At 43.9% G+C, this 144,179-nt stretch overlaps 1 protein-coding gene and 1 long non-coding RNA gene across 3 annotated transcripts; both read right to left on the bottom strand.

Annotated features, from left to right (window-relative positions):
• Positions 1-43,038: 43,038 nt before the first annotated feature.
• LOC137371770 (uncharacterized) lies at positions 43,039-58,146 on the bottom strand. The gene is made up of 3 exons (XR_010975284.1): positions 57,974-58,146; positions 44,498-44,590; positions 43,039-43,360 (listed from the first exon to the last, which is right to left on the bottom strand). It is a non-coding gene; the product is annotated as an uncharacterized lncRNA (long non-coding RNA).
• A 10,881-nt stretch (positions 58,147-69,027) lies between these two features.
• On the bottom strand, positions 69,028-132,508 carry ndufa10 (NADH:ubiquinone oxidoreductase subunit A10). 2 transcript variants are annotated; one of them, XM_068035887.1, is made up of 10 exons: positions 132,392-132,508; positions 127,019-127,187; positions 118,120-118,335; positions 113,991-114,077; positions 111,637-111,758; positions 99,631-99,710; positions 93,206-93,260; positions 86,640-86,725; positions 75,238-75,346; positions 69,028-69,302 (listed from the first exon to the last, which is right to left on the bottom strand). In XM_068035887.1, exons 1-10 carry the CDS (start codon positions 132,479-132,481, stop codon positions 69,234-69,236), a joined length of 1,083 nt encoding a protein of 360 aa, XP_067891988.1. In that variant the 5' UTR covers positions 132,482-132,508; the 3' UTR covers positions 69,028-69,233. The 2 variants fall into 2 exon arrangements, with proteins under 2 accessions (XP_067891988.1, XP_067891989.1); XM_068035888.1 differs by having other exon boundaries at positions 132,410-132,508.
• Between the last annotated feature and the right edge of the window lie 11,671 nt (positions 132,509-144,179).

Raw genomic sequence — 144,179 nt, 5'->3', positions numbered from 1 at the left:
TAAATTTTTCTCAGTTACTGATACGGTTAATCATAGACTCTATTTTTACCAGAATAAAACACACCAACCAGTTTTCTTTAATATACAACAAAATCATCAGTTTATTATAAAACAAGTCTTAACAGTAATGACATAAAGCATAAACACACAGATTGAAATATTAACGTCCCTTATTTTACACACACACAACCACACACACAACCACACACACAACCACACCAATTAACCGGGAAAAAAAGGGATTTTTTTTTTTTTTAAGAGCTCTGTTACCAAAAGAAAAAAAGACAAAAAAACACTTAGGCTGAATACTTGCTCATTCTTGAAGAAAAAAGAGAAGACATGGAAAGGTGTCCTTTGTTTTGGCTTGGCGTCCCAAATGTGCATAGGTGGCTGTCACTGGGATCTTCCTATAACAGTTCTTTCCAGGCGCTGTTGAAGATCAGTTTTGGCAGGTTTTCCAAGAAATGCAGCTACAGAGTTTCAGACAAGCCCTTACAACAGAAATGCAGCAACAGGGGTTTCAGTTCCCACTCATTCGATACGCAGGGTTTCTTCAAATACAGGAGGAAAGAGGAGACTGACACGCTGGACACACAGGGTTCTTTTCATAAGGAGAGAGAGATGAGCTGGGTTTTCTTGGCACGCTAAAAACCAACTGTAACAATTCAAAGTGAAACCAAAAGCATTCCAGAAGTCAAGCTTCCTGACCTCGATAAATCTTGACCTGTCACTTCTTGGTAAACATCTCAAGTCAAAACAACAATCCCCCTGCTGGTATTTTATCTGAAAACAGGTGCCTTCCAGTAAGGGCTTGTTTACAAGCCAAGTCCGGGAATCCTCGTGGTGACCTCTTTTGAAAAAAAAAACACAAAGTTCAGCATCTCTTCAAGCTTCCAGATGGATCAATGGCAATAATTCAACCATATATCCTTAAAAACATATTTTACGAAATTTGAAGCATTCTTGTAACAATGCATCAATTTTTTTTGTAAAATCATATACTGACAGGCTGCCCAATATGAGGTACTTTTAACCTTTATTTGTGTCCAATTAGAACATTAGTTTAACATTGTTCACTTGGACATAACTCGATTCAGCACTACGAGATAAACAACAATGAAGTTAGTGCTGAAATATTGACAATTAAATGATTATTTACACAGCTATGGAATAAAATCTAGGATTCAGACTGGCTGCTTGGAAATGTTAAGGATCCCAGATAGGGTTGCCAACTCTGGTTGGGCGTACCTCTGGCGGTTTCATCACATAACCTCCCATCCTGCCTGGTCTTATTTCCTGTTTAGGACATTTATATAACTAATAATTGAAAGTGGTAAAAGAAAATGAAATAAACAGGCAATTTTTTTAATGCCCCTGTCTGCTGGCAGCAGTGTCCGGGAGATTAATGTTCAAGTCCTGGAGACTCCAGGACAATCCTGGAGGGTTGGCAAGCCAACTTCCCCATCATAGGCTACATAAAAAAATGGAGAGATTTCCTCTCCCACCACCAGCAATCCAATTGCTTGCTCGTACTGTGAGAACAATTATTTCTTGTACAATATGAAGCATTTGTCAATAGAAAAATGGCTGTCTCAGGTCCTGTGGTCCACTGGTGCGCTAATATGATGTGACACAGGTTGGGAGACATGAGCTGACACCACCTTGTTTCCTCAGTTTGGCCACGACGCTGAGTGAAGCCATCATATTTCTCCACAGGAGGGAGGGAGGGGAAGAAAGCAGCTGATATATCACTCCAGTGTTTCCAGCATTGCTGCGGAAACCCAGAAGGCCCCAGAGAAAACATTCACAAACTCTGCAGCCAGGAAGGCTGCGAGGAAAGAGAGGAGGGAAGAAGAAATAAGAAAGTAGACATACAGAAATGAAAAAGAGGAGGAGAAAAGGAGACAATATAAATGTTATGCTTGGCCCACTCGGCAGGTCCTGAGATAGGTGAAGCTTGACGTTTTTAACTCTGTTTTTGATGTGACTCGGTGCCTGAAATGCAATATTTGCAAGCAAAAATCTCACACTGGGGTCTAACCTGTGTTGCGAACTCTGGTAACCAATATATTAGCACATTGCACTGATAGGTTGCATTAGTTCAAAACTGTTCCATCACATGGGGAGCATAACATGATCCAAGCGATTAACAGGAAAACAAACACACCAGAAGAGATGGTAAAATAATTCTCCCCCCATTGGGACTGCCACACACCATCTCACTCCTACTCACTAGCGTGCCGTGTTACATTTCAGTGGCTGCTGGTTCCGATCCCAATATCTTTGAGGAAGGTTTGTGAAAATATTGAGATATGCCTTCATCACAAAGGTATATTCCATAGGCCACTTCTCTGTTAAAAAAAGAGTGTAATTCCCATCATTCACAAAGGCATCTTTTAAAGACTGGATAAATGGTATACTTCACTCTTCTGTGTAGCAGCAGATTATATCACAAAATCGTGCAAACTCCTCCCCCCACCCCCAGCCTGTGATTCCCCTACCATTAAAATGAATGGTGGTAAAAGTATGGACATAGGGCATGATGTACATCTTGCCACATGTTCTGACCATCAGGCAATTTTCACCCTCCGCAGTATTGTTATTTCTCCCCCCTTGTCGGAAAGACTGATTCGTGGTGGAAGCACGGTTTCCATGTACCCTCCAGCAGCTCACCCAAATGGCCATTCTAGGTGTGTGAGCCCAACCAGAGAGTGGTGACAGGCACCATCAGAGGCAGGCATGCTCCAAGCACATGCACTTTCCATCAGGAGCCACTGGGACTTCCTAACCTGAATGTGTTTGTTCCAAACTGGGCCGCGCACCTACCAACTGATCCATCAGAGCCAGTATCCATTCATTTTTTCCACTTACCTTTTTGGGCAAAGGAACAAAGGCATCAACATTTGCAATCAATACTACAAGTTTGCAGAAGAATGGTGGAACGTTTAAGAACATAAGAAATAGAATCTGGAGTCGGCCATAGGACCTCTCGAGCCTGCTCCACCATTCAATAAGATCATGGCTGATCTTCCAATTCAACTCCACTTTCCTGCCCTCTCCCCATATCCCTTAATTCCCTTAGTGCCCCAAAATCTTATCAGCCTCTGACTTGAATATACTCAACGACTGAACATCTACAGCTCACTGAGGCAGAGAATTCCAAAGATTCACAACGCTGAGTGAATAAATTTCGCATTTCAGTCCTAAATGGCCAACCCTTTATCCTGAGACTGTGACCCCTAGTTCTGGACTCTTCAGCCAGGGGAATCAGCATGTATCCTGTCAAGCCCTCTATAAATGTTATATGTTTCAATGAGATCACCTCTCATTCTTCTAAACTCCAGAGAATATCAGCCCATTCTGCTCAATGGGGCCTAACCGTTTGTGAATGGTTTTAGCATACATTAGAGTACAATCCCTTGTTACATTACCTCAACTAATTTTGTCGGGTTAAATTACGATTACATTGCTGCTCCTCAGGTTTCAAAGCATTAAGCTTTCATAAGGATACAATTATACGAACCATCTTCATCAAACAGTTCTCTGACACTTTTATAAAAAGCAAAATACTGCGGATGCTGGAAATCTGAAATAAAAACAAGAAATGCTGGAACCACTCAGCAGGTCTGGCAGCATCTGTGGAAAGAGAAGCAGAGTTAACGTTTCGAGTTCAGGTTAGGAAGTCCCAATGGCTCCTGCTGGAAAGTGCATGTACTTGGAACATGCCTGCCTCTGACGGTGCCTGTCACCACTCTCTGGTTGGGCTCACAGTTCCCAAGAAGGGTCACTGACCCGAAACGTTAACTCTGCTCCTCTTTCCACAGATGCTGCCAGACCTGCCGAGTGGTTCCAGCATTTCTTGTTTTTATCTCTGACACTTTTGTTCTTTTGTCATTACGGGGGTAACTTTAATCTAGCCCTCCTGGAAACAGGGCAGGTCTGGGTCAGACCCCTGTTTCACCTCTCATGATGGGTTATATAATGGGCATCTACATTGTGCTCACAGGGCAAGTTAGTTTAAAATTACTCCCTTAATGAAGACAGAGTGAAAGGGAAGGCAGAAAATGAGAGAGTGAGAGAACAGTTTAATGAAGATGGTTCTTTAAAATGAACCTCAATCTTTATCCGGTTCAACAGTCTCATTCCCTGACTGATGAGAACCCTCTGTACTAATCATCCACTCTCTCTGGCTCTCCAACAATTAAAAAGATCCAAAATCCTGCTTCATGCACACAATAAATCTTACATGGAAACCAGTATCAGCCATCAGTATTGCAAATTTTATTAAAGAAAATCAGTTTTCTTATAACATTTAATGTACAATTTTTTTTATTCTTTCAGGGGATTTGGGAATTGCTGGCTAGGCCAGCATTCATTGCCCATCCCTAACTGCCCTAAAGGAAGTGGTGGTGAGCTGCCTTCTTGAATCACAGCAGTCCATGTGGTGTATCCACAGTTCTGTTAGGAAGGGAGTTCCAGGATCTTGACCCAGCGACAGTAAAGGAACTGCAATATAGTTCCAAGTCAGGATGGTGTGTGGCCTGGAGCAGAACTTGCATGTGGTGGTGTTCCCATACATCTGTTACCCTTGCCCTTCTTGGTGGTAGAGGTTATGGGTTTGGAAGGTGCTGTTGAAGGAGCCTTGGTGTGTTGCTGCAGTGCATCTTGTAGATGGTATACACTGCTGCCACTGTGCACCTGTGGTGGAGGCAGTGAATGTTTAAGGTGGTGGATGGGGTGCCAAACAGGCGGCTTTGTCCTGGATGGTGTCGAGCTTCCCGAGGGTTGTTGGAGCTGCACCCATCCAGGCAAGTGGAGAATATTCCATCATACTCCTGATTTGTGCCTTCTAGATGGTGGACAAGCTCTGGGGGGAGTCAGAAGGTGAGTTACCCATTGCAGAATTCCCAGCCTCTGACCTGCCCTTGTAGCAACAGTATTTTATATGACTGTTCCAGTTCAGTTTCCTGTCAGTGGTGACCTCCAGGCTGTGGTTAGTGGGGGATTTAGCAATAGGAATGCCTTTGAATGCCAAGGGAAGATTGTTGGATTATCTCTTGTTGGAGATGGTCATTGCCTGGTACTTGTGTGGCATGAAATTAAACTTGCCACTTATCAGCCCTAGTCTGAATGTTGTCCAGGTCTTCTGCATCTGGATACAGACTGCTTCAGTATCTCAGGAGCCGAGAATGGTGAACATTTTGCAATCATCAGTGAACATCCCCACTTCTGACCTTATGATGGAAGGAAGGTCATGGATGAAGCAGCTGAAGATGGTTGGGCCTAGGACACTGCCCTGAGGAATTCCTGCAGTGATGCTCTGGGACTGAGACGATTGACCTCCAACAACCACAACCATCTTTCTTTGCACTAGGTATGACTCCAACCAGCGGAAAGTTTTCCCCGATTCCCATTGACTCCAGTTTTGCTCGGGCTCCTTGATGCCACAATCAGTCAAATGCTGCCTTGATGTCAAGGGCCGTCACTCTCGCCTCACCTCTTGAGTTCAGCTCTTTTGTCCATGTTTGGACCAAGACTGTATTGAGGTCAGGAGCTGAGTGGCCCTGACGGAACCCAAACTGAGCAGATTATTGCTAAGCAAGTGCTGCTTGATCGCAGTGTCGATGACACCTTCCATCACTTTGCTAATTAGCCAGATTGAATTTATCTTGCTTTTTGTGGTCAGGACATACCTGGGCAATTTTCCACATTGTCAGGTAGATGCCAGTGTTGTAGTTGTACTAGAACAGCTTGGCTAGGGGCGCAGCAAGTTCTGCAGCACAAGTTTTCAGTACTACAGCCAGTATGTAGCCTTTGCAGTATTCACGTGGAGTGAATCGAATTGGTTGAAGACTGGCATCTGTGATGCTGGGTAGCTCAGGAGGAGGCCATAATGGATCATCCACTTGACACTTCTGGCTGAAGATTGCTGCAAATGCTTCAGCCTTGTCTTTTGCAGTGATGTGCTATGCTCCCCCATGATTGAAGATGGGGATATTTGTGGAGCCACCTCCTCCTGTTAGTTGTTTAATTGTCCACCACCATTCACAATTGGATGTGGCAGGACTGCAGAGCTTTGATCTGAACTGTTCTTTGTGGGATTGCTTAGCTCTGTCTATCGCATGCTGCTTCCACCTTTTGGCAGGCTTCCCAGTGCACCAAACATTTGGTTAAGTGCACCCATCAGCCTTCTTCTATAGCCTGGCCCATCCAAGTTCTCATGAGTCCTCTGTAGTAGAATTAGTGCGTGATCTTGCCCTCTGGCTAGCTGGCACCTGCACTATCCTTCTGCCTGGCCTGGTTCCTTCACATTTGTGCTCAGTGTCTCACCACATGCAGATCCCTCCTCTATCCTATCCTCTAAAATATGTGCACTGTCAGTGTGTGAGCTGGTCGTTGTGAGTGTGAGATCGAGTGATGGTGTCTGTTTTTCTTCTTCCTCCACTGACAGGGAAGGTTCCAGTCCTTGTGTATATGAAATGAAAAAGGAACAAATTTTGGATTGCATTGGGAGGAGAGGAGAAAGTAAGAGGTGTGAGCTTACACCATCTGCAGCTTCTCAGTTCAAAGGGATAGAGGGATGAGGGAGAAAGAGGGATGAGAGAAGGAGGATTACATGTGCAGATCCCCTCAGCATGATCCTTTGTTGTGCACAGCCTGTTTGTTGCACTGCGAGGTGCATTTCACATTGCTGCCCAGCTGGGCACTCGTGCAGCTTAGCAGAAACATTGGTCAAGGGTAGGCTTTTGAGGGACTAGAATGATGAGGGCTGTTTGAAAGTGAGGGAAGCAATGCCTGAGGAGAGGGGGCAGTTTATGCTGTTGTCAAGTACTGGACCAAGTAAGGACAGTTAAATCATGAGGATCTGAGTCAGGAGGCAGTCAAGAGAGCAGCTGATGTGTTGCATGAAGAGATGAGTCTGGTGAAGTCTCAGTAAGATGAGAGGTGAGGCATATGGGCCTAGTTGGAAATGGCTTCACCAGTGACGGAGACCTCAGAGATGGCAAGGGCACATGCAATAGCAAAGCGGAGGGCACAACCATGTGTATGGGTGGAAGAGTTGATGTGCAGGGTGAGAACGGATGAGCAAAGGAATTGGAGGAGAACTACGTCTGTTATTGCATCACAGATTATAACATGTCAGGAAAACAAGAACTACTGCAGCAACACCTTAACACTGTATAACAATTCAAAAGGTCAGTATGGAGTTCTCTCCTCAACAACGTCATTACCTGGAGCTCTACTCCTTGTTTAAACATCTGTTACTCATTAAAAACTATGGGAGGATGTGGGAAATTTTCCAATTAATATCCAGTGCAACTTTTTCAAGTCTTTGTAAAGTTCAAGCATCAAATTTATGACATTGTTCACTGCAACAACATATTGGAACCTTAAGAGGTTGGCATGCGTTTCTAGTATATTATCTCACAAGTCATTTTATTTCTCTTGAGCATAACACCAAATCCATTTTGAATTTTACAGCCAATATATGATGGTTCCAGGGCTTAGGGCTATTTTGTTCTTCAATACCCGAAATCATAATCAACCAAACAGCTCTGTAGGAAAGCGAAATCTCCAGTGTTTACATTTGGCTCTGTCATTAACAAACATGTATTCCAAGATAGTTAAGACATAACAGCTTTGAAATGGGATCACGTCCCTTGATATTGAATTGAAGTGGTAGCCCAGATTATGTGCTCAAGTCCTGGAATGGTTCTTGAACATTGCCAAGGTACTGGGAAGAGGAAAAATGGGTGGAGTTCCATTACAGCAGGTCTCCGTGCCCAGTCTACTCACCTGGATTCTCTGTAGTGCCTGTGAATTGCTGTGAGGTTAGTGGCAAAGGGGTTGAAAGAACTAGGCACGTTTTACCAGGATAGTGCTGAGCAAATGGTGGAAATCAAGGTGGAAGGGGCATCAGCCTCAAGGCAGATCCAGGGGCACCAGATATTAGAAGATGCACTAGAGTGAAGTTGTATAAGACCAACTCATGTTGTGAGCAAAGGGAGCCACATTAAATAGCAAGCAAAGTGGAAAATGCACTATAATTAGACAAATGCAAACACTAAACTAAGTAGTGGTGACAGAGGAGGGGAAGAGCTTGTTTCAGGGTTAAGATTGCTACAGATTGCATTCGATATGAGAGCTACTTCAGAAGCTTTGTGGTCAGTGTCCTAAGTCAATGCCATCCTGAAGATGTCCTGAACTAACTACATAAAACTTCCACTCAGGACGGCGAACTATAAGATGCATATTAGGATGGTAAATCACCAAGTGCAGCTTGTTCATGTTATGCACTGAGTTAACTGCTGAGTTTAGGGAGTCATCCCCATCTCCTGATCCATCATATCAATTGGGTTCCATTGGACAAAGGGACCAGGAACAAACCCCCTTCTATTTGCTGTTGTTACACCTCCATTATGTTATCCGTCCACATGCATACTGCCATCTGAAAGTAACCTTTACTGCCCTCAGCTCCAACCGATGCCAATGCTCCCTCCACTTGCCCTGGGCACACCTATCATTTTCTCTGCACTTTCACAGTGAATGCAGACGGGGAGATGACGTAGGATGGGAGGAGCTGCATGTGGAGCAAAAATACTGGAATGGACCAGTTGGACCACATGGTCTGTTTCTGTGCTGTAAATTCTATGTAATTCTTTGTAATGAAGCAGTTCTCGATTCTAATCAATTACTGTGTATATACCAGATCTGGATTTACCGCTATTTTAAACATCTAAATATATCAGGAATTTTAGTTGTTGCTGAAAAGCCAATTTAAGCTCAACACAGCTTTATTTTCTTCAAGGTTTGATAGCAGCCAGTTGCTTCTCAGAAGATTGAGTTGAGTGGGATGAATACATTGTCAAATGACTAGACTGCAGAATTCTGTGAATGGTTTGGGCTTATTTTCTTATGTTATTTTGCCTTTAAGGGAATTTCACTTAGGGCTGAAGAAAGATTTTAGTGCAGTGGGAGAGCTTTTTTGAAAAAAAGTAATTATTTTCATGATTTTCTACTGTATCCAGTTAATTTCTCAAAGGTCAAATCCCCATGTTTTGTTTTGCTCATGTATCCTGCCAAAATCTATTATAAAAACAGATTAGTTCTGTAAGAACTTATGAGCTGTTTGCTGAGGGGCTATTAAAACGTCACTAAGAATCAGAAAGGCCCAGTTAATCAACGGATTTGGAGGCACTCATGTGTAAGAACACAATAGCGGTTTCAAAGTATTGCTAGGATTCTCAAAGGTTCGATGATATTATTTTTTAGTTTTAGTTTTTTTTTTAGTTTTTAGAGATACAGCACTGAAACAGGCCCTTCGGCCCACCGAGTCTGTGCCGACCATCAACCACCCATTTATACTAATCCTACACTAATCCCATATTCCTACCACATCCCCACCTGTCCCTATGTATTTCCCTACCACCTACCTGTACTAGGGGCAATTTATAATGGCCAATGAGCCTATCAACCTGCAAGTCTTTGGCATGTGGGAGGAAACCAGAGCACCCGGAGGAAACCCACGCAGACACAGGGAGAACTTGCAAACTCCACACAGGCAGTACCCAGAATTGAACCCGGCTATCTGGAGCTGAGGGGCTTCGGTGCTAACCACTGCGCCACTGTGCCGCCCTGTGTTAGACATTAACCAAGAAAGGAAGAACAATTCCTTAAGATCAGGGAAACATCAGCAACATTTCTTCCTGCGTAGGGTTTCACACTTTTAGGGCTGGATTTTAAGGAGCCCTCGACATCAGGATCCATGACGGAGGGCTGAAGATGGCTCCGGATGAGGCCCACCATGGACCTTGACGCCAGCAGGGCCAGGCCCAATCCTTCTGGCAGTGGTGGGGCACCGTGGCAGCCCCGCGCCGCTGGACAATGGAAGCACAATCACCATATGAAAATAAAGTAAATTAATAGATTTGCTTGTACTTACCATTAATCTCGATATCCCGCTGCGATCTTCGGCCCAGTGGTCAGCACTCCCGCGCCTTCAGATTCCCATCCGGGGAAACAAGACAACACTGGTGGGGAGGTAAATTTATCAGTGCGGCGGGTGGGGGGCGTCAAATTAACGTCATGGGTGTAGGGGACGGTGGGAAGGGTTGTAGTTTATAGTTTGTGCAGTTTGCAGGGGGGTGGGTGGGTGAAGGTCAGATGGTAAAGGTAAGTGTTTTGGGGGGCGCAGGGCCAAATAATTAATTTAATTGTTATGGAGGGGTGGGAGAGGGACAAAAGAGATGTATTTATTTTATTTCATTAAACCTTTCTTTAAATATCAAATATACTGGTGAGCTAACAGCCCTTTAAAAATGGCGTCAGCGCCTGCACACAGGCATCTGGCGCGTTGTTGGGGACAGACAGTCTGTCCCCTCTACATGATCGGCAGTGGGGGGGAGGGGGGGGGGTGGGGGAGGGGCCGGCCCGCCCTGTCTATTTAAATGAGCCGCCTTGCTTGGAACCGTGGTAGCTCTTTGGCGTGTGGCCCGCCTGGGTGGGTTGCCATTTTTTTTTCCACCTGCCGCCAATTTTGGCACCGGGCTTATAAAATTCAGCCCTTAACGTGGAAATGCAAGTCCACATTTACCAAAAATAAAAACAGAAAATGCTGGAAATACTCAGCAAGTCTGGCAGCATCCATGGAGAGAGAGTTAACGTTTCAGGTTGATGACTCATCAGACTGAGAAAAGTTAGAAATGGAATAGGTTTTTAAGTAGCTCAAATGGGAGAGGGTGGAAAAGGAACAAAAGGGAAAGTCTGTGATAGGGAGGAAAACAGGAGACATCAAATGATAAGAGTTAGTGGGGCAGAGCCAAAGGGAGTGGTAATGGGTCAAGTAAAGAAACAAGTGTTGTGTCCAAAGGAGGTGTGAATGGCAGAATAATGAACACCAGTTGCCTGAAAGCAAAAACAAAAGAAAAAAGGGAAAAACAAGATTAAGACCAAAACCTGCAAAGAAAAGGAATCAAAATGGAGGTAGAGATAATGGTCTGAAATTGTGAAACTTAACATTGAGTCCAGAAGGCTGGAAAGTGCCCATTTGAAAGATGAGGTGCTGTACCTTGAGTTTACATTGAGCTTCATTGGGACACTGCAATAGGCCAAGGACAGATATATCAGCATGAGAGCAAGGTGGAGAATGAAAATGGCAGGCCATTGCAAGCTCAGGGTTATGCTTGTGGACTGAATGGAGGTGTTCTGCAAAGCAATCACCCAATCTGCATTTGGTGTCCCCAATGTCTCTCACTGTGATGCCAATGGTGATGAATCCACCAGCTCGCCAGTAAAGGGACCAGAGGAGCACATGCCTTGTACCTCAGCCTAACTGATGTTGCAGAGATCACCTGTGGCTGCCTGAAATGAGCCAGTTCCATAAAAAGTGAAGGTGATGGTCATAAACAGAGCAGAGCAGGCAGACATGCATGAATGTAGGTGTTCATAAAGAAAGTCAGAGATGGCTTGCTGCCTCTTCAACAAAGCACACTCTTCTTCTGCAGAGCTTCTCCAATAGGTCCTGTTATTGTTAGAAAAGAACAAAGAACAAAGAACAGTACAGCACAGGAACAGGCCATTCAGCCCTCCAAGCCTGCACCGATCTTGATGCCTGCCAAAACTAATACCTTCTGCACTTCCAGGGCCCATATCCCTCTATTCCCTTCCTATTCATATATTTGTCAAGATGTCTCAAACATCACTATCGTATCTGATTCCACCACCTCCCCTGGCAGCAGGTTCCAGGCACTCACCACCCTCTGTGTAAAAAGCTTGCCTCACACATCCCCTCTAAACTTTGCCCCTCACACCTTAAACCTATGTCCCTAGTAACTGACTCTTCCACCCTGGGAAAAAGCTTCTGACTATCCACTCTGTCCATGCTGCTCATAACTTTGTAAACCTCTATCATGTCGCCCCTCCACCTCCATCATTCCAGTGAAAACAATTAGTGTTTTTCCAACCTCTCCTCATAGTTAATGCCCTCCAGACCAGGCAACATCCTGGTAAACCTCCTCTGTACCCTCTCCAAAGCCTCCACATCCTTCTGGTAGTGTGGCAACCAAAATTGCACACAATATTCTAAGTGTGGCCTAACTAAGGTTCTGTACAGCTGCAACATGACTTGCCAATTTTTATACTCTATGCCCCAACCAATGAAGGCAAGCATGCCATATGCTTTCTTGACTACCTTATCCACCTGCATTGCCACTTTCAATGACCTGTGGACCTGTACACCCAGATCTCTCTGCCCATCAATACTCCAAAAGGGTCCTGCCATTTACTGTATACCTCCCACCTGCATTAGACCTTCCAAAATGCATTACCTCACATTTGTCCAGATTAAACTCCATCTGCCATTTCTCCACCCATGTCTCCAACCAATCTATATCCTGCTGTATCCTCATCATTATCCACAACTCCACCAACCTTTGTGTCATCCACAAACTTACTAATCAGACCAGCTACATTTTCCTCCAAATCATTTATATATACTACAAACAGCAAAGGTCCCAGCACTGATCCCTGCAGAACACCACTAGTCACATCCCTCCATTCAGAAAAACACCCATCCACTGTTACCCTGTCTTCTGTGACCAAGCCAGTTCTATATCCATCTTGCCAGCTCACCTGATACCATGTGACTTCATCATTTGCACCAGTCTGCCATGCAGAACCTTGTCAAAGGGTTTACTGAAGTCCATATAGACAACATCCACTGCCACTTACAAACCTGTTTGTGAACAAGACCAGGAAGCTTAGGTAGAGACTGTTTCTTGCTTATTTCTCCACTCCTAACAACCCCCAGCCAATGCTGGCCTGGCTGGCTCTTTATATGTACATGTTTGAATACAATTCACTAATTAACACCCAACACCTGTTCACCCTATTACCTCAAACTACCAGGTATTTATCATCCATTAACAGAACTTCAGACTCGAACATTTATCACCTGTGCTACCTGCAGCACAGTGGGTAATACCTCACCAGCTCCAACCTCAGTGGATGGTGCCCAACCTGATTCTCTTTAGCTCCATACTGTGTGGTCCCTCCTCCTCCTAGATAATAGCATAGAGTGGGATGACCATAGGAAAAGACATGCCTAATCCTGAGGTCCCCTTACTGTGAGTTGGGGTGGGAGGGGGCCTGACCCTGTTTATACCAGGTCCTTATAGAGAACAATGCCCCAAAAAGGTCATCTGAAAGGGTTTTGAAGTTCCAGCAAGCACTGTATAAAGTTTCCAGACTCTTCAAGTTCACAATCTCCTCACCTGTACAGTCATCAGGTGATGCACACAACTGATGGACCTCAGACTGACTCACCCATAGTATGTTAGCAGGGTTAAACCAAGAAACTCTCAGGTGCTACCGAACTGACTTTCACCCTGTCACCTGCAATTGAGGTTAGAGGGAGCATGGCAGAAAGATTGCGGGAAGGTTTAAAAAGTGCGAGGAACCTCAGGAGAGGTATGTTAAAGGTGAAGAAGTGGTGAAACAGACTTCCGTCCAGATTTCCTTGCTTAAAAAAAGGAGCTGCACTGTTTACACATCACTGGGGCACCTTAAACTGCAAGAAAATTCTCCCCTTTTGTATCGCTGCTGACTTAAATCTCAAACAGCCTGCCTGTACATAGATAGCTTGTGTTTCAGAACAAGTATGGATGTTCTGTGAAGTCATTTCAAAATGAATCAGAAATTTTCCACAGTTGAAGCATGATATCGCAGCTGCCATTGCAGATGGATGCAGCCTCATGGTGTTGACATATCTGTCCAATGCCTGTTAATCCAGTAGCGTTCACAGAGCACAGTTTCAGTGCCACCAAATCCCATTATAATTAACAAACCACTGCAGCAGACCAACAGGGGCAATGGCAATTCTCTCCACCCTGCAAAACTATAACTGGAGCAAATTCACCAATGGTGAGAGTATAAGAACTACCACTATTTTGACCAGCAATCACTGACCTTAGATTATTTACAGAAATCCTTACTAATCAAAGATTCCAGGTTTCTCGGTAGATTTTTTAAAAAATGTGTCACTGTGTTAAATTCACTTATCAAGGTGCTGGTGGCAGTCATGCAATGACACGTTGATAGATACTGTGAGGATAGATTTATTTTTAAACTAGTGTGCTGTAAATTTGAGATTACAATGGAAGAAGCTGAAGGTACATAACGGACCCCTCAGTGTCTGAAACAGAAATGCTATGCTTCCTACACACACCTTACAAATACAGTTTGACAGGCTCTGAGAAAACCATGTGCTTAATATGCATTTGAAAACTACATAGTAATTTACAGCAAAGAAACAGGCCATTCAGCCCAACAGGTAATACCGGCGTTTATGCTCCATATAAGCCTCCTCCACCTTACTTCATCTCAGCCAATCAGCATATGCTTCTACTCCTATCTCCCTCATGTATTTATCCAGCTTCCACTTAAATGCATCTATGTTATTCACCTTAACTACTCCTTGAGGTAGCGAGTTCCACATTCTAACCTTTCTGAGTAAAGATATTTCTCCTTAATTCCCTAATGGACTTAATAGTGATCAACTTATATTGATCGCCTCTAGTTTTGGACACCCCCACAAGTGAAAACATTTTCTCTACTTAAATGTATCATAACTTAAGAGATCAGCTGCACATGTTTACCATACTATAAAACACCAGGACCTGTACCACAACATGCATTGGATCTGGTCTGAAGCTAACTAAACAATCAATATTAACTCCACCACAAGACTATAATCCTTCAGGACTGCAGAAGCAGATGGGTGGGATTGTTGTGTGTGGCAAACCAGATCTTTTGAAAAATGAGAAGGGATTTGCCAGGAAGATCTTTTATCTTATTCCTTCGTTATGCATCCTGCATGAACCATAATTATATCTCTCGCACTAAAACAGCCAAAGGATATTGTTAAATGTTCTAGTTAAATCTGGACTGTAATATGTAGTGAGTGAATCAACATTGCATATCTTATTAATTAAAACCTGACTGGGAGGTGCCAAGGAATCACTGGGGATAAAGAAACCATGCAATGGTCCGGATCCTTCAGCTTCATCCAACACAGCAGAGAAAGGCCAAGCAAAACACCCAGCCATCTCCAACACAGCAGAGAAAGGCCATGCAAAACACCCACCCATTTCCAACACAGCAGAGAAAGGCCATGCAAAACACCCATCCATCTCCAACACAGCAGAGAAAGGCCAGGCAAAACACCCACCCATCTCCAACACAGCTGAGAAAGGCCATGCAAAACACCCATCCATCTCCAACACAGCAGAGAAAGGCCAGGCAAAACACCCACCCATCTCCAACAAATGCAGGACATCTCAGAGGACATTTTCCAACTTTGCCGTTTGTGGCCAGTAGCCCGACAGGGGTGCGTAACAGAAATTAAGACACTTGCTGCTTACAGTTATCTGATCTCTTGACATTAATGGTTAAAATGCATGCACACCATGCATCTGAATTTCTGCTACATGCTACTGGTGAAGGGAAGACTCCCGGTTAACAATTCAAAGTCAGAGAATTAGTCTTTCCATATGCAGAGTCAGTGCATGGTTTCCCCAGAACCTGTTAACCTAGGCTACAGTATGTAGAATGGAAGGGAAAACTGATTAATGTTGAGAATAAAGAGCCTTTATTAGTGATAACCAATCAATATACTCTAGCCATAGTCCCAAAGGACCATCAGCATCTCTCCCCATTAGAGTGAGAGAGACATTTGGTGATGTATAGCTTGAGAGTCACCACTGCAAAGAGGCAGGTCTCCACGAACTACCAAAGCCAGCATGGGGATTGAACCCATGCTGTTGGTGTTTTGCTGCATTATGCTTTAGCTGTCTAGCCAACTGAGCTAACTGACAACCCCCACCCCACCCCACCCAACCAATCAATACTGTCTGACAAATTGACCGAGACTCAAAGAGATAGTTAGTTACACTTAGAAGGAAGTGTTCACTTCAATCATCTCCAACGGCAATGCCATCTGTTCACCAGTTTAAATACTAGCACAGCAAAACAATACTTCCCATAGCCCATCAACACTAGATGTCAGTTCATTTGGAACTGACCCCACTCCCCCTCCCCCCAAGAACATCAGGATTCATGGACAACCTGTCCCGAGTCTATTCAAGAGCCCTTGCATCCACCTCTGGAGGATTTGTAATGCACCTTCCCTCCTGGGAGGCACATTAACATAGCACTCCAGCTCTGAAACAGCCGCCCTTTCAAAATGTTAGCAGGTTGTGTCAGCTTCCCTCACTGAGAAAGAACCAGACAGAGCAGTTGAAACAATGCATGTTGTGAGAGGCTCCATGATATTGGTTAAATGGCAAATTCAGTTAGTCACAATGGTTTTTAATCTGTTTAACTTGCTCTCATCTACTGTTATCTATGTTGCATGGAGCATTATACAATATATATGAGATCCCATGGTGTTATTCAAAGAGGAGCAGGGAATTCCCCTGGAGTCCTGAACAACATTCCTCTTTCAAGCTCTACCACCACCAAAACAGGTCAACATCCTCAGTCATGTGTCAGGATCGTCCACAGTCACTACATTTAAAAGATTGTATATGAAGCACTTAGCATTTTGTTTTCTTCTGGGAGAACTGATGAGACAATGTATAAATGCAAGTTTTTTTCTTAGATGTTACTGCTGAACTTTGGTGATATATTTGGAATGTGTATTTACTTTTTAAATAAAAAAAACAACATAATTACATATTCAAAACAACAAGTAATTAAAGAAATAAAAACAAGAAATGTTGCAACCACTCAGCAGGCCTGGCAGCATCTGTGAAAAGAGAAGCAGGGTCACTGACCCGAAATGTTAACTCTGCTTCTCTTTTCACAGATGCTGCCAGACCTGCTGAGTGGTTCCAGCATTTCTTGTTTTTATTTCAGATTTCCAGCATCCGCAGTATTTTGCTTTTATTTTAGTAATTAAAGAAAATTGTGCTCTCTGAGCGCTCATAATTAGAAGCACGGAAATCCTCATATTTTTCAGCAAACTATTTTAAAGGGGTCTGAAAGCGCTACCTCCCTCCTTACCCGCGCCCCCCCCCCCCCCCCCCCCCATCCCCCACTCCAGGCTCTTGTTAATTTCTCCTCTCTCTTTGATGTACTGAGTGCAATGTGGGGAAAGGTTTGCCAAGAGAGGCTCTCCAGGATAAATAACGCACACAGCAATTCTTTTTTGGCCAAACAAGGCTTGTGGAATTTACATTATTGATGTTGTGTACAGGCTTCCCCTGCCCTTAATCACCAGATGCACAATTATATGAATCCCTGCCAAAGCCTATAATACTATATTATCCCCTCCATCCGCCACCCCCCAAGAGTCAATGAAGGAGTATTTCTCCATTCACCCATTTAACCTAGCTCCCGTAGGCTTTTAACAACACTGCCATAGTTTTCATTATTCCATTTAAATCAAAGGTAAATAGAAATGATTTTCAAAAATAATACAGGAATGTGCTTGATAATTCAATTTTAGGTGTTTACTTAATTTGATCTGTTTCAGTCCAGATGTTGAGCAGTGAGAGTACTGAGTAGGTTTGGCAGTTTGTATTACAGGTGCTGCAACTACAAAGAATCTGAAGCTGTACTAGGACAAGAAACAAAACTGATCCCAGCATGAAGGAGTCCCAACTCAGAGTGGCAACCCATATATCTGGAGATGGAGGACCAACTCAGAATGTGGAGTCACAATATGGATGTCCAGATCGACACACAAAGATCAAAATGAGGGATGTCTGTACTGGGGAACGTTGGACTCTTAAACACTAAACAGCTAGAAATAGCTGCATGGAAAGGTAATTGAAAGCAGCATGCAGCTGGATGCTGTGATGGGTGGATGGTCGTAGAAAAAGAGACTTGCATTTACATAGCACCTTTCAAAAACATCAGGCATCTCAAAATGCTTTACAGCCAATGAAATACTTTCTGAAGTGTAGTCACTGTTGTTATGTAGGAAATGCAGCAACCAATTTGTACACAGCAAGCTCCCACAAACAGCAATGTGATAATGGCCAGATCCTCTTTTTTTGCGATGTTGATTGTGGGATAAATATTGGCCGAGGCCACCTCCCCTGCTCTTCATTGAAATAATGCCATCGGATCTTTTTCATCCACCTGACTGGGCAGATGGGGCCTTGATTTAATATCTCGGGCTGGTGGCGGGGGTTGGAGGGGGGTCATAAAATTGAGTGGGAGGTGGGTGGGGGGCCATTCCCAATGTGTTCCCATCCCTGCTGCAATTTTACGTAGGGCAGCGGCGATGAGAAACGGCCCGCCCACCCCAGGCCAATCAATGCCCTTAAGTGGCCAATTAACTGCCACTTAAAGGCCTTCCCTGCCACCATTGGTATTTTACCAGAGGCCGGCGGGTGCCTTAGGCCCAACAGAAAATAAAATCTGGCCACCTCCTTGTGGGCTGGGGGCGGGGTGGGGGGGGTCACTCCTGGTAGGGCACCCTGTGCCCCACGGAGGGCTCCCCCCGAAGTCCCAATTTTCCCACTGAAATAAAGTCTGCCCCCCCTCTCAACTGACGCCCCCCTTGTCTCACTGGCGCCCGGCCAATTGTCCCCAGCAAAGCCCCAAAACGCACCTCTCTTCCGGGGCCAACGTCCTCGGTCCTGCTGTTGGCTGGGTGCAGTCCCAGCAGTGGCCACCACTCCTGCTGGAGCTGCTGGGACTGAGAGTTGCCAGCTCTTGGAGGTGGGACTTCCTGCCTCAGGGAGGTGGAAGTCCTGCCCAAGTCCAATTAAGGGCCTGGGGAGCATAAGATGCTGGCGTGGCTCCCCAGGCCCAGTGGAGGCGGGCTCGCCCCCAACATAAAATTCTGGCCCTCATCCAAAAGACAGCACCTCCGACAGTGCAGCACTGGAGTGTCAGCGTTGATTTTTGTGTTCAAGTCCTGCAGTGGGACTTGTACCCACAATCTTCAGACTCAGAAGTGAGAGCGCCACCAACTGAGCCACAGCTGACACCTCAGTAGGTTGGTATTCTGGATAAGTTATCAATGGGTCCGTGTCTCCTTCAGCTGAACCCACTGAGATCATGTGACTCTCAGATCAACTATGCAGGGGTCAGATGCAGGGTGGAGCTCTGTTGACACTACATTATCCCCATCAAGCACAACCGTGTCTGTTTTCTTACAGGTTAGATGTAGAGAAAAGCTCTTCCATGTTGCCTCATCAAGTGCTGCCAGTGAGGTGGGGGGGGGGGGGGGGGTGGGGGGCGGGGTGTCATGCTAGGCCTCCATCTGTCAAGAATGAGGCACATCAATTTTGTCATGAACATTGATTTTTAACTGCTGTTGGAGGGAGGAAATGACTTGTTAAACAGATCAGCTGTGGCTGGAAAATAATATTTACATATTAACAGACATCGATGGTGAGGAAGCGCACTCCAGGGCCTGCTAAGGAGGATACAATCCACAAGGGCCAGGACTGGTTAGACCAGCTGGTCACATGACTATCTGGCTGTTCCAGGGTTTTCTTTTGAACTTGCCACAAAGAGTTTGAACTCTGAGTGTCTGTTTGCTCCTAGACTGAGAAAATCTCTCTCCTGTCTGCTCCCAACTCTTTCTCACAAGCTTCTAAATCCACATGAACCCCAAGAGAGAAAAGTCTCCTTTCGTGAACAACGTTTAAGAAGAATACTGGGCCCCAACAAAAAGTCAGATCTATCCACAATCAAGGACTCTACAGTGAGCTCAAAGAACCATAACAACAATTCTGCAAATATTGCCTCAAACTTTTCCACTTTATTTTTCTTCTGCTCTTTTCTGTCCCTATTTGCATGTGTGTATCATATATGCATGCTAGCGTGGGCGTGTTGTGTATCCATAAGCGTCAACAGAATTAGAGTTTAAATTTAAGTTTAATAAATTTCAACTTTCCTTCTTTAAACCTAAGAAAGCCTGTTTGTGCTGGTTTCTTTGCCTTATAATTGGAAAGCGGTGAACAAGGATTCACCAAGGGGGAGCTAAAAACATGGTGTGTTTAAAATTAAACCCTGTTACAGTAAGACCAGTTGACAGCTAAGAGAGATCCCTAGACACCTTTCTCACCTGGTCGTAACAGTTAGATACAGGATAAAATTCCTTATGCGTTGTGCCAATAATACACCTTAACCCAACCCCAGAGGAACACTCATCACTACCTGCAATGTTGACATGGATATTAAGCTGAAAGACATGGAAAGTGTGAGGAAATATACAAACTAATGTAATAACTCACTGCCAGTTAAAAACAGTGGGGTTAAAAATGTTTATTGTTTTGCCTTTTGAAAGTTCAACCTTGTTACAGTGATTTGAAGCCTTGAAAATAAATAGTCTAAGCCTTGTTCTTATATATATTTAATGAATATGCAGCACTGGGACATGGCATATCAAACATTCCTTCGTGTTACAAAGATGTGCATTTATATAGTCCCTTTTGCATCCTCAGAATGTTCCAAAGTGATTTAGTCAATGAATTACTTTTGAAGTATAGTGGGATGGCATGCACACAAGGTATCACAAACTGCAAATGACATTAATGATCAGTTAATTTGCTTTTGCAGATGTTGATTGAGGTTGGAATGTTTGCCAGGACACTTTTTTCTCTTCATCGAATAGTAATCTTTGATGTCCGCCTTGAACTGGCAGACTAGACCTTAGTTTACGTCCTATCTGAATGGTGGCACCTCCAGCAATGCAGCATTCCTTCAGTACAGCAATGAACTATCATCTTGAATAATGTGATTATTGGATTGTTTGCAAGGGCTGTTAACATGGCTCATGGAACATGTACTATTTGTTCTGTTTCCTTATTTTCCATCCAATTGCATTCTCCCATTCAGTTGAAACACAACATATCCCAGAAAGCAAACTCTTTCAAATCAGAAATGAACATGCACACAATTTGTTCTCCCTCTCTGATGGATTATTTGCTGCTTGCATGGATACTGGAATTTGTTCTACATGTAAGGAAAGATATTTAAGAGTTCACAATATGACACAGATGGCACAAAGAAATAGTTAAAGAAATAGTTAACTTTTTACCAACACTTGCCATTGATTCAAGTTTGATTCGCTGTTAGTCACTATGCAATTTCCCATAATGCTCCACTTTATATAAAAATGGCCCACTGGTTAGATTTACAGCTTCCCTTTGTTCTTTACTTTCTACTTTTAAAGGTTCAAAGTCCAGCTGAGGCCACTTGCTGGGAAAGCAATAATGATTAAGGGGACTTCCTGCCATATAAGGGAACTAGCAATGCCAAAACAGCCATCTGCAGGTACATCATTATTTCCCCAAATGATGCCAGATAAGAAACAAATAAAGCTTGTAAAATTGCACAATACAAGCCAGCAACCTGCTCAAAGGAATAACACAACAGACTCACTTATTGTGTTCGTCTGGGTGGAATCTGAGAGATTTATTTACCCTTTCGCCCGTGCAAACTTCAATGGAAGTTTCCCTCTCCCCCACCCTGTTTACCCCTCTATGCCTGCCTCAAAATGCTGATATAGTTCCAGAAGTGTCAGCAACCTTCTGCTGCCTTGCCCAATCACCTCTTCTCCTTGTGTGATTGCAGATAGCGAGTGTTCCTACAGCATCACCAGTCAGGCTTTCCTGTTCATTGCAGACTAGTTAAGAGCAGTAACTTGGCTAATGTTTCTTGTCCTTCCTGGGTCCTCGGGCAATTGTACTAGCCCCCCTGGCCATCCTGCCAGAAATTAGCAACTTTCAGTTGGGAAAAACACAAGCCAATCATTTCTATTTGCTGAGCAGATTTATTTCCAGTTCTTTCTAATTGCTTGAGGTGTTAATTAGAATTTGAGGACCTCTACCACGGAAATGACCAGGAATAATGTGTTGCTGCAGAACACTGGGGCAGAGAGTGTTGAATATGTAGCTTGATGCTGCCCAGTCCTCACCTGGTGCCTTCCAAATCTCAGCTATGCTCCTCTGGAGAGCAGCAAGCAAGAGCAAGGACACCTTCACAGGGAGCAGGAGAAGACAAGATGGAACTCAAGGATGCGAAATGGCCATTATGCCTATCAAAGCTCATTCCCTCTTCCAAGCACATAATAGTTTGAGTAAAGAAATTCTTCCTAATATTGGTTTTAAGTGTACTTTTCACTAATTTAATGTCCTGTAGGCCCAGTTCAGCTTAGCTGGCCAATTGACTCATTGCTATTTGTGGGATTTTGTTGCCGTGGAATGGGTGTTATATTTACTTGCATAATAACAGTCTCTGCATTCTAAATGTTCCTTCAAATGTTTCAACAATGAGATGGGATGTTTCACACATGTAGCTATTTTTATTATTTCCCTGGCTTAATTAAAGTGTGAAAGTTGCCAGCTCTGGTTGGTTGGGCTCCTGGAGATTTCATCACATGACCTCCCACCTCCAATGGCCTCGCTCCCCTCCACCCCACCGCCAGTACCCACTCCCATCATTGGTCACTAGATACTTCCATCCATGCATTGCCCCACTTCCCCATGCTAATTGGATAGCGAATGGATTCTTCATCACCTGATTGACTGACAGTCAAGGATCATCCAAACAGCCTTTTCTCTCATCTCCCAATATTTTTAAAACAAGCAAACAAAAGAAAATGAAAAAAAAAACAATTTTTTAAAAATTCTGTTATGAATTTGCTCCTGGGTTTCACACAGCAGTATCCTGGAGATCAATCATTAATTCTTGGAGACTCCAGGATAATCCTGGAGGGTTGGCAACCAAAGATGGATGGCTGTCTGAACCCCAGTGTATTTATTATTTCTTTATTTTGAGATACAGCACTGAAACAGGCCCTTCGGCCCACCGAGTCTGTGCTGACCATCAACCACCCATTTATACCAATCCTACACTAATTCCATATTCCTACCACATCCCCTATATTCCCCTACCACCTACCTATACTAGGGGCAATTTATAATGGCCAATTTACCTATCCACCTGCAAGTCTTTGGCTGTGGGAGGAAACCGGAGTACATGGCGAAAACCCATGCGGTCACAGGGGGAACTTGCAAACTCCGCACAGGCAGTACCCAGAATTGAACCCGGGTCGCTGGAGCTGCAAGGTTGCAGTGCTAACCACTGCGCCACTGTATGTGGAGAATCCCATAATCAATTTCCTAGGGTTATGTCTATAGATACAGCAATTCTTGGGTGACATTCCCAACACAGATATTCTCGTCCTCCCTGAAGACATTGGCTATCTAAATGTCACCCCCTTCCCACCCTCCCAGGAAACACTCTTTGATCACAACTCCCTCTTTACAGGACAAAGCCTGTAAAGCTTTTTCTTGTGTGAAATATGCAAGTACAAGTACAGCCCCTGCCGATAGGACAACACTCACTCTCTGATGGTGGGCGGAGCCTATTTGAAATGAGTTTGGCTCAACTGTCAACTTAGTTCCTGGCAGACACAGGCCAAGACCATAAGAACATTCATAACCTGGAGCCAATTGGCAGTCTGACACCTAAAGTTGGTAAGGATGGCTGGTGAATGATAAAATTCCAAGCGGTGCCATCGATGGTGCTCTTTAGAGATTAATGCTGAAATAGAGTAACAGCTGCTTTACTCTGAGTATGTTAGTATATTGGTTATGTTACTGGACTAGTAACCCAGGGAGCTGGATTAATAATTAGGAGATATGAGTTTGAATCCCACTGCGGCAGCTAGGGAATTGAAATTCAGTTAATTAAATAAAGTCTAAATGAAAGCTCGTCTCTGTAATTGTGACCATGAAACTACTGCGTTGTTGTAAAAACCCATTGGCTCACTCAAGTTCTTTAGGGAAGGAAATCTGCTGTCTTTACCTGATCTGGCCTGCATGTGACTCCAGACTCACACCAATGTGGTTGACTTTGAAATGACTGAGCAAGCCACCCAATTGTATTAAAGGGCAGCTCCTCACCACCTTCTCAAAGGCAATTAGGGATGGGCAATAAATGCTGCCCTGGCCAATGACACCCACATCCCATGAATGAATTAAGAAACTCTATCTTGTACTGTACCTCTTCTGTGCGTATTTAATAGAGACATTGGTTGGCCTATGTAGAAGAAAGTAAGATTCCTTGCTTTGAAAAGGATAAATAATAAATTTTAGAGGAGCGTTAGCAGTATGGTTGGCAATAAGCACTTGGAAATGCTTGTCCTTATAAGGGGACACTTTTCTCATTCAAAAAAAAAATTGCCAAGTCTTTTATGTGGAGGGGAGGGGAAAGACTCAGAGGAGCCTTGTGTCACTTTGGAGTAATGTGCAAGAGATGCACATTTCAACAGAGTATAGTCTCTGTATTGGGTATCAGTTTGGGTGTCAAAAAGGCTGCTTGTAAGTACCTTCTCATGAAAGCAATGTACCTTTAAGTCAGCTGCCTACCGGGGACTGCAAGTTTCAGCAGTTGCACAATCACACACATTCTTCCTTACTCAGTACCAGTTTATATCGGGTTTTAATGATCACAAGAGACAGATTGCCTGGACATATTTCCTCTGCACATTAAGCACTATTAAATCATTACTTTTCCACCACACAAAACTTTTGCTTGTCCCACAGTGCATACTGTGTTTCTACAGCACCACCTGCTGCCACTTTGTCAACACCACTTCAATAATAACTCGAGTCAAAAGTAACGGGGCGTTGCCTTGCACACTGTACGGAAATCTACCTAACTCATTCCTTTGCACAGATCACGTGTGAGCCTCCCTGCCCAAAACAGTTGTGACAGAAATCACACATGCCAAATGGAAAAATATTAATTTCATCGTATGAAACTTTGCTTGAGAATCTTTTACTGGACATTAAAGATAACTTTTAGAAAACAGAGCTGAACAGCTAAAGATGGCCACAAATATTTGCATATGAGAAGACAAAGGCTGGCTGGGAGACAGGTAATTACCTAGTCTAGCAAGGATAATAGGGGTGTGCTCTGGTTCAGCTGCCTCGGATGGTTTATCAATAGTGGTGATCAAAAGCCATCGATACCCTTTGACTTTGAAAGAGCCAACCCTCCCCCCTACCAAGTATGTCTGAAGAACTTTGAATTTCAAAAAAACCTTCCAGAAAATTCTGCTTTCAAACATAGGGAGGGTCACATGACATATCTGCCTGTGTAACACTGGATTTGTGAATTGTGCCTCAGATGGGAAAGAGACTGTAACTGGACTCCAAGAAGAAATCATCCCTCTCTCTGTCTTTCTCTCCAGCAAAGTCTCAGGGAAGCCATGGTGGCACCTAATAAGCCCCAAGTCTACAGAACCTTACAGGCAACTACCCAGAAGACAGATAAAACCTCTCTTCAACCTTCTGGAAGCAGAGAAGCAAGCCTGAATTGTGCACGTGTCCCCAGCGAGGACTTCAATTAAGGACATTGAACTCAGTATTTGAATTTCATTTATTACAGACTTTACTTCAACCTCCCAATTCTTTCTTCCCCTCTGTATCTATTTGTGCATGTGTGTGCCTCTTGTATGCATGTGAGCATGGATGCATCGCATATTTTGGTAATTGTAACCGGTTTAGAGTGATAAGGTTAATAAACTTACATCTTTCTTGTTTAAACTCAAGAAAACCTGTCTGATTAATTACAATTGCAAATGAACCAGAGTAACAAAAGCAGGTGCTCACTGAGTTGCTAAGTTAAACCACTGTGTTTAAAAAATAAACTCTGTTATGGCCAGAGAAGGGCGAAAGGGGAGCCTGAGACCGCTTCCTCACCTGATCGTAACACAGTCTATTGGTTGACGGAATCAACCAATCATTGGTAAGAACAGAAAACGCCTTTAAAGGTCTCCTTAACCAAACAGAACAAACGCTGGGCTTTTGTAACATAGTAACTTTAGGAACGGGAGTAGGTCATTCAGCCCCTTGGGCCTGCTTCGCCATTCAATTAGATCATGGCTTAGGTGTACCATAGCCCCATAGTCCCGATAGCCTTGCCTAACAAAAATCTATCTCAATCTTGAAAGCTTCAATTGACCCAGCATCCATAAACTTTTGGGGGAGAAAGTTCCTTTGTGTGACGAAGTGCTTCCTGATTTCGCTCCTAAATGGCCTGGCTCTAATTTTAAGATTGAGTCCCTTTGTTCTGGATTGCCGCACCAGAGGAAATAGTTTCTCTCTATTTACACGATCAAATCCTTTTAATCAGCTAAAACATCTCAATTAGATCACCCCTCAATTTTCTATACTCCATGGAATACAAGCCAAGTTTATGCAACATGTCGAGATAATTAAATCCTCTTGGCCCAGGTACCATACTGATGAATCTGTGCTGAGCCCTCTCCAAGGCCAATATATTCTTCCTGAGTTGCACTGCCCAGAATTGAATGCAGTTACTTCAGATGGAGTTTGATGGCTCTATATAGCCGAAGTACAACTTCTTCCAATAGCCTCCATTAGCTTCTTTGACTGCTTTTTATACCTGTCTACTAGCAGTTAATGAACTCACAAATCTTCCTGCTCCTCTACCGTCCCTAGTTTCTGATCATTTAGAAATTATGTTGGTTTATCTTCTTTGGGTGCAAAGTGGATGACTTCACAATGTCCCCACATTAAATCCCATTTAACATCAAGGAGAGAATCTTATGCTCTCTCCTGCAGCGACTTTGGAGGTGGGGAGAGCCTATAATCAGGCGGTTGGTGGACAAATTAAGTCTGGGGCAGGAAAGCTCAGAAAGAAGGACGGCCTTCCCACCCTGCCATCGATTGAGGCCTTTAGGTAGGCAATTAATGCCTAATTAAGGGCCTCATCCCGCCTCCGTGGGTATTAGCCCAGTGGCGGGCAGGCCTGTCGCCACACAGGGAGCATGACAAGCAAATGCATGAGGGCTGTTTGCCGGCTCCAGGGGGTGGGGGGATGGGGTATCTCTCGTTTAAAGGCACTTAGTGCCTGATCAGGGGACCTATCATTGGGAAGGGGAGCGGCCCGCTGAGAGCCAAACCCCTGCCCTTGCTTCCGACTCCCCCTCGACACACACCCCATGAAACCCCGGTCCTGACTCACCTGTGGCCTGGGTCCAGCACCTCCGGTGAGTCCTGTCCCAGCAGCAGCCACCGCATCTGCAGTGGCGTTGCTCAGTTAAAGAGTTGCCAGCTTCTGATTGACCGGCAGCTCCCAGCAGACGGGACTTCCATCGCTGGGGTCCTTAATCCTGGGGAAGGCCCGCCACTGTCCATTTAAGGGCCTAATTGGCACATAATGCAGCAGGCCTTCCACAGAGGAGGCACTGCGGGGCTCTCATCAGCACTTTTGCTGGTGGCTGAGACCCCTGTCACCCAGATAAAATCCCGGCCCATCTGCCGTGTCCTTTTGCAACTTCTTGTGCCTTTCTGCACTACTTACTGTCCCTCCTAACTTAGTGCCTATTTATTCATCCAAGCTATAAAAAAAATGTGGTGAAAAGTTGAACTCAAAAAATTCAACCATTTAGTTAGACATGACTTACCCTTAACAAAGTCACATTAGGTCTCCCTGATCAGCTCATATTAATTCAAGTGCTCAGAACCTAACCTTATGAGTCAACGCTGACACTCCAGTGCAGTACTGAGGGAGTGCTGCACTGCCGGATGTGCCGTCTTTCTGATGAAATGTTAAACTGAGGCCCTGCCTGCCTGCTCAAGTGGACATAAAAAAACCCATGGCAGTATTTCGAAGAAGAGCAGTGGAGTTCTCCCTGGTGTCCTGGAAAATGTTTACCCCTAAACCAAGATCACAAAAACAGATTATCTGGTCATTATCACATTGCTGTTTGTGGGAGTTTGCTGTGAGCAAATTGGCTGCTGCATTTCCTACATTACAACAGTGACTACATTTCAGAAGTACTTCACTGGCTATAAAGCGCTTTGGGATGTCCAGTGGTTGTGAAAGGCGCTATATAAATGTGAGTCTATTTTCTTATAACTTAACTATCCAACTTAAACCAATCATATTCCACAGATGACAATGATGCTCTCAGCAGTTGAGGAACAAGTGTGTTCTTTAGTAAATGTGCACATCTATATGTATCATTACCTTTTATTGTTGTTCTTAATTAGGTTTATCCAGTCCTTTTGCTTTCAAAGAAAAAGAAGGAGTTTATTGGCACAACATTAATGTGAGAGCTCCCAAACAATATGTTCAATATGGAGCCTCGACATTCAGTGTGCATGGCCTTATATTTAGCTACGTGGTAAAGATGAGAAGAAATATATAAATGCCAGAAATCTCAAATAAAAACAGAAAAGTTCAGCAGGTACTTTCAGCATCTGAAGGAGAAAGAACATCAAAAACATAAGAATAAGAGCTGGAGTAGGCCAGTCGGCTCCTCGAGCCTGGTCCACCATTCAAAAAGATCATGGCTGATCTTCTACCTCAACTCCACCTTCCCACATTATCCCCATATCCATGATTCCCTTAGCACCCAAAAATGTATCCAACTCTGTCTTGAATATACTCAAACAACAAATGGGGGCCAATTTCAAGGCAGCATTGATAGTCACTTTATAGTAGGCTGCAATCTCTCTCTGCTGAAGGCATGGTACAGAGAAACCGAGGGAAGTGTATGAGATGAAACTAGTCAAAGTGACAGAGATAAAAAAAAGGGGGAAAAGAAAGGGGGAATGCGATAAAAGAACGAAATTATTCCAAATTTAAAAAATACATTACTTTCACTTCATTAAAATTCATTGGAAAGACGAGTTACCATATATAGATTTATTTTCAGTATTATCAAAGACAAATTGTTTAATACTTCATGTCAACAACCTGCAAAACGTCCTGTGTTGGAAAATTTATCTGACCATAAGATATTGTCAACATATTGCCAGTATGTGACTGAGTTATTGAATGCAGTCAAATGCAAAAGACGGTGATCAAATCACTGTAAGCGGGCACAAAATTGGCAAGTGCCATCAATACTATAAGGCATTATCTTCAGTGCTAGCCTTGTGAGCACAATCAACAATGGCAGACTGGACCAGGGCCAAGCAATGCTATCTTAAAATCTAAGCAGTAACGATACTGCCAACTCAAAGGTCCTTAATGTCTGTCTATGTACTGGGTGTATTTCACTAGCTCATTCCTTTTTATTTGAGCTGTTTCCCTTTTTCACAGACTCGATTATTCCCACTGAGCTGTTTGGGCACAGGTTTGAAACCAACTTTACCAACAGGCCATGTCACCCCCCCCCCCCCCCACCCCCTGCCATAAACATGAACTCATCCAAAACTCTGCTGCCTGTATCCTAACTCACACCAAGTCCTGTTCACCTATCATCCCTGTACTCGTTGACCTACATTAGCTCTTGGTTAAGCAACATCAAGATTTTTAAAATGCTCAACGTAGTTTTCAAATCCCTCCATGGCCTCTTGCCTCCCGATCTCTGTAATCTCCTCCAGCCCCTCAACCCTCCAAGATATCTGCACTCCTCCAATTCTGGTCTCTTAAGCATCCCCTATTTTAATTGCTCCACCTACCGTGTCTTCAGCTGCCTGGGCCCCAAACTCTGGAATTGCTCGCTAAACCTCTCTGCCTCTCCAGCTCACTTTTCTCCTTAAGATGCTCCTTAAAACCTATACCTCTTTAACCAAGCGTTTGGCCATAATTGCCTCACACTATTTTAAATGCTGCCTTCTCCTACTCTCCAGGTTTAATTTGAGATAATATTCTGGATTTGCCTTTTCTGTACTGTCTACTTTATCTCTATGAGGTCTCCATTCAGTTGCCTCCTCTCAGGGTTGATGTCCCCAAGTTTCTCCAGTCTTTCCTCATCACTAGTTTTAGGAATGGTTCCTCTTCCCAGACCTATTCTGCTGTGGTGACATGGGGCTCAGTGGGCTTTTGCCACTGCATCTCCTGTGTGTAAACACCATTCTTTTAAAATAAAAGATTAAAAATGGAGAGAATCAGCCATGTTTCCTGCTTGTGATTGCTACCATGCAACTGGAGCTGAATAGATGATAGCATCTTCAACAGAGAAAGGGTAAGAAGAAAACCGGAGCAAATGAAAACTGTCCACAGCAGAACATCCCACTTTAAGGAGAGAAAGCAAAGCTGGACGTGACGAGTAAGGAAATTTGTGTCTATTTCATACAGCTTTTCGAAGTAACTCGAGTTAAAATGGAAGCTGTTCTCCCGCACTATGGTTCCAATTGCAGGAGTGGAAGATGGCCAAATGGAAAGTTGCAAATGTTTTGTGGTTAAAACAGTTTATTTTACTGTATGAGAATGGATGGAGAGAAATATTGATAATGCATATCCCCTGTAGACTGTAAGTACCATGAATCTGATCTTTAAGAGGGATCTCATTTTCAGAAGGATTTCGTAGAGTCAAAGTTTGTGACCTGTTCTTAAGATGATCAGTCTGCCTAGCGAGATGTTCTTGTTTGTTCTTTCAATTACTATAGCTGAACCTCAATTAACGACCATAAGATGTTTCCATTTGCTGACAAGTTATAACATGGAAAGTATAGGGAAAAATATATTGTGATGCCCACTATAAGGAAAAGCGTATGGAACAGCTTTTATTATGTCCAATTATTAAGATGTCAGCTTCCAGCTGTAAAGACAGTCAACACTGTCACTGTGTCAGTTTAGTTGAGGCTGCAAATAGGAAAGATGTCCCATTTAGTTTGCCAACTCTGGTTGGATGGACTCCTAGAGGTTTCAACATATGACCTCTCACCTCCAACCACCCAACCCCCGATACTCCCACCATTGGTCACTGACCCGTCCATCCTCACACTGCGTAGTCTTCCCACACCAATTGGATGAAGCTTGACTGTTGGTCAAACAGTCTTTATTCCCATCCCCAATTTCATAATTAATTAACAAAAGAAAGTTTTTTTAAAATGCCATTTATTTTAATGTTTCTGTAAATTTTCTCCTGGGTTTGCTCACAGCAGTGGCACTCTTTTGAAGAAGAGTAGGGGAGTTCTGCCCAGTGTCCTGGCCAATATTTATCCTTCAATCAACATCACAAAAACAGATTATCTGGTCATTATCTCACTGCTGTTTGTGGGAGCTTGCTGTGCACAAATTTCCTGCCACATTTCCTACATTACAACAGTGACTACACTTCAAAAGGACTTCATTGGCTGTAAAGTGTTTTGGAATATCCTGGGGTCATGATAGGTGCTATATAAATGCAAATCTTTTCTTTTGGAGATTGATCTTTCATTTCTGGAGACACCAGGACAATCCTGGATATTAGCAACCCTAGTTAAGATGAAAAAGGCATTAAAACCTGGCACTGTGTTCCTTTCTGGCCTTTGAAGATAAATGACACGTTCCACATATTCTCCCATAAGTGATTTACTGCAATAAGGGATTAATTGTTAAACCTGGACGTGGTGAGGAAAGATGCAGATTTCAGTTCTGAAGTTCGGCTTTTCTGAGATTGCTGCCTGAGCATGCGGAACAGCCCAAATTGTAACCCTCGTCTCTACAGATTTAAAAAAGGTCAGTGTCTGTTTAAATATTTCTTGAATGACTTATCCTAAGTCATCAAACCGCAGGGATCTATATTTATTAGCAGCTGCGTGAGCCACGTTTAACATTGATAAATAACCTCTATATATCACAAAACATTTACAGCATAAATAGCAACTGTTACTAAGGGAGAAACCAATAAAGCTCAGCAGAACGTTGGGATGGTAACATAATGCGTAATGTTCCACAATAGATAATATCAGTGACCCCCAGGATAATATTACTTTTCTTCACATACTTGGCAAAGTACAGTAGCACTGTGTTAAACCCATCACATTGTGCAACACAATCTGCCTAACACAAATAAAGATAAACTGGAATACTTATAAGGGCTTTTTTGCCCCATATTTTCTATTTATCGAGCTGATGATGTTGGAACTTGGGGGAAAGGGGCACTTTTCATGCTCAGCATGAGCAGCAAGCATGGGTTAGAGGCAAAATCTAGGCCCTTTGACATTATCACAACAATATGGTTTAATGCCCAACCTTAAATGAGCATTCCTTACTGCATCAATTTGACATTTCCATTTTCCAAACCAACAATCCTTGAGCCAGAGTGAGCCAACTAATGAAATGCAGTCTATGCCAAACTGTGTGGAGTTTTGTGCTGTTGGCCTCCACCCACTGCACCACTGAGTCCCCCTTATGCTTGTGGATTCCAAAGAAAAAGTTCTGTTTACATTCTCAGAGGATGATTCTCTGATTCACATTGCATTGCATAAAAAAGAATATCCAACAGAATAGGTGCAAAAGGGTAAGGATATCTGCTGAGGGGTAAATACTGTAAGCAATAGGACCTTGACATGTTCTATATTTGTACCAAGGTTTACTGGGGCTATAATTACGTGCAGTAAATGTAGGAACAGAAAGAACTTTTGAAATGTCCCATTGATGTGATCACCTCTGCGCCTAGTGTTATGAACCTTGGCCATTGACAACTTGGTTTCTTCCATCCTGTGCAATGCATTTTAACAAATAATTTTTTTTATTCGTTCTTGGAATGTGGGCGTCACCGGCTAGGCCAGCATTTGTTGCCCATCCCTAACTGCCTTTGAACTGAGTGGCTTGCTGGACCATTTCAGAGGGCATTTAAGAGTCAACCACATTGCTGTGGTCTGGAGTCACATGTAGGCCAGACCAGGTAAGGAAGGCAGATTTCCTTCCCTAAAGGACATTAGTGAACCAACAAGCAACAATGGTTTCATGGTCAGCATTAGACCGACTTTTAATTCCAGATTTTTATTAACTGAATTCAAATTTCACCATCTGCCGTGGTGGGATTTGAACTCATGTCCCCAGAGCATTGGCCTGGGCCTCTGGATTACTTGTCCAATGACATTACCACTACGCCACCACCTCTCCTGGAAGATAATCATTCAATGGGATGGTAACATAATGCGTAATGTTCCACAAATTATGAGGGGCATAGATAGGGTAGATAGGAAGAAACTTTTTCCCTTAGCAGAGGTGTCAATAACCAGGGGGCATAGATTTAAGGTAAGGGGCAGGAGGTTTAGAGGGGATTTGTGGAAAAAAAATTTCACCCAGAGGGTGGTTGGAATCTGGAACACACTACCTGAAGGGATGGTAGAGGCAGGAACCCTCACAACATTTAAGAAGTATTTAGATGAGCACTTGAAATGCAATAGCATACATGGCTATGGGCCAAGTGCTGGAAAATGGGATTAGAATAGATAGGTGCTTGATGGCTGGTGTGGACACGGTGGGCCGAAGGGCCTGTTTCTGTACTATATAACTCGATGACTCTATTCTTCACCATGGTGAGCATTGTTAGGGCAAATGATCTGACATGGTATAAGACCTGATAACCTCTACACTCACACAGAGATTATTAGCAAAACAGGGCATAGTGAATTGGAGGTAACCTTGTGACATGGGTTGGTGATTGGTTGAGAGGTAGGAGACAGGGAATAGGGATAAAGGGAATGTTCTCTGGATGGTGGGATGTGACAAGTGGCGTTTCCCAGGGATCTGTACTGGGGCCTCAGCTTTTCATCAAATTTATCAATGGCTTGGATGAAGGAATTGAGGGTTGGATATTCAAGTTTGCAGATGCCACTAAGTTAGGAGGCACAGTATCACAGAATACTCTCTACACTATCCTCCTCACAGTATCACAGCCCACCATGTATGCACTGGGTCTCCAAAGGAACAACTTACCTAGTGCCACTCCTTCACCTTCTCCCCATAGCCTTGCACATTCATCCTTTTCAGATAATAATCCAATTCCCTCTTTAATGCCTCGATTGAACCTACCTCCACCACACTCTCAGACAGTGCATTCCAGATCCAAACCACTCGCTGCATAAAAAACTTTTCCTCATGTCGCCATTGCTTCTTTTGCCAATTACCTTAAATCTGTGCCCTCTCATTCTTGATGCTTCCACCAATGGGAACAGTTTTTCCCTATCTACTCTGTCCAGACCCCTCATGATTTTGAACATTGCTAGCAAATCTCCTCTCAACCTTTTATTCTCCAAGGAAAACAGTCCCAACTTCTCCAATCTATCCACGTAACTGAAGTTCATTGTTCCTGGAACCATTGCCGTGAATCTTTTCTGCACTCTCTCCAATGCCTTTACACCTTTCCTAAAGTGTGGTGCCCAGAACTGGACGCAATACTCCAATTGAGGCCAAACTAATGTTCGATACAAATTTAACATAACTTCCTTGTTTTTGTACTCTGATGCCCCTATTAATGAAGCCTGGTATGCTGTATGCTCTATTAACCGCTCTCGCAACCTGTCCTGCCTTCCTCAATGATTTATGCACATATACACCCAGGTCCCTCTACTCCTGCACCCACTGTAGAATTTCACCCTTTATTTTATATTGTTTCTCCACATTCTTCCTACTAAAATGAATCACTTCACACTTCTCTGCATTAAATTTCATCTGCCACTTGTCTGCCCATCCACCAATCTGCCTGTGTCCTTTTGAAGTTCTACACTATCATTTTCACAGTTTACAATGTTTCCAAATTTTGTATCATCCGCAAATTTTGAAATTGTGCACTCTACACCAAGGTCTAGGCCATTAATATATATCAGGAACAGCAAGGGTCCTAACACTGACCCCTGAGGAACTCCACCACAAACCTTCATCCAGTCCAAAAAACAACCATTGTTTCCTGTCACTCAGCCAATTACATATCCATGTTACTACTGTCCCTTTTATTTCACTCGAGTCGCTTTAAACAGGCTCCAGAAGCTGGCTGAGCGTGTCTACCCTGAGGCACAGTGTGGCTTTCGAGCAGAGAGATCCATCATTGACATGCTTCGCCAGCTACAGGAGAAATGCTGAGAACAACAGATGCCCCTCTACGTTGCTTTCATTGATCTCACCAAAGCCTTTGACCTAGTTAACAGACGTGGTCTCTTCAGACTACTAGCAAAGATCGGATGTCCACCAAAGCTGCTAAGTATCATCATTTCATTCCATGACAATATGAAAGGCACAATTCAACATAGCAGCACCTCATCAGACCCCTTTTCTATCCTGAGTGGCGTGAAACAGGGCTGTGTTCTCGCACCTACACTGTTTGGGATCTTCTTCTCCTTGCTGCTCTCACATGCGTTCATGTCTTCAGAAGAAGGAATTTTCCTCCACAGAAGATCAGGCAGCAGGTTATTTAACCTTGCCCGTCTAAGAACGAAGACCAAAGTACGGAAAGTCCTCACCAGGGAACTCCTCTTTGCTGACGATGCTGCATTAACATCTCACACTGAAGAGTGCCTGCAGAGACTCATCGACAGGATTGCGGCTGCCTGCAATGAATTTGGCCTAACCATCAGCCTCAAGAAAACGAACATCATGGGACAGGACATCAGAAATGCTCCATCCATCAATATTGGCGACCACGCTCTGGAAGTGGTTCAAGAGTTCACCTACCTAGGCTCAACTATCACCAGTAACCTGTCTCTCAATGCAGAAATCAACAAGCGCATGGGAAAAGCATCCACTGCTATGTCCAGACTGGCTAAAAGGGTGTGGAAAAATGGTGCACTGACATGGAACACAAAAGTCCGAGTGTACCAAGCCTGTGTCCTCAGTACTTTGCTCTACGGCAGCGAGGCCTGGACAACGTATGTCAGCCAAGAGCGGCGTCTCAATTCATTCCATCTTTGCCGCCTCCGGAGAATCCTTGGCATCAGATGGCAGGACGAAATCTCCAACACAGAAGTCCTCGAGGCGGCCAACATCCCCAGCATAGACACCTTACTGAGCCAGTGGCGCTTGAGATGGCTTGACCATGTGAGCCGCATGGAAGATGGCAGGATCCCCAGAGACACATTGTACATCGAGCTCGTCACTGGTATCAGACCCACCATCCATCCGTGTCTCCACTTTAAAGAGGTCTGCAAACGTGACATGAAGTCCTGTGACATTGATCACCAGTCGTGGGAGTCAGTTGCCCGTGATCGCCAGAGCTGGCGGACAGCCATAAAAGCGGGGCTTAAGTGTGGCGAGTCGAAGAGACTTAGCAGTTGGCAGGAAAAAAGACAGAAGCGCAAGGGGAGAGCCAACTGTGTAACAGCCCCGCCAACCAATTTTATCTGCAGCACCTGTGGAAGACTCTGTCACTCTAGAATTGGCCTTTATAGCCACTCCAGGCGCTGCTTCACAAACCACTGACCACCTCCAGGCGCTTACCCATTGTCTCTTGAGACAAGGAGGCCAAAGAAGAAGAAGACTGTTCCTTTTATTCCATGAGCTGTAACTTTGCTGACAAGTCTGTTGTGCAGTAAGTTGTGTAGAAGGGAGCAGCAAGTTACATAGCCAGACTAAGTGATTGCGAAAAACTGTGGCCAATGGAATTCATTGTGAGGTAAGTGTGAGGTTATCCACTTTGGATCTGAGACAGACAAATCAGAATATTTTCCATGTGTTCATGGAACTAGTGAACAGCAACAAATGGTAACCAAAAAGGTTAAAGGAATGTTGGCCTTTATCTCAAGTGGGTTGGAATTCATACATGAGAAAAGGATGCTTCAGTTGCGCAAAGACTTGGTCAGACTCCATCTGGAGTTTTAGACACCAAACCTCAGGAAGGATATATTGGCCTTGGAGGTGGGAGGAGGGGGGGGGGGCGCGATGCAGATTCACCAAAATTATACCAGGGCTTAATGGATTAAATAATGAGGCCAAGTTATATAAACCGCTGCTCTCATTTGCCAAAACTGCTCCATACTCTAGGATTAGAGATAACCCCCAGATTCTCTTCTCCACGATGACCCATCTTCTTAAACCACTCTCTCCTGACTGCTCCACCCTCATTTCCAACAATAAGTGCGAGGAGCTCATGGACTTCTTTGTCACTAAGATTGAGACCATCCAATCAGTTGCCTCTGCTAACCCTTTCCCTAACCCAGCGGGTTAAACTTCCCCTAAGTCTCCCCCCTGCCTTAGCCTTGAACTCACATCTTTCTCTAATTCCTCTCCTGCTTCCACTCATGCTCTCTCCAAGCTCAACTTGTCCATGAGACCCACCTCTTGCTTCCTCGACCCTATTTCCACAAAACTGCTGAGCCCACCCAACTTCCCCTCCTGGTCCCCATGTTAGCTGATAATGTTAACAGTTCTCTCTCTCTCCAGGTACTGTCCCTCTCTCCTTCAAATCTGACGTCATCAGCACTCTCTTCAAAAACCAACACTTGATCCTTGTGTCCTTGTAACCACCCCCCATCTCCAATCTCCCTTTCCTCTCCAAGGTCCTTGAACATGTGGTCACCTCCCAAATCCGTGCCCATCTTTCCTGGGTGTTTGAATCCCTCCAATCAGGTTTCTACCCCTGCCAGAGTACCGAAACAGCTCTTATTGATGTCATAAATGACATCCTATGTGACTGTGACAAAGGTAAGCTTTCTCTCCTCGTCCTTCTCAACTTGTCTGCAGCCTTTGACATGGTTAACTACACCATCCTCCTCCAACATCTCTCCACCATCCTCTAGCTGGGTGGGACTACTCTCACCTGGTTCCACTCTTATGTATCCAGTCATAGCCAGACAATCTACATCTACAATAATATAAAAACAAAATACTGTGGATGTTGGAAATCTGAAATAAAAACAAGAAATGCTGGAAATACTCAGCAGGTCTGGCAGCATCTGTGGAGAAAGAAGCAGAGTTAACGTTTCAGGTAAGTGACCCATCTTCAGAACTTCAGAACTCTACTTCGCTCTCCACAGATGCTGCCAGACCTGCTGAGTATTTCCAGCATTTCTTGTATCTACATCTACAAGATGCACTGCAGCAACGCACCAAGGCTACTCAGGCAGCACCTTCCAAACTGACGACCTCTACTACCTAGAAGGACAAGGGCAGCAGATGCATGGGAACACCACCACCTGCAAGTTCCCCTCCAAGCCACACACCATCCTGACTTGGAACGATATCGCCGTTCCTTCACTGTCGCTGGCTCAAAATCCTGGAACTCCCTTCCCAATGGCACTGTGGGTGTACCTACCCCACATGGATTGCAGCAGTTCAAGAAGGCAGCTCACCACTACCTTCTCATGGGCAATTAGGGATGGGCAATAAATGCTGGCCTGGCCACTGACGCCCACATCTCCATAAACGAATACAAAAGAAAAATCACCTGCAATGACCTCTCTTCCTGCTCCTGAACTGTTGCCTCTGGAGTTCCCAGAAAGGATCTATCCTCCGTCCACTCCTAGTTCTCATCTGCACCATGTGAAAACATAGCGTCAGTTTCCACATGTACGCTGATGACATCCAGCTCTACCTCACCATCACCTCTCTCGACCCCTCCGCTGCCTCTGATTTGACATGCTGCTTGTCCAACATCCAGAACAGAAATTTCCTCCAACTAAACATTGGGAAGACCAAAGCCATTGTCTTAGTTCCCCACCATCAACTCCATTCCCTTACACTGACTCCATCCCGCTCCCTGGTAACTCTGAGGCTGAACATTGAAACTTACAAGATTCTGAATAGGCTTGACAGGGTAGACACTGAGAGTTGCTTCCGCTGGCTGGGGAATCTAAAAGCTGGGGGCACAATCTCAGGATAAGGGGACAATCAAATAGGACTGAGATGAGCAGAAATTTCTTCACTCAGAGGGTTGTGGATGCTCCATCGTTGAATATATTTCAGGCTGAGAGAGACAGATTTTTGGTTTCACAGCAATCAAGGGATATGGGGAGCAGGTGGGAAAGTGGAATTGAAGCCCAAGATCAGCCATGGTTGCATTGAATGGCAGAGCAAGCTCGATGGGCCATATAGTCTACTCCTACTCCTATTTTTTAGCCTCTTATGAACCAGACTGTTTGCATCCTTGGTGTCCTATTATCCATGCCATCACCTGAGCCTGGCTCTGTCTCAGCTCATCTGCTGCTGAAACACTCATTTCTGTTTTCATTACCTCAAGATATGACTATTTCACTGCACTCCCATCTTCCACCATCCATAAACTTGAAATCAATCAAAACTCTGCTGCCTGTATCCTAACTTGCACTAAGTCCAATTGGCCGCCGATCATCCCTGTGCTCACTGGCCTACGTTGATTCCGGACCAACAACTCCTCGATTTTAAAATTCTCATCCTTGTTTTCAAATCCCTCTCCCCACCCTTTCTCTACAATCTCCTCCAGACCTCTGAGATATCAGGACTCCGACAATTCTGACCTCTTGCGTATCCCTGATTTTTTAATTCATTCTTGGGATGTGGGCATTGCAAACAAGGCCAGCATTTATTGCACTTTAGAAGGATTTTAATCGTTCCATAATTGGTGGCCGTGCCTTCAGCTGCCTAGGTCCTAAGCTCTGGAATTCTCCCCCCCAAAACCTCTCTGACTCTCCACCTCTCTTCCATCCTTTAAGTTGCTCGATAAAACCTATCTCTTTGACCAAGCTTTTGGTCATCTGACCTAATATCTCCTTATGTGGCTCGGTGTCAGATTTTGTTTTATAATGCTCCTGTAAAGTTGTAGAGAGATACAGGCCCTTTGGCCCACCGAGTCCGCACCGACCATCAACCACCCATTTATACCAATCCTACATTAATCCCATTTTCCCTCTCACATCCCCACCTTCCCTCAATTCTCCTACCACCTACCTACACTAGGGGCAATTTTTTTTTTTACAATGGCCAATTTACCTATTAACTGCAAGTCTTTGGCATGTGAGAGGAAACCAGAGCACCCGGAGGAAACCCACGCGGTCACAGAGAGAACTTGCAAACTCCGCACAGGCAGTACCCAGAACCAAACCCGGGTCGCTGGAGCTGTGAGGCTGCGGTGCTCGCCACTGTGCCACCCCTGAGTAGTGCCCTGGAATATTTTATTACATTAAAAGCACTAAAGAAATATGAGTTGTTGTTATTCCATTGTGAATATGGATACAGTGCAAATAGGATGAATGAGGAGCAGTAATATCAACTAAATGGTACAATTTTAAAGGCACCGCAGGAACAGAAAGCCCTTGGGGGTGTATATACACAAGCTTCGAAGGTTGCAGGATAAGTTGAGAAAGCTGTTTTAAAAGCATACGGGATCATCGGCTTTATAAATAGAGGCATAGAGTGCAAAAGCAAGGACGTTATGCTAAACCTTTATAAAACACTGCATAAGCCCCAGTTCGATTATTGTGTCCAGTTCTGGACACCACATTTTGAGAAGGTGTCAAGGCCTCAGAGCAAGTGAAGAGATTGACTAGGTAAGAGGAACTTCAGTTACATGGAGACACTGGAAAAGCTGGTGCTGTTCTCCTTAGAGCTGAGGTTTTATGACGAGATTTGATAGAGGTGTTCAAAATCTTGAAGGATTTTGTTAAAGTAAGGAGAAATACTTGCCACTGGCAGAAGGTTTGATAACCAGAGGTCACAGATTTAAGGTAATTGGGAAAAGAACCAGAGGCAACATGAGGAGAGCTTTTTTTACACAGCGAGTTGTGATCTGGAATGCACTGCCTGAAAGGGCAGTGGAAGCAGCTTCAATAGTAACTTTCAAAAGGGAATTGGATAAATACTTGGAGAGGAGAAAATTGCAAAACTTTAGGGAAAGAGCAGGGGCGTGAGACTAACTGGATTGATCTTCCAAGGAACAGCACAGGCTCGATGGGCCGAATGGCTTACTTCTGTGTTTTATCATTCTATGATTCTGTTGTGTGAATATGTATTTTGCTGTTACCTTTGATATCCTTTACAAGTTTGTTTCAATATTCCCTTTTTGCACCTTTACTTTCTTTGTATCCCTCTGTTGCTTTTTGTACCTTTTATAGTCGCTGGATTTCCTCTTTTCCTTGCATTTGTGACAACTTGACACAATCTCTTGCCTCATTCGTTGACCATGGTTGCCTAACAACCCAAATTCCATCTTTGCCTTTTACGGTGCATGTACTGGTTTTATATTGTAGCAAATATTTCTTTGAGCATATCCTATTATTTGCCTGCATTGAAACATTTGAGTAAGGCTCCCTGTTTTGAGCAGGAGCACTGTCCGCCCTTTTCAGGATCCATTTGAAAATTGCATTCGGGAGTATTTTTCTTAAACTTTTCTACCAATCATCCCCCTTTCCTGCAGGAGTGGCATTAGATTAGATTAGATTAGAGATACAGCACTGAAACAGGCCCTTCGGCCCACCGAGTCTGTGCCGACCATCAACCACCCATTTATACTAATCCTACACTAATCCCATATTCCTACCAAACATCCCCACCTGTCCCTATATTTCCCTACCACCTACCTATACTAGTGACAATTTATAATGGCCAATTTACCTACCAACCTGCAAGTCTTTTGGCTTGTGGGAGGAAACCGGAGCACCCGGAGAAAACCCACGCAGACACAGGGAGAACTTGCAAACTCCACACAGGCAGTACCCAGAATCGAACCCGGGTCCCTGGAGCTGTGAGGCTGCGGTGCTAACCACTGCGCCACTGTGCCGCCCTGTAACGAAATAAAGAATGCCTCCCTAAAATACAGAAGCTGAAGGTGCCATCTGCTGGGAGCATCATAATATTATGCATATGGAACAAAATACTTAAACACGCATCAACACTGCAGAACAAAGACCCACCCTATTAAACAAATGCGTCCTGTTTTTTTAAATGTCGCTTTCTTGGCTTGATTTTTTTTTGTTCAGTAGTATACGCCTCAGAGAGGGTGCAGAGGGGTCTTACCACAATGGCACCAGGAGAGAGAGACATCAGTTAGAGCCTAGAGAAACTGGAGTTGTTCTCCTTAGAGCAGAGAAGGTTAAGGGGTGATTTAATAGAAATGTTCAAATTTATAAAGGGTTTTGATAGACTAAATAGGGAGAAAGTGATTACAGTGGCAATTAGGTTCAGTAACCAGAGGACACAGATTTAAGATCATTGGCCAAAGAATCAGAGGGGAGATGAGAATTTTTTTTAATGCAGCGAGTTGTTGTGATCTAGACCGTGTTGCCTGAAAGAGCGATGGAAGCAGATTCAATAGAAACTTTCAAAAGAGAATTGGATAAATACTTGAAAAGGAAAATTTGCAGAGCTATGGGGAAAGAGCAGGAGCAGTGGGACTAATTGGATAGCTCTTTCAAAGAGCCAGCACAGGCACAATGGGTCGAATGGCCTCCTTGTGTGCAGTAAAAGTCTATGAAGGTTTCTCTGTGCATGTGTGTACGTGAATATGTTTGTGCATCTGTGTACATGCATGTTCACCTGCACCAATGTACCATTTTGCTTTTAGTGCCCTTTGAGCTTTTAAATATAAGATTCAAAACTTTTAAAGGGGTACTGCTCTCCTGATAAAATTGCAACAGCATGTATTTATATTTATACACAGCCTTAAAAGCAGAAAAATGCCCCGAGTCACTTCTTCGGGCAAAGGATTATAGAGGCACCGGAGAAGGTGCAAAAAGATTTACAACGGTGATGCCAGAACTGAGAGGTTATAGCCATCAGGAAAGACTGAACAGTCTGGAGTTCTTTTTTCTAGAAGAGGTCTTCCAGAATAAGAAAGGGTTTCAGAGGGTAGATGTAGAAAAGATGCTTTCACTTGTGGGAACGTCCAAAGCTAGGAAGCATAAATATAGGCCAGTCATTAATAAATCCAAATAAGAATTTGGGAGGAAGCTCTTTACGCAGAGAGTGGTGAGAATGTGGAACTCACTACCACAGGGAATGGTCGAAGTGAATGGCATAGATACATTTAAAGGAAAACTAGACAAACGTATGAGGGAGAAAGGAATAAAAAGGATGTGCTGATTGGATTAGATGACAAGGGGTGGGAGGAGGTTTATGTTGAGCCAAATGGCCTGTTTCTGTTCTGTACATTCAATATAGCTCCATCAACTAGATATTTCCAGTGCTATGGCCAGGTGAGGAGGTGGTCTCAGGCTCCCCTTTCGCCCCTTCTTTTGTTTGACCGCAACAGGGTTTATCCTTTTCCAACACAGTGGTTGAGCTCACCACCTCAGTGAGCCTTTGCATCTGTTCCTCTGACGTGATTGCAAAAGAACCAATCAGACAGGCTTCTTGAATGTAAACAAGAAAGAGGTAAGTTTATTATACTTAACACTCTAACCCAATTTAAAATACTAAAAACACTTCATGCACACATTCGCATGAGAGTCATACACACACAAATAGATCACAGAGGGAAACAGATTTGGTGGCTGGATTAAGGTCTGGATTAAATGGAACTTAAATACAGTATGTGACTCCAATAGTCCTCAACTGAAATTGTAGTCTTGAAGTCCTCACTGCGCCACGTGCATGGTGGTTGGTTTTGCCCCTGGGGGTCCTGAAGGCAGAAGGTTGGTGGTTGATTCTCATCCCCTGGTTGCTGGCTGTAGCGGTCTGTAGGCTTGAGGGGGTTCCCAGTCACAGCCGGATCTTCTCTTGATATTTTCTGGGGAGAGAGAGAGAGAGAGCGAGAGCCTGCTTCATTGCTGGCTTTTCAGTTACTGCCTGTCTGCTGTTTTGCAAGCAGTCACATGGTTCTATCAAACCCCTTTGTTTTTGATGAGGTTTTTTCTGTAATCTTCTCTGAAATTCAAGGGGCTACATGCCTCAGGATGTGCAGTCACCTTGGAGGGGTTTGGCTCTTTCAAAGTCAATGGGTGGGAATGGCCTTGATGGCCGGGTTGATAAAGCCATTCTAGATAATTCAATCACTTAGAGCAAGCCATTGTTCTGGCTGGCCTTTGTTAGACTTCTCGTCTCCAGTTAAATCTCCTGGTGTTTCAAATGTAAATTGCAGTGGCCATCTTGGCTGCCAGTTTTTTAAGGTAACTTGTAGGATTTTTCCATTAAAAGTCTAATGTGAGTTTCCAACCGATAAAATTAATATTTCCCATTTGGCATATTGGGTTTTCCTGACACCAGACATTTGTTCAAATGCCACTTGTCCCAAATTCCCCCAGAAGTGAACATTGTTTCTCTGGATCTACTCTATGTGGAGTTGCCAACTCTGGTTGGAATATATTCCTGAAGGTTTGATTGTGTGAAATTTAATCACATGACATTCAATAACATGACATTTGGCCTCATGATATTGTAAGTACTTCATGCACATATTCATTGACAGGTATTAAATATTTTCTCCTCATCCTCCAATTCATCTCATCAGCATAGTCTTCCAGACTCTCACTTCTTCCCTGACTTCTCTTGATTAATGGAACTGGAAAAGTTCTTACTGTTGTGTGAACATTTACCCATCTCCATTTTCCTGCTACATTAATCTGATTGCCCAGGTGACATGCTGCTGAAATTCCCCTGCTCCACCCAAACAACCTTTTCTTTCTTATTTAAAGCACCTCGATAAGATCACCTCTCAACTATCTAAATTCGAGGGAATACAAACCAACTTTATGCAGCCTGATGCTGTATTTAAGCCCTTTAAGCTGTCTGCTAGGTCAGCTGCGGCAGAACTTCCATGAAATAAGATTTAAACTAAAAATTAAAGCTTTAAACAATTTACATTTTTAATTTCTCATTTATGTTATCTCTTCTGAAAAATTTTTTAGTGTCTGCAGTCACCACTTACTCCTTTTCATTCAAAACAGTGCAGTTTCCTCAGCTTGCTGCCTGTCCTCTTTCACCTCTCCCTGGTCTCCGCAGCCTTCATCTGTTCCTCAACCTAGACAGACAGAGGCACACAGGCACACACATAAACAGATAGATAGACAGAGACACATCTTTGGCCTCCTTATCTCTAGAGACAATGGGTAAGCGCCTGGAGGTGGTCAGTGGTATGTGGAGCAGCGCCTGGAGTGGCTATAAAAGCCAATTCTAGAGCGACAGGCTCTTCCACAGGTGCTGCAGAAAAATTTGTTTGTCGGGACTGTTACACAGTTGGCTCTCCCCTTGCGCTTTTGTCTTTTTTCCTGCCATCTGGAAGATGCATGTGAAGATGAATTTCCTGATATCAGTTATAAAATTGCCTTTTGCTGGTTTGAACCTGTGTCCCCCATTCTCTATCTGCAGTTTAATTTAATGTAATATTCTAGGTTTACTTTTCCCAGTCCCTGAACAATCTTCCATACCTCGATTAGGTCACCTCTCAAAGTCTTCTTTCCAGGCTGAAAAGACCAAGTTTCTTCAGTCTTATCCCTGGTGTCCTAGCCAATAATTGTCCCTCAATCAACAGCACAAAAACAGGCTCTCCAGTCATTATCACAGTGTTGCATCTGGAAGATGCAGCTGCGTAGGTAAAAGCCCAAGAATTACAATGAGAGGAGGGGGGAATTGGGATCTGTCCGGATGAATGATTGGTAATGAGCCAAATGGTCTCCCTCATCCTTAGTTACTTTGTGATCAGAAAATACTAACATGTGTTAAGTGCACTCCAAAATGGGGGAAAGCGCACTAATCAAAGTGTTAAAAACACAAGCAGAACTTCCTGAGGGCCCATCCTTAAAAAATAAACCCTGTACATGATGCCCCAGTTCTAGAATTAACACTACACCACTGATACGACTGTTGTCTACCCCTGCGACTCCCCACAATTGCGTGTTGCAGTTGGATGTGAAAATACAATCAATATGGACTGATTCTGAATTCAGTTCATGTCCCAGAAGCATTGCCACCTGCTGTTACAATAATAGCTTTCAGGTTAAGCAGTAGCTTTGGTATTTTTCTCTCCCTATTCCTGCAGTACTGTAAACCCCTCCCATCCATTAGGCAATTATTTTAACTGCTATTAACTGCAGTCACTCATATCCTCAACAGTACAACCAAACTGGGACAAAATGAAAATCAGGAGTGCATTTTACTACATACTAGAGTCTTGGACAGGAAGCTTGAACATTTTTGGTTTTATGGACAGAATTCTATTTTGGGTGGATAAAATCACTTGTCTCCTGTTTTGCTGATTTTGCAATTGAGTGGTTGCAGTTCCCTAGCAGTATTGTAACGTCTTATACAAGAGGTAGTGGGAAATTCTACTGGAATGATGCATCAGCCATGGATCTGCCTGCTAGCCATTCAGTCGAAGGCTGCAGTCATCATCCTAAATGCTCTAATGTAGACTGGGAAAACAACAGTGTAAAGGTCAAAAAAGGGGAGGAATTCTGGAAATGGGTACAGGAGAACTTTCTTGATTAGTGTGTTTCAAACCCAACGTGGAAGGCAGCAGTGCTAATCTGATTCTAAAGAATGAAGTGGGGCAAGTGCAGCATGTTTCAATGGGGGAAACATTAATCACAAGTTAAGTTTAGAGCATTATGGAACAGGACAAGGAGCAATCAAACGTGAAAATATTTAACTGGAGTAGGGCTAATTTCACTGAGTTCAAAAAGGATCAGGCCCAGGTGGATTGGAATCCAGGTAAAACAGTAAATGAGCAATGGGAAGTGTTCAAGAGGAGATAGTTAGGGTATAGAGTAAACATAGTCCCACAAGGGTCAATGGAAGGATATCTGAAGCTAGAGCCCCCTGGATGACTAAAGATATAGAGATTAATATGAAACAGAGAAAAGAGGCTTATGACAAATGTCAGGCTCATATTACAATAGAGAACCAAGTTAAATAAAGAAAGAACACAGAAGAACTGAATAAGTATAAAAGGGCAGTCAAAGGAAAGATGAGGCTGATTAGGGACAAAGAGATCTTCTTATAGAGGCAAAGGTACTAAATGCATACTTTGCATCTGTCTTCACTACAGAAGTGGATGCTGCCAATCTCACAGTAAAAGAGGAAGCAGTAAAGGACAAAAATAGATAAAGAGAAGGTCCTTAAAAAGTTGACAGCGCTCAAAGTACAAAAGTCACCCGGACCGACGGGATGCATCCTTGCTGAGAGACGTAAAGGTGGAAATTACAGAGGCTCTGGCCACAATTTTCCAATCCACCTTAGGAGGTGCAATGGACTGGAGGGCTCCAAATGTTACAGCCATGTTTAAAAAAGGGGACAGAGATAAACCCATTAACTACAGGCCAATCAACCTAATGTCCATGATTGGGAAATTTTTAGAGACAATAATACAGGACAAAATTAATTGTCATTTGGAAAAATATGTGTTCATAAATTAAAACCAGCATGGATTTGATAAAAGCAAATTGTGTTGAGTAACTTGATCGAGTTCTTTGGTGAAGTAACGGAGAGGGTTGATGAAAGTAATGCGGCTGATGCTGTGTATCGTATTTTCAAGAGGTGTTTGATAAAATACCACATAATAGACTTGTTAATAAAATTAAATCCCATGGGATTAAAGAGACAGTGGCAGTATGGATACAAAATTGGCTAAGAAATGGAAAGCACAACGTAGGAGTTGATGGTTGTGCTTCTGACTGGAGGGAAGTATACAGCAGTGTTCCCCAGGGACGGTATTAGGACTGCCGCTGTTTTTGATACATATTAATCACCCGGACTTTGGGATATAGGGTATAATGACTAGGTCACAAGGAACCTTTTCAATTGTATGTTTTCTCTTTGCACTCGCTTCCTGGGAACCTGGTTTTCAGTTTGCTGGTTTAGGGCCACTCAACTCATGACATCATTACAGCCTTGGTCCAAACATGGACAAAAGAGCTTAACTCAAGAGGTGAGGTGAGAGTGACTTCCCTTGACAGCAAAGCAGTATTTGACCGAGTCTGGCATCAAGGAGCCCCAGCAAAACTGGAGTCAGTGGGAATTAGGGGAAAACGCTTCACTGGTTGGAGTCATACCTAGCACAAAGGAAGATGGTTGTGGTTGTTGGAGGCCAATTATCTCAGTTCCAGGACATCACTGCAGGAGTTCCTCAGGATAGTGTCCTAGCCCGAACCATCTTCAGCTGCTTCATCAATAACCTTTCTTCCATCATAAGGTCAGAAGTGGGGATGTTTGCTGATGATTGCACATGTTCAGCACCATTTGCAACTCCTCAGATACTGAGACAGCCCGTGTCCATATGCAGCAAGACCTGGATAACATTCAGGCTTGTGCTGATAAGTGGCAAGTTACATTCGTGCCACACAAGTGCCAGGCAATGATCATCTCCAACAAGACAGAATCCAACCATCTCCCCTTGACATTCAACGGCATTACCATCGCTGAATGCCCCACTATCATCATTCTGGGGATTACCATTGACCAGAAACTGAACTGGACCAGCCATATAAGTACTGTGGCTACTGTGGTTAACAAAGCATACAGAATGCTGGGCTTTATTAAGAGGGGTATAGAGTACACGAGCAAGGAAGTTATGTTGAACTTATATAAGACACTAGTTCGGCCTCAGCTGGAGGACTGCATCCAGCTCTGGGCACCGCACCTGGGCACCGCACTTTAGGAAAGATGTGAGGCCAGTGGAGAAAGTACAGAAAAGATTCACGAGAATGGTTCCAGGGATGGGGAACTTCAGTTATGAAGATAGATTGGAGAAGTTAAGATCGTTTTCCTTGGAGAAGAGAAGGCTGAGAAGGTGATTTAGTAGAGGTATTCAAAATCATGAGGGGTCTGGACAGAGTAGATAGAGAGAAACTGTTCCCACTTGTGAAAGGATGGAGAACGAGAGGACACAGATTTAAAGTAATTGGTAAGAGAAGCAAAAATGACATGAGGAAAACATTTTCACGCAGTAAGTGGTTAAGGTCTGGAATACACTGCCTGAGAGTATGGTGGAGGCAGGTTCAATTAAAGAATTCAAATAGGAATTAGACTGTTATATGAGAAGGAAGAATATGCAGGGTTATGGGGAGAAGGCAGGTGAATGGCACTAAGTGAATTGCTCTTTCGGAGAGCCGGCATGCTGAGTCGAATGGTCTTCTACGCTGTAACAATTCTATGATTCTGTGAACAGCAGGTCAGCGGCTAAGAATTCTGCAGCAGGTAATTTACCTCCTGTCTCCCCAAAGCCTGTCCGCCATCTACAAGGCACAAGTCAGGACTGTGATAGAATACTCTCCACTTGCCTGAATGAATGCAGCTCCAACAACACTCAAGAAGCTCGACACCATTCAGGACAAAGCCGTCCACTTGATTGACACCACATCCAACACCTTGAACATTCATTCCCTCCACCACTGATATACAGTGGCAGCAGTGTGTACCATCTACAAGATGCACTGCAGCAACACACCAAGGCTCTTTAGACAGCACCGTCCAAACCCACGACCTCAACCACCAAGAAGGACAAGGGCAGCAGATGCATGGGAACATCATCACCTGCAAGTTCCCCTCCAAGCCACACACCATCCTGATTTGGAAGTATATCGCTGTTCCTTCATTGTCGCTAGGTCAGAATCCAGGAACTCCCTCCATAACAGCACTGTGGCTGCACAGCACATAACAGCACATAGCTACACCACATGGACTGCAGCGGTTCAAGAAGGCAGCTCACCACCACCTTCTCAAGGGCAATTAGGGATGGGCAATAAATGCTGGCCTGGCCAGCGATACCCATATCCTGTGAAAGAATATAAAAAAGGTCACAAAGTTATACACACACTTGGTGGGGGAGCAAAACTCAATAGCCCACTAAAACAGACGTAGGGATCAGGATGCAGGATTAACCCACACCCATAGCTTCCGATGCATGCATAAGTCAACTCCGTGCTGCATGTTAATGAACATGATTGCAGCGTGCAGCCAGGCGCTGACCGCAAGATTCAGTGGCTGCACGTTTGAGGGGATGCAAAATCGTGAGAGGCGAGCACAAGTACAAGCTAGCCTGCGGTACTTAAAACCAGCCTGCATCTCTTCAAGGGGAGGTATGCTTTGCCTGGAGCAGTTGTTGGAAGTCGTTCTGCCACTGATTCTGACCTGGGAAACACTCAGTAATGGCATAACAGTCAGTTGCGACACTGCTGACCCCAGAGAACGTTGAGGAACTCAAAAGGGATTACAAAGGTTGGAGGACCGTGAAACCCCTCTTTGAGTCTCCAGTTCACTGGTGGGAAGCGATTAAGGAGAACATCAAGAGGTTCTTCATCCACAAAGGTGTTCAGAAGGCGAGAGAGAGACAGAGGGAAATGTCCCGACTCCAGAAAATTATGCAAAATCTACTCCGGTTGCAGTCAATGGGGGTCGAGGTCAAGGAGGACCTCCAAGAGGTGAAGAGCCAGCAGGCCTCGCTCTTTGCCAAGGAGGCCTCCAAGATCATCTTCCGGTCCAGAGTCCGCTCCATTGAGCAGGATGAGACGTGCTCGCGTTACTTCTTCCAAAAGGTACACAGAGAGAGCTCTGTTATCAGCAGCCTGAAGGAAGAAGATGGCTCGGTAACGTCTTCGCAGTCCGACATACTAAGGATCAGCAAATCCTTTTATGCTGGGGTGTATGACGTGAAGCCCACAGACAGCAGAGCCTCCCAGTCCTTCCTGTTATCTATCACAGAGGTCTTAGATGACAGCAGGAGGGAGAGACTGGACAAGCCGCTAACTCTGGACGAGCTGACAAAGGCCGTCGAGTCTTTCGAGACGAGTAAAACTCCCGGGAGCGACGGCTTACCGGTCGAGTTGTACTCGGCCCTGTGGGACTGGGTCGGCCCGGACCTGCTGGAAGTATACGAGAGTATGCTCCTGGCCGGCAGCATGTCAGAATCCATGAGGAAAGGCATCATCATCGTGTTAGGGAACTGGAGCTGGAGCTGGATGAACTGAGGATCATTCGGGAAGCTGAGGGGGTGATAGATAGAAGCTACAGGGATGTCGTTACTCCACAAAACAAAGGCAGTTGGGTAACAGTTAGAGGTGGGAAGAGGTCAGTGCAGGGATCTCCTGTGGTCGTTCCCCTCAGCAACAAGTATACAGTTTTAGATACTGTTGGGGGGGACGGCCTATCGGGGGCAGGCTGCAGTGAACGGGCCTCTGGCACGGGGTCCTGCACTGTGGCTCAGAAGGGAAGGAGGGAGAATGGGAGAGCACTAGTCATCGGGGACTCGATGGTGAGGAGTACCGACAGGCGGTTCTGTGGGCGCAAGCGAGACGCACGGATGGTTTGTTGCCTACCTGGTGCCAGGGTCCGTGATGTTTGTGATCGCGTCTTCAGGATCCTTAAAGGGGAGGGGGAGCAGCCAGAGGTCGTGGTGCACATTGGCACCAACGACGTAGGAAGGAAGGGTGGCACAGATGTTAGAAGTGAGTTTAGGGAGTTAGGCTGGAAGCTGAAAGCTCGGACGGACAGAGTTGTTATCTCTGGTTTGTTGCCGGCGCCACGTGATAGTGAGGCTAGGAATAGGGAGAGAGCACAGCTGAACACGTGGCTGCAGGAATGGTGTAGGAGAGAGGGCTTCCAGTTCTTGGATAATTGGACTGCATTCTGGGGAAGATGGGACCTGTTCAAACAGGACGGGCTGCATCTGAACCAGAGGGGCACCAATATCCTGGGAGGGAGGTTTGCTAGTACTGTTCGGGAGGGTTTAAACTAGTTTGGGAGGGGGATGGGAACCGGACTTGTAGTCCAGGGACCAGTGGGTCCACTCAGAAAGACAAAGAGTGTAGTGAGGTATTGGGGAAGGTAGCACTGTCGCAGAGGACAGATGGGCACGGAGAAGGGTTAAAGTGCGTATACTTCAACGCAAGAAGCATCAGGAATAAGGTGAGTGAATTGAAGGCGTGGATGGGCACTTGGGACTACGATGTTGTGGCCATCACTGAAACGTGGATAGGTGAGGGGGAGGAATGGTTCTTGGAGGTACCTGGTTATAGATGTTTTCATAAGATTAGGAATGGTGGTAAAAGAGGTGGGGGGGGTGGCATTGTTAGTTAGAAATAGTGTAACAACTGCTGAAAGAATTTTCGAGGAGGATCTGCCGACTGAGGCACTGTGGGTTGAGGTCAGGAACAGGAAAGGAGCAGTCACCTTGATGGGAGTTTTCTATCGGCCCCCCAATAGCAGCAGGGAGGTGGAAGAGCAGATTGGGAAACAGATTTTGGAAAGGAGCAGAAGTCACAGGGTAGTAATTATGGGGGATTTCAACTTCCCAAATATTGATTGGCAACTCTTTAGATCGAATAGTTTGGATGGGGTAGTGTTTGTGCAGTATGTCCAGGAAGCTTTTCTGACTCAGTATGTAGACTGCCCGACCAGAGGGGAGGCAATATTGGATTTGGTACTAGGTAATGAACCAGGGCAAGTGATAGAGTTGTTGGTGGGCGAGCACTTTGGAGATAGTGATCACAATTCTGTAGCATTCACTGTGGTAATGGAGAGGGATAGGTATGTGCAACAGGGCAAGGTTTACAATTGGGGGAAGGGTAGATATGATGCTGTCAGGCAGGAACTGAGGAGCATAAGTTGGGAGCATATGCTGGCAGGGAAGGGCACGGTCGAAATGTGGAACTTTTTCAAGGAGCAGATAGTAGGGGCCATTGATAAGCATGTCCCTGTCAGACAGGGAAGGGATGGTCATGTGAGGGAACCGTGGTTGACAAGAGAGGTTGAGAGTCTTGTTAGGAAGAAGAAGGATGCGTATATAAGGTTGAGGAAAAAGGGCACAGGCATAGCTCTGGAGGGATACAAGATGGCCAGGAAGGATCTGAAGAAAGGGATTAGGAGAGCTAAGAGAGGGCATGAAAAATGCTTGGCGGGTAGGATAAAAGAAAACCCCAAGGCCTTTTACGCGTATGTCAGAAATATGAGGATGACTAGGGGGACCGTAGGTCCGGTCAAGGACAATAGCGGGAGACTGTGTGTTGAGCCGGAAGAGATAAGTGAGGTTTTGAATGAGTACTTCTCTTCGGTATTTACGAATGAGAAGGGGTGTATTACTGAAGAGGACGGTGTGAAACAGACTGGTAAGCTCGAGGAAGTGCTCGTTAGGAGGGAAGATGTGTTGGGGTTTTTGAATAACTTGAAGATAGACAAGTCTCCCGGGCCTGACGGGGTATATCCAAGGATGTTATGGGAAGCAAGGGATGAAATTGCAGAGCCGCTGGCAATGATCTTTTCATCTTCTCTGTTGACGGGGGTGGTACCAGGTGATTGGAGGGTGGCAAATGTTGTGCCCCTGTTCAAGAAAGGGAATAGGAACAACCCTGGGAATTACAGGCCAGTTAGTCTTACTTCGGTGGTAGGCAAGTTGATGGAAAAGGTGCTGAGGGATAGGATTTCTGAGCATCTGGAAAGACACTGCTTGATTCGGGACAGTCAGCACGGTTTTGTGAGGGGTAGGTCTTGCCTCACAAGCCTGATTGAATTCTTTGAGCAGGTGACCAAGCAAGTGGATGAGGGTAAACCAGTGGATGTGGTGTACATGGATTTTAGTAAGGCATTTGATAAGGTCCCCCATGGTAGACTTATGGAGAAAGTCAGGAGGCATGGGATAGTGGGGAATGTGGCCAGTTGGATTAAGAATTGGCTAACTGATAGAAGGCAGAGAGTGGTCTTAGATGGTAAATACTCAGCCTGGAGCCCAGTTACCAGTGGCGTGCCACAGGGATCAGTTCTGGGTCCTCTCCTGTTTGTGATTTTTATTAACGACTTGGATGAGGAAGTCGAAGGGTGGGTCAGTAAATTTGCAGATGATACAAAGGTTGGTGGAGTTGTGGATACCGAGGAGGGCTATTGTCGTCTGCAAAGGGACTTGGATAGGTTGCAGTGCTGGGCTGAAAAGTGGCAGATGGAGTTTAACCCTGAAAAGTGTGAGGTCGTCCATTTTGGAAGGACAAACACGAATGCAAAATACTGGGTTAACGGTAGGGTTCTTGGGCATGTGGAGGAGCAGAGAGACCTTGGGGTCTATGTGCATAGATCGTTGAAAGTTGCAACTCAAGTGGATAGGGCTGTGAAGAAGGCATATGGGGTGTTAGCGTTCATTAGCAGAGGGATTGAATTTAAGAGCCGTGAGGTGATGATGCAGCTGTACAGGACCTTGGTAAGGCCTCATTTGGAGTACTGTGTGCAGTTCTGGTCGCCTCATTTTAGGAAGGATGTGGAAGCCTTGGAGAGGGTGCAGAGGAGATTTACCAGGATGTTGCCTGGAATGGAGAATAAGTCTTACGAGGAAAGGCTGAACATTCTAGGCCTCTTCTCATTAGAACGGAGAAGGATGAGGGGTGACATGATAGAGGTTTATAAGATGATTAGGGGAATAGATAGGGTAGACAGTCAGAAACTTTTTCCCCGGGTGGAGCAAAGCGTTACAAGGGGTCATAAATTTAAGGTGAAGGGTGGGAGATATAAGGGGGATGTCAGGGGAAGGTTCTTTACCCAGAGAGTGGTCGGGGCATGGAATGCCTTGCCTGGGGAAGTTGTTGAGTCAGAAACTTTAGGGACTTTCAAACGGCTTTTAGATAGGTATATGGATAAAGGAGAATGATGGGGTATAGATTAAATTGTCCTTGACAGAGGACAAAGGATCGGCACAACATCGTGGGCCGAAGGGCCTGTTCTGTGCTGTATTTTTCTATGTTCTATGTTCTATCACCCTCATTTACAAGCAGAAGGGGGAGAGGCCCATCTCACTGCTTAATGTTGATTACAAGATTCTGTCCAAAGTCATAGCCAGTCGAGTCAAGTCTGCTCTGGAGTTGGTGATTCACCCCGATCAGACCTGTACTGTACCCGGCAGGAAGATCTCTGATAGTCTCGCGCTACTCAGGGATACGATCGCCTACCTACGGGACAGGAGGGTGGACACCTGCCTCATCAGCCTGGACCAGGAGAAGGCTTTTGACAGGATATCGCACACCTACATGATGGACGTGCTTTCTAAAATGGGGTTTGGGGAGGGAATCTGCAATTGGATCCAACTGCTCTACACAAACATCAGTAGCGCAATCTCAATCAACGGGTGGGAATCTGAAAGTTTCCCGATCAAATCTGGAGTCAGACAGGGCTGTCCTCTGTCCTCGGTCTTGTTTGTTTGCTGTATTGAACCCTTTGCTGAGTCTATTAGGAAGGATGCGAGCATAAGAGGGGTGACAATCACATGGAGGGGAGGCACTCAGGTCAAAACCTCCCTGTACATGGATGACGTCGCCGTTTTCTGCTCGGATCCGCTGTCCGTGCGTAGACTGATGAGCATCTGCGACCAGTTCGAACTGGCCTCGGGAGCCAAAGTTAACCACGGCAAGAGCGAGGCCATGTTCTTTGGCAACTGGGCTGACCGATCCTTTGTCCCCTTCACCGTCAGGTCAGATTACCTGAAGGTGCTGGGGATATGGTTCGGAAGGGCCGGGGCGTGCACCAAAACATGGGAGGAGCGAGTAGCCAAGGTACGACAAAGGTTGGGCATGTGGGGGCAGCGATCTCTCTCCATTGTGGGTAAGAACCTGGTCATCAGGTGCGAGGCGCTCACGTTGTTGCTCTACGTGGCGCAGGTCTGGCCCATACCCCACTCCTGCGCCGTGGCAGTCACCCGAGCCATTTTCCGCTTCGTCTGGGGATCTAAAATGGACCGGGTCCGGAAGGACACGATGTTCAAATCTCTGGACAAGGGCGGGAAAAATGTACCCAACGTGGCCCTCATCCTGATGACCACCTTCGTGTGCGGCTGCATCAAGCTGTGTGTAGATCTCCAGTACGCAAACTCCAAGTGTCACTACGTGCTGAGGTTCTATCTGTCCCCGGTGTTGCGAAGGATGGGCCTGGTCACATTGCCGCCGAATGCTCCATGCAGTTGGGCGGTGCTGTACCACCTATCCTTCGTGGAGCAGTTTCTGCGGGAAAACACCTTTGACCACCGGTCCATCAGGCAGTGGTCTGCACGGAATGTCCTCAAGGCCCTACGGGAAAAGGAAACGGTGGATCCTGTCGGATGGTTCCCCGAGCAGACCGTCAAAGTCATTTGGCGGAATGCCTCATCACCAGAACTTTCAAACAAGCACCAAGACGTAGCTTGGCTGGTGGTGAGAAGGGCCCTCCCCGTCAGATCCTTCATGCACACCCGAAGTCTCGCCCCCTCCGCACAGTGCCCCCGCGTTGGCTGTGGTGGGGAAGAGACGGTCGCCCACCTCCTCCTGGAATGTGCCTTTGCAAAGCAGGTGTGGAAAGAAATGCAGTGGTTTTTATCAAGGTTCATCCCAAGCAGCTCTGTAACACAGGAGTCTGTGCTCTACGGGCTGTTCCCAGGGACGCACACCGAGACAAACATCAACTGCTGCTGGAGGACTATCAATTCGGTGAAAGACGCCCTTTGGTCTGCCCGAAACTTGCTGGTCTTCCAGCGCAAAGAGTTGTCCACCACCGAATGTTGCAGACTGGCACATTCCAAGGTCCAGGACTACGTGCTGAGGGACGCACTAAAGCTTGGGGCAGCCGCAGCAAAGGCTCAATGGGGAAAGACCACAGTGTAAGGTTCCCCCACCAAGCTGGACTGAGGGGCTGGATCCATGGGAAACCCCTCGAACTGTATCGTTAATATTCTCAATTGCTGTCAATGTAAAACTGTAATTGACATGACAATTGTGAAACGGAAGGGTTGGGAAGAAACTCATGACAGTATTGAAGGAAACTGATCTCCCTTGCAATGTTTGTATTTTTTGGTGCTGTTTGGAAACTGTTTGGCAATGAAATTTTTACAGATTTTTATGAATAAAGTATATTTTGGAAATTAAAAAAAAAGTCAGTTGGACTATGCCGTACCACCTATCCTTCGTGGAGCAGTTTCTGCAGGAAAACACCTTTGACCACCGGTCCATCAGGCAGTGGTCTGCACGGAATGTCCTCAAGGCCCTACAGGAAAATGAGATGGTGGATCATGTCGGATGGTTCCCTGAGCAGACCGCCAGTCATTTGGCGGAATGCCTCATCACCAGAACTTTCAAACAAGCACCAAGATGTAGCTTGGCTGGTAGTGAGAAGAGCCCTCCCCGTCAGATCCTTCCTGCACGCCCGAAGTCTCACCCCCTCCGCACATTGCCCTCATGGTGGCTGTGGTGGGGAAGAGACGGTTGCCCGCCTCCTTCTGGAATGTGTCTTTGCAAAGCAGGTGTGGAAAGAGAGGCAGTGGTTTTTGTTGAGGTTCATCCCAAGCAGCTCTGCAACACAGGAGTCTGTGCTCTATGGGCTGTTCCCAGGGACGCACACAGAGACAAACATCAACTGCTGCTGGAGGACTATCAATTCGGTGAAAGAGGCCCTTTGGTCTGCCCGAAACTTGCTGGTCTTCCAGCGCAAAGAGTTGTCCACAACCGAATGTTGCGGACTGGCACATTCCAAGGTCCAGGACTACGTGCTGAGGGACACGCTAAAGCTTGGGGCAGCCGCAGCAAAGGCTCAATGGGGAAAAACCACTGTGTAAGGTCCCCCCACCAAGCTGAACAGAGGGGCTGGATCCATGGGAAACCCCTCGAACTGTATCGGGAAAATTTTTGTTTGCTGTAAAATGTAAAAATGTATATGGCATGACAAATATGAAATGGAAGGGTTGTGAGGCAACTCATGATTGTAATGAAGGAAACTGATCACCCTTGCACTGTTAGTATTTTTTGACTTGGTGCTGTTTGAAACTGTTTGGTAATGTATTTTTTACAGATTTTTATGAATAATGTATATTTTGTAAATAAAAAAAAAATAACAGTCAGAGAGAGTGGGATCCAAGATTTTTCAATGCTGCACTGGAGGCCTTGGTCGAGGAGGTGCAGAGGAGGAGAGATGTGCTCTATCCATAGGCAGAGAGGTTTAGGCAGGGAATTCCAGAGCTTAGAGTTTCAGCAGAGCCATCGATAGTGGAGCAGTGGAAATCGGTAATGCACAAAAGGCCAACATTACGCACCTAATATTAACATTTCTCATAACCCAGGTATCGTCATTGATAAAACTCTATGGATGAGTGTGGAAGAACTATATTCACATAGCTCCTTTGACCTTACCTGCAGGGGCATGTGTGAACCTGTATTAAACCAAGTGTCTTGTGTGAATGGCGAGTGCTATATTATTCAGTCATGTAGCATCAATCAGGGAGATGGACCAGTATTTTACAGACAGAGCTAGCAAAAAGTGCCTGAATTATTCACATCAATGAGCAAAACATAACATTCAAAGTATAATTCAAGTATGAACGAAACAGATGTTTGCATTTGATAAAAGGTGAGAAAATCGAATGTAAGCTGCTCAATGGGATACATTTTTGACCATTATGAAACAGTAGTGTCCTTACCAGCTGTGTGTGAATCATCTCAGACGCGGAGGGAAGATGAGTATTTGCTTTTCTTTCGATATACAATTATCACTTCACACAACACAATACAGGCAGCAGGGGCTCAGGGTTTCAGCATCTCGTTTAAATGGAGTCCTGCTGTGACAAATTTGCTTCCCACTCTACCAGTGACTCAATTTGTTTTGCGATTTGAATGAGTGAGCTCTTCAGGATTCTAAAGACAATCCTAGTTAATAAAAACAATGGATAGCTACAAAGTTTAACAGGGCAACTGTATGATGCAATGGGCTCGGTAGGAGGCCTTTCATTTCTAAAAGCTGTGTTAGTTCCAAACCAGCTCATATTGATGAGATGAAAGTGTTCTGGCTGCTGGCTGTAAGAATCTGATAATTAGATTGGCAACCACAAGCCTGCTCTGAGTGGCCACTGCACCTAATTGATATTGGTGCAAGGAAACGAATATATCACAGAAAGGCTTGCATTCAACATCAACTTCTTGTATTTATATAGCATCGTTAATGCAATAAAACATTCCCCCTATGGCAAGTATATCCTTCTTTAGATAAGGAGACCAAAACCGTACACAGTACTCTTGGTGAGGTCTCACCAAGGCGCTATACAATTACAGCAAGACGTCTTTATTTTTTTTATTCGTTCATGGGATGTGGGCGTCACTGGCCAAGCCAGCATTTACTGCCCATCCCTAATTGCCCTTGAGAAGGTGGTGGTGAGCTGCCTTCTTGAACCGCTGCAGTCCATGTGGGGTAGGTATACCCACAGTGCTGTTAGAAAGGGGTTCCAGGATTTTGACCCAGCGACAGTGAAGTAACGGTGATATAGTTCCAAGTCAGGATGGTGTGTGGCATGGAGGGTAACTTGCAGGTGGTGGTGTTCCCATGCTTCTGCTGCCCTTGTCCTTCTTGGTGGTCGAGGTCCCAGGTTTGGAAGGTGCTGTCTAGGGAGCTTTGATGCGTTGATGCAGTGCATCTTGTATATGGTACACACTGCTGCCACTGTGCGTCAGTGGTGGAGGGAGTGAATGTGTGTGGATGGGGTCCCAATCAAGCAGACTACTTTGTCCTGGATGGTGTCAAGCTTCTTCAGTGTTGGAGCTGCACCCATCCAGGCAAGTGAAGAGTATTCTATCACATTCCTGACTTATGCCTTGTAGATGGTGGACAGGCTTTGAGGAATCAGATGAGTTACTCACCGCAGATTCCTAGCCTCCGACCTGCTCTTGTAGCCATGGTATTTATATGACTACTCTAGTGCAGTTTCTGGTCAATGGCAAACCCCAGGATGTTGATAGTGGAGGATTTAGCAACCGTAATGCCATTGAACAGGAAGGGGAGATGGTTAGATTCTCTTTTGTTCGAGATGGTCAGTGCCTGGCACTTGTGTGATGTGAATGCTACTTGCCAGTTATCAGTCCAAGCCTGGATATTGTCCAAGTCTTGCTGCATTTCTACACGGACTGCTTCAGTAGCTGAGGAGTCACAAATGGTGCTGAGCATTGTGCAATCAGCGAACATCCTCACTTCTGACATATGATTGAAGGAAGCAGCTGAAGATGGTTGGGCCTAGGACACTACCCTGAGGAACTCCTGCAGTGATGTCCTGCAGCAGAGATGATTCACCTCCAACAACCACAAACATCCTCCTTTCTGCAAGGTATGACTCCAACCAGCGGAGAGCTTTTCCCCCGATTCCCATTGACTAAAGTTTTGCTCGGGCATTTCGATTCCATACTCAGTCAAATGTTGCCTTGATGTCAAGGGCAGTCAATCTCACCTCACCTCTTGACTTCAGCTCTTTTGTCCATGTTTGAACCAAGGCTGTAATGAGGTCAGGAGCTGAGTGGCCCTGGCCAAACCCAAACTGAGCATCAGTCAGCAGGTTATTGCTAAGCAAGTGCCATTTGTTAGCACTGTTGATGACACCTTCTATTGCTTCACTGATGATTGAGAGTAGACTGATGGGGCGGTAATTGGCCGGGTTGGACTTGTCCTGCTTTTTGTGTACAGGACATACCTGGGCAATTTCCCACATTGCAGGGTTGATGCCAGTGCTGTAGCTGTACTGGAACAGCTTGGCTAGAGACACGGCAAGTTCTGGAGCATAGGTCTTCAGTACTATTGCTGGAATGTTGTCAGGGGACATTGCCTTTGCAGTATCCAGTGCCTTCAGTTGTTTCTTGATATCATGTGGAGTGAATCGAATTGGCTGAAGACAGGCATTTGTGATGCTGGGGATTTCAGGAGGCCGAGATGGATCATCCACCCCTGTACTCAAATCCCCTTGTGATGAAGGTCCACATACCATTTGCCTTCCTAGTTGCTTGCTGCATCTGCATACTGCTTTAATGCTATTTCTCTCTCCACAGATGCTTCCACACCTCATCGGTATTTCCAGTATTTTCTGTTTTTATTTCAGGTTTCCAGCATCCATAGTAATTTGCTGTTGTATTAAGGTTGACAATGAGTTGGAGCATATATCTAATAGGCTTAGCAGTGAATCCCCACAAAGTTATCAGATTTTACTGTAAACTTTAACATGGGATTATTTTTTTCCATATTCTGGGAAGGAAGCTGGGTTCTGTATATTGCAAATATACTATTTATCTTAAATGTGTTTTTAAAAATTTGTTGTTAAGCCAAGGTTTTTGTTTATTCCATTGCCTTCTGAATTCAAAGATGGTCATTTGAAGGCACATGATATATACAGTAAGGTGAATATGATGATAAAAGTTTCTATTCAACCTCTGGGCTCATTGCTGTTGCCCAGATATTGATGCTTAAAGGCAGACTCTGGTTTGTAGGGCATAAGGACGCACATATGGAGTGATCTTTGGCCGTCAGCACAAGGAAAGTCCAACATTGTAACACCACCTTTGGTATTAAATGGGAGGAACTTATTGACCTCTTTGTCTCTACAATCTGGACTATCGGCTCAACTGTCTGCTCCTCTTCCTCTGTCCCCACTGCTCTTTGTTCTCACCTCCATTACTTTAATTCATTTATGGGATTTGGGTATCACTGGCAAGGTCAGAATTTGTTACCCATCATTAGTTGTCATTGAGAAGGTGGTGGTGAGTGCCATCTTGAACGGTTGAAGTCCATATGGTGTAGGTACACCCACAGTGCTTTTCGAGAGGGAGTTCCAGGATTTTGACCCAGTGACAGTGAAGGAACGGTGATATATTGAGAGGCTTGGAGTGGAACTTGCAGGTGGTGGTGTTCCTATACATCCGCTGCCCTTGTCATTCTAGGTGGCAGAGGTCGGTGGTTTAGGAGGTGCTGTCGAAGGAACCTTGCTGAGTTGCTGCAGTGGATCACACTGCTGCCGCTATGTGCCAGTGGTGGAGGGCGTGAATGTTTAAGGTGGTGGATGGGGTGCCAATCAAGTGAATTGCTTTGACCTGGATCGTGTTGAACTTCTTGAGTGTTGTTAGAGCTGCATTCATCAAGCTCCAAGCTCATAGTCTACAGGGCTGCAGTGTTACCTGCCCTCCTGTATGAGTCGGAAACATGGACACTGCACAGCTTAGACATCTCAAAGCCCTGGAGATATCACCAGCAGTGCCTCCGTAGGATCCTGCAAATTCAATGGCAGGTCAGGTGCTCCAATATCAGTGTCCTCTCTCAGGCCAACGTCCCCAGTATCGCGATACTGGTCATGGCTAGTCAGTTACGCTGGGCGGGCCACAGCGTCCGCATGCCCGACAGGACTCCCAAAACAAGCTTTCTATTCCGAGCTCCGTCACAGCAAGAGGCTACCAGGAGGGCAGAGGAATCGCTACAAGGATGTCCTTAAAATCTCCCTGAAAAAATGTGACATCTCCACTGATTTGTGGGAATTTCTTGCCCGACACCACCCAAAATGGAAAGGAAGCATCTGTGAAGGTGCCAGCCAGTTCGAACGACGTCAACATTCCCACGCAGCGACCAAGTGCAAACAGTGGAAGAACCATTCGGAAATTTGAACATCCCATTCACTCGCCTCACGAAACACCACCTGCCCCACCTGTGGCAGAGTGTGCGGATCCAGAATTGGACTATTCAGTCACCTAAGGACCTACAACCCTGGAGTGGAAGAAAGTCATCCTCGTTCCCAAGGGACTGCCTAAGAAGACGACTCATCAAGGCAAGTGGAGAGTATTGCATTACTCCTGACTTATGCCATGTAGATAGTGGACAGGCTTTAGGGAGTCAGGAGCGAGATGCTCATTGCAGAATTCCCAGCCTCTGATCTGTTCTTGTAGCCACAGTATTTACATGGCTGGTCCAGTTCAGTTTCTGCATACCACTGGAGTCACTTGGCAACATTCCCTGTGCACATAGCACACAGCAGCACATTCCATAGAGCTAGACTCTCCACCCAACAATTTATTTTCACAAGTGTTTTGTTTTAAACATAAAAGCTACAGCTGGGGAATAATTTGAACATGCACCCTGCATAGTGGATTGTTTTACTTGCAATGAAATAAAACTCCTCCACTCACACTTGCCAACCAGTCCCTCTCCCCACTGTATTGCGTGTTATTATTTTACTTGACTTCAGCTGTGAAGGGAACACCCTGTAAAAGAAGAAAATAAATCACATACTGCAGTGCTGCACCATATTGCTGAAAACAGCAACTTATATTTATAAAGTGACTTTAACATAATAAAATGTCCCAAGATGTTTCACAGGTACATAATAAAACTAAGGTTGACAATGAGTCACATAAGGAGATATTAGGTCAGATCACCAATAGCTTGGTCAAAGAGGTAGGTTTTAAGGAGCATCTTAAAGGACGAAAGCAAGGTAGAGAGTCGGAGAGGTGTAGAGAGGGAATTCCAGAGTTTGAGGCCGAGGCAGCTGAAGGCACAGGCACCAATGGTGGACTGATTAAAACCAGGGATGCACAAGAGGCCAGAATTAGAGGAACACAGATATCTCGGAGGGTTGTGCGGCTGCAGAATATTATAGAGATAGAGAGGGGCGAGGCAATGGGGGAATTTGAAAACAAGGATGAGAATTTTAAAATCAAGGCATTGTTTGACCAGGAGCCAACGTAGGTCAGTGAGCACAGGGGTGATAAGGGAACGGGACTTAAGACACAGGCAGCAGAGTTTTGGATGACCTCAGGTTTACGGAGAGTAGAATGTGGGAGGCCAGTCAGGAGTACATTGGAATCGTCAAGTCTACAGGTAACAAAGGCATGAATGAGGGCTTCAGCAGCAGATGAGTTGAGACAGGGGCGCAGTTAGGGAGGTGGAAATAGGCTGTCTCAGTGATGGTACGAATATGAGGTCGGAAACTCATCTCGGGGTCAAATGTGACACCAAGGTTGCAAACAGACTGGTTTAGTCTCAGACTGTTGCCTGGAAGAGGGTTGGAGTTGGTAGCTAGGGAATGGAGTTTGCAGCACATACCGAAAACAACGGCTCCCATCTTCTCAATATTGAGGGAAGTTTCTGCTCATCCAATACAAGATGTCAGATAAGCAGCCTGATAATTTAGCACCAGTGGAGGAGTTGCGAGATGTAGTGGTGAGGGAGAGATGGGTGTCGTCGGCATGCATGTGAAAACTAATGCAGATGATGCTGCCAAGAGGCAGCATGTAGATGAGGAATACGGAGGGGCCCAAAGATAGATCTTACGGGAACACCAGAGGTAATGGTGCAGGAGCAGGAAGAGAAGTCATTGCAAGTGATTCTCTGGCTATGATTAGATAGATTAGAATGGAACCAAGCAAGAGCAGTCCCATCCAGCTAAATAACAGTGGACAGGCGTTGGAGCAGGATGGTGTGGTCCACCATGTCAAAGGCTGCAGACAGGTCAGAAATAATGGAGTTTTTAAAACTAGGTCTCTAATCTCAAATTTTATCAGCAAGTGCATATTGTTTACAAGAATAAAGCAGGAAAAGCAACCTCTGAATGAGCTTTGCATATAACAGGTATGACTTTAAAACAAGCTGAAAATCCCACAGGGTGTTACTTGATTGCACACGATACGTTAACATAAAACATGCATAGTCTATCATATGCTGAGTTATGTTGAGGTTTTTTGTTTAAAGCTTAGTAGATGACTCTGTGTATCTTAAGGACAATTATATATTTCAAACAATGTCATCCGAGATCCATACTGAAAACTCTGAGTATAGTGGTGCAGCATTGGGAGAGAGATGTTGAACTAACACATCATTAAAACCGGCACCATTCAATTAGGTTTCTGCCCAAAGGCACGGCTCGTACATCTAAGTCACTCCTTAAACAGCGTATGCGGCATGTCTAAAAGGTGAGCTTTTAATGAGTCACAAGTAAAAAGTTGTGACATTAATAAGCTGTGTGGGAAGCTATCCTGCACAAGAATCTAAGGTGTTTAGTGCAAAAATATTGCATTTCTGATGGCTGCTGGAAACTCCTCCAATTCATGATTAAAGAATTCATTCACTTTGTCCGATGTTTAAATCAACTTTAACTTGGCTCTAGTACCAAGTCAAGCTATGGCCCCGATTCAGAGCCAGCACTTTTAATTGCCAGGAAAATGGAGGATTTAACGGTAAGCTATTACCTAATTGCCTGCTCATTTCTGGGAGGTTTTCTATAACAGAACATGATACAAGCACAATGCTGGAAGGGGTGCAATACAATCAGAATAATGTCCCCACCTTTCAGAGTGCTCCACACCTCTATTGCTGCAGAGCAGAACAAGGGCAGCCTGCATGCTTTCTCTCCCCATTTCAGAGGGTAAAGTGGAAACTTTGTGGTTACCGTTGTGGGCCTGAGCAATTTTTTTTTTAAATAACCCTTACTGCAGGTATACTTACAGATATTCACCAACAGCTGCAGTCTGATGACAGCTCTCCAACACAAGAGGGCACGTCACCAATAACATTTATTGGCCATTACTCCTTGGTGCCTTCCGTTATTAATAGTTTTTCAGCGACGTACTCACTGGCCTCGTCCTGAGGAAGTCATAAAAGAGTAAGTGATGGTGCAATGTGTAATGAGGAGTTTCCCAGCAGGAATGAAGGGACTCTGGTCCCTCAGCAGGTTGTAGGAGACCTTGAATGCAGCTCTATTTTTTTTAATGTATTTTTTATTTGAGTCTGTGCCGACCAACAACCACCCCTTTATACTAACCCTACAGTAATCCCATATCCCCTATCACCTAGGGGCAATTTACAACGGCCAATTTACCTATCACCTGCAAGTCTTTTGGATGTGGGAGGAAACCGGAGCACCCGGAGGAAACCCACGCAGACACAGGGAGAACTTACAAACTCCGCACAGGCAGTACCCAGAATCGAACCCGGGTCCCTGGAGCTGTGAGGCTGCGGTGCTAACCACTGCGCCACTGTGCCGCCCATACTACTACTCATCAAGTCTTCTAGACCATGCAACTGAGACGTGACTGGATGCAGAATGCACCAATATAAAGAGAGAATATAAATTAATCCTTTATCTTATATTATCCTTACTAAGATAACTCAAAATGCAGGTTAATTCTGGACAGATCATATATTATTGAAAAGGGGAGGTATAATGTCACTAAATCATAATTATTATAAAAAAATATATGCAGTTTCAGCAGGGCCTCTGCTACGTCCTCATTAGGATGTGTTATGTGTGTGAAGGTGAAAAGGTCATTGTATCACAATTCCTGTTTCCAAAGAAGTTCCACTCTGGCGACATGGTAAAGGGGAAAATGATGCCTATATCACCCCACAGGCTTAACTCATGATGGTGTCACCAAATGTGTGCTCCCAGTCTGTCTGCAATTTTAAATGATGACCTGGAGTTTGTGATCAGCAGCAAAGCCAGGCAACAACTTTGTATCTATTTTCTCCCAACTTCACTCATGCCTTCTCCAAGGTTATCTTTTAAAACTACCAGTGTCACTCTCCTCCTCAAAAAACAACTCAACCCCTCTGTCCTTGAAAACTATTAACCAATCTCCAACCCTCTGTTTCTCTCTTTACCTCTCTGACACCTACTTCGAATCCTCCCCTGCTTCTACTGTTATATAGCTTATCTAACATCCAGTCTTGAATAAGCTGCAATTCTTTCAGTGAAAGATGGGGAAGGCTGAAGTAATCATCTTCAATCCCTGTTGAACTCTACTCTCACCCACCTTGTGGGCATTTGACCCCATATCCTGCTTCAGACATGGGTAAAGGATGTATTGCTTGCCCTTTCCCAATATGATGGGCAGCACATTTCCAGTCGGAAGTGTGCACGCACCTCCTGCCTGCCATTTTGCAGCCTTATGCGGCCGTATGATCTCTAAAAAATGGGTGCTATATGGCTATGACTCATGCAAAGGTAAAGTTTGACAGGTACCAGCTATCTGAGCCTAAATGGTGTCAGTAAGCTATTTGTTCGGAGGAGAGGGAAAAGGCAGAGCAATCCTCTGCCAGGTTCTGAGTCAACTTCAAGGGCCAACGTTTGTCTGAAATAAGGTTAAAGAATGCCTGCACAAGCAAGTCATTGTGAAAGAAAACTAACATGTCAATTCCTTTCCATGCAATGTCTGGATGCTCTCGCTCAACGTGAATCCTAAATTGTTCCAATTCTCGTTTCATGACTTCACTTTCAAAGCATTGTGTACAACATTATCGATAGCACATCTCAATAAACAGGCAGGACTTTAGGGCGGCACAGTGGTTAGCACCGCAGCCTCACAGCTCCAGCGACCCGGGTTCAATTCTGGGTACTGCCTGTGTGGAGTTTGCAAGTTCTCCCTGTGTCTGCGTGGGTTTCCTCCGGGTGCTCCGGTTTCCTCCCACATGCCAAAGACTTGCAGGTTGATAGGTAAATTGGCCATTATAAATTGTCCCTAGTATAGGTTATGTATAGGGATAGGTGGGGATGTGGTAGGAATATGGGATTACTGTAGGATTAGTATAAATGGGTGGTTGATGGTCGGCACAGACTCGGTGGGCCGAAGGGCCTGTTTCAGTGCTGTATCTCTAAATCAAAAAATCAAATCAGACTTCAGTTTAACAAAGAATGGCACACCTTCAAAAATGTAGCACTCCCTCAGTACAGCACTGAAATGTCTCGGTCTAGATAATGGGCTTGGTTTTTAATCGCTCAATGAGCCAAGTTAATACTTGTATTCTTCTCAAACTCCAGCATCACATATTTCAAGTTCCACTTTTTGTCTCCAAGGCCTCAATAGATGTTACTTTCAAGTTTTCTAATCTCAATTGTTAAAATGTTCTTTTAATGAAAGTTGCAGTCAGATGAAACCTTTACAAATACAAAAACAAAATACTGCAGATGCTGGAAAACAAATAACAGAAAATGTTGGAAATACTCAGAAAATCATGCAGCATCAGAGGAGAGAGAAAAAGAGTTAACGTTTCAGGTCTGTGACTTTCCATCAAACCTGAAATGTTAACTCTTTCTCTCGCCACAGATGCTGCCTGACTTGCTGAGTATTTCCAGCAATTTGTTTTTTTATTTAAAAACTTTACAAACTAGCTTTACCCAAGATCATGACATTTAGAAACCATCCACAAACATTCACTCCTTCCACCACCGACACACAGTGGCAGCAGTGTGTACCATCTACAAGATGCACTGCAGCAACACACCAAGGCTCCTTAGACAGCACCTTCCAAACCCGCGACCTCTACCACCTAGAAGGACAAGAGCCGCAAATACATGGGAACACCACCACCTGCAAGTTCCTGTCCAAGTCACAAACCATCCTGACTTGGAACTATATCGCCGTTCCTTCACTGTCGCTGGGTCAAAATCCTGGAACTCCCTTCCTAACAGCACTGTGGGTGTACCTACCCCACATGGACTGCAGTGTTTAAGAAGGCAGCTCACCACCACCTTCTCAAGGGCAATTAGGGGTGGGCAATAAATGCTGGCTTGGCCAGTGACGCCCACATCCCATGAATGAATAAAAAAAAATTTAGAAACATTACCCAGTGAGATACTACATCAGATTGACCCAATGTTTTATCAATCTCTGATGTGGGCTCTGGAAAAGGGAAAAAATTGGAAGAAAGACGATTAAAAAGTTTATGCCAGTGAGTGACCATTCCTTGGAGCAATGCAAGTCAAAGGAACATCAGTACCCTGGAGAATTACCTTTCATCCTCAAGGCAACCCACCATCAGACACATTCCCCATCGGGCAAAACTCATTTCTGTATGTCATTCACACTTCTTCCCTTGTCTTCAGTAACTTACTACAAACAAAAATGCCCATGCCCACACTGCATTCACATTTTGTCATCACTCCAAAGGCTACACTTCTCTAGAGTGTCCCAGTTCTTTAAACCTAAGTAACCAAATGATTTAAGCCAGCAATTAATCTTACAGTCCTCTTCCGCAACCTTTCCAAAGCTTCAATATCATCCATGTGAGGAGACCAAAACTGTGCACGTCATTCTTACTGAGGCCTGATCATAGTTGAATCTAGGAGTAACGGTAGCATGGACGAGGGTTGCCGAGGCAGGAGCTAAGATAGGCGATATTAAGATGGTAGAAGTAGGTGGTCTTGATGGAGAGATATGAGGTCGGAAGCTCAGCTCAGGGTTAAATGAGATACTGAGGTTTTGAAGTCTGATTCAGCCTGAGATAGTGGCCAAGGAGGGGGATGGAATCAGTGGCTTGAACTGAAGACAATGACAAAGTCTTCCCAATGTTCAATTAGAGGAAATTTCAGCTCATGCAAGACTGGATGTCAGATAAGCAGTCTGACAAGAGGCAGTGGAGGGGTCAAGAGAGGCGGTGGTGAGGTAGCTCTGGGTGTTTTTGTTTTAAGATGACGGCACCTGCTAGATAGCACAAGTACATGAATGTCTGTTGAGGACAGGATCAGAGAGCAGAAGTATGCCCTCTGAGCAAAGGGAAGACCGCAGGGAGTCAGTCATTGCTGCAGGACCAATGGATTATGAAACAATACTGTGAGATACATTTCACTCTTAAACTCAGCATTCAGTGAAACGCTGATGTAATGACCACCCCACATTTGGAACGTTTGCCCAAACCTGCTACATGTTGTCACATTTTGTTTCATTTAAAGTAACAGGACACAGCAAATTCAATGTCAAGTTTTATTAGATACCTACAGTCAATTAATAAGGTGCTCAAAATTCTGCACAGATCAAGGGTAACTCCAGATAGATTTGCCATGCTGAGCCCAGCGGGAAGCCAGCCATTTCACCTTGGAGCCACAGAATTCACTCTCCTTACCACTTTCTCTTCATTTCAAATCAATTTTAATTGTTCTTCTGGAAGCCACACAGTTACTTTAACCAGATCCACTTATCCCCAACATCGGCATTGAAACCTTTCTCATACTTTCGACCCGGGAGCTGAAACAAAAGAGAGAGAACGAGAACACAGAGCCATGATGAGAACATTTTGTACAGATTACAGGAAAGCCAGCCTGAAACTCTTTCATGTTGCTTGGCATCAGTACACACTAAAGTTCCAGTTAATGAGTGGAAAGTTAATTGATATTCATTAACTACTGTACACCCCATATGGTTCTGTTTAGAACAATTGTTCTTTTTTATAAATTGAATCCTATAAAGATCTTCCACTAAGATGCAATACATTCAATCATAATTTTGAAAGTGAATCACCAGTTTACATTTAATTATGTGAAAGACACAATATAAAAGCTCCAAGGAATTTTAGAGGGTCGAACTGAGCAGGAAATGGGAGAAGACCAGGAAAGGTGACTGGAAGCATGACCAACAGGAAAGTTTTAAAGCTGCTTAAGGAAGGGAGAGGGAGTGAGGCAAAGTGGCTTAGGAAAAGAGTGGAGCAGGCTGCAGGAAGACAGGCTGATGTCTACTGCATCATAGTCAATAGATCCCCTCAAGAATTATGTCCTCAGCAAACAACCTTGTTAAATTGGCCCAATTAATCTTTAAAAGTTGTCATGTGTGGTCCTTCAGGGCATCACCAGGCCCCTGGTACAATCCAGACTTCTTTCCCCCTCTATTATTCTGTGAAAGATGCCAGTGCAAGGGTAAGATATATTTTCTATTTTGGGCACCCCGATCAGTTGCATGGCTATCTGCAAAGGAAAGCTCCCTCCAATATTCCCCAATAAGGTGCCTCAGCCTAAACCTTAACAGTACAACTACTCCTTGCATTATCCACACCAGCCACCAATACAGATGGAGAGTGTGAAGATAAAATCCAATACCAGGGTCCTGCACTTGAACAAGGGGGATTACAACAGAATGAGGGAGGACTTGGCTAAAGTAGACTGGAAACAAAGATTTTATGGTGGGACAGTTGACGAGCAGTGGAAGACTTTCAAAGCAATTTTTCAAAGTGCTCAGCAAAAGTATATTCCAGTGAAAAGGAAGGACTTGAAGAAAAGGGGTAATCTGCCATGGATGTCTAAGGAAATAAGGGAGGCTATCAAATTGAAAGAGAAGGCATACAAAGTAGCCAAAAACAGCATGAAACTAAAAGATTGGGAAAACTTTAAAGGTCAACAGAAAGCCACAAAAAGAGCTATAAAGAAAAGTAAGATGGAACATGAGAAAAAACTAGCACAGAATATAAAGACAGATAGCAAAAGTTTCTATAAATATATAAAACGAAAAAGAGTGGCTAAAGTAAACGTTGGTCCTTTAGAGGATGAGAAGGAGAATTTAGTGATGGGATATGATGAAATGGCCGAGGCATTGAACAGGTATTTTGTATCGGTCTTCACAGTGGAGGACATTAACAACATGCCAGTAATTGACAAAGAGACGAACGTAGGTGAGGACCTGGAAACAATCATTATTACGGAAGAGGTAGTGTTGGGCAAGCTAATGGAGCTATGGATTGATAAGTCTCCTGGCCCTGATGGAATGCATCCCAGGGTACTAAAAGAGATGGCGGGAGAAATAGCAGGTGCACTGGCGGTAATTTTCCAAAATTTGCTGGACTCTGGGGTAGTCCCAGCAGATTGGAAAACAGCAGATGTGACGCCACTGTTTAAAAAGGGAGGTAGACAAAAGATGGGGAATTATAGACCGGTTAGCTGAACCTCTGTAGTGGGGAAGATGCTTGAGTCTATTATCAAGGAAGAAATAGCAGGGCATCTCGATAGAAATTGTCCCGTTGGGCAGACGCAGCATGGGTTCATGAAGAGCAGGTCATGCTTGACGAATCTTTTGGAATTCTATGATGACATTACGAGCAAGGTGGACAATGGGGACCCAGTGGATGTGGTGTACCTAGATTTCCAAAAGGCCTTCGACAAGGTGCCGCACAAGAGGCTGCTGCATAAGATAAGGATGCATGGCAGTAGGGGTAAAGTATTAGCATGGATAGAGGATTGGTTGACTAACAGGAAGCAGAGAGTGGGGATAAATGAGTGCTATTCTGGTTGGCAATCAGTCACTAGTGGTGTGCCTCAGGGATCGGAGTTGGGACCGCAATTATTTACAATTTATATAGATGATTTGGAGTTGGGGACCATGTGTAGGGTGTCGAAGTTTGCAGATGACACTAAGATGAGTGGCAGAGCAAAGTGTGCAGATGACTGTGAAACTTTGCAGAGGAACATAGATACATTGAGTGAGTGGGCAAAGGTCTGGCAGATGGAATACAATGTTAATAAATGTGAAGTCATTCATTTCGGTAGGAGTAACGGTAAAAAGGATTATTACTTGAATGGTAAAAAGTTGCAGCATGCTGCTATGCAGAGGGACCTGGGTGTCCTTGTGCATGAATTGCAGAAGGTTGGTCTGCAGGTACAGCAAGTAATTAGGAAGGCAAATGGAATTTTGTCCTTCATTGCTAAAGGGATTGAGTTTAAAAGCAGAGAGGTTATGTTGCAGCTGTATAAGGTACTGGTGAGGCCGCACCTGGAGTACTGTGTGCAGTTTTGGTCTCCTTACTTGAGAAAGGATGTACTGGCACTGGAGAGGGTGCAGAGGAGGTTCACTAGGTTGATTCCGGAGTTGAGGGGGTTGGCTTATGAGGAGAGACTGAGTAGATTGGGATTATATTCATTGGAGTTCAGAAGAATGAGGGGGGATCTTATAGAAACATATAAAATTATGAAGGGAATGGATAAGATACAAGTAGAGAGGATGTTTCCACTGGCAGGTGAAGCTAGGACAAGAGGGCATTGCCTCAAGATTAGAGGGAGCAGATTTAGGACTGAATTAAGAAGGAACTTCTTCACCCAGAGGGTTGTTAATCTATGGAATTCCTTGCCCAGTGAAGCAGTTGACGCTTCTTCAGTAAACGTTTTTAAAGCTAAGGTGGATATCTTTTTGAACAATAAAGGAATTTAGGGATACGGTGAGAGCGCGGGTAAGTGGATCTGAGTCCACGAAAAGATCAGCCATGATCTTATTGAATGGCGGAGCAGGCTCGAGGGGCCGGACGGCCTACTCCTGCTCCTAGTTCTTATGATCTTATGATCAAGTAGCCTTGAAGCAAAATTATGTATTTGGATAGCTATGTGCAATGCCCTATGTCCACTAGAAATTGGTTTGAGACTGCACAAACACATTTCACATAGGATCGTTTACAGTCAGAGATGTCAAACTTCTTTGTCATAAAACTTTGTGCTAAAGCCCTGATGAGGGAAGGTGGGAGAAAGGAAGAGCGAGAAGAGAGCTCATCAATTATGTTTAAGGAAGTAAGATCAGAGTACCTTCATTAACCTGCCAAACTTTTGGTAGTACAAGCAAGTTAGTTGATTTTGCCAGACTAAGAGCCTTGTTGCACCTCTGAGGCATCATTATTTAACAGGACAGTTGAGGGAGAAGCCCCACTTGATGTCATGGCACATCAACAGACAGGAGCTTGCAAAATGCAGCAAGTCCCTCTGCCCTTCGCAACAGCTGCCTTCCGTTAATCAAACTTCTGTCTAGCTAAGTCAGGCCACAAACTGGACAAGCCAAATCCATAAAAGGCTGTTCAGGGCGAAAGCCAGGCAAGACTAGATCTGAATAATCAAGCACTTGTTACAAAGTCTCTTGCTCCTTCAAAAGCACCCCACAGCTGGACATTGTGAACGGCTTAAAATATGTATTTTTTTTTTTTTAAAACAGCAAGTTTTTCTTTACACTCATCAGGAAAACTCAGCTTTGACCGAGCCTGCTAGGTCACCATTCACTGCACTGACCCAATGTATTTCTGACAATGAGTCTTCCAGCTGAAGGGCTCTCAGCAGGTTCAAGACACATTTTTATTCGAGTGCAATTTATATTGTAATTGAAGAAGCTTCTTTAAAAATAATTGTGTAGCAAGGGGTGGGGGACCTTACTTCCACATTTTGGGGCAGGACGCTGGTAGCTGTAGTGACAAAGGTTGCAGTAAAATGCTATTTCAAAATATAATTAATGGAAGCATGACAAGACTGCCTGATGGAGGGTATTCTGTGGAATTTTGCTTCATCTTTATGGTTGATGCTCAGTCCTGCAGTGATTTCCATGGACTCATTAACTGACAGGTCTCTTGGGATCATATTTCCCTCTTTCTTCCACTGTAACTCCTCAGCTTGTGGCCAAGCTATAAATAGTAGGCTTTGAACCATGCTGCCAAAATGTCTTGCTGGAACACGAGAGGCTGCATGAAACAGTTGTGGTTTGCGGCCAGAATTGAAGCGTACAGAGACTGTGCGCTGGACACTGTGACCGGCTCTGTATATCTTTTTTTTTTTACATCAGATTTTTCTTTACACTCATCCGGAAAACTCAGCTTTGACCGTGCCTGCTGGGTCACCATTCATTGCACTGACCCAATGTATTTTTGACAATGAGTCTTTCAGCTGAAGGGCCTTCAGCGGGTTCAAGACACATTTTTATTCAAGAGCAATTTATATTGTAATTGGAGAAGTTTCTTTAAAAAATAATTGTGTGTGTAGCAAGGGGTGGGGGAACTAGGTGATGCATCAAGCTGCCTCTTGGTAGCTTTGGAACCTGGTGTCGAACCTAGCACAGAATGATAGACAGAGGGGAAACCTGCCATTCCGCCATCCTCCTAAAGAGGAGGACAGTCTCAACCCAACTTTCTGGCCACCACAGGCACAAACCTTACCCCACAAGGCGATAGCTCACCACCACTTTCTCAAGAGCAAGGGCGGCACAGTGGCGCAGTGGTTAGCACCGCAGCCTCACAGCTCCAGGGACCCGGGTTCGATTCTGGGTACTGCCTGTGCGGAGTTTGCAAGTTCTCCCTGTGTCTGCGTGGGTTTCCTCCGGGTGCTCCAGTTTCCTCCCACATGCCAAAGACTTGCAGGTTGATAGGTTAATTGGCCATTATAAATTGCCCCTAGTATAGGTAGGTGGTAGGGAAATATATAGGGACAGGTGGGGATGTGGTAGGAATATGGGATTAGTGCAGGGTTAGTATAAGTGGGTGGTTGATGGTCGGCACAGACTCGGTGGGCCGAAGGGCCTGTTTCAGTGCTGTATCTCTAAACTAAACTAAACAATTAGGGATGGGCAATAAATGCTGGCTTTTCCAGCAATGCTCACATCCCATGAATGAATTTTAAAAAAAAAATTTACATTAAATCCCATGGGGTAAAAAAACCTCAACTTTAAGTTACAAAACCTTAAATGCTCAAAAATTTGAATTATTGTTTATGAATATTTAACAAGCTATATATATATATAAATAAAAAGAGCAGAAAGATGCCGAGATAAGACAATGAACAGCAGCAACTACATCTCCAGTTCCCCCTCCACCCCCCGCACCACCACCCTGCATATCCAACGTTTGGCGTCGGTTACATCATTGTGGATAATATCCAAGCAGAAACCTCACAATGTTCCACCGAAGGTTTGGGGGGGGGGGGGGGGGGGGGGCGGGGAAGAGAAGAGTGCGAAGAAACGAGTGTGCACGACCAGCTGTTTGCTTGAGATAGGTATTTGGAAAAGATCCAGAAGCAGGGTGATGTGTGATGTGGGGAAGAGAAAGCAGAATTACAAGCTTAAGCCTATTCTGCAGCTTTGATAATCAGTAGTGTAGAGAAGGACGTAACTCTGTACATCATCTGTGCTGAACCTGACCTGGGGGTACTTGATACTGCCTTTATAAGCAAAAAAAAAAATTGCAATTCACAGAAAAAAGCAGCTGGTCAGACACAAATTACACTTCTATTCAGCTTGCAAATCATTTTCAAATCCATAACTATTTTAAAAACAAATACTGAATGAAGAGAAGCAAAATACTGCAGACCCTGGAAATCAAAGACAGAAAATGCTACATGTTCAGCATTTCCAGCATTTTGGGTTTTTAATACAGAATGCAGGTTTGCGTCCAGTTTCTTACCAGCTTATAGGCATGATACGTTTCATCAAACTCGTGAGCTCCAACTGTGACTTCTGGAAGGAACCTGGGGACGGATGTCAGGTCAGCCACACGCTGTTTATCCTCAACCCTACTCAAGGAGAAAAGTTAATTTGAGTTGGTATTTGTTCCCATGACAGATCACTATATCAATAGATTCATTTCACTAAAATGCATTGGACCTGTCTCATTCTCACAGCTGTTGACTTGGTGCTATTGTCAGACCATGTTCAGGACGAATTGCTGGATTAGCAACCATTACAGGACTTTACACGTTTTGCCAAAATATAACATCCGCTCATATCCAGAATGCTAACATTCCTATGCATTAGTTAGTAACAGCACACATAACAATCTAGTACAGGAGTAACTATGGGACAACTTTGCTTGCACACAAAAACCTATTCAATGTAACCATAGCACCCCCTACTGCTTTTCTGTGGTGCAGACCATAACCGAATCACTGCAGCATAGATTGAATTTTTACAATTCATTATGGTGAATGGCTTTTCAAATAATTTTTTCTGACAGCTAGTGCCTTCTCAATCAAAGCCTGCAGTTGAAAGCTTCAATTTACTTAACACATTCCGCACAGTTCGTTGTTAGACTCCTGTATGTGTCCTGCTTTCCAAATGAAACTGTTCCACTGGGCCCTGCCCCAAGATGCAAAGGCGATCCAAGATTGACAGCACTAATGTTAATCGAAGATCAAGGGAAATGGTCATGAGCTGGGTGGGATGATTACAAGGCCATTTTTCATCTTCAGTGAAATTCAAGTGCACAGCAAGACTTCAAGTTGTCTTGACTTGTTCTCTTCTCCCAGGCTCACTCAAAAATTCCGTGACAGACAGAAACAAACAAAAGGACAATAGGTTTTTGCTGTCTCCCAGAGGCAAATTTTATGGTACAACATATTCAGAATTAGCCTGCACACATCCAATTCTCCCTCTCCTCTATTTTAACAGCAGCATTAAACCATATTACCTAAATGTAGACCAAAGTACAGAAGGTCCTCATCAGGGAACTCCTCTTTGCTGACGATGCTGCATTAACGTCCCACACTGAAGAGTGCCTGCAGAGACTCATCGACAGGTTTGCGGCTGCCTGCAACGAATTTGACCTAACCATCAGCCTCAAGAAAACGATCATGGGACAGGACATCAGAAATGCTCCATCCATCAAAATCTGCGACCACGCTCTGGAAGTGGTTCAAGAGTTCACCTACCTAGGCTCAACTATCACCAGTAACCTGCTTCTCAATGCAGAAATCAACAAGCGCATGGGAAAGGTGTCCGCTGCTATGTCCAGACTGGCCTAGGGAGTGTGGGAAAATGGCGCACTGACACGGAACACAAAAGTCCGCATGTATCAAGCCTGTGTCCTCAGTACCTTGCTCTACAGCAGTGAGGCCTGGACAACGTATGTCAGCTAAGAGCGACGTCTCAATTCATTCCATCTTCGCTGCCTCCGGAGAATCCTTGGCATCAGTTGACAGGACCGTATCTCCAACGCAGAAGTCCTCGAGGCGGCCAACATCCCCAGCAAATACACCCTACTGAGCCAGCGGCACTTGAGATGGCTTGGCCATGTGAGCCGCATGGAAGATGGCAGATCCCCGAAAACACATTGCACAGCGAGCTCGTCACTGGTATCAGACCCACCGGCTGCCCATGTCTCCGCTTTAAAGATGTCTGCAAATGCGACATGATGTCCTGTGACACTGATCACAAGTCGTGGGAGTCAGTTGCCAGTGATCGCCAGAGCTGGCGGACAGCCGTAAAGGTGGGGCTAAAGAGTGGCGAGTCGAAGAGACTTAGTAGTTGGCAGGAAAAAAGACAGAAGCGCAAGGGGAGAGCCAACTGTGTAACAGCCCCGACAACCAATTTTATGTGCAGCACCTGTGGAAGAGTCTGTCACTCTAGAATTGGCCTTTATAGCCACTCCAGGTGCTGCTTCACAAACCACTGACCACCTCCAGGCGCTTACCCAATGTCTCTCGAGACAAGGAGGCCAAAGAAGTAGAAGAAGCCATTAAAAGAGATACGAGCACATGAAGAATTTGTACAGTAGCATCACCAAAATCTACACCTTATCGTTAGATAATTTTACAACAGATCCATTAGCTTTTTAAGTTTTGCTTTACTAACAGATCTTGGCTGATTTGAGTTTCCTAAGCGCAATTCAATCACTCCTCCAGACGTTAGCCATCCCGATACAGCCCATAATCCGACTTTATATTGCCAAAGGTTTTAAGGACCATGTCTAAGAGACTTAAAGACATTTGTTTTAAAGTTAGGCAAAACAGTGACTGATAATGTAAACCCCTGCACTGTCCCCTCCAAAATGAGTGATACGATTGCATTTAATACAAGTGCCCTATTGTATTTCAGGTTGCAAAGCCTTTCATGCTTTTGTCCATCTAAGCTGCATCCAGTCTTCCAAATCAGAAAGATCAAATAGAACAATGGCAGCATTTAGTACAGAGCAGAGAGCGACTCAAGCAGAGGACGTATTGGTGCCATTTAGAATGAGCTCATATGACATTATTACTAATAGATTATCCCAGCACAAGGCAAAAATTTCTGATGAAGACAGAACACAGATTCAGGAGTGTGGTCCATTGTATAAACTAATCAAATGAGCCAGAATTTGCTAGCAATATAACGGAGAGTTCATGATGCAAGCCATTATTAACGTGAAAATAATTCGCCATTAGCCTCATAAAAACAGGGGCTCGCTATCAACCTGGCCATGTGTTCTGAAAAAATTGCTGCATTTGTACTGTAAATATGAATTAAATTTGTTGAAGAAAGTTAGGACTGGTATTTAACAATATAAGCTACTCACCCTCAGAGGCCCAGGAAGGGAATAATTGAAACCGTGGGGTCTTATTCCTGCAGGTAAGTAAATTGCTCTTAGAGGTTTAATTAACTGTTTTTTCTTACTTTTTTTTGTCTTTTTTGCCTCTCTCAATCGAATCGCTCTTTCCCTCTCCATTTTTACTCTCTCTCCAATTTACCCTATTTCCTTTCCGTTGTTCACGCTCTACTCTTTCTCTAAGACTGGTAGTCTCATTGCTCACTGAGGCCCCAGATGCGCCCTCACTTGCCGTTATCAGCTCACATTTCCGGTAATTTAAGGCTCCAAAAATTTACAGCTGTTGGGTGCAGAAAAAAAAAAGCACAATGTCAACTTCCATGCACAAAAAATTTCAGGACACAGCAGAGATCAGAAGTCCACATTGGTTGCAGTGGTCCTGGAAAACTCTTGGCAAATTGAGAATCCTAAAACAGCGAACCTTTGAACTCAGAATGCTGACAAATCATGGGGAAAGGGAAAAGGAAATGGTCACTTTTTTTTTTAAACTTCAGAAATATTCAGTCCAATCATTCTATAAAATGGAGTGCACTGTGCCTTGAGATAGACTCTCGCTATAATATTCCCCTCCTGAAGGTAAGCAAAAATAGAAGAGTGGCCACTCAACACTTGCAGGAAAATCACAAACACAAACTCTCAACTCCACAGCTTTGCAAAAGCAAAATACTGCGGATGCTGGAAATCTGAAATGCAAACAGAAAATGCTCGAAATACTCAGCAGGTCTGGCAGCCTCTGTGGCGAGAGAAACAGAGTTAACGTTTCAGGTCTGTGACCTTTCATCAGAACTCTGAAATGCCAACTTTTTCTCTCTCTCTCTCTACAGATGCTGCCAGACCTGCTGGGTATTTCCAGCATGTAGTTTTAACTTCATTGCATTCTCTGCTCACCTGTGTTTCTTTGGGGAATTCCAGAAACAAAGTGCAGCCATTTTTACTAAATGTCACTTTGATCCCAAAGCAAATTTGGCAGTTATTATGTTTAAGCAGCAAGCATTTTAGGCAAGGACTGTGGTCGATTCGGATGCATGTATGTTGACCCAACTATGGTTTAGTTTACTTGTAAATTATACAACATACCGTGGATCAATGCCAAAGCATGAATTATACAAACACAGGCTAACTGGGAAGCAGTCTCTTGCATCAAGTGTGAAATTCCTTAGCCCCTTGAAATCCAACTTGTTTTTGCCTGCCTCATTTGCTCTCGATAGGTTCAGCTGGAGAGTATGGGATTGGTCACTGTCATTACTATATAACCTGCAGCATAGCTCTTCTTTTGTACACTTGTCCTGGAAAGGACAAGCTAATAATAATATTCCTGAAGTTTGTCAGTACCTTTATCTCCTCAGAAAACTGTAAAAGAAACCGAAAGCCAGACTGCTCAGCCAAATTCACAGAATAATCAATCTAGTTAATACGGTAACATAATGCTTGTGCCACAAGGCACAAGTCAGGAGTGTGATAGAATACTCTCCACTTGCCTGGATGAGTGCAGCTCCAACAACACAACCAGCTCGACACCATCCAGGACAAAGTAGCCCGCTTGGCTGGCACCCCCTCCACTACCTTCAACATTCACCCCCTCCACCACCGGTGCACAGTGGTAGCAGTGTGTACCATCTACAAGATGCACTGCAGCAAATTTGCCAAGCCTCCTTCAAAAATACCTTCCAAACTTGTGACCTCTACTACCTAGAATGCCAAAGGCAGCAGATACATGGGAACACCACCACCACCAAGTTCCCCTCCAAGCCACACACCATCCTGACTTGGAAATACATCGCTGTTCCTTCACTGTCGCTGGGTGAAAATTCTGGAACACTCTATCTACACATCTGTGGGTGTATCTATAGCACGTGAACTGCAGCAGTTCAAGGCAGTGGCTCACCAAAACACTCAGGGGCAATTAGGTATGGGTAATAAATGCTGGCCTAGTCAGCAATGCCCACATCCCATGAATAAATTTTTAAAAAGCATTGCTACAGAGGCAGGCCTTGATGGCAAGAGTCTAATACAGGCAGCAGCATTTGTGGGGGGGCGGGGGGGGGGGGGGGGGCGGGGAGAACTAGCACTGGAGTGCAAATCCTGACACTTCATATAATATGAGCATGGGAAATGACATGTGCTACTGTCTGTCTGCAAGGTTAAATTTTTACCTGCCCACAATCTGCCAAACTAGTCCTCCAGGGTAAGCATGGTGCAAAAATGATATTTCAAGTATTCCACCTCATGAATATATGTCAATTGTAATGAAGCAGGGATGCTGTCCAGTTAATGTGGAACTGGTTCGTGGTCACAAGTGGCAATTCCTGTGGTGCCTACACCACACTGCAAATCTTGTCTGCTTTCCTGGTACTGTAAACTAATTTTGATCTTTAGAGGGCCCCATTGCACAGCAGTTGACTTTATTGCTTGAAAAAGCTTCTCCTTAATATCTGCCTTTAGTACATTCTGAACATGGAATTCAAAAAGAGACGTGGTTTTTGTTGGAACGACAAAATATAGCAGATGCCAACAATGAATACCAGACAGACATTTATGATGTTGTGGATTTACTAGCTTCTAAACTGCACTTTGCTTATTTTCTTTTTTTTCTACATTTTTTGTAGTGTCTTGGGCCATTTCCAAGCCAAAAGAGCAAAGTAGCCTGGTGCTGGGCCTTTGACAATGGCAGCCTACTCTTAGACGGAAAGAAGAACAAGACTCCTCCTAACCACACAGCAAAAATCAATTTCCTTAGAAAAGAACAGAAAGAGACAGCAATTATTGGAATATATGAATATAAGAAAAGACAGGACAGGAAAAGACCAGCTGATCCAACAAGCCTGCCTCAGTCACAATGCACCAAGCATCATAACAGTCAATAGATAAAACGTCACAAGATGCCTTACATTATAATAATGTGCTCTCTCAGGTGAATGCAAAAAATTTCATGGGAATTTCGAAGAGGAGCAGCAAAATTCTTCGTGACCTGACATATTTATCCTTCAATCAACATCACAAATCAAATTATCTGGCCATTATCACATTGCTGTTTGTGTGATCTTGCTGTGCACAAATTGGCTGCCATTTTTCCTATATTACAACAGTGACTACGTTTCAACTTCATTGGCTGTAAAGAACATTGGGGGAGTCCTGAGGTCAAGCTATAGAAATGCAAGTTTTTTAAATTCTACTGACACTTAATACAATTCCAAGGCTAATCATTACCTAGACTATATTTCTTCCCACCTGCTTCAACTAAGGACTCAATTCTCTGTCTCCATTACAACTGCCTTGATTATACCACCTTCCAAAATATCCTTTCCTGTCCAAAGAAATAAGCAGGAGCCTCAGCTGAGTCCATCCTATTTCCTTCTACCCGCACCTCCCCTCCTGCGCCACCAAACGTGACAGAATCCATCGTCCACATCATCCATCCTGCCAGCCTCCGCATTTATTTTATTTATTTATTTAGAGATACAGCACTGAAACAGGCCCTTCGGCCCACCGAGTCTATGCCGACTAACAACCACCCATTTATACTAATCCTATATTAACCTATATATTAATCCTATATATCCTATATTTAAGAGATCGTCTTTTTTCTGGTTAGCATGATCCCTCTGCCAAATACATCTTCCCTCCCTTGCTTTCCAAAGGGACAGTCCTCTCTGTGACACCTTGGCCCACTCTTGCATCACCCTACTGCCTGTTCTCCTCTACCCACCACTTTCCAGTTCTAACAAAGGTTTACTTTTTTTAATTATTCGTTCATGGGATGCAAGTATCGCTGGCTAGACCAGCAATTGTTGCCCATCCCTAATTGTACTTGAGAAGGTGGTGGTGAGCCGTCTTCTTGAACCACTGCGGTCATGTGGTGTAGGTTGATCCACAGAGGTTAGGAAGGGAGTTCCAGGATTTTAACCCAGCGACAGTGAAGGAACAGCAGATATAGTTCCAAGTCAAGATAGTGTGTGGCTTGGAGGGGAACTTGCAGGTGGTGGTGCTCCCCTGTGTCTGCTGTCCTCGTCTTCTCGGTGGTACAGGTCACGGGTTTGAAGGTGCTGTCGAAGGAGCCTTGGCAAGTTGCTGTAGTGCATCTTGTAGATGGTATACACTGCTGTCACTGTGAATCAGTGGTGGAGAGAATGAATGTTTAAGGTGGTGGATGGGATGCTGATCAAGCAGGCTTCTTTGCCCTGGATGGTGTCAAGCTTCTTGAGTGAAATATTAAATTGTCTGTTTGCTCCACAAATGTGGCTGACCTGCTGAATGTTTCAAACATTTTCTCGTTAAAAGATGAGCTGATCTATCAAACCTGCACCAAAGAGTCATGGTGCAGTTTATGCACCCATCTAGTACAATATTGTGGTCACTGTTGCTCAAGTGTTCCTCCACATGGAAACGAATACTGCAACAGGGCCACGAATAGCAATTAAAATATACTATCCAATTGCCCCTTGCTTCATCATTCACATGTTGTTTAAGTAAGCAGTCATTCATTATATCCACAAATCTTTCAGTTGCCCTGCCCTCAATACTACATGGTCCATTGCCGACCCACTGAATGCCCAGGAATTAAAATCCCCATTACACCAACATTACCTGATTCAGTTGTCCTTCTAATTTGTGATCAGAACGCTAGACCATAATGGGCCCCTGGATCTGGGGGCCCCGACATCAGCAGCCAATGACTATTTTTCAAAACATAACAGCTGAGGTAGAGACAGACTGGTCTGGAGTGATTTAAACAAGGGGTTTCTGAGAGATGGGTATGAACATCATCCAAAGATATGGGGTTCCACATTTACTCTGATGACACCAAGCCTTACCTCTTCACCACCTCTCCCAACTCCTCCATTTCCTCCGTGTTGTCAGACCACTTGTCTGACATTCAGTCTTGGATGAGTCACAATGTCCTCCAATAAAACATCGGAGAAGACCAAAGCCAGTGTCTTTCGCTGCCATCACAAACTGATTCCATGCCCCTTCCTAGCCACTGTCTTACTCTTTGCATTTTTGCCACTATACTCAAACCCAAGCTTCTGACCACATACCCTCTCCATCAAAAAGTACACTTATTTCCACCTCGGACATTGCCCATCTCTGCCCATCCGCTCATCCATGCCTTTATCACTTCCAGACTGAACTATTCCAAAGATCTCCTTGCAAACACTCATCCTTCATGCTCTGTAATCTTCATCTCATTGAACAATCAAATCTAGGAAGACCAAGTACTAATGTATCTACAACTGCCCACATTACCACAAGGACAGGAAATCCCTGCAATTTATACTGTAATGTTCTACAATTTTTCAGTGGCTATGGTCATAAGCAAACCTTTCTTCTTCTTTGGCCTCCTTGTCTCGAAAGACAATGGGTAAACGCCTGGTGGTGGTCAGTGGTTTGTGGAGCAGCACCTGGAGTGGCTATAAAGACCAATTCTAGAGTGACAGACTCTTCCACAGGTGCTGCACATAAAATTGGTTGTCAGGGCTGTTTCGCAGTTGGCTCTCCCCTTGCACTTCTGTCTTTTTTCCTGCCAACTGCTAAGTCTCTTCGACTTGCCACACTTTAGCCCCGCCTTTATAGCTGCCCGCCAGCTCTGACGATCGCTGGCAACTGACTCCCACGACTTGTGATCAATGTCACAGGACTTCATGTCGCATTTGCTGACGTCTTTAAAGCGGAGACATGGACGACCGGTGGGTCTGATACCAGTGGCGAGCTCGCTGTACAGTGTATCCTTGGGGATCCTGCCATCTTCCATGCGGCTCACATGGCCAAGCCATCTCAAGTGCCGCTGACTCAGTAGGGTGTATAAGCTGAGGATGTTGGCCGCCTCGAGGACTTCTGTGTTGGAGATACGGTCCTGCCATCTGATGCCAAGTATTCTCCGGAGGCAGCGAAGATGGAATGAATTGAGACGTCACTCTTGGCTGACATACGTTGTCCAGGCCTCACTGCCGTAGAGCAAGGTACTGAGGACACAGGCTTGATACACGCGGACTTTTGTGTTCCGTGTCAGTGCGCCATTTTCCCACACTCTTTTGGCCAGTCTGGACATAGCAGTGGAAGCCTTTCCCATGCGCTTGCTGATTTCTGCATCGAGAGACAGGTTACTGGTGACAATTGAACCTAGGTAGGTGAACTCTTGAACCACTTCCAGAGCGTGGTCGCCGATATTGATGGTTGGAGCATTTCTGACGTCCTGTTCCATGATGTTCGTTTTCTTGAGGCTGATGGTTAGGCCAAATTCATTACAGGCAGCCGCAAACCTGTCGATGAGATTCTGCAGACACTCTTCAGTGTGAGATGTTAATGCAGCATCGTCAGCAAAGAGAAGTTCCCTGATGAGGACTTTCCGTACTTTGGTCTTTGCTCTTGGACAGGCAAGGTTGAACAACCTGCCACCTGACCTTGCGTGGAGGAAAATTCCTTCTTCTGAAGACTTGAACGCATGTGAGAGCAGCAGGGAGAAGAAAATCCCAAACAGTGTAGGTGCGAGAACACAGCCCTGTTTCACGCCACTCAGGATAGGAAAGCAAACCTTTAGCAGCTCATTTATACAGCACCAAGAGACTGAAATATCACCCTGAAGGAATAATCCAGCAAAGGCTTGCAGATCAGTTATGTTTGAACATTGTCCTCATTGCCTTTGGTAAAGTTGAAACTTGATGTGATTTACTTAAATAAGAATGTAAGAACATAAGGAATAGGAGCAGGAGTAGGCCATACTGCCCCTTGAACCTACTCCATCGTTCAATAATATCACTGCCTATCCTCAATCTTATCTCCACTTTCCCACCCGATCCCCTTATCCCTCGATTCCCTTAAGAGTCCAAAAACCTATCGATCTCAGCCTTGAATATACTCAATGAATGAGCATCCACAGCCATCAGGGGTAGAGGATTCCAAAGATTTCCACCATGTGAAGAAATTTTTCCTCATCTCATTCTGTCATGGCAATCCCCTTATCCCAAGACTATGACCCCCATAGTTTTATGCAGCCACGGGAAACAGCCTCTCACCACCTAGTCTGTCAAGCTCTCTCATACATTTATGTTTCAATAAGATCATCTCTCATTCTTCTAAACTCCAGAGAGTATAGACGAGTCTATTCAACTCTCCTCACAGAACAACCCTCTCATTCGAGGAATCGATCTAGTGAACATTTGTTGCACTCCCTCCAAGGCAAGTATATCCTTCCTTAGGTAAGGAGGCCAAAACTGCACATAGTATCCCAGGTGTGGTCTCACCAAAGCCCTGTACAATTGCAGTCAAGACTTCCTTACTCTTATACTCTAACCCTCATGTAATAAAGGCCAACATACGATTTGCCTTCCTAATTGCTTGCTGTCACTATGTTAATTGTGTTTTGTGTGCAAGGACACCCATTTTCCTCTGAATACCAACAGTTAATAGTTTCACACCATTTAAAAATGTTTCCGTTTTCCTATTCTTACTACCAAAATGAATAACCTCACATTTCCCCACATTATACTCCATCTGCCACCTTCTTGCCCACTCACGTGTCTATATCCCTTTGCAGCCTATTTGTGTCCTTCTCACAGCTTACTTTCCCACTTAGCTTTGCATCATCAGCAAACTTGGCTACCTTACACTGTGTCCCTTCATCCAGATATTTGATATAGATTGTGAATAGTTGAGAACCCAGTACTGATCTTGGCACTCCACTAATAGCCTGCCAACCTGAAAATGATCTGTTTATTCCCATTCTGCTTTCTGTTCTTTAACTAATCCTCTATCTATGCTAATATATTACCCCCAATCCCATGAGCCCTTATCTCATGGAACCACCTTTCGTGAGACACCTTATCAAATGCCTTTTGAAAATCCAAATATACCATATCCACAGGTTCCCTTTTCTACTCTGCTAGTTACATCCTCAAAAAACTATAATAATCACGTTCTCCAGCAAACGCCCCACATAGGATAGGAGCCATGCTCGTGTCAGACTGATCGTCGCCGCACTGGAAAACAAGACTTGGTGCGTGGGCATCAGTGACAAGCATAGACTTCAAGCACCCCAAGTTTGCTGAACACGAGCTCTGCAGCACTCCCACAGCTGAGTGTCAAAAGATTGTTGAAAAAGTATACAGTCCATTTAGCGGGCAGTTTCCTATAAATGCATTAACCTTTTTTTTTAGTATTTTATCACATGACCAGAACCTCAGAGTTGGCATAAAAGCAGAAAATGCTCTAAATACACAGCAGGTACATCAGCACCCGTGAAGAGAAAAGACAGGGTTAACATTTCACGTGTAGACTCTTTGCCAGAATCTAGACCCAAAACAGTAACCCGTCTTTCTCATTACAGATGCTGACAGATCTGCTGTACATTTCCTGCATTTTTTTTATTTTTCTTTCAGATGTTCAATTTTATCTAGATCTGTGTATTGGTCTTGAAGCCATCTACACAATACAGTGAATTCCTCAGTGGACAACTTGTGAATGGTATTAATAGCCCCCATCTGACCCCAATTAAGTGTAAACCATGTACTCACAGTAGTCTGAGTAAATGGAAAGAAACATTGCTTTGCTCCAGCCACGGTCCTTTATCCCACTTCAAGAGCTCCATGTCCTCAACAATCTGCAATTACAGCAGCAGTAGTTTGGTCAGAAACTGCATGTCAAAGTTTATTATCCTAATGGGGCTTTGGGAAAGGTCAGGGAGGTTTGATCAGAGTAGATCGCTCCAGTAGAAAACTGCACATAGCAGCCCTGGCACAAGCACATGAACTAAATGGCCTCCTTCAAGCTGTCAGCCACAACTCAACAACTTGCATTTATATAAAGCTCTGAATGTAGTAAAACATACCAAAGTACCTCACAAAAGTGTTATCAACCAAAACTTGACACCAGCTACAGAAAGAGATAGTAGGCCAGGTAACCAAAAACTTAGTCAAAGGTAGGTTTAAAGAAGGTCTTAAAAGGAGAAAGGCGCAGAGAAGTTTGGGGAGGGAATTCCAGAGCCAAGGGTTCAGGCAACTGAGGGACTGGCCACCAATGGTGGAGCTATTAAAACATTCAGTGGTCGTGTCCAAGCCAATATTTATTCCTCATCCAACATCACTAAAACAGATTACTTGGCTAGTCATCACATTACAGTTTGGAGGATCTTAGTGTGCATAAATTGTCCTCCACCTTTGCATACACAACTGTGACTACACCTCAAAAGTAAGCCATTGGCTGTAAAGTTCTTTGGGGTGTCCAGAGGATGTAATAACTGTGGTACAAGTGCAAGTTTTTTCTTACTTCAGTACAATGTCTAGGATTGTATGTGAACTTATTGGGCCCAATTTTAACTCTATGCAAGTGGGTGGGTTTTGAATGGGTTAAAATCAGGCCCATTGTCTCTGTCACAATTACACAAAATATTAGAGAACAACACAACAGTAAGCACACTTAGGGACCCTGATTGCCCTTGCTTCACATCATTTCCTTCAATGCTACTGGAGAAAGGTCAATGTGTCATCGAAAGATACAGTTGAACTCACGGCACAGGTTCCTTCGAAGGCAGTCCTTCAAAACTGATGAAATTTCTCACGTGCACACCTCTCAATAATGAAAATGATAACACTCAACATATGAGCAAAACAAACTAGCTACATTTAATAAAAAGTTTAATTTCTTGGGTCTATCCCACCCTATTAAGACTGGTAATGGTGTTATGGCTCGCATCTGTGGCTTGCCATTATAAGACCACCTCTGTACTTTATGCATCCAACATCACCAAGGGATTGGAGTATAACAATAGAGAGATCTTACTGCAAGTATATAGGGCATTAGTGAGATCACTCCTGGAATCCTGGGTATAGCTTTGGTCTCCTTACCTAAGGAAAGATATACTTGCCTTAGAGAGTGTGCAACAAAAGTTCACTAGACTGGTTCGTGGGATAAGAGGGCTGTCCTGAGAAATTGAGTAGAATGGGCCTATATTTCCCAGAGTTTAGAAGAAGTGGTGATTTCATTGAAACAGCAACTTATATTCATATAGTGGCTTTAACAAATAAAATATCCCAAGGCACTTTACAGGGGCATTATAAAACAAAGTATGACGCCAAGTCACAGGAGGAGATATTAGGTCAGATGACCAAAATCTTCAAAAAGGTAGGTTGTAAGAGTGTCTTAAAGGAGGAAAGCAAGGTAGCAAGGTGGAGACGCAGGAGAGGGAATTCCAGAGCTTCAGACTGAGGCAAATAAAGGTGAGGCCACCAATGATGGAGCGATCAAAATCAGGGATGCACAAGATGCCAGAATTAGAGGAGCGCAGATATCCTGGAGGGTTGTGGGGCTGGAGGAGATTAAAGAGATAGGGAGAGGCAAGGCCATGTACGGATTTGAAACCAAGGAAACATACAAAATTCTTAAGGGACTTGAAATTGTATATGCTAGGGGATGTTACTCCTGACTGGTGAGTCTAGAACACAGGGTCACCGTCTAATAAGGGGGTTGGCCATTTAGGACTGAGATGAGGAGAAATTTCTTCACTCAGAGGGTTGCGAATCTTAGAAATTCTCTATTCAAGAGAGCTGTGGATGCTCAGTAATTGACAGAAGTCGAGAGGTTTTTGGATACAAAGGGATTTAAGGGATATGCCGTTAGTGCAGGAAGGTCAAGTTGAGACAGAAAGTCAGCCATGATCGCATTGAATGGCAGAGCAGGCTGAAGGGACCACGTGGTCTCCTCCTGATCCTATTTTTTTTTTTAATTCTTATGGAAGACACCAAGTCAGCTAATATATGCAAAGAGCCACCGGAATCACAAAAGTTCACTTGCAAATGCCATTTAACAGCAAAGTATAAACCATGCTGGTTGGGCATTACAAGCTCCATTTTGAGCAGGACAGGTTATTTTCACTGATAAGCACAGCAGAGACTGGTCATACATCTTGAACAAAGAGACAGCGAGAGACAGAGAGATGCCGTTCAGCACTGGTGCACTTTTAACTTTGCAAAAATAAAGTTTAATATCCAAGTATTAATCATAATTTAAATGTTTCCAGAAAATTAAACTGGTTCAATATTCTTGTTGCTGGCCCTGCATTTGAGTGTTAAAACCTAGCTTGTGATATATTCAAATTGGACAGGAAATTACTATTTTATAACCCAGCGGGTGCAACTATTGAATTGCCACGGTGGTCCACAGATCATTCTTGTATTAAATGGTGGGGCTGATGGGAGGAGAAAGGAAAGTGTTCACTAACAGCTTGCAGATGACATCTGAGCTGGCTGCTACTGCAAACACTGAAGCAAAGCATTAGAGATCACGCAATTCATGGCTTGGCTCGGCTTGAAAGTGGATCTGTCAACACTCCAGATGCAGAATGGAAACTATGATACCCACGCTATGCTTAACATGCGAACCTGGATTTTTGACAGGAGATTCACACACTGTGGGGAAACTAAATAAAGATCAACTCCATCCAATCTAAACTAACACCGCTTATTAGAAAAATGGTATAGCTAAAATTACACCATAAAAAAACAAAGGCAGCTGTACCACTTAGATTATTAACACTAAATCAGACTATTGTGGCCACAGGTATTCACAGTCCTGCTTTTAATAGTTGTACTCTAGCAAATTTCAGAAGAGTGTATTGTTAAACTCCAAAGAATTTTTTTTAGGGGAGGGTGTGGGGGCGATAGTCACATACATGACTGATGAACCTCACGCATCACTAAGAAATCTGTACAGACACTGTCTTTACACTCCCTGTATCCTGGATTCAAATCCAGCTCAGATTGATAGAATCAAAATTTCCTCTCCGTCAGTTGCAAAGATTGAACACAAAATGAATTTGGGCAATCTAGGCTTAGTTCTTGGGCCCACAACCCAAATTTGACCAAAACTGAGGAAAAGTTGGCAGCTTCATTTGCAGGGCTTAAGCTTGGCTGGCGAGAGAAATGGCAGCATCCTGATGTAACAGAGGCCCACTTCTGCGACTGGAATTAAGGGATATTGTTGAGGGACCTTTAGTCTGCATCTGGCCTGTGCCAGTGAGATCCAGGGGGCTTGATACCAGACAGCACTGATATCATTTAAGTCATGCAATATTGAGATACAAAAACCTAGATGTAAAATAAGAGAAAAAAATTTATATTAAAATTCAACGGCAAGGATACAATACATCCCTCCAGTTTTGAAATGAATACTTTCACACAACTATACATTCCATTGAAGATTGGTCAAGCAATGTTCCTTAATACTCTGGTAAAGAAGTTATAAAGTGCAAAGAGGACCATTTCCATTGTATTGTGATAATAAAGTTAATACTCTAACTTTCCTGGTCTAAGTTCAAACAACATCGAATTCACTTAGAATTAAATAAACAGGGCTCAGGCAGGCTCATTCAGCTTGTTTATTCTGGCGAGGAATAGTTTCCGCGCAAGGTATACCACTGAAGCAGCTTCCTGGGTAAATACAAAATAAAGTTGAAAGATTTTGCTTGATGCAGTTTGTTTATTTTAACCTAAATAACTAAGACAAAATGCAGCACATAATGCCTTTGATACTGGGATCAAAAATATATTGGGTCAAGCCGGATCAGTTGATGGTCACTTTACACAAACAGTCTCAATAATCAGACCTGTTTTATAGTAATGCTTTCAAATTTTAACTATTCAAAATGCGTTATTGTAAAAACCACAATCGTGCTTTGATTAAAAACTTTAGAAGTATTACAAGTATTTTGAAGCTCCAAAAGGGAAACACATACTCCAACAGTGTTTTGCACAGTTACTGAAAACAATTCTGCTGCAAAAGCTGACTTAGTTTTTCATTCAAAGTTAGATTTGAACCTGCCGCTGCACTAAAACAACCCTAAATTACATAGAATTACTAAGGGCTGTTTCAATGCTGTGGCAGGTGCATCAGTGATTCCCTTTGCCCCACCATGGCAGTCGTGCCTTCAGCTGTCTAGGCATTAAGCTCTGGAATTCACTCCAAAATGCAAGTTGTTGTTGCTGACAAATGCTGGTGACACTTTATCGACGATGCATGGCTAGATTAGTCACATCGAGAAAAAACTGCTTGCCAAATTACAGTTTGGGATTTTCCCCAATGCCGCTATTCATGCTCATGGCTAACATCAGTTTTCATTAACAGATTGAGTCTCCCTTGAACTGAAGCCTGCTGTCATGTCCAGGCTCAACAACCTGCCCATAACCGTGTTGAACTGTTTAGGATGTCCATCGGTCAACCCAGGAGTTGAAAACAATCCAAGTTAGAACAAATTGGACAGATTAATTTATAGATGGAACAATGTACATAAGGAAAAGGACATGAAAGATACTGTACAATTACCAAGTTTACACAGCATAGGAACTGTTCTGTCCATTTAATCAGCGAGTCTGAAATCCTTACTGCTTTCCTTAGCAAACACAGTGCCAAAGAACAGTCTTTTGGTGGTAAGTCATGTGGGAAACTTGCTCGTGCAGTTTCTACTGACATGTGAGGCAAATGGGGAACTAAGATTCACAATGGGGCTATGTTTTTTCTTTTGAGGTTCCAACAAATTACTTCCCAATCATCAGAAGCAAAATGTTATTATTTTAAACACTTGGGTGGACAAGATAGAAATGGCATGATCTGAATCTCCAGAGCAGTTTGCTGGCCTGTCTTTCTGCAGTAAGTAGAACAGAATTATGTCTTGCGAAACCATATACATTAAAATTACAAAAAGCCCAAAGTAACTAATGTAATTAATCTGTCAATACCTGGCATTTGCCCTGTTCCCACAGAATTACCATTTTCCAATTTAGAAACAGTGAAGTGTTTAGACTCTATTTTAACTCTAGCTTTTTTTATATAAAGCTGTGCAAAATGTTTTTATTACTTGTTGTATGAAGACATTTTTCTACTAAATTTGAAAATATTAATTTCAGGTGTGCTTAAATTCATCACAGGTGCAAAACAAACAAAAACATTACATTGATGCAAGTAAAAACATTTTTGGCCTCCCATGTTGGCGGTGGTCAGATAGTGAACAGTTGCAGTTTGGAATTTTTACAAATTGACCTGAATGGTTAAAGGGGTTGTGTGTCACAGAAACAGGAATTTGTATATTGTATATGTTCTTTTTTTAAAAAGCAAGGGTTAAAATGGAGGCTGCACCTTTCACCAAGATAGAAAAAGAGAAGCAATCCCTTGTCCATTAGGGTGCAGAGTTTATTTCTGCTTTTAAAAATAACACACAGCCTTGTAAAATGACAATGAAACCAAAGTAGATTAGGATGATGCAAGTGTGAGCACAAATACTGGAGATCCAATTTAATGTTTTCTGTGTTATTCCTTTGCCACCAGTTTTTATCTTGAGCACAAGTATTGGGAGATTTCTGAATTGGTTACCAGTTGGGGACAGCATGCTGTACCACAAAGTTGCAATGCGCTGCACTTATAATACAATTAATAAAGAATGTTGGACATTAATTGAGTGTTTAATTCTGTTCACGTGGTGGGCATCAACCTGGGATTCACTTGTACTCCTATAGCTAGGAACAGACTGAAACTGGCTGTTGGGTTTGGAGGTGCAGGTTTGTAATGTGTATCTCTGTAAATAAAAGCTTATAAGTGTGTAAAGATGAGGCTCCCGTTCTATCCTTCACTGCCTGGCTATCTGGATTAGATCATTCTGGACTGAAGACTTCAGTCCTGCTGTCAGGGGAAGTACAGAGTAGTGATCAGAGATTACCCTAGAAGAGGTGAGTTGGTGGATCAAAAAAACACCATTTCAGTGACACAGTAACATTTTTGTGGGCTGCTCTTATCCAAATCCTCAAGCCCAATTTCAGAGGAGACCTGGAAGGAGGGGAAGGTTCCAGGAGACTCAAGGAAGGAGAGGAAGGGACCCTAAGGAGCAGTCTTACCCATAAGATGATAGAAGGGAAGAGTAGCGAATATCTCCTGGAACTTGAGTCACAATTATAAATACTGCTGCAAGTCCATCATTACACAGAAACATATTCACTAAATAAAAGAGCAGGATGGGGGACACTTTGCTGAAGAACACACTGAGCAGCTGGCCAAAGCAGTTTGCAGGATGTTTAACAATTCTTCTAACTATTCTTACCTTCTCTGCATCAGGAACCTGGATTGCATCGTACTGCAACACTTCAGACATCTCACTACGAGAAAAAAACAGAAGCGATTACTGTCACATCTGCAGTATCTGTGGTGCAGACCACTGTTAGAGAAAGATATTTTGAAAATAAGACACAACTCTGCATGAAACAGATTAGCAGCTGCTGGAGAATAGCATGTTACATACCCAAGGAGAAAAAAAGGCCATCAGATCCATACATACCCACTTCAGTTCTTGCTGTGGGAACTCTGCCTTGAGCCCTCACCCTTCCAACCTCCCATCTCCTGCAACACCACCTTACCCCCACCCCACATACTCAACAGCTCCTGAAAGAAGCAAAAATCAGAGACCGGTAACCAATTCAGGAATCTCCAAATACTTATGCTCAAGAAAAAAAAACTGGTAGCAAAAGAATAGTACAGGATCCAGTATTTTATAGAAAAAAGTCGAAATTGGCCGGAAAATCCCAAATTTGTCCGAATTTGGGAAACCGCTGTTCCGACATCAGCACTTGTCAGCTGTGAAACTGAGCTGCGATTCTTCTTAAAAAGCCGGCTTGGAAGACGATGACAATGGAAAATTTCTCAGCTCTGCAATACATTCGTGGGCCAGATGGAAACCTTTGGTAAGCCGTGTCCTGGCCTGCGGGCCATATGTTGGACAACCCTGATACAGATTATAAAAAGCTCAGGCCCCAGCACTGATCACTGTGGCACTCCCTAGTTACAGTTTACCAACCCGAAAATGACCCATTTATCCCTACTCCCTGCATTCTGTTAGCTAACCAATCTTCTATCCATGCTAATATGTTACCTTCTACACCATGAGCTCTTATTTTGTGTAGTAATCTTTGATGTGGCACCTCAACATATGCCTTTTGGAAATCCAAGAACATCACATCTACAAGTTCCCCTTTATCCACCTTGCTTGTTACTTCCTCAAAGAACTCTAATAAGTTAGTAAAACATGATTTCCCTTTCACAAAACCATGTTGATTCTGCCTGATAGCATTATGATTTTCTAAATGTCCTGCTATAATCTCCTTAATAATGAATTTTAGCATTTTCCCAATGACAGATGTTAGGCTACCTGGCCTATAATTTCCTGCTTTTTGTCTCCCTCCTTTCTTGAATTAGAGGTGTTATATTGCAATTTTCCAATCCGCTGGGACCTTTCCAGAATCCAGGGAATTTTGGAAGATCACAACCAATGCATCCACTATCTCTGCAGCCACTCCTTTTAAGACCCTAGGATGCAGGCCATCAGGTCCAGGGGAGTTGTCAGCCTTTAGTTCTAATAGTTTTCCTAGTACCTTTTCCCTAGTGATTGTGATTGTTTTAAGTTAATCATTTCCTTCTACCTTTTCATTTTCAAGTATTCTTGGGATGTTTTTAGTGTCTTTGACATATCTGTTCAACGCCTCCGCCATTTTCTTGTTTCCCATTATTAATTTCCCTGTCTCACTCTCTAAGGGATCAATGCCCACTTCAGTTACTCTTTTCCTTTTAATATACTTGTCGAAACTCGCAGTGTGTTTTTGCAATTCTAGCTAACTTATCATACTCTAATTTCTCCCTCATTTTTTTAATTCATTCTTTGGTTTTTAAAATCTATCCAATCTTTTAACCTACCACTAATCTTTGCAGTATTGTACACATTTTCTTTCAATTTGATACTATTCTTAACTTGCTTAGTTAGCCACAGATGATGTATCCTTCTCAGTCTTTCTCAATGAAACATATCATCACTGAGAGTTATGAAATATCTCCTTAAATGTCTGCCACTGCTTCCCTATTGTCCTGCCTTTTAATCTATTTTCCAAGTTCACTTTAGCCAACTCTGTCTTCATACCCTTGTAATTGCCTTTATTTTAGTTTAAGGAACTAGTCTTAGACCTATACTTCTCACCCGCAACTGAATGTGAAATTCAACTGCCCCATCACCCCTCACGGCCCGCCTTGCTTCTTCAGGCGGCGCGGCGGAAAATAATCAATTGTGGGAGCGGGTAGCAGAGAGGAGGGAAGCGGCGCAGCCTGGAGCTAGTGGCTGGGGCGGGGGGGGGGGGGGGGGGGGGGGGGGGTGGAGAGAAGAGGGCTGGGAGGCAGCAAGCGACTGGAGAGCAGGGTGGTGGAGGTGGGGGGATAGGGGCTGGGGGGGAAGCAAGCAGCAGGGTACGATCGGCCGAGGTGGGGTTGGCGGAGGAAGTAGGCGAGCGGCCAGAGGCGGGGGGAGAAGCGAGGCCGCAGCAATTGGCAAAGGGAAGGCAGCTGGGAGCCAGTGGAGAGAAGACAGGCGCAGGAGGAAGCAGGAAAGAGAATCAGCAGGGGGAAGGGGACTGTTGGAGGTGGGGACCCTGGCAGCTGCCTGCAATGTCGCAGTGACATTTCAGTGGAAGAGGCTGCATTTGCACATGTGCTAGAACAGCGCCACCTAGTGGTTGCATTGTCAACAAACACAGCCTTTCTATTTACTCCCCCCATTTGAATGGCTCCCTGCACCACGGTGTCATGGTTCTAACTATCTATGGTCTGATCCTCCGATCTGACCTGACACCTCAGTCCACCTGCTGTCTACCATCGCAGGCTCAACTCCTTCTTAAACAATTCCACAGTCCCTCCTAGTTACTTGCTGTGTCCACTATGGTGCTCACTGCTGTCTTTTCTTGACCAGCGACCCCCCAACTTGCCCGCTTCTCTGCTCCCAGCAGCCATTTTGCCCACCACAGTCAGCAACAACTGGCATTGATACAGTAACTTAAATGTAGAAGAATGTCCCATGGTGCTTCACAGAAGTCTAATCGAACAAAAATTAATGCCAAGCCAAGTTATAGGAGTTATTGGAAATGATCAAAACTTTGGTTGAAGTATTAAGTTCCAGGGAGGGCCTTAAAGACAGACAGAGGGTGCAGTGGAGAGGACGAGGGGATTAGGGAGGAAATTCTAGAGGTTAGGGCCTATCTGGCTGAAGGCACAGCCATCAATGGTGGAATGAAGGGAGAGGGGCGGGCAGGAACACTCAAGAGGTCAGAGCTGCAGGAACATAGAATTCTTGGACGGTTGTAGAGCTAGAGTTAAGGACGGCTAAGTCTGAAGCAACTAGGGCACAAGGATGAAAATTTTACATTGGAGGTGTTGGCGGAGCAGGGGTGAAGGTGGGTCAGTGAGCACTGGGACAAGTGAGCAGGTTTTAGTAGCATTTCAGATGAGCTGAGATTTATGGAGGGTGGAGAACAGAGACCGTCAGGGGTACACTGCTGACCACTGAACTTCCTTTCCTAACCCCATGCTAGCGAATGCTGTAAATAGTTCCCTCTCTTCAGCAACTGTTCCCCTTTCCTTTTCAAAAATATCATCCGCCCCACCTCAAAAAAACCTCTATAAACTCCAACTTGTCCAAACGTTTGCACTCGTACCCTGTAAACACTAAATTTCAGTTGCTCATCACTCCCACATACAAGTTACATTTAAACTCCCGACCCCTGTCCATAAATGTCTCAAAGTCTTCTCCCCACTTTACCTCCACAATATCCTGCAACTCAATTCTCCCCATCCCTCCCAAACACACCATTCCACTGATTCCAACCTTTTGTTCATCCCTGTGCTCCACCATTGCCGGAAAGTCCTTCAGCTGTCAAGGTCCTAAATCTCTAGAACGCTCTCCATTTTAAAAATTTTTCTCAAAACATAGCTCTGTCCAAACCTGTGTTTGCTTTCCCCTAATCTCCCCCTTTCTAGCTCAGTGCCAGTTTCCTTATGCCTGTGCTCACTGACCTACGTTGACTCATTGTCAAGCAACACCTCGATTTTAAAATTCTCATCCTTATTTTCAAATCCCACCACAGCCTCACCCCTCACTTTCTCTATAATCTCCTCCAGCTCCACAACCCTCCAAGATATCTGCACTCCTCCGATTCTGGCCTCTCCAGCATCCTTGATTTTAATTACTCCACCTCTAGTTGCCGTGCCGCCAGCTGCCTGAGCCCCAAGCTCTGGAATTCTATCCCTCAACCTCTCCGACTCTCTATCTATCTCTCTCTCTCTCTCCCATTAAGACTATCCTTAAAAACGTACTTCTTTGGCCAAGCTTTTGGTCATCTGCTCGAATATCTCCTTACGTGGCTCGGTGTCAAATTTTGTTTTATAACTCTCCTCTGAGGTACCTTAGCACATTTTATTACATTAAAGGCACTATATAAATATAAGTTATCTGTGAAGCACCTTGGATTATTCTTTTACATTGAAAGTGCTATGCAATTGCAAGTTTCTACTGTAAACTTCAGCTAGCAGTTCTTTGATAGCAAACATCCGGAATGTACCAAGTGCTTTTATTTCATTGAATGCATAAGTGTACTATAAGAATATGATATAACAACAATTTTACTCAACAGAAGAGGTTAATTATGAGCTGACAACCCAAAAAAAAGAGCATTGGGAAAACTGGTTCAACGCAAAACCTATTTCACAATGAAACTGCTTTGGCAAAATGCAAACACAAACATTGCTTAAATGGCAACTTACAAGCACAACAATTCAATATGTTACGAATTATGTATATAACAGCCAAACATATTTTTTTTTTTTTTTAAAAAGGAGGTCAGTGGTGGGATTTGATTTAAAACAGCCCTTCCCCTACATTTCTGTGCAGACTCTCAGCAGTACATTTTGCTTACGGAATTATTGCTGTTGCCATTTTTGAAATCCTCGTCATTTTTTCCAGAACAAAAGCACCAACGTCTGGAGTTTTTGGCTTTGTTACAGGAGCAAATTTATGTGAAGTATCCTGCCTGACGTTTTTTACTGAAATGTCACAAAAACCAACATAACCGATGCTATCTTAATGGGTTTCTGTATCTGGACAGGCCAACTTTCACCCTACTTAAGCTAAAACTGTACAATTTTAGAAACACTGACAGATCAGTAACACATTTGTTTGGGATCAGAATAGTAAGTTAATTCAAGAAAACAGATTTTAAAGCATTTTCTTTTGGTACTGAGTTACATGTATTATAGTCAATGGAAAGGGCGGGGAAAGTCAGTCAATTGACCTGGCAGAACTGGACCAACACTAATTTAAAGCTGGGACCATTGAACAGTGGTCAGAGAGTGGGTGTGAATGGGGGAAAACACAGCCTTTCTCGCTATACAGAAACACCAAATCATATTCAGACTCTACTTACTGCACAGTTGAGGTCAGGAATTCTACAAATTTGTTTTGATGGAGGGGAAAGAAAGAGCTGTCAATAAGATAGATCATAGTAGACCCATGACTAAAGTCAGAACATGTGGAGTCGGGGGACAAGTAGGAGAAGAGAGAGCAAGCCAAAGTAGGGGTTAAATGTATTTATTTGCATTGGCAAATGCTGGGAATTGGTGTTCCATGGGGAATGGTGCTGGGACCATTGTTGTTCACAATTAAAATAAATGATTTGGAGTTGGAAATCTGAAGTACAATTTCAAAATTTGTGAATGACATAAACTTGGGAAGTGTAGTTAATACAGAGGTGACTGTGACAAAATGCAGGAGGAGATTAATAAACCTGGTGAATGGACATGTATTTAGCAAATGATCAATATAGCTAAGATTTTTGGGAGGAGGAAAAAGGAGGCCACTTATTCCTTGGAAAATAAAAGTGTTAAATCAGGGAGAGGCGTGGCAGGCTCTGGGGGTACAGATACACAAATAATTAAAAGTAAAAACGCAGGTTAATAAGACCATATAAACAAAGCAAACAAAGTACTGGGGTTCATTTCTAGAGGGATAGAATCAAAAATCAGAGAAGTAATGTTAAACCTGTAGCAAACCTTGATTAGACTACACTTAACGAGTACTGAGCACAGTTCTGATCTCCATATTACAAAAAGGATATAGAGCGCTGGAAAAGATTTACTAGAATGATACTAGAACTGAGAGATTCTTTCTATCAGGAAAGATTCAACCGGCTTTTATCTCGAGAGCAGAGAGGCTGAGGTTGACCTGATAGAGGTCTTGAAGCTTATGAAAGGTTTTGACAGTGTAAAGAAGATGTTTTCATTTGCAGGTGAGACCAGAACTAGGGGCCATCAATATATGATAGTCACTAATAAATCCAATAGGGAATTCAGGAGAAACTTCTTTAGCCAGAGAGTGGTGAGAATGTGGAACTCACTACCACAGGGAATGGTTGAGGTGAATAGTATAGATGCATTCAAGGGGAAGCTAGATAAGCACATGAGGGAGAAAGGAATAGAAGGATATGTTGATAGGGCGAAATGAAAAGGGGTGGGAGGAGGCTGATGTGGAGCATAAACACAAATGACCTGTTTGTGCTGTAAATACTTTGTAAAGGCTATTGTGCAAGGACACCACATTTATTGAAAATTCATTACTATTTATATCACACAACAAAAATTGATATGGGATTTCAGTAGACTTACCGGATCTCTGGAAGGAAAGACTTCTTGTACGCCTCCTCAATGCTTTGTAGATAAGCTGTGGAAACATTCTGCTCATAGGTCTGGAAAGAAACAGTTCATTTAGCTGATACAACTGAGAAATACTACTATATGGATCATTTTAAAAAAAATTTGGGGGGGGTGCAAGTAAGGGAGGACAAAATCAATAGATATCAAGTGAGGCACAATTTTGATCTGATCACCCTCTCACTGTAATTTCAAATGTCCTTCAAGAAACTGGAAAAAGATCAAGTGAACAAGAAAAAAGGAAATCTTCATTTATAACAGATCATCTTTCAAAAAATGTCATATTGAATGAATTTCCTTAAAACACAGTCAGCCTAGAACACACACTCAAGTCTTAGAGTGGGTCAAAAACTGCAGCAAGTCCCACCCATCTATCATCCCTTGTGCTCACTGACCTACATTGGCTCCTGGTCCGGCAACACCTCAATTTTAGAATTCCACTCCTAGTGTTCAAATGTCTCCATGGTTTTGCGCCTCCCTATCCCTCTAATCTTCTCCAGCCCCACAACCCTCAGATATCTGCACTTCTCTAATTCTGGCCTCGAGCGTCCCCCAATTTAATCACTCCACCATTGGCGGCTGTACCTTCAGTCGCCAAGGCCCTAAGCTCTGGAATTCCCTCCCTAAATCTCTCCACCTCTTTTGCCCCCTCTCCTCCTTTAAGACGCATCTTTAAACCTACCTCTATCAACAAACGTCACCTGCCCCAATATCTCTTTCGGTGGCTCGGTGTTAATGTTTTTCGATAACGCTCCTGTGAAGCATTCCTGGGACGTATTGCTTTGTTAAGGGCGCTATATAAACACAAGTTGTTCTTGTTAAAGCTGCTTTACAATGAGATACCTGTACTAGTGGCGGGATCTGCTTGACATCAAGCATGCTACCCAAAAGTAACCTTGCCAGGATTCAATCGCACTCTTACACAATTCAGTAAGTTAACTTTTGCGTGGTGGCTGGCTGGGCAAGCGCTGGTCAAAACAGCCAGCGCCAACTATTATGTGTCTTAGTGATATATTCAAGCAACTCCTGGTTCTGAAGTGAGTGTGGTACCAACTGAGCCAAGCCAATGGGGCTGTAGGGGGGTGGGGATGGGGGGTAATCTAACCTCCAATGAAGGGCAAGCAGCAAAAAATCCCTCCAGGCTGCTGACAACAATAGTTTTAGCAAATAACCTGCAGGCTGCTGACAACAATAGTTTTAGCAAATAACCTGCCCCGAGATTGTCAATGTCACACACCATTCCAACCTAGAAGCAGATTACTGTTTGCTCACTGTCACTGGGTCAAAATCCTGGAACTCCCTTCCTAACAGTACTGTGGGTGCACCTACACCACAGGAACTGCAGCAGTTCAAAGCAGCAGCTCACCACCACCTTGCCAGCGTCGTCCACATCCCATAGACGCATGTAAAAACAAGCTGAAGTATTTTGCAATGGATAGACCTGACAGCACGCTCCAGTTAGAATAAATGCACAGCTTATGGAAAAGCTGGCATACCCAAAGCAGCCACCCAATCACTAAATTTAACAAAGTAAAGGACCATGACCGAAACACTGAACAAGCTCTTGGCATGAGTCAGAGTAATCAAAATTGCTGCATGGCAGCTCTCCACTAACATAATCCAGGAGGCTGAGTTGGATTTTGCCTTGGGCTGTTCTTGGCCAGATTGCCACAGAGTGCGCAACAAGGAGTGCCATCTTCTGCACAGCAAAGGAGGAGGAAAAACCAGCCCATCAGGTGTTTCAACATTCCTTTTGTTTCCTCAATGTTCAACCAGCGGCTGATTCAAAATAAAAATAGAGCTAATTTCAGATTTTTATTTTTGAAAAGAAGTTCCCAAGCCTTCTGATAGGATTGTAACTGCAGTCTTTAAGAAATGGCCAAGAGGTGGTTATGTCTATTATATTTCCTCTCTATTGTCCCCTTCCTGAGGAAACTGAACTCTCTCACTCTGTAATACCACCAGTAGCCCGCACATTCCTGACTGGGAACATTTTGCGCTGGTATCCTGTGCCTATTCTTCCACTAGTTCTGCTGATGAAAGCAATAAGGATGTACAGGAAATTGTGCCCTTATCAAGACAAAAGGTAAGATTAACTTTTGAAAAGGACTTACAATAAACAAGCTAACATTTACCCTGCCATCTGTTGGTGGGTATTTAAAGCATTTTATATATAGAAAGCATCGGTCAATAATTCCCTTCCAATGCCAGACCAATGAAAAAATTACCACTCCCTTATGGTCAGTCACTCATTCAGGGTTGGCAGTGCACAAATTTGACCGTTTATTATAAGTGGGTCTGGTTACACAGACACATACCACATCAGAATACATTGCCTTTTGGTATTGAGTTCGGCTATGAAGTATTTTTGTAATGAGGAAAAAAAGCTCCCAATTACCAGGGCTTTTTGAACTTCTTCAGAAAAGCAGCAAAGTGCTCAATATCTGAGGCAATCACTGATAAAATGGGTTTGATTTTCCATCCAAGCTACCAAAATTCTTACGTTTTTTTATATAACATGGGACTAAAAAATAAAGTTGACTTGATCACCTCAAGCACCTTGCCAATAGTCAGAATATAAATCTAGGAGTATTATGATTTTTACAACATCTTTTTAACAAAATAAAGCAAACCAGTACTGAAATCCATCAAGTGTCCCAAACTTTTATTTATCCTCATGTTTTTTCAAATGTGCCTCCCTCAGCCAGCTAGAAAACACAGGTTCCATTCTTTTTAAGTGCCTACTTTCAAGTTCCAGGAAACTAGATTTCAAAAACCGTTCCAAACCTACTGTAATGTGTCACTTCTTGGCTAACAAAAAGCAGCTTAAAAAAACAAGGCATGCCAGGCAAACCACATGCAAATCTTATAATCTGCCTGCCACAATCAGCAGAGCAAACCAGTTCACATGTGGTTAAACTGTTCCATTAAAGCAGAACGGTCTGTTTATTTTGTCTGTATGCGTTAGATTTTGATTCATTCCATAACTATCATTGCTGAGCTATTTGCAACGTACCATGTAGAATTGTTTAGATTGCACAATATCAAATCTTGAAGAAAACAAACCGGTGGCCTACAATGAGCCAACCACAAACATCCACAGTAACATGCATTTACATTGTGCTTCTAACAGAATAAAACATCCTAAGGGACTTCAGAGGCTAAAACAGACACTGAGCAGGGCAAGAGAGGGGTTAGGGGAGCACAAAGCCATGGTCAGAGAGGTAGGGAGCATATATGGAGGTAGAAAGGGGGCAGTGAACTGATTTGTAATCAACTGATTTTGAATACAATCATTGAGACCAGAGAACTAATTGAGGTCGGCGAGGACAAATGTGACAGGATCAAATATTGTTCGATTGTGCTCCTTGCGATGTTTAAAGACACTATGTAAATGCTAGATGTTGAGTAGGAGAATTAGGTGAGCTGGAGTTTGTAGAGAATGGAACTTGACAAACCAGTAAGAAATGTTGGAGAAAGAAGAGTGGCCAAAAGATGCGATGGAGGTGACTTGATGGGAGAGACGAGTGACAATGTTGCAGGCAGAAATAGGTGGTGCTGGTGATGAGCAGAATACGGGGTTTGAAGCTCAACTTGGACTTAAAGAGGTCACGTAGATTAGGTTCAGGCTAAAGAGGCAGCCAACGAGGGTGATGGAATTGGGGCCAGGGGAGTGGGGGTGGGGGCAAGGGGGCTGCACGACTGCAATGACTTTGGGTGGGAGATGAACATGGTAAGAATGTGATGGCAGGGAGGCACAGCTGGATGTTGTCAGTAAGCATAAGAAGCTAAGCAGATCTTTAAATGCTGTTGCTGAAGGATATGTAGATGAGAAAGAGAGAGGGGAGCCTTACCATAATTTGGAGGCGGTGGTGACAGGAGAAACCATGGTCTGCTTTGTTGTGAAAGATAGGTGTGCAATCAAACTAGGTGTGTCATGAAGTGGATCTCAGAGCAGAGACAATAGGGCAGAATAGAGGGGTCAAAGATGTTGTATGCCGGATAGAGGTTGGGGTGACCAATGGGGGATGTTGTGCCATAGTACAATTAAATGGTTGTCATTGTTGATAGCAACTATTCAGCCAGAGACCAGACTTAAGGAATTGAAATAGGGAGAGATGAGAAAAAGAGACAAGACAGCACATTCAAGAACCAGAGAGGGGTAGGGGAGATAGTTGGGGATTGGCAGAGGGATTAGGAACATAGGAACAGGAGTAGGCCATTCAGCACATCATGCCTGCTCTGCCATTCAATTAGATCACGGCTGATCATCTACCTCAACGCCACTTTCCTGCGCCATTAGTATCTAGATATCTATCGATTTCTGTCTTGAACATGCTCAATGATTGAGCTTCCATAGCCCTCTGGGGTAGAGAGTTCCACAGATTCTGAGACTATGTCCCCTGGTTCTAGACTCACCAGCCAAGAGAAAACATCCTATCAACATCTACCCTGTCACGCCCTGTAAGAATTTTCTAAGTTTCAATGAGATCACCTCTCATTCTTCAAAACGCTCGAATATACAGGGCCAGTTACCTCAGTCCCTCCTCATATGACAATCCCGCCATCCCAGGGATTAATCTGGTGAACCTCCATTGCACTCCCTCTATGGCAAGTATATCCTTTATTAGATAAGGAGACCAAAACTGTACACAATACTCCAGATGGTTTTTTTTTGATTGTGGGTCATTCTTTGGAGCAGCAATTAAGTAGTTTGTTTATTTTTTAAAAATTTCAAACTGGTCCATCGACTTAATCCCACCTTGATCTTTGAATGAATGCAATCAATTTCCCTACTGCAGGCAAGTGGCTAGACAGACGTCTGCCCTAAAAAAACATGCTATCTCTAGGCAGTTTTAGATATTGCTTTACTCCTCCATCATAGCAAAATCTATGAACCAGACATTTCTCAGTGTGGGAGGTCAGAAAGATGCAAGTTGGATGGGGAAAACCCAAATTTAGTGCAGAAACTGTTTCCACCTTCTGCCCATGTTCAAAGGGGGGAGATGAGGGTCTCTTGCATCTCTCTCTTTTTCCCTAATCTTACTGAAAAAAACAGGACTCCCTGGATGATGTTCCCTACAAGTGCCACCTCCCGCCAGTGCATCTGAATGGATGCTTGTCATTTTATTTAAGCTTTAATTCATATATGAATTAAATATATATGAATTTAATATATTTCTAGAGCTTGTACTAATATTGAGCATCTTTCAAGGTTCCCATTTTCTTTTGCTCTCAAGATCTTTAATGCCTCAATAAGATCACCTTCTCCCCAACCATCACTTGAAAACATCTCAGCTCTTTTCACGTAGGGATGGCCCAAAGCACATCAAGTCCACTGTTGAACTCCCTCCATAAACCAATTGGGCTTGTTACAATCGTGACTATATTTCAAAAGCACTTTATCTTTTGTAAAGGATATTGGGATGTCATGAAAGATGCTTTATAAAGGCAAGCTTTTCATTTTTCTTTGTTATTTCTCATCTGGCCTTGAAATTTGACCAAATTTTCAGTCGTCTGCATTAACTCATGTACCCATACCCATATTCTCCTCTGTGAAACACCTGGAGATGTTTGCTGTGGTAAACGCACTACATAAATTGAGTTGTTTATGGGGATACTGAGGACTGCTGATGCAAAGAAAAGAAGCTGCCTCCCTTGCCCAAGCACTGGAAGTCACAGCAACTTATTTCCCCACCATAAAAGCTCAGGAAAAAAAACACAACACGCAGTCACAATATCAGTGTTAAAGTGACGGAAAGTAGGCAGCTCAGTGAGTAGCACTCTTGCCCCTGAGTCACAAGGTTCCGGGTTCAAGTCCCACTTCAGGGCACAAAAATAAAGGAAGACACTCCAGTGCAGTACTGAGGGAATGCTGCACTGTCAGGGGTGCCGTCTTTCGGATAAGACGTTAAACCGAGGCTCCATCTGCCTGCACGTGTGGACATAAAAGATCGCACAGCACTCTCCTGAAGGGGAGCAGGGGAGTTATCCCGTGTGTCCTGACCAATATTTATCCCTCAATTTACTCACAAAAACAGATTACCTGATCATTATTACATTGCTCTTTGTGGGAGCTTGCTGTGCGCAAGTTGGCTGCCGCGTTTCCCACAACAGTGACTACACTTTAAAAGTATTTCATTGGCTGTAAAGCACTGAGACGTCGGGTGGTCATGAAAAGTGCTACATAAATTCAAGCCTTTTTTTTCCTGTGTGTGTCATTGCTGCTGCACTATACACAATGCAGAACTATGTTAAATCTGCTACACTGCAAGGCACACTGCATTTTAAAGTCTTCACGCAAAAGTAAAAACCAGCTGTTCCCTCACCACCCAATTGTTCCAGATAATTTAACCATTTAAGCCTAGATTACCCCGGGCACCTTCTACAAAATGGGAAGTGAGGAGCCAACTGGAACTGGATTAGTGAGATGATCACTCAGTATTGGCCAAGATCTTCCTGCTCGTTAAACCACACATCACTTCAATAAAAGTAGGGCGATGTTGCAATCCTTCGTCTTTTCAATTTCAGCACTAGGAATTGGCGTGTTGTCGACCTTAGTGTTTGTATCCATTAAGCGAATGTCCAATTCATTTACTTTGCACCTTTAAGCAAAAATAAACCTACACAATATTGACACCTGCATCTCACTGAATGTTAATAGCGGGTTTGTGAAAATGTTCTTCTACTTCCAACTTGTCTATGAAAAACATTCAGCAGTACAACTACCTATTTTGCAGGGATGGTTTGGAGTTGTATAACAGTCAGTTGAAGTATTGGTGGTGGGAACAATTTGTAGTAATTAGCTGTAAGCATCACCCAAGCAGCACATTAGCACAAATCAATTTTTTTCCTTCAATGGTACAGTTTGAATTTGGCTCTCTCCCAACCCTTTTAATTTGTCTTACAGCTAAAAAGCAGATTCTACAAGCAGACCTACATTTTCTTTTAGATGAAACATTCAACCCTACACCCAAGTCTTTTAGCACAGTACTTTGTAGCAGAGATTATGTGGACTGGTCACCATGCTGTCCCTCAAGTTTGCGGTGAGTTTCATTGGAATACTGCAGGAACAAGGTGGAGAATTATAAAAAGACAGGCGATTGCAAGCTCGGGGTCACACCCACAGACTGAACATAGGTGTTCCACAAAGCGGTCATCCAGCCTGCATTTGGTATCCTCAGTATAGAGGAGACTACCTGCCGAGTATATTTCCAGCATTTTCTGTTTTTATTACAATAGTATTACAATACTTCACTCAATATTTAAACTGTTCCAAACACAATTAAAAGGAGCGCAATCTTCATACAAGAGCAAATTACTGCAGTTGCCGGAAATCTGAAATAAAAACAGAAAATGTTGGTCTGGCAGCATCTGGAGAGAGAAACAGAGTTACTGACTCAGGTCGGTGACCCTTCGTCAAAACCTGGCAAATCCTTGTAGTTCTCTCGAGAGTCTTTTAACTTATTTGCCTATAATAAGTGAGTGTTGACTCCCACTGAGCCATATATTGCCACTTCAGGAGAGAATAAGCAGTGAAAACATGCAATTGATGCACTCAGAAGAAGCTCAACTCTTCCACAAACTTCAAGGATGACAAGGGCACGTTTCCTGTAACACAGTCCACACAATAGTCAGGCAATTAAAACAAAAAGTGCTGGAAACACTCAGCAGGTCTGGCAGCATCTGTGGAGAGAGAAGCAAAGTTAACATTTCAGGTCTGTGACCTTTCATCAGAACTACACTTTTTGCTTTTGTTTCAGATTTCCAGCATCTGCAGTATTTTGCTTTTAATTTATTAAGTCAGGCAATTAAGATCAGCTGCTTACTTTGAACCAACAATCCTTCTTTGAAATGCAGAATTTCAAAGACACAAGATAACACCTAATCTGATTAACCTCTGAAAGCAATTACATCAGCGCAGGGTCATTGACCCGAAACGTTAACTCTGCTTCTCTTTCCACAGATGCTGCCAGACCTGCTGAGTGGTTCCAGCATTTCTTGTTTTTACATCACTGCAGGGAACTGGCCAGGTGAATGTTTGCCCTAGAGACATGACTATCTTTTGAATATAATTTTCCTCCTCCAATATCATTCCTGGGAGGGCAGTACTAAGATGCAAGTTGAGTGGGGTGGGACCAGAAGTAAAGGCAGAAGCATTGGTTTTTTTCTTTGCCCGCATTCAAAAATTCCAACGTGAAGATGAATGAGCGCTTCGTGCACCTGTCCCTGCCATCCTGACATCACAAAGAGGCAGGACTAGCTGGAGGATGTTCCCTGCCAGTTCCACCTTTCCTGCTATCAGGGAAAGTACGGCTGCATGATGCTTTATTTTTGAAGAAAAAAGTAACTTTGAACCCATAGAATATCTCAATAAGATTGGCTTCAAATCATCTTCCTTCTTCAATGTAAACATATTTAGCCTTCTACCATAGCAATGATGCCCCCATATCTGTCATCACCGTTAAGATAGAATGTGCATTTATAAAGCACCTTTTATGACCTTGGGACATTCCAAAGCACTTCAAGCAAATAAAATTATTTTTGAAGTGTAGTCACTGTAGTTATTTCGTCAAAAACAGCAGCCTCTTTGCACACAGCAATTGACCCACAAATATGACGGAGGTGAACGATCAGTTAAATCGGTTTTGGTAGCGTGGATTGAGGGATGAATGCTGGCCAGGGCTCTCGACGCTTCCTCAAAAAATGTCACAGAATCTTTTAACTTCACTTGAACAGGCACACAGGCCTTGCTGTAACACCTGAAACATGGCAGCTCTGACAACACAGCACTGCACTGAAAGGTCAACCACAAGCTTATGTGCTCAAGTCCTGTCATGGGACTTGAACTCACAACCTTCAAAACACAGGACAGCATGCTGGCCAAGCTGACACTTCTCCATACTCAACTGAATATAACCACCCCCACCACCCCTCCTGAGGTGAACTAATGTTGCCCTGAACTTTCATAACCTGAACTATTTTGAGGCCTTCCTTCAGTAAAGCCCAGACAAGGAAGTTCCTCAAAATATCAATCTCAAATAATCTGTTCCCTCCCTACATTTCTGTCCCCTGTTGTCCTCTTGACTGCCCCAACATTCTCCAGTCAGGAGGAAACGATCTGCTCCTAGGCATCTACCAATGCTGCTCTGCCCAGCTGTCAGAAGGCCATTGAGACAAGTTCAACTCTCCATGTAATGTTACTTGCCTCCACTTAACTACCATATCCTAATGGAAAGCCAAGGCTGGGAAATAGCAAGTGCAGACACAGAACTGAACAGAGGACCATGAAAGTGATGCTATTTATCTGTGTTTTACTAACCGCACTTGGAATGCGGGAATAATTACCACTGAGACCCTGTCAGTCTTTGTTTGGTTGCTTGTGCACAAGCTGCTGGACATAGGACTTAGGAGCAGGAGTAGGCCATTCGGCCCTTCGAGCCTGCTCAGCCACTTGATAAGATCATGGCTGATCTGGTTGTGATCTCAACTCCATCTTCCTCTCTGCCCCCCATAACCCTTGACTCCCTTGTCTATCAAAAATCTATCTAACACTTTGTGAACTTGAGGCAACTAGCTTCATATGTAGAATAAGGTCTGCTTCAGGGTAACGTAACACTTGCCTGGAATTTTCTGAAAGGGAATAACCTGCAAGTTATGCTAAAGCATACACCAATCTTTGCACCAAGTTACACCAACATTTCATGGGCATACACTCGAAGCTAAAAACTGGTGTAAAACAAGTTGAAATCAGCATAAAAAAGGGCCCAAAAAAGTGCTGAATTTACACCATAGTCTCTCTAACTCCCTCTTTATTCATGCGAGTTAGAGTTTCAGACCATCAAATGGCCATTTATGCACATTAGGCACAGCATGCAACCATGGAAGTTTTTCAATTATAAATGAAAATCATTCTAATGCCATAAAGATTCTTTGGAAGACACAAAAAAGTACATTTTAAGCCTCAGTGAGGAAGCGGGAGGGCAAGTCACTGAAGTACGACTGGGTCAAATTTTAAATCACAAATTTATAGCTTGTTCGAAACTGGGTTAAATTTAGGAAGTTCATGAGAACTGCACTTTTGCATGGAGGGCGAAGCTATGTTAATAATCAGTTGGTTCAAATGGAAGTTTAGCGGAATCAGTATAAAAGGTTAAGGAAATTCAGACAAAGCCTAAAAGTAACCTATGACCAAAACCAGCATTCACCTGTATTTACACCATTGTTTCAACAGAAATTTCAGGCTAATAACTAATTCAAGCCCCACTCTTAAGTACTACAGCACATAATCCAGGCTTTCGCTCCAGTGCACTACTGAGGGACCACTACACCATGGGAGATGAAACATTGGACTGAGGCCCCGTTTGCCCTGGAGTAGATGTAAAGAAAAATCCCATGGCTCTATGTGAAGAGGAGCAGAGGAGTTCCAACTCAACCAACATCACTATGAAAGAAAAGTATGGTTATTATCCCATTACTGTTTGTGGGAGCTTATTGTGTTCAGAATGGCTGCCGCATTTCCTACATTTCCACCACCACCTTCTCAAGGGCAATTAGGGATGTGCAACAAATACAGGCCTTGCCAGTGATGCTCACATCCCACGAACGAATAAAAAAAAAATTGCAATAGTAACTGCATTTAAAAAGTATTTCATTGGCTGTGCCCTGAGGTGACTAGAGTTATTTCTTTCTTTGCTTTCTACTGGTGGAGGCGGTGGGATTTTGAAGCTCATCATAAGGCAAAGCAGAGTTACAAAGAGCTAATCTCTGCATCCTATCTAAGCCAGAATATATAGGAACATGGAGTGCTCAGTGTTGCACAGGGTGGCAATGCAGAAACCTACTATTCAACAACAACTCTGTGCTGTTTGTTGAGCTTCACACAAGCCTCCACTGACCCTATTTCATCTCAGACTATCAGCATATTTTTCTATTTCTTTCTCTCTCATGTAATTAGCTAGCTTCCCCTTAAAGGCATTAACAAATGTACAATTCTACCTTGGTCACCATGCTAAATCAGGAACAAATGAGCCACACAGATGGAGCTCCTGCATTAATTAGGCAAGTTCATCCACTGAGCCACACAGACACAAAAGATGGCAAGTCTAATCCCTGGGATGGCTACAACATGCTTAAGCATCACCAGATTACAAAGGGTGGGAGGGAGGGGCGGGGTGGGGGGGGTAAGAAATATTGCAGGACATTTCCTCCTAATTGCTATCTAGTGACTCCTGTCGTGGAAATACCTGTGTATGGTTTGACTATGATGCCCTTATAGTTTGGTAGTCCACCGACTCTGTCAGACTGCTTATCCTCACCGTAGTCCTAAATGGTCGAACCCTGAGCCTGAGACTACGACTGAAAAGTATAAGTGGAAGGTTAATGTGCACAAAAGGGCCCATGGATGTCGACTGTGTTGGGTATTTTCCAACCTCCCGCTCCCAACCTGTGAAGAAGCAGGTGGCTGCTGGTCACTTTCCACAGCACTGCAGCTTCAAATGAGAAACTCTGTGGATGAGGAATGGGGAAGCAGATCATGCAGACATACCCACATCCCAAGGTGCCATGAAGTCATACATCATGTGCTTTAAGACATTACACCAATGTTAGCAAGCAATAAAAATAAGACTTGGCTTTTGCCTTAGATCTACAGTAGATGAGGCAAGATAAAGCAGGAGAGGACTGCCCAGATATATTTATTTGAGAATTACTCACACAATACTGCCCTGAACAAAGCATCTCAAAGCTTCACCACTACTGCATACAATTTTAATAATACATTACAATGCCAGCCTCCAAGCCAATGTCTTCTGTATTAAATACTAAAGATGCAATGAATGAACTGAGGTTTGTTCATTCAATTGCAGCACACCCAAATACAAACTATTAGTTCACAAAACTATGGAAACTGAGGTACCGACAGAAGACGTCCATAATGAAAGGAGTTTGAAAAAGCCTTACCTCGCCATGCTGTTTCAATCGCTTCTGTACTTCCGCAACAGGTACATCCAGGTAGATAACCAGGTGAGGGGGAAGGAACTCACAAATGCTGTTCCCTTTTAGTTCATTGTAATGGTCGACACCTGAAAATTGAGCAGGGCATGAACACAATAACTGAGAAAAGGGCTGATGAAGACTGGAGCTGCAGTTCAAGTCCCACTCCAGGAGTTGAATACAAAAACCTAGGCTGATATTCCGGTGCAATACTCAGGGAGTGCTGCACATCTTTTGGATGAGACATTAACCTGAGGTCCTTCAAACAACTTCACAAAAATAATCTGGTCATTATCACACTGCTGTTTGTGCGAAATTGGTTGCCACGTTTCCGACATTACAACAGTGACTACAATTGAAAAGTACTTCAATGGATGCAAGGTGCTTTGGGGTGCCCTGAGGTCATGAAAGGTGCTATATAAATGCAAGAAAGTCTTTTTTTCCTGTGGTGGCAATAGTGAGGTCTTGAGAAGCCCACAATCAACCTGGTTCTGACAAAATATTAAATGGGATTGGCCTGGACACAGAAGGAAGATGATCCAACTTTTGAGGAAATAGAAAAAAAATCTATCCTGGTGTGCCGTGCAAGACACAATAGATCCATCACAGTATTTGATTACAAGCTACAAAATTCTTAAACTTAACTTTTTTTCGGCAGGAGGGAGTTCGGTGGGTTCACATTGTGTACAGGAATCAAATTCCTCCATTTTACATCTATGCCATGCAATAACTGTGACCAAGAGAGAGTAACTGATCTTCCAGCCTGTACCAGGGCCAGTTTGAGCTGGAAATTGGGAGGCACACAAAAATCAGTCTGCAAATTAGTCCTCTCTTCACACCCATCTCATGGTCACTATTCCCTCACAGCAGCACGGCTGAGATCAAGGCCGTCTCTTGTACAGAGATGGCACAACAGGCTGACCCTCCAACTAGTCACCCAAAGAGCTAAAACGTAACATCTTCTCACTCAGTCTTCAGTTTGTGGATAGACTGCCACCTACAGCAATAAATATGGAGATCTTCTTCAGGCTAAAGCACACAATCATAACAATTTTCCATGTATTATTAACGCTGGTCTTTGTAGCATGATTATGTTTTAAAAACTGTGAATTTTAATGTAGTTTAACATGGAGTCAGAGAAGTCAGGTGACCTCATAACAACTCTGCTTAAAGACAAAACAGGGATCTTGGTTACCAGGACAACAAAGGCCTTTTTGAAAAGCAAAGACTGCAGGGGTATAACACCTGAAGAATAATGGGTTTCACCCTCCAAGACTTTCAGATCGTAAACAAGGAGTCAGTGGTTCTGAAAATGTAAATATGAATTGAAATGGCCAACACCCAGAAACAATGGAAAGCCCAGGTGGCTCTGCTGCAGCCAGACTTGCGGACTTTACATATTGGAAATCAACAATGGGCTATGAGTTTTGGAGTACTGTGCACAGATCTGGTCTCCATATTAAAAAAGGATATAGGGCACTGGAGAAGGTGCAAAAACGATTTACTGGAATGAAATCACAATGGAGATGGTATACCTATCAGAAAAGATTTAACAGGTTAGGGCTCTTTTCTCCAGAAGAGAAAAGACTGAGGGGGAAACCTGATAGAGGTCTTTAAGATGATGAAAGGGTTTGATAGGGTAGACATAGAGACATACACAAGACCAAAACTAAAGGACGTAAATATAAAAGAGTCATTAATAAATTCAACAGGGAATTCAGGAGAACCTTCTTTACCCAGAGTGGTGAGAATGTGGAACTCACTACCACAGTAAGTGATTGAGGCCAATAGCATAGATGCAGTTAAGTGGAAGCTAGATAAGCACAAGTGGGGGAAAAGAACAGTATATGCTGATAGGGTGAGATGAAGGAGGGTAGGAGGTGGCTTGTGTGGAGCATGGACGCCAGCATGGATCTATTGGGCCATAGGACCTGTTTCTGTGCTGTAAATACTTTCTAATGGTTTGTAATATACAGACCAGAAAGAATAATCAGCTAGGGTACGTACTTTTGATAATTATTAATGACCCTCGCCTTTGACCCACCCTTCCCCCAACTGTAAAATATGGGTGTAAGGAGATACTCGGTTTCAGCATTGTGGATTGGTTGAGTTACTTGTTGATGGTTATTGTCTGGACTCACATATGAACAGTGGCTACTTGAGCAATGTTGCAGGTGCTTACACAATCATAACCCAACAGCGATCATAGCCTTCAGGAAAAGGCGATAAAAAGCCAAGCCAAATCTAATTTCAAGACATCTTTCTCATTAGCTGGGGAATGCAAAGATGTAAGACAGAGCTGCAATCAAGGTTCTACTTACACTGCTTCCGGATATAGCCTTGCTTGTACATGGCTTCAAGGAAAACGAAGTCACTGTAGGGTGAACGTTCCAACACGACACCTTGCCCTACCAGTACAAACACAAATAGATTAAAATGAAATTCTATTGACAATTCTTATCCCCTTAATCGACGACACTGTGATATAGCCGACGGAATGCTTTTGATTTATGTTACTGTAGCTTCTACAGAGAAGCTATTTATATCCCTTTCAATTGCCTTGACTCCAATCCTTACATCAATCACAACTTTGTCTATCCCCTGCCTATTGCCAGTTCACAAAGTACTCAACTTTAACATTTGAAAGTTCAATTTAAGGTGCCTTGATGGGTAGCGAGTTTATCCAGTGAGTTCCTGTGTCACACATGCCCAGTTGAGTTTGTTGGTCTGCCCTCAACAGATGTGTAGCCTCAGCTCCATGAGTTAGGGCGGGTCAAAAATGTCTATGTTCCCTGCTACTGATTTCTACCCAGCCAACACCATTGAAAATTCAGATCTGTGGACGACAGGAAAAGGGTCGTCTCTTGTGGCTTATTGTTGAATTGCGGTAGACATGCACTGTCTCGACCCACACATGAGGAATGGGCACTTCATCGAGCTGAAGGCAAGCAGCAATCATGGAAAAGCATCCCAGCAAGTCAGTAATTTGTGCGAAAATTGTGAAAATGTCATAATTTAGTCACCTCAAATTTAAAGTTAGCACATTCACCATAAACTTTCCAGCAAAATTAATTGTGTGTAGATTCGCCGACAGCCTTGGGTCGTGAAATATTCTTGGCACCAAGACTTGCCGATTGACAGTAGCAACAGTGGAACATAGGAACAAGAATAGGCCATTCAGTCCCTTGAGCCTGTTCCACCATTCAATAAGATCATGGCTGATTTCTACGTTAACTCATCCACCTGTTTTGGCTCCATATCCTTTTACACCCTTGGCTAGCAAAAATCTACCAATTTCAGATTTAAAGTTATTAATTGAGCTAGCATCAATGTTTTTTTTGTGGGAGGGCGTTTGACACTTCTACCATCCTTTGCAAGAAGAAGTGTTCCCTAGCTTCTTTGCTGAATGGCCTGGCTCTGATTGCAAGGTTATTTTCCCTTGTCCGAGATTTCCCACAAGCAGAAAAAGTTTCTCCCCATCAATTCCTTTCAAAATCTTAAAAACCACAATCAAAGCACCCCTTAACCTTCTATATTCCAGGGAATACAAGTCTAGTTTATGTAATCTCTCCTCATAATCTAACCCTTGCAGCCCTGGTAACATTCTAGTGAATCTGTGCTGCACTCCTTCCACGGCCAACATATCCTAAGGTGCGATGCGAGAACTGTACACAATGCTCCAGATGTGGTCTAGCCAGGGCTTTGTATAGCTGTAGTAAAACTTCCTCCCCTTTATAATTCTAGCCCTCTAGTTATCATTTCTAACATTAGCCCTTTTGATTATTTTTTTGTACCCAACTACTACATTTTAGAGATGTGTACATGGACCCCAAATGTCTTTGGACCTACCCTGTTCCTAGCCTATCATTTAAATACTCAGAACTATCCTTTTTTGGTCCAAAATGGAAGACCTCATACTTACCAGTGTTGAAATCCAACTGCCACAGTTTTCCCCACTTACTTAATCTATCAATGCCACCTTATAATTTTATGCTCCTGTCTACACTACTTATTATGCCTCCAATGTTTGACTCATCAGCGAACATGGCTCTCTATTGTGTTATCCAAGTCATTAATAAATATAGTGAATAGTTAAGGCCCCAGTAGAGATCTCTGTGGGACACCACGAGTCACACCCTGCCAATAACCATTATCCCTACTCTCTGGCTTCTACCGCCTAACCAATCTCCTAGCCAGATCAATTCTTCTTTCTTTTGGGCCTCCTTATCTCGAGAGACAATGGATACGCGCCTGGAGGTGGTCAGTGGTTTGTGAAGCAGCGCCTGGAGTGGCTATAAAGGCCAATTCTGGAGTGACAGGCTCTTCCACAGGTGCTGCAGAGAAATTTGTTTGTTGGGGCTGTTGCACAGTTGGCTCTCCCCTTGCGCCTCTGTCTTTTTTCCTGCCAACTACTAAGTCTCTTCGACTCGCCACAATTTAGCCCTGTCTTTATGGCTGCCCGCCAGCTCTGGCGAATGCTGGCAACTGACTCCCACGACTTGTGATCAATGTCACACGATTTCATGTCGCGTTTGCAGACGTCTTTATAACGGAGACATGGACGGCCGGTGGGTCTGATACCAGTGGCGAGCTCGCTGTACAATGTGTCTTTGGGGATCCTGCCATCTTCCATGCGGCTCACATGGCCAAGCCATCTCAAGCGCCGCTGACTCAGTAGTGTGTATAAGCTGGGGATGTTGGCCGCTTCAAGGACTTCTGTGTTGGAGATATAGTCCTGCCACCTGATGCCAAGTATTCTCCGAAGGCAGCGAAGATGGAATGAATTGAGACGTCGCTCTTGGCTGGCATACGTTGTCCAGGCCTCGCTGCCGTAGAGCAAGGTACTGAGGACACAGGCCTGATACACTCGGACTTTTGTGTTCCGTGTCAGTGCGCCATTTTCCCACACTCTCTTGGCCAGTCTGAACATAGCAGTGGAAGCCTTACCCATGCGCTTGTTGATTTCTGCATCTAGAGACAGGTTACTGGTGATAGTTGAGCCTAGGTAGGTGAACTCTTGAACCACTTCCAGAGCGTGGTCGCCAATATTGATGGATGGAGCATTTCTGACATCCTGCCCCATGATGTTCGTTTTCTTGAGGCTGATGGTTAGGCCAAATTCATTGCAGGCAGACGCAAACCTGTCGATGAGACTCTGCAGGCATTCTTCAGTGTGAGATGTTAAAGCAGCATCGTCAGCAAAGAGGAGTTCTCTGATGAGGACTTTCCGTACTTTGGACTTCGCTCTTAGACGGGCAAGGTTGAACAACCTGCCCCCTGATCTTGTGTGGAGGAAAATTCCTTCTTCAGAGGATTTGAACGCATGTGAAAGCAGCAGGGAGAAGAAAATCCCAAAAAGTGTGGGTGCGAGAACACAGCCCTGTTTCACACCACTCAGGATAGGAAAGGGCTCTGATGAGGAGCCAGATCAATAATTTGCCTTCAATTCTATTAACTTTAATTTTAGATAACAATCTCTTATGTTGAACTTTATCGAATACCTTCTGGAAGTTGGTACAGATTATATCTATAGACATTCCCCATGTCTAGTACTTTAATTTCTTCCTCTTTTGTTGACCATGGCTGCTTTATTTGGTTAAGTAGAGCTCTTGCCCCTCAGGGGGTATGCACTGGCCCTGTAATAGGGTAAAATTCTTTTGTGAACACTTGCTTTGTTCATCTGTAGTTTTACCTGATAGAGTTTTGACCATTTTGCTGTTGTCAGAGTCTGTCTCACCCTGCTGAAGTTAGCCTTAACAAAATCTGCATTTTAGCCACAGTTAAGTTTGAAAAGGAGAAACTTAACAGTGAATTCAATTATAAGATGACCACTGTTAAATAAGTGTTCCCTTACTGTTAGGTTAACTAAATCTGGTTCATTATTAAATCTGGCATCCCTCTTGTTGGTGCAACAACATAATACTACAGAAAACCATCTTGAATGCACACAAAAAAAGTCACTACCTTTCTGACTTGAACTATTCTGCTCTGCCCAAACTACAGCAAAATAAAAGTCTCCTATTTAAACAACTTTGCTTTGCGACAAGCCTCTCATCTCTGAATTAATAGATTCTGCTACTTCATTGCTGCTATCAAGAGTGCCAATGCATTCCACCAATCAGTATGGAGATTGGATATTCAACACATGAAGAACACTTTTACAAATAACCTCGCTTAAAGGTCAAACTTCCATAGTGAAATGATACATGCCAGTCCCAAAGTATGAGACGGTGAATAAAGAGTACACAAGTCTCGAGAGATAAAACTCAGAACACCTTAGGGAAAACCATATAAAATCAATTACTAGAAAAAGGTTAATTCATGTCTTAAATATTTTTCGCAGCAAATTAGACTCACCTTTAATAGAATCTAATCTGCAGCACCAGAATATTTAGATTTGTACTGTTAGTTTTTGTAAGTAAAGTGAGCAATTTCTTTTCAAATTCACACCTGTTTGGAGAAGGTGCTCCAGCGCGTCAGAGTACTGCAGAGTGCGAAGGTGGTACATCCAGCCCTGCAACCGGTAGGAATTGCCATCTGGGGATTTGGGATCAGTGTAGAACTTTTCCACACTGCAATTGCCATTGAATTTGGCACTTAAACGTTGGCCATCGCCTGTCTTCCAGTCCCAATAATGGATATCAACCTCAGGGATGTATAACATGCCTAAAGAAAGCAGAGTGTTGATAAATTGTAGCGAGAACTCAGCATTTAAAAAAAAAGAATTTGCATTTATATAGCATATTTCACATTTTTGAGATATCCCAAAATACTTCAGAGTCAAGTAAATACTTCTGAAGTGGGCACTTACTGCATGGGATAAAACACTGTTGTAGACTAATAATTCAATGTAGTTAAAACAGAAAGAATGCCAAACTTCTCTGGCAGCTCCGCACAGAAATGGGCCTCAAAGGCCAGCACACAGACCAGGAATATCTCAAGTTCAATTCCTGGTCTGTCCACAGCTATCCAAACAAGGATTCATTATAATGTGCCTTAGCATCCATGAGGAGCAGAAAAAGAGGAGAACTTCAAATAGGATTACCAACTACCCATCAAAGGGAAAAGAAATTGTCAAGTGAAGACAGGATCAGTCCTCCCTACCCCAACAGTCAAATAGACCATAATAAAAACAAAAAGTGCTGGAAATATTGAGCAGGGCTGGCAGCATCTGGGAAATAGACCACCAACTTTCAATGTCCCAACTTCTATATTAAGCAAGGCACAGAAGAGCTGCTGCCCTCTTTAGAACCATATGCAACAGCACAAGTTGCCACCTTGGAGATTCATCAAAAGACGAAATTAGACAAGGAAAATCATAAAGTAACTAATTCTGCATGTTAACACTCTTGCCTCTGAGTCAGAAGGTTGTGGGTTCAAGTCCCACTCCATTAAAACATAACCTAGACCAATCTGGATGGAAAAAATCCCACAACAGCACTATTTAAAGAAGTAAAAGCAAAATACTGCAGATGCTGGAAATCTGAAATAAAAACAAGAAATGCTGGAAATATTCAGCAGGTCTGGCAGCATCTGTGGAGAGAGAAGCAGAGTTAACGTTTCAGGTCAGTGACCCTTCTTCAGAACTATTTAAAGAAGAGCAGGGGAGTTTGCCCCTCAACCTGAGTACTTGATATTTCTCTGCACTGAACTGCATCTGCCATCTCATGCCCTCCTTCACTCTCTCAAATTCTCTCACTTTTCCATGCCTCCTTAATTTAACAAACTTCTGTATGATGCTTCCTGTCCAGGTCATTTATATATAAAAGAGGTCTCTGCTCTGATCCCTGGGACACACCAATACCCATATCAGCCAAGCTGAAAACATCCATTTTAACCCTGTTCTTTGCTTCCTATCCTGTACCCTTCAATTCACTCATGCAGCTACATTCCTTTATTCAAATACACACCATTTATTGTATTCTTTATTTGTAGTCCACAAATCCCTCACCGCACTATTACCATCAAGCCAGACAACCAATCCTGGCTCAATGAGGTGCCAACCTGGTGAAACTACAACACAGGACTACATGCATGCTGAACAGCCGAAGCAGCATGCTATAGACAAAGCTAAAAGATACCACAGCCAATGGATCAGATCAAAGCTCTGCAGTCCTGCCACATCCTGTCATGAATGATGGTAGACAACTAAACTGGAGGAGCAGGCTCCATAAACAACCCCATCCTCAATGATGACAGCACAGCATGTGAACGCAAAAGACAAGGCAGAAGCGATCCCAACCATCTTCAGCCAGAAATTCCAAGTGGACGATCCACCTCAGCCTCCTCCTCAAGTCTCCACTATCACAGATGCCAGTCTTCAACCAATTTGATTCACTCCATATGATATCAGAAATGGTTGAAGACACTAGATGCGTCAAAGGCTATGGGCCCCGACAACATCCTGGCAGCAGTACTGAAGACTTGTGCTCCAGAACTAGCTGCACTCCTGGCCAAGCTATTACACTGGCATCTACCCAACAATGTGGAAAATTCCATAGGTATTTTCTGGCCACAAAAAGCAGGACAAATCCAATCCAGCCAATTACAGCCCCAGTCTACTCTCAATCATCAGCAAAGTGATGGAAGGTGTTGTCGACAGTGCTATCAAGCGGCATCTACTCAGCAATAACCTGCTCACCGATGCTCAGTATGGGATCCGCCAGGGGCATTTGGCTCCAGACTTCATGACAGTTTTGGACCAAATATGGACAAAAAATTTATTCACAAGGCAAGGTGAGTGATTGCTCTTGACATCAAGGCAGCATTTGACTGAGTATGGCATCAAAGAGCCCCAACAAAATTGATGTCAATGGGAATCAGGGGAAAACTCTCCACTGGTTGGAGTCATACCTAGCACAAAGCAAGATTTTTGTGGTTGTTGGAGATCAATCGTCTCAGTCCCAGGACAATGCTGCAGAAATTCCTCAGGGCAGTGTCCTAGGCCCAACCATCTCCGGTTGCTTAATCAGTGACCTTCCCTCCATCATGAAGTCAAAAGTGCAGATTTTTAAAAATTCTTTCATGGGATGCGAGTGTTGCTGCCAAAGCCAGCATTTGTTGCCCCATCCCCAATAGCCCTGGAGAAGGTGGCGCTGAGTCGCCTTCTTGAACAAAGAACAGTACAGCACAGGAACAGGCCATTCAGCCCTCCAAGCCTGCGCCGATCTTGATGCCTGCCTAAACTAAAACCTACTGCACTTCCGAGGTCCGTATCCCTCTATTCCCATCCTATTCATGCATTTGTCAAGATGCCTCTTAAACGTCGCTATCGTACCTGCTTCCACCACCTCCCCCGGCAGCAAGTTCCAGGCACTCACCACCCTCTGTGTAAAAAAACTTGCCTCGCACATCCCCTCTAAACTTTGCCTCTCGCACCTTAAACCTATGTCCCCCAGTAACTGACTCTTCCACCCTGGGTAAAAGCTTCTGACTATCCACTCTGTCCATGCCAATCATAACTTTGTAAACCTCTATCATGTCACCCCTCCACCTCCATCATTCCAGTGAAAACAATTAGTGTTTTTCCAACCTCTCCTCATAGCTAATACACTCCAGACCAGGCAACATCCTGCTAAACCTCTTTTGTACCCACTCCAAAGCCTCCACGTCCTTCTGGTAGTGTGGCGACCAGAATTGCACGCAATATTCTAAGTGTGGCCGAACTAAGGTTCTGTACAGCTGCAGCATGACTTGCCAATTTTTATACTCTATGCCCCGACTGGTTGAAGGCAAGCATGCGTATGCCTTCTTGACAAACTTATCCACCTGCGTTGCCACTTTCAGTGACCTGTGGACCTGTACGCCCAGATCTCTCTGCCTGTCAATACTCCTAAGGGTTCTGCCATTTACTGTATACTTCCCACCTGTATTAGACCTTCCAAAATGAATTACCTCACATTTTTCCGGATTAAACTCCACCTGCCATTTCTCCACCCAAGTCTCCAACCGATCTATATCCTGCTGTATCCTCTGACAATCCTCATCACTATCCGCAACTCCACCAACCTTTGTGTCGTCCGCAAACTTACTAATCAGACCAGCTACATTTTCCTCCAAATCATTTATATATACTACAAACAGCAAAGGTCCCAGCACTGATCCCTGCGGAACACCATTAGTCACAGCCCTCCATTCAGAAAAGCACCCTTCCACTGCTACCCTCTGTCTTCTACGACCGAGCCAGTTCTGTATCCATCTTGCCAGCTCACCTCTGATCCCGTGTTACTTCACCTTTTGTACCAGTCTGCCATGAGGGACCTTGTCAAAGGCTTTACTGAAGTCCATGTAGACAACATCCACTGCCCTTCCTTCATCAATCATCTTCGTCACTTCCTCAAAAAACCCAATCAAGTTAGTGAAACACGACCTCCCCTTCACAAAACCATGCTGCCGTGCGCTAATAAGTCCATATGTTTCCAAATGAGAGTAAATCCTGTCCCGAAGAATCCTCTCCCATAATTTCCCTACCACTGACATAAGGCTCACCGGCCTGTAATTTCCTGGATTATCCTTGCTACCCTTCTTCAACAAAGGAACAACATTGGCTATTCTCCAGTCCTCTGGGGCCTCACCTGTAGCCAATGAGGATACAAAGATTTCTGTCAAGGCCCCAGCAATTTCCTCCCTTGCCTCCCTCTGTATTCTGGGGTAGATCCCATCAGGCCCTGGGGACTTATCTACCTTAATGTTTTTCAAGATGCCCAACACCTCCTCCTTTTGATATCGACATGACCCAGACTATCTACACTCCCTTCCCTAGACACATCATCCACCAAGTCCTTCTCTTTGGCGAATACTGATGCAAAGTACTCATTTAGTACCTCACCCATTTCCTCTGGCTCCACGCATAGATTCCCTCCTCTGTCTTTGAGTGGGCCAACCCTTTCCCTGGCTACCCTCTTGCTCTTTATATACATATAAAAAGCCTTGGGATTCTCCTTAATCCTGTTTGCCAATGACTTTTTATGACCCCTTTTAGCCCTCCTGACTCCTTGCTTAAGTTCCTTCCTACTTTCTTTATATTCCTCAAGGGCCTCGTCTGTTCCCAGCCTTCTAGCCCTTACGAATGCTTCATTTTTCTTTTTGACTAGGCTCACAATATCCCGCGTTATCCAAGGTTCCCGAAACTTGCCAAACATATCCTTCTTCCTCACAGGAACATGCCGGTCCTGAATTCTAATCAACTGACGTTTGAAAGACTCCCACACGTCATATGTTGATTTACCCTCAAACAGCCTCCCCCAATCTAAATTCTTCAGTTCCGCTGCACTTCATCTGGTGTAGGTACCCACAGTGCTATTAGGAAGGAAGTTTCAGGTTTTTGACCCAGCAACAATGAAGGAATGGCGATATCGGTCCACGTCAGGATGATGTGTGACTTGGAGGGGAACTTACAAATGGTGTTGTTCCCATGCATATGCTGTCCTTGTCCTTCTAGGTGATGGAGGTCATGGGTTTGGAAGGTGCTGTTGAAGGAGCCTTGGTATGTTGCTGCAGTGCACCTTGTAGATGACACACACTGCTACCACTGTGCATCGGTGGTGGAGGGAGTGAATATTTAAGGTGGTGGATGGGGTGCCAATCAAGCGGGCTGCTTTATCCTGGATGGTGTCAAGCTCGAGTGTTTATGGAACTGTACCCATCCAGGCAAGTGGAGAGTATTCCTTCACACTCCGGACTTGTGCCTTATAGATGGTGGACAGCTTTGGGGAGTCAGGAGGTGAATTACTCGTAACAGAATTCCCAGCCTCTGACCCGCTCTTGCAGACACAGTACCTATTGGGCTGGTCCAGTTCAGTTTCTGGTCAATGGTAACCCCCAAGATGTTGATGGGGGGAGAATTCAGCGATGGTAATGCCACTGAATGTCAAGGGGAGGTGGTTAGATTCTCTCTTGTTGGAGATCGTCATTGCCTGGCACTTGTGTGGTGCGAATGTTACTTGCCACTTAGTAGCCCAAGCCTGAATATGATCCAAGTCTTGCTGCATCTGGACACAGACTGCTTCAGTATCTGAGACGACACAAATGGCACTGAACATTGTGCAATCATCAGCAAACATCCCCACTTCCGACCCCATGATAGAGGGAAGGTCATTGATGATGCAGATGCAGATGGTTGGGCCGAGGACACGACCCCGAGGAACTCCTGCAGCCAAGTCCTGGGGCTTAGGTGTTTGGCCTCTAGCAACCACAACCATCTTCCTTTGTGCTAGGATGACTCCAACCAGCGGAGAGTTTTCCCCAATTCCCACTGACTTCAATTTTGCCAGTGCTCTTTGATGCCATACTTGATCAAATGCTGCCTTGATGTCAAGGGCAGTCACTCTCACCTCGAGTTCAGCTCTTTTGTCCATGTTTGAACTAAGGCTGTAATGAGGTCTAGAGCCGACTGCCCCGGCAGATCCCAAACTGAGCATCGGTGAGCAGGTTATTGCTGTGTAAGTGCCGCTTGATAGCACTGTTGACGACAGCTTCCATCACTTTGCTAATGATTGAGAGTAGACTGATGGAGTGGTAATTGGCCAGATTGGATATGTCCTGCTTTTTGTGGGCAGAACATACCTGGGCAACTTTCCACATTGTCTGGCAGGTGCCAGTGTTGTAGCTGTACTGAAACAGCTTGGCTAGGGACGCGGCTAGTTCTGAAGCACAAGTCTTCAGTACTATTGCCGGAATCTTGTCAGGCCCATAGCCTTTGCTGCATTTGTGCCTTCAGCCATTTCTCGATATCACATGGAGTGAATCGAATTGGCTGAGTACTGGCATCCGTGATGCTGCTGGGGTCCTCAGGAGGAGGCCGAGATGGATCATCCACTCGGCACTTCTGGCTGCAGATGATTGCAAATGCTTCAGCCTTGTGTTTTGCACTGGTGTGCTGGGATCCCCCATCATTGAGGATGGAGATGTTTGTGTAGCCTCCTCCTGTTAGTTGTTTAATTATCCACCACCATTCACAACTGAATGTGGCAGGCCTGCAGAGCTTTGATCTGATCCATTGGTTGTGGGATCGTTTAGCCCTGTCTCTCACATGCTGCTTTCACTGTTTAACATACAGGTAGTACTGTGTTGTAGCTTCACCAGGTTAGCACCTCTTTTTTAGGTATGCCTGGTGCTGCTCCTGGCATGCTCTCCTGCACTCTTCATTGAACACTTACATTCACTTCACTCCTCTTCCTGGAAACTGTCTGAGACTGAACCAGGCTGCTCACAACCTCTGACCACATATTCGTGCCATCGCTACAACCAGCTACTTCCACCACCGTAACATTGCCCAACTCTGCCCCGCCTCAGCTCATCTGCTGCTGATACCTTCATCCATGCTTGTGTTGCCTCTAGACTGAACTATTCTCATGCACCCCTGGCCGACCTCCCATCTTCCACCCTCTATAAGCTTAAGCTCATCCAAAACTCTGCTGCCCCTGCCCTAACTTGCACCAAGTTCTGTTCACCTATCACCCCTGTATTTGCTGACCTACACTGACTCCCAGTCCAGCAACGTCTGCGTTTTAAATTCTCATCCCTGTTTTCAAATCCGCCCATGGCTTCTCCCCTTCCCCTCTTTAACCTTCTCTGGCCCTACAACCCTTCAAGATCTCTGCGCTCTTCCAATTCTGGCCTCCTGAGCATCCCCGATTTTAATCACTCCACCACTGATGGCTGTGTCTTCAGCTGCCAGGAAGAGAAGAAAATGGGTGCGATAGGTCTCGTCTCACATGCTCCCTATATATATCACTATTAATCTCACTATATTAAAGGCCCTGTAATGCAGACAACACATCAAACCTCAGCTAGGACACAAAATAACACTGAATAAACATCATGCTTTGCAGCAATGTGACCTGGAAATACCAGTGCCATCCTGCTGGACACCACAGTAGCAGAGATTCCCATCTTATTAAAACACTTTGCTGGGGAAGCTTCTATGTTACAATATCAAATGGAGCAATGCAAGGCCACAACACAAGAATGAAAAATTTCATTTGTACAGCACCTGATCACATCCTCAGGAATATCCCAAGACACTTTACAACCAAAGCATTACTTTCTCAAGTGCTGTCACTGTTGCTATGCGGTGAACTGTGTTCGCCAATTTGAACACAGAATCTCACAAACAGAAAATGAATAACTGACCAGATTTTGGTGGTATTTGTTGAGAGGAATGCTAGCCAGGAAACCTGGAGAATTCCAGGCTCTTCAAAGGATTCTTTATGTCCACTTCAGATAGAGCTTTGGTTTAACAGCTCATCCGAGAAACAGCACCCCTGACAATGCAGTCCTTCATTAGTAATGTAATGAATTACGTAATCAAACCCAAAGTAAACATCTTATCCTCTGACTCAAAGGTGAGTGCGCTAGCAATTCAGCAACTGAGCTGTGGTTTAGTGGGCAGGACTCTCGCCCGAGTCAGAAGTTTGTGGGTTCAAGCCTCACTCCAGACTTAAAATGCAAAAGAAACTAGGCTGAGAGTTTGAGAGCAGGACTGAGGAAATGCTGCAGTGTTGGAGGTTCCATCATTTGGACGAGACGTTAAACTGAGGCCCCATCTGCCCTCTCAGGTGGATGTAAAAGATCCCATGGTGCTACACGAAGAAAAGGGGAGTTCACCCCAGTGTCTTGAACAATAATTATTCCTCAATCAACATCACTAAAACAGATCTGGCCATTATCACATTGCTATTTGTGAGAGCTTGCTGTTTCCAACATCACAACAGTGACTAGATTTTAGATGTACAGCATTGCCTGGAAAGCACTTTGAGATCATGAAAGACGCTACATAAATGCAAATTCTCTTTTTCTTTCAAGCTGACACTTAACATAGCAAAGGACTACATTTAAAAATGCAGAAGTGTGGGAGCCTATGCCAGGGTACAGGATGCTTACAGAACCAAACACTGTGGACAGGTGCAGGGGAACATTAGCGGGTGACATAATCTAAAATTTAGATGCAGCTATGCTCGAGTTTCCCTCATAAAGAGCATTAAAATTAACCACATTACTTGTGACTAAGTGAGTGCTTTCAATCTTGCATACAGTCCTTTTTAAAAGCAGGATTTGCTTGATTGCATTCAGGAGTCTGGGAGACATTTCACAGTTTTACTTGTGATTATTCACCATTTCCAGGAAGTGACGTTAGAGTGTTAATGAAATTATAAATTGTGGTTGCTAACTGCAACATATTCCAGCCCAACTCACATTAACCTACTGCATAAGAACCTCCATCAATTGCACTACATCTAGAATTTGAACCAGCTAAAAGAGGGCAGAGCAAAACAGAAAACTCCAGCACAAATAATGGAGAAACACTAAACATTTGCTGTGTGAAGTATAAACAGTCCCAGCACTTTACCTAGTTTGTCAGCTACATTTTTAGCGAAGACACCTTTTCCAGAAGCCAGGTTTCCTTCGACGGTGATGATTTTACTTTTGTCCTTGAACTTTTTCATGGTCCTTTCACCCAGAACATAGGCCCACCAGCCATATTGAAGCTTTCTGTGGGAACTCACATGGATCCGAGCCTGGAGCACAAAGCAGAAAAACAGAGGTTGCGAGGCAGGCAAAAAAAAAATCCCCTCTTCGCTGCACACATATAAGAACATAGCAGGATGAGTAAGCCATTCAGCCCATCGAGCCTGCCCCACCATTCAATACAATCATGGCTGATCATCCACTTCAATGCCTTTTTCCCACACTATCCTCATATCCCTTTATGTCATTGGTATTTAGAAATCTGTCAATCTCTGCTTTAAACATACTCAATGACTGAGCTTCCACAGCCCTCTGGGGTAGAGAATTCCAAAGATTCACAACCCTCTGTGTAAAGAAATTTCTCCTCATCTCTGTTCTATGTGGCTTCCCCCTAATTTCGAAATGATGTCCCTTGGTTCTAGACTCCCCAACCAGTGGAAACATCTTTCCTGCATCTACCCTGTCTATCCCTTTAAGTATTTTGTAGGTTTCAATGAGATCACCTCTCATTCTTTGAAACTCTAGAGAATACGGGCCCAGTTTCCCCAATCTCTCCTAATAGGACAGTCCCGCCATCCTTGGAACAAGTCTGGTGAACCTTCACTGCACTCTCTCTATGGCAATAATATCCTTCCTGAGGTAAGGGGGTCAAAACTGCACACAGCATTTCAGGTGCAGTCTAACCAAGGTTCTATACAATTGAAGCAAGACTTCACTACTCCTGTACTCAAATCCTCTTGCAATGAAGGCCAACATCCCATTTGCCTTAATTGTTGCTGCACCTGTATGTTAACCTTCAGTGACTTATTGACAAGGACACCCAGGTCCCTTTGTACATCTACACTTTCTAATCTCTTACCATTTAAGAAATACTCTGCACATCTATTCCTTCTACCAAAGTCGATAACTTCACATTTTTCCACATTATATACCATCTACCACCTTCTTGCCCACTCACCAAGTCTGTCCAAATCCCCTTGAAGCTGCTTTGCATTTTCCTCACAAGATATTCACACCTAGTTTTGTGTCATCCACAAACTTGAAAATATTACATTTGGTCCCTACATCCAAATCATTGATATTTATTGTAAACAGCTGGGATACAAGCACCGATCCCTGCAGTACCCCACTAGTCACAGCCTGTCAACGTGAGAATGACTAGTTTATTCCTACTCTCTGTTTTCTGCCTGTTAACCAATCCTTAATTTATACTAATATATTCCCTCCTATCCCATGTGCTTTAATTTTGCTAAACAACCTCCTGTGGGGGACTTTATCAAAAGCCTTCTGAAAATACAAGGATCCCACGTCCACCGACTCTCCTTTATCAATTCTGTTAGTAACATCCTCAAAAAACTCCAACAGGTTTGTCAAACATGATTTCCCATTCATAAATCCACATTGACTATGCCCAATTAGATCATTATTACCCCATTTATCACATCCTTTAGAATAGATTCTAGCATTTTCCCAATGACTAATGTAAGGCTAAGAGGTCTGTAATTCCCTGTTTTCTCTCGCCCTCCCTTCGTTCCAAAACCTATAGAATTTTGAAAGATAATCACCAATACATCCACTATCTCCATAGCTACCTCTTTCAACACTGTGGGATATAGAATATCAGGTCCTGGGGACTTATCAACCTTCAGCCCCATTAATTTCTCCAATACAACCTTCTAACTAATACTAATTTCCTTCAATTCCTCATTCTCCCTAATCCTTTGGATCTAATTCTGGGAGATGTCTTGTATCTTCCTCCGTGAAGACAGACACAAAGTAATCATTTAGCTTCTCTACCATTTCTCTATTCCCCATTATAAATTCTCCTGACTGCCTGTAATTTGGCTTAGTCAAATGTTTTTTTTTAAACATACCTATAGAAGCTTTTACAGTCCGTTTTGCTTTTTGCTAGCTTACATTCATTTTCTATTCTTCCTTCATCAGTTTCTTAATCCTTCTTTGCTGTATTCGAGATCCTCCCAATCCTCAGGTTTATTACTATTTCTGGCAAGTGTACAGGCCTTTTCTTTTAATCTTATACAATCTTTAACTTCCTAAGTTATCCGCGGTTGACTGCTTTTACTTTTGGAGTTTTTGTACCTTGAAGGAATGTACAGTTGCTGTAAATGGAGATTTGAAAAGCGCACCAAAAGCCCAGAGTCGGAGACCGGAGACAGAGAGAGCGCACAGCAAGAACGGAGCAGGGGAAAACAGCAATAGGGACGTCACAATCAACAGTGAGAGCAGGAAAACAGAGAGCCGATGTGAGTATACAGATAAGCTTTTTATTTAATTTAAATAAACATAGCATAACACTTGATCAATTTATTAGTATATAAACTAAAAATTAAAGTGAATTTTATAATTTATAATAGAATGAGAGAGACACCAGGAGTGAGTGTATTCGTTCAAATTGGGACAACTTAATACATAAGCTATTGGCACCACGGTACAGGAAGCAAGCCATTCAAGTGGAGGGAGAAAATTATTAGGGTTTATCAATTTTTGTAAGGTTTACTAATAGTAGTAAGGTTTATTAGTATTGGCAAAGCTTTATCAGTGGTAATGTCTATTAGACTCACGGAGTGCAGATTAAAAGCTGAGTGTGGAGATTCAAGTTTGGTGAGTCATGAATTCGGAGAAACAAGCGGAGGTGCTCCATTTTTCCTTTTATTTTGGACTCTTAACCCTCCAGTATTTGGTTCTTGCTTCGGTGCAGTGGAAGGAGCTGTTTGGGGAGGACCTGGTAAGCTGTGACATCACAGGCAAGCAAATAGGTGATTGGTTTGGGAAGAAGCTACCAGTTTGGTGAGTATCTGGTAAGTGATTAAGGCCCATTCTAAAATAGTATTTAAAACAGCAAAGAAACTAAAATAAATAATTGAATAAAATAATTTAGTTAATTAAAACACATTAAGGATGGCAGGACAGGTGATGTGTCTTGACTGCAGCATGTGGGAGCTCCTAGATGCCAGTGTGATCCAGGGCAAACACGTCTGCAGTAAGTGTTTGAGGTTCGAAGAGCGAGAGTCCAGATGGCTATGTTGCCTGCCTGGTGCCAGGGCTCGGGACATCTGCTCAGGGATGGAGAGGAACTTACAGTAGGATGGGGAGGATCCAGTCGTCGTGGTCCATGTAGGTACCAATGACATAGGCAGGACAAGGTAAGAGGGTTTTAAACTGAATAGTGGCGACAAGGGATCAAATTTGGGAAGATATGTTTAATCAAGGAGTAGAGACAAGGCAAGAGAGAAAGGTATTAATATGGGAAACAGACAGTGACAGGAAGTTACAGAACGTACTAATCTAAGAGTAAATCAACAGATAAAGCTAGAGGTTAGAAAACTAATAAAAGGACAAAACTAAATGCTCTGTATCTGAATGCTCGTAGCATTTGAAAAACAGATGAACTGAGAGCACAAATAGAAATAAATAAGTACGATCTGATAGCCATTACAGAGACATGGCTGCAGGATGACATAGATTGGGACCTGAATATTGAAGTGTACAAGGCATTCAGGAAGGACAGGAAGCTAAGAAAAGGTGGAGGGGTAGCTCTTTTAATTAATGATGGTATTAGTGCAATAGAGAGGGGTGACCCAAGTTCAGGAAACAGAAGCAGTTTGGGTAGAGATGAGAAATCATAAAGACAAGTTGTCACTTGTGGGAATGGTGTACAGGCCACCTAACATTAACCACACTGTAGGACGGAGTATAAAGGAAGAAATAATGGCAGCTCGTCAGAAAGGTACAGCGATAATTATGGGGGATTTTAACCTACATATAGACTGGAAAAATCAGATGGGCAGAGGTAGCTTGGATGAGGAGTACGTAGAATGTTTTTGGGATAATTTCTTGGAACAATACATTCTGCAGCCAACCTGATATTGTGCAACGAGATAGGATTAATTAATGACCTCATAGTAAAGGCACCCCTGGGCAGCAGTGATCATATGATGATTGAATTTTACATTCAGTTTGAGGGAGAGAAGAGTGGGTCCAAGACTAGTATTTTAAACTTAAATAAGGGCAATTATGCGCTCATGAAAGCAGTGCTAACTAAAGTGAACTGAGGCGCAATAAAAAAAAGCAAGCCTGTCTTTGTCTCTCAGTGGGGAAAACCTGACCTTCACTCAGCAGCTCCCAATAGCAGCAGAGCAGATAGAAAGTATTGCACTGGATCAAATAATTTCAGTTGGAAACCTGCATCTTAACATTCCGATGCAGACACTGCTTCCCATGGAGAGCAACTGAGCCTCACTTTACCATTTTAGGACCCTCCACTACCCAAGCCCACAACGAAACTGAACTCATCACTCAAGTTACTTGGAACCTTCATTATTGATGGACAAGATTTCAAATGCGCATTGTTGGTTTACAGATGAACAAACAACGCAAATATCAACGGAGAAGAAAAAATGCAAATGTAGGAAATATAATAAAAACCACAGAAAATGATGCAAATACGCAGCAGTTCTCTTCAGATGCTGGTAAGCAGGCTGTGCATTTCCAGTATTGCTTCCTTTCAATAAAAATGGGAAAACACTTCGGTGTTCCTTTGCCAAACACTCACTGCAAGTCACACCATTTATTTTATTTTTATTTTATTTATTTAGAGATACAGCACTGAAACAGGCCCTTCAGCCCACCGAGTCTGTGCCGACCATCAACCACCCATTTATACTAATCCTACATTAATCCCATTACCCTCTCACATCCCCACCTTCCCTCAATTCCCCTACCACCTACCTATACAGGTGCTGCACAATTTACCCATCAATCTGCAGGTCTTTGGCTGTGGGAGGAAACTGGAGCACCCGGCGAAAACGCATGCGGTCACAGGGAGAATTTGCAAACTCCACACAGGCAGTACCCAGAATTGAAACAAGGTCGCTGGAGCTGTGAGGCTGCGGTGCTAACCACTGCGCCGCCCATCTGCACACATTATTTTTGCCTCCTTTTGTTGATTCATCCTCATCTCAGTGCCCTCGCTCCCCAACCCCAGTGCCCTCAAAACTCCTCCCCTACCCCTTCCCTCCCCAGTGCCCTCAAAACTCCTCCCCTACCCCTTCCCTCCCCAGTGCCCTTGCTCCCCTCCCCATAACCACTCTTTCTCCCTAAGCCCCAGTGATCTCTCTCTCACCTTCGACCACCAATGACACCTCTCTCTCTCTCTTCTCCTCCCCCCCAGTGACCTCTCCCTTTCCCCCAGTGACCCATCCATCTATCTCTCTCCAGTTCCCCGTTCCCTCACCCCAACTCGGGTTCTCACCGCAGTCCCTCTCGGGTTTAGGGGCTCCCGAACTCCCCGACCCACTGCCGCCAGTAAACTGCGCGCCGCCATGTTGTCCGGGGTCCTTCCTCACCCGCCGGCGCATGAGAGCTGTAGAGTCGGCCAGCGCGCTGCCTGAACCTGCTGCAAAATAATCCAAAAACTTCCAGTTGGCTCCCAGAACCTTCCAATAGTTTAACTGCAGCTTCTGAGCTGAAAAATAAACATCGTCTTCTTGGTCAGTGCCATTGCTTTTGTAAAGTTTACCTCCAATGTCCTCCCTCTTGCTTTTTTGGTCAGCTCTGAAGCAAATGACCTTGAATTCATATAAAAGCAAAATACTGCAGATGCTGGAAATCTGAAATAAAAACAAGAAATGCTGGAAATACTCAGCAGGTCTGGCAGCATCTGTGGAGAGAGAAGCAGAGTTAACGTTTTGGGTCTGTGACCGTTCCAAAGTCCGTGGGTGCAATGTTTCAGGCACTTCCCATAGGCCACATTGCCCTAAACTCATTTCAGCATTAATATTTCTAAACCACTTGGACTCAATGATGGAGGGTGTGATCTTCTTTGGCCTCCTTGTCTCGAGAGACAATGGGTAAGCACTTGGAGGTGGTCAGTGGTTTGTAAAGCAGTGCCTGGAGTGGCTTTTAAGGCCAATTCTAGAGTGACAGACACTCCCACAGGTGCTGCACATAAAATTGGTTGCCGGGGCTGTTACACAGTTGGCTCTCGCCTTGCGCTTCTGTCTTTTTTCCTGCCAACTGCTAAGTCTCTTTGACTCACCACTCTTTAGCCCCGCCTAATGGCTGTCCGCCAGCTCTGGCGATCACTGGCAACTGACTCCCACGACTTGTGATCAATGTCACAGGACTTCATGTCGCGTTTGCAGACCTCTTTAAAGCGGAGACATGGATGGCCAGTGGGTCTGATACCAGTGACGAGCCCGCTGTACAATGTGTCCTTGGAGATCCTGCCATCTTCCATGCGGCTCACATGGCCAAGCCATCTCAAGCGCCGCTGGCTCAGTAAGGTGTATATGCTGGGGATGTTGGCCGCCTCGAGGACTTCTGTATTGGAGATTCGGTCCTGCCACCTGATGCCAAGGGTGTGATCATACAATAGAAATTATAGCAAAGGAGGAGGCCACTCAGCCCCAAGTGCTTATGCCATGAAGTGCTGGTGCCTCTTCCTGTAGCTCCATTCCCCCAGGTTCGAGTGACCATACATCCCCATCTTCCATGGGAGGACAGTGCCCAGATGAGGCACTGTATCCCCAGGCAAACAATGTTCCCGGTTCACAAAACCCATCCCCAAATACTCTAACTCTCTTAATTCCTCCTGCTGCAATATGTTTAATTCATAAGTGAGGTACAGGACAGAGTAGGCCCTGTAAATCTCCTTGAATAAAGGTGTCTGCTAAATATCTGAAAAATAATAATCGCATTGGAGAGAAATATCCAGAATGTTTCTTTTATTATTACTATCAGCTATAACAGGTGGTCAAGCACCATTGCAGTTGCTGTAGTTACAGCGCTGACAGAATGGCGTATGACATGACATGCAAGATTCGGTGTTAAGTAAAAATGGTGTTGTCAAAAAAGTGTAATTGCTGCTTCAACAACCAGCTTCAAAAGGATTTTCCTTATTTACCAACAATTGGAAAAGAAACATTTGTATTATGCTTAATACAGCAGTCAGTATTTTCCATTTTGAGTGCAAAACAGGAAGGTCTCACTAAACATAAAGCTGCTCTTGCAGCATGTGCTAATTCAAGTTCTCCTACGGATTTTTTTTGTAAATTTAAGCCACTGCAGAGTAGGCTGTATAGACAGTGGGTACGAAAAACTGACATTCCTGAACAGTGTTATTGTATTAATTATGCAATCTGCTCTCCCTCGATTCAAAGACGATGTCTACTCAGGGTTGCGAGTTTCTGCCACGACTTAGCAGGATGCTTTTCAACCCGCAGACTTTTGGGCAGGACGTCCCACAAGGGAGCGGGATTCCAAGTGCAGGATTTGCTTCCTTCTCTGCTGTTGCTCGGCCTCATTACTGAGGTGTAGGGACTCGAAGCGTGATGCAGCTTGGTGGACTAGTTGTCGTCATTCTGAGCGATTGGTAGCAAGCTCCTCCCAGTTATTAAGGTCAATGCAGCTGTGCTTCAAGAACAGCTTCGGAGTGTCTTTGAAGCATTTTCTTTGTCCTGCCCTGGAACGTTGGCCATTTGAGAGTTGAGGGAACAGGACCTGGCGAGAAGATTATTTTCAACCATGTGGACACAGTGGCCAGTCCATCGGAGTTGATTTTGCAGGAGTTTTGCCTGAATGCTTGTGGATCTAGCTTCAAAAAGGATACTAGCTTTTGTTCGATGGTCCTCCCATTGAATCCGGAGGTTGTGTCAGAGGCATTGCTGATGGAATTTCTCTAGCACTCTTCCACAGTCCAGGTCTTGCTTTAGTACAGGAGCGTTGTGACGAAAGCTGCTCTGCACACTATTATTTAGAAATGATGTCTAAATGTGATTCAACAGTGAAATGCACATCCACAGTCATATGCACATTTGATTTGAATATGTGCAGCTGTTAAAATATAGGCTGCAAAAATTCTTTTGCCTCACTGCGCCTGCAATCTACATTTTCCATCCTGGCTACTTTGCTGTGCTTCCTACCCTGTGTCTCCCTGGATTCAGTTTATAAAATATGGTCACCCTGTCCCAGGTCATTTTATATTCCTTCTTTTAAAATATTTATATAATTTGCTTTTAAATTATATTCAGGTCTCTACTAGGGTGGCCATTTGTCCAGTTTTACACGGGACAGTCCGTTTTTTAGCTGGTTTGCCCACTGTTCGGTACCGGCTGCCTGTATGTTAGGACAGAAGAATTATTTAAAGAGGCATGCACCTAAAGTAATTTCTCAAAATACAATAGTCTAGAAGATAATAAGTAGCCAGGAATACACTGCGATTCAGTTTGCTGTTCTCATCAACGTTTTTCACTAGAAATTAATCCATTATACTCACAAACACAGGTGGTTCTGGTGCAGTTTTGTGTTGTGGTCTTGTAGATAGGAGGCCCATGATGATGTCATCTCCATGCATGGTGACACCCTTCCCCCCCCCATGCTGCAGCGATGCTTGTCTGTTGGGTCTGGTGTCCGGTATTCCTGGCCTCGGACAATGTCCACAGGAGTACGTCAACAACCACCTGAGGTGAAGCATCCCATGGTCTAATAGCCCTAAGATCAAGAACCTTCCTTTTCTTTCCCACTTGGTTCTTCCCGTGAGAATCATTGGTCTCCATCCTCCTGTTCTCCATTCGCCCACCAGTGGAAACAATCTTTCACTGTTTGCACAGAGTGAGGTTCCCTAGGTTCATTCACCCTTTAACTGGCTGCTCCTCCTCACAGGGCTGCTCCCACTCATCATGTTACTACTGCTCCCGGCTCTTCAAAAAAATGGTGCTCCTCACATTAAACCCGTTATCCAGACTCCCCCTTCCTTGCTACTCGAACCCCAAACTCCAGGAAGAGGAAGAGGCCATTCAGTCCCTCGAGCCAGTTCCCCCATTTAATTAGATCTTGGCTGATTTGTATCTTAACTCAATTTATGTGCCTTGGTTCCATAACAAAAATTTTATCAATCTCAGTTTTGCAATTTTCAATTGGCCTCAACAGCTTTTTAGGGGAGCGAGTTCCAGATTTCCACCACCATTTGTGTGATGAAATGATTCCTGACATCATCCCTGGCACTAATATTAAAGTCATGCCCCCTTTTTGTGGAAACCCCATCAATGGAAATAGTTTCTATCTACACTATCAACTCCTTTGATCAACTTAGACATATCAATTCGATCACCTATACACAGGGAAATACAAGCCTAGTCAATGCAACCTATCCACATAATTTACCCCTTTTACTCCTAGTTTCATTCTGGTGAATCTGTGGTTGCACCCTGTCTAAGGCCAATATCTTCCTTCCTGAGATGCGGGGCCCAGAACTAACTACAGTATTCAAAACCAGGTCTTACCAAAACTCTGTGCAGCCGTAGTATAACATTCACCCTTTTGTATTCCAGTCCTTTTCAGATAAAGACCAAAATTCCATTAACCTTTTAAATCCTTTTTTGCACCTGTCCAATAGCTTTTAGTGATTTCTGTACTCGGACCCTTCAATCTCTCTGCAATTCCTAGATTTTCACCATTTACAAAATACACTGTTCTATGTTTCTTAGATCCAAAGTGGATGACCTCACACATTACCACATTGAACCCCATCTGTCACAGTTTTACCCACTCAATTAATGCCCCTTCACAACTTTCTGCTCCCATCTACACTATTTACTGTGTCACCTGAGTTAATGTCATCAGTAAACTTGGATATACAACTCTCCATGCCATTCAATCGTTAATAAATATGGTGAAAAGCTGAGGCCCTAGTACAGATCCCTAGAGGACACCACTAGTCATATCCTGCCAATTTTGAGTGCATACCCATTATTCCCTACTCTCTGTCTGATACCTCCTAACCAATTCCTTACTTATGTCAACAACTTTCCTCCAATTTCAAGCACTGTCATTTTAGTTAACAGTCTCTTGTTTAGTTTAGTTTAGAGATACAGCACTGAAACAGGCCCTTCAGCCCACCGAGTCTGTGCCGACCATCAACCACCCATTTATATTAATCCTACACTAATTCCATATTCCTACCACATCCCCACCTGTCCCTATATTTCCCTACCACCTACCTATACTAGGGGCAATTTATAAAGGCCAATTATCCTATCAACCAGCAAGTCTTTGGCATGTGGGAGGAAACCAGAGCACCCGGAGGAAACCCACGCAGACACAGGGAGAACTTGCAAAGGCAGTACCGAGAATTGAACCCGGGTCGCTGGAGCTGTGAGGCTGAGGTGCTAACCACTGCGCCATTGTGCCGCCCTTGTGTTGAACCTTGTTGAATACCTTCTGCAAGTCTATGTAAATATCAGCCATAGACACTCTCTTAACCACCATGTTAGTGACCACCTCAAAATATGCAGCTCGCTTTGTACAGTGACAGTCACAATTTTGCAATCCAAAGGGACAATTCCTGAATCAAGAGAGTTTTGGAACATAATGACTACTGCTCTCCCGCCCATTGCCTCTCGAGCCCTAAACCCCCTGAACCCCAGTCTCCATCCCTGCCCCAAATCTCATCCACCAACTCACAATCCACAGTCTCCCTCAACTCCCATACCTGACCCCCATCCCCCTCTCTCCCCAAGCCCCCATTCACTGTCTTTTCCCTGAACCTCATTCCCTAACCCCCCCATAATCCAGTCTCCCTCTCTTCGCTCTCTATCCCTCAAACCATTCCTGACATTCTCTCCTCATCCCCATTTTTCCGCAACCCTATTCCTTAGTTTTCCTCTATCCCTCCAACTCCATTGCCCCTCAACTTTCAAGCTGCCCCAACTCTCAAACCTCCGCTCCCCCCCCCCCCCCCCCCCACCCCCACTCCAACCCCACCAACTCCCGAGGCTAGCAGACATGCCCAGAACAATCACGTCCCATTCCTGGAGATTCCTGGGCAATCCAGAAATATGTTTGCATTTCCATTGAAATGAATGGATCTGGGGTTATTTTTATATGTAGATGATAAGATTAACAGAGGAAAAAATATTTTATTAAAGATTAATCACAAATTGAGAACTGGTGAAACTTTATGGCTAGTTGGAAAGTGGAATTCGCTGCCAACTCACTGTTGATGAAAGGTCACTGACCTGAAAGGTTAACTATGCTTCTCTCTCCACAGATACTGCCAGACCTGCTGAGTATTTCACGCATTTTTTGTTTTAATTGCATTTCTCTAGCGTCTTTCACATCAGGACATCCCAAAGTGCTTAACAGCCAATGAAGTGTAGTCACTGTTGTAATGTAGGAAATGCGGCAGCCACTATTGTGCACAATGAGCTTTCACAAACAGCAATGTGATAATGACCAGATAATCTGTTTTTTTCTGATGAAAGGTCACAGACCTGAAACATTAAATCTGTTCCTCTCTCCACAGATGCTGCCTGACCTGCTGGCTATTTCCAGCACTTTCTGTTTTTATTTTACACCAGGGAGAACTCCCCTGCTTTTCTTTGAAATATTGTTGTGGGATATACGCTCACCTGCGAGAGCAGGCGGAGCCTTGGTCTCATTCGAAAGACAGCACCTCCAACAGTGCAGCAGTCCCGAAGTACTGCACTGGGAGTGTCAGCCTTGATTATGTGCTCAAGTCTCTGGAGTGGGACCTGCTGTCCTTACCTGGTCTGGCTATATGTGACTTCAGACCCACAGCAATGTGGTTGACTCTTAATTGCCCTCTGAAATGGCCCACCACCTTCTGAAAAGCTATTGGGATTTGGGAAATAAATGTTAACCTTGCTAGTGATACTCACATTCCACAAATGAGCAACAAATAAATATAGGATTTTTTTTTTGCAATTCAAAGGACTGTTTTGTGTCTCAGAGAATAAAAAGAATCTGAAATTTCAAACAAGTATGACATCCATCCTGCCCTCAGGACCCAGTTGATGGGCAAACACCAGGTGTGCCTTTGGGTGGAAAATTAACCAGCCCCTCTCGGAAAGTAACGTGGATACAAAGACAAAAGGTAAGAGATGAGAAGGAGACAGTAAGACCTACAACAAGTACTCAGAACACAAGATTAAAGTATGGGACAGAGTTAAATGCTATCGTTTGTGGGAGGCTAAAGTCATCGGGGAGAATAACAAGAAAAAAGAGATACATACCTATGACGGGGGAGGGGGGAGAGCAGTGGATTTCATTGATGTGAAATATATGTCTGCAAGCATCAGCCCTCGCCTCGGACTCTGAAAGTCATGGGATCGAAACCCATTTCAGAGGCTCGAGCTTGTAATTTAGGCTGGCACTCCAATGCAACTGAGGGAGCACTGCACTGTTGGAGATGCCATCTTTCAGATGAGACATTAATTTGAGGCCCTGTCTGCCCTCTCAAGTGGATGTAAAAGTTCCTATGACACTATTTTGAAGAAATGCAGCAGTGGGGGGGGGGGGGGGGGGGGGGGGTGGGGCTGCGGTTCTGGCTAATATTTATCTGTCAACCATCAGCATTAAAACTTTACCTGGTGATTTATCTGATTACTGTTTCCAGAATGCAAATTATCAATTCCATTTCCCCACAATACAGCCTTGATTAAACATCATTGGTTGTCAAGTACTTTGGAATGTCCTGAGGACATTAAAGGCACCATATAAATACAAGTTAATTTCTTACCCTATGTGAGCTGTCAAAATCTACTTTCTGGTTCAGATATGTGAGGGCTAGTTTCTGATTTCATGTATATTTTTACATGAACAAAAGACATTAACCAAAATGTAGGGAGCGAAAATACATCTGTAGGTTGGATAAGTGAAGGATTTGACTGTCTTTGTAACATGTCCCAATTAAAACACAAAGATTAGCAGGGCTTTAAAGTCACTGCAGTGTACCAACCATTTGATTTCTCCCCGTGAAACTCAATATCAGAAATGAAACCCACTCCTTCTTGCATGTTTCACCCGTAAGTATAGTACACTGAGAGGCAGTCGCCTGGACCCTGTTGTAACTTCTTAACTCTTCCATTTCATTCTAATGGCCTGATGTTTGCAGATTTTAAATTCTTTGCCCGCCCAAACTGTTTTACTCTTCCCAGGTCCAGTGGCTAATGCACTAGATGAGGCTTTGCTCCTTCTTTTCATATGTATCCAGCCCAAATGGGCCTTGGTTATCAGCCTCAACAAAGAAATATAACAAAAGACTTACATTTATATAGCGCCTTTCTTCAGCACAGGGCATTCCAAAGCACTTTACAAGCAATGAAATATTTTTTGAAGTGTAGTCACTATTGTAATGTAGGAAATGCAGCAGCCAATTTACGCACAGCAAGATCCCACAAACAGCAATGTGATAAAGACTGGATCATCTATTCTTGTGCTGTTGATCGAGGGATAAACACTGATCAGGACACTGGGGAAAACTCCCCTGATCTTCTTCAAAATAGTAGCTGAGGGATTTTTTATATGTTCACCTGAGAGGGTAGACGGGGCTCTGGTTTAATGTCATATCTGAAAGACGGTACTTCTGACAGTGCAGCGCTCCCTCGGTACTGGACTGGAGTGTCAGCTTTAATTTTTTTGTTCAACTCGCTGGAGTGGGACTTGCACCCACAGTGTTCTGACACAGAGGTGAGAGTGCTACCCACTGAGCCACGGCTGACACAAAGGCAGTAACCTGGGCCATTAGCACTGGAAGCACCAAGAGAGGAGGATTAGGCACCAGGCTTCAGCAGGAGTGGGGAGGGTAACAGATGCCAAGGGGAGTAGTGACTATGTATGATGAGAGGACAAAGACAGAGGAAAAGGGAAAGAAACTGGGGAAGAGGGAAGAGGCGCAATGAATAGTTCATGATTTTGCTTGGGAAGGTGGTGGAATGAAGGCCAGTAAAAGAGAGTGATGCTGATGGGCTGCAGAGTCTTTGTGAACTGGCTCTGGAAGTGGTAGAAAGTGCTTCTGTGAAACAGGCAACAGAGAGTTGGATGTGGCAGAGTGACAGTTAGAAGTCTACCTGTTGTTTCTGCACTAATTTATGATTAATTGAAAGTTCAAGAGATGTCATCTTGGAATTGAGGAGTGCTGTAGGAACACAAATTGTTCTGCTCTTTACACAAATGTTCTTTGCATTAAAATGTTCTCTTATTATCTGTTTCAGTAATTTCATGAATGTGGGTAGATCTACAGACCATTGTTAATGATATGCTCATCTCATTCAAAAATGGCACCTGCAAATATGTAGGCATGCTGTCAATTGCAGCAGCAAAAAAACGTAGCTTGTACTTACCTTGCACCTTTAATGGTTAGAAAATGATCTGAGGGACTTCAGAGAGAAGGGAAGGAAGCGAGTACCGAACCTTTGCAGGGGGGTGAGGAGAGGTGACCAAACTCTTGGTCACAGACATGATTTGAGAAGGATTTCAGAGCTGGGAAGGACGGTCGAGAGTGGGGAGGGTTAGGGAGGGAGCTCCAAGGAACAGGGCTGAAGCAGCTGATGGCTTTGTCACTGAAGATGGAGCAGAGGGAGGGTGAGGCCAGTACGTGGATGGATCTGTAGAAAACAACAAAGATTTTATATTCAATCCATCTGAATGCACTGTTCCATGCAGCTTCAATTGTAACTTCCAAAAGGGAATTGGTTACAGTCACCACCACTTACACCATCCCCACTTATCACGGACTGTGATCTTTATCAGGAAAATGACCCGAACCATTAGCTATTACCATAAAGTGTCAATTACAAAGGAGCCACTTGAAATGTATTAAGCGTGTTGAAAAATTTAATAAGTGCATTGCCTTGTACTTACCAATTTAAAAGACTGCTGATTTCTGGCAATGTTGAGTCCTCAAGCAGTTACAGTCAGCTCTGATGAAGGGTCACTGACCTGAAACGTTGACTCTGTTTCTCTCTCCACAGATGCTGCCAGACCTGCTGAGTACTTCCAGCATTTTCTGTTTTTATTTCATAAGATCATAAGAACTAGGAGCAGGAGTAGGCCGTCCGGCCCCTCGAGCCTGCTCCGCCATTCAATAAGATCATGGCTGATCTTTTCATGGACTGAGATCCACTTACCCGCGCTCCCACCGTATCCCTTAATTCCTTTATTGTTCAAAAAGATATCTACCTTAGCTTTAAAGACGTTTACTGAAGAAGCGGCAACTACTTCACTGGGCAAGGAATTCCATAGATTAACAACCCTCTGGGTGAAGAAGTTCCTTCTCAATTCAGTCCTAAATCTGCTCCCTCTAATCTTGAGGCTATGCCCTCTTGTCCTAGCTTCACCTGCCAGTGGAAACATCCTCTCTACTTGTATCTTATCTATTCCCTTCATGATTTTATATGTTTCTATAAGATCCCCCCTCATTCTTCTGAACTCCAATGAATATAATCCCAATCTACTCAGTCTCTCCTCATAAGCCAACCCACTCAACTCCGGAATCAACCTAGTGAACCTCCTCTGCACCCTCTCCAGTGCCAGTATATCCTTTCTCAAGTAAGGAGACCAAAACTGCACACAGTACTCCAGGTGCGGCCTCACCAGTACCTTATACAGCTGCAACATAACCTCTCTGCTTTTAAACTCAATCCCTTTAGCAATGAAGGACAAAATTCCATTTGCCTTCCTAATTACTTGCTGTACCTGCAGACCAACCTTCTGCGATTCATGCACAAGGACACCCAGGTCCCTCTGCATAGCAGCATGCTGCAACTTTTTACCATTCAAGTAATAATCCTTTTTACCGTTACTCCTACCGAAATGAATGACTTCACATTTATTAACATTGTATTCCATCTGCCAGACCTTTGCCCACTCACTCAATGTATCTATGTTCCTCTGCAAAGTTTCACAGTCATCTGCACACTTTGCTCTGCCACTCATCTTAGTGTCATCTGCAAACTTTGACACCCTACACATGGTCCCCAACTCCAAATCATCTATATAAATTGTAAATAATTGCGGTCCCAACTCCGATCCCTGAGGCACACCACTAGTGACTGATTGCCAACCAGAATAGCACTCATTTATCCCCACTCTCTGCTTCCTGTTAGTCAACCAATCCTCTATCCATGCTAATACTTTACCCCTACCGCCATGCATCCTTATCTTATGCAGCAGCCTCTTGTGCGGCACCTTGTCGAAGGCCTTTTGGAAATCTAGGTACACCACATCCACTGGGTCCCCATTGTCCACCTTGCTCGTAATGTCATCATAGAATTCCAAAAGATTCGTCAAGCATGACCTGCTCTTCATGAACCCATGCTGCGTCTGCCCAACGGGACAATTTCTATCGAGATGCCCTGCTATTTCTTCCTTGATAATAGACTCAAGCATCTTCCCCACTACAGAGGTTAAGCTAATCGGTCTATAATTCCCCATCTTTTGTCTACCTCCCTTTTTAAACAGTGGCGTCACATCTGCTGTTTTCCAATCAACTGGGACTACCCCAGAGTCCAGCGAATTTTGGAAAATTACCGTCAGTGCACCTGCTATTTCTCCCGCCATCTCTTTTAGTACCCTGGGATGCATTCCATCAGGGCCAGGAGACTTATCAATCCTTAGCTCCATTAGCTTGCCCAACACTACCTCTTCCGTAATAATGATTGTTTCCAGGTCCTCACCTACGTTCGTCTCTTTGTCAATTACTGGCATGTTGTTAATGTCCTCCACTGTGAAGACCGATACAAAATACCTGTTCAATGCCTCGGCCATTTCATCATATCCCATAACTAAATTCCCCTTCTCATCCTCTAAAGGACCAACGTTTACTTTAGCCACTCTTTTTCGTTTTATATATTTATAGAAACTTTTGCTATCTGTCTTTATATTCTGTGCTAGTTTTTTCTCATGTTCCATCTTACTTTTCTTTATAGCTCTTTTTGTAGCTTTCTGTTGACCTTTAAAGTTTTCCCAATCTTCTAATTTCATGCTGCTTTTGGCCACTTTGTATGCCTTCTTTTTCAGTTTGATAGCATCCGCAGCATTTTGCTTTTCTATTACTTACAATCAGCTGCCCGTACCTCATTAATGTGCGATTACCTTTGTGATGAGATTCTGGGTGTAATTTCTAACAATTAGGAAAAGCAGTCGCTAAGTGGAAATTGCCTTAAACTTACTTAAAAATATGTTGGTTTAAATGCCTATTTGGTTTACTAACCACTGTGCAC

The sequence above is a fragment of the Heterodontus francisci genome, chromosome 7, assembly GCF_036365525.1.
Source record: "Heterodontus francisci isolate sHetFra1 chromosome 7, sHetFra1.hap1, whole genome shotgun sequence".
Lineage (NCBI taxonomy): Eukaryota > Metazoa > Chordata > Chondrichthyes > Heterodontiformes > Heterodontidae > Heterodontus > Heterodontus francisci.
Note: the sequence above shows the minus strand (reverse complement) of the source record. Positions and strands in the feature narration are given on the sequence as shown.

Coding starts and splice junctions, on each gene's coding strand:
- ndufa10 (XM_068035887.1), bottom strand. CDS start 132,481: ATGGCGGCGCGCAGTTTACTGGCGGCAGTGGGTCGGGGAGTTCGGGAG. Junction 118,336..127,018: donor AAATGTAGCTGACAAACTAG/GTAAAGTGCTGG, acceptor TGCTTTCTTTAG/GCATGTTATACATCCCTGAG. Junction 93,261..99,630: donor TCTTTCCTTCCAGAGATCCG/GTAAGTCTACTG, acceptor TTTTTCTCGTAG/TGAGATGTCTGAAGTGTTGC.